The 121,896-nt window shown below is 49.4% G+C and overlaps 3 protein-coding genes and 3 long non-coding RNA genes across 8 annotated transcripts; 3 read left to right on the plus strand and 3 right to left on the minus strand.

Moving 5' to 3' along the window:
- Positions 1-29,743: 29,743 nt before the first annotated feature.
- On the plus strand, positions 29,744-42,257 carry LOC116449544. 2 transcript variants are annotated; one of them, XR_004242419.1, is made up of 5 exons: positions 29,744-29,852; positions 30,177-30,231; positions 37,278-38,197; positions 39,916-40,056; positions 40,399-42,257. It is a non-coding gene; the product is annotated as an uncharacterized LOC116449544 (long non-coding RNA). The 2 variants fall into 2 exon arrangements; XR_004242420.1 differs by lacking the exon at positions 30,177-30,231.
- Positions 42,258-60,645: 18,388 nt separating this feature from the next.
- On the minus strand, positions 60,646-73,727 carry EDEM1 (ER degradation enhancing alpha-mannosidase like protein 1). Of its 2 annotated transcripts, none has more exons than XM_032121198.1 (12): positions 73,310-73,727; positions 72,521-72,593; positions 70,893-70,996; positions 69,914-70,085; positions 68,608-68,791; positions 67,920-68,094; positions 67,296-67,416; positions 66,717-66,887; positions 66,057-66,130; positions 65,232-65,328; positions 64,320-64,505; positions 60,646-63,417 (listed from the first exon to the last, which is right to left on the minus strand). In XM_032121198.1, the coding sequence occupies exons 1-12, from the start codon at positions 73,687-73,689 to the stop codon at positions 63,328-63,330; spliced, it is 1,827 nt and encodes a 608-aa protein (XP_031977089.1). In that variant the 5' UTR covers positions 73,690-73,727; the 3' UTR covers positions 60,646-63,327. The 2 variants fall into 2 exon arrangements, with proteins under 2 accessions (XP_031977089.1, XP_031977090.1); XM_032121199.1 differs by lacking the exon at positions 73,310-73,727 and adding an exon at positions 72,680-72,813.
- Positions 73,728-73,808: 81 nt separating this feature from the next.
- On the plus strand, positions 73,809-75,670 carry LOC116449559. Its single transcript, XR_004242433.1, has 2 exons — positions 73,809-74,191; positions 74,294-75,670. It is a non-coding gene; the product is annotated as an uncharacterized LOC116449559 (long non-coding RNA).
- A 77-nt stretch (positions 75,671-75,747) lies between these two features.
- Positions 75,748-92,852, minus strand: ARL8B (ADP ribosylation factor like GTPase 8B). The gene is made up of 7 exons (XM_032121200.1): positions 92,686-92,852; positions 84,131-84,211; positions 83,485-83,558; positions 82,973-83,066; positions 82,315-82,382; positions 82,014-82,084; positions 75,748-80,569 (listed from the first exon to the last, which is right to left on the minus strand). Exons 1-7 carry the CDS (start codon positions 92,806-92,808, stop codon positions 80,520-80,522), a joined length of 561 nt encoding a protein of 186 aa, XP_031977091.1. The 5' UTR covers positions 92,809-92,852; the 3' UTR covers positions 75,748-80,519.
- Positions 92,853-110,245: 17,393 nt separating this feature from the next.
- BHLHE40 (basic helix-loop-helix family member e40) lies at positions 110,246-115,382 on the minus strand. The gene is made up of 5 exons (XM_032120849.1): positions 115,246-115,382; positions 115,081-115,150; positions 114,761-114,868; positions 114,062-114,185; positions 110,246-113,093 (listed from the first exon to the last, which is right to left on the minus strand). The coding sequence occupies exons 1-5, from the start codon at positions 115,323-115,325 to the stop codon at positions 112,234-112,236; spliced, it is 1,242 nt and encodes a 413-aa protein (XP_031976740.1). The 5' UTR covers positions 115,326-115,382; the 3' UTR covers positions 110,246-112,233.
- Positions 115,383-116,116: 734 nt separating this feature from the next.
- On the plus strand, positions 116,117-121,244 carry LOC116449619. The gene is made up of 2 exons (XR_004242466.1): positions 116,117-117,928; positions 118,243-121,244. It is a non-coding gene; the product is annotated as an uncharacterized LOC116449619 (long non-coding RNA).
- The last annotated feature ends 652 nt before the right edge of the window (positions 121,245-121,896 follow it).

Genomic DNA, 121,896 nt, shown 5'->3' on the forward strand with positions numbered 1-121,896 from the left:
GCTTTGCCTCTGCTAAATCCCTTCCCAGAATGTCAAGTATATAAATATTTGAACAGGCAATGGCAAATTCCACACCCATACAGATATATTTATTAATTTCAATCATCCAGGCCAGGGAGGTGCGAATGAGGGCACTGTCATTTAGGGTTGTAATTAATCATCCTGGACACTTCCCTGTCAGGGCCCATAAATCAAGAAGCAAAGTGTTTCTCCTCCTGAGTGATATGGAACCAGCATTAACAGGGTGACAAAAATCTAATGCTGTCGGTGAGTGGGAGATTTTTTTATCTGCCTCTGACACGGGGCTGTTCCACACGGGTGCCCTCCACCTCGGAATTTATTTTCTGGATGTAGAGCACACATTTTAAAAATACGAACAGAGCAGAACAACAAGGCTGAAGTGCGAAGTTGCCAAATGCCAAGATAGAAAAGTTTCTGAAGGAAAAGAAAAAGCCCTGACACATCAATCCAAGGCACAACAAACTCACGTTGGAAATAAGAAGGGACAAATTCCTGTTTGCAGGGCAGCACAAGGCAATGCCTGAACTGTAAAACAGCTCTCAACCAGCCCGTTTAGCTCCACCCGTGCCTTTGTCCAACAGCCACAGGGGCGTTAAGAAAAATACAAGGAAAACCGAGGCTTAAAGCACTGATTAAAAAAAAAAAAAAGAAGAAGAAAATATGAAGAACTACATCTCCTCTGAGTCCACGAGACACGTCCATGGTAAGGAGATTTCCGGGCTGGTGCTGCTCAGTTCATGGCAGAGGTTGCCACCCTGTCCTGCCATGGCATTGCCTACTCAGATTTCACATCAGAAACACGAAATATCAACTATTGAAACTTCATATTTTCACTGCTTTAAAAGATTATTTTAAAGTGCAGCTACATAGGAGCTTTTATTACCTTTAATATTTGCATGAGCCCACTGAAAGCCACAACACCCAGGCCCAGGCAGGCTTGTGAGAGACCTGCATTTGAAGAGATACAAGCCCTGCACTAACAGCTTGTCTGAAACGCATTCAAACACTCGAAATACTTTTAAAAAACCTCGTTAGATTCTGGGAATAACAGTCAATGTCATTTTATTTGACATTTCTTCCATCTCCAGCTACACCACGTGCTCCTGGGATTATGCACAGCACCTCCTAGCAGTCATTCTGACATTTCTCACAACACAAATTACCTGGAGGTTGCTCTGATCTCCAGGCAGGAGCTGGAGCAGTTTTAGGGCTGTTGCTGGTACCTAAAGCACCTGAGGGGGATCTCAGGCAGCCGCCATGAAGAACACTGGACACTGAATTTTTCAGATGGGTCAAGCTGGACAGAGCCCAGTTCTGAGATGATAAAACACAGCCATGAACACACCTCATCACCTGCACTAAACACGGTTCAAGGCTCCCCCGAGACCTTTAATCTTTAAATATTTGAGATCTCAGCACTTCAGTTCTGCCAGTAACAATTCAAGCTACAACTTCTTATCCCACTTCTTCTCAGGCTACAAATTTTATAGCCAAAATCAAACCTAAATATACTGATTGCAATCTACCACGGCAAAAGAAAGAATAAAATTTCTTATTTAATCACACAATTCTATCACCAATCTGCAGAAAAATAGATGCACAAGTGTATTACTGCCTGTGCTCTAAGTGCTAAGGTGGAATTCTGCCCACAGGCAGTAACTATAAAGCCAGGTCTGAGATAATCCAGTTGTAAAACACTGAGCATAAACCGCATGCTTTTAGCCCCTGATGGAAGCATTCTTCTCCAAAGCACAATTTACATTTAAATTGATATTGTAGGGAATCAAATACTCAAAATAAGTGTCAAGGTTTTCTTCTTCAAAGAGTTGTTTCCTAATTGGATTCAAGTGTTTTTCTAACCATTTTATACCCTTATTTTGTTTTGGAAATTAAAAATAAAATCGTTCATTATTCATGATCCCTAACTTCTGGGAAGTGCCTCAAATTGTTTTTGTTAAGAAAATAAGAACAGGCTGTTTACATTGAACTGCTGGGACCCAGCAAACAAAAGGGAAGGATTCCATCTGATGCAGTAAAAGCAGAGAGTTCTGATGGAAGCCAGCAAAAACACATCACACATCCCTCTCCTGGCCTTCCCGCCCCAGAGGGAACAGAGCACTCGGGACCCTCCTCACCGGGAATGTGGCGCTGCAGTCAGAGACCCCCCTGCCTGTCCCTGGGTCGGTTTCTCTTCACACCAACCCTAGTATTTCATGTGAATTGCGAACCCAGACTCTGGATTCCCTACAGAGGATAAGGAGGACAATATTTAACAGATTACCGGGCATCTAAACAAACGCTTTTTCAGCAATAAAGCAGCAGCTGCCTAAAGGAGAAACTTCTAAATAAATGATACAGCTAAGGAGGCTGAAGAACATCCATAACCAGGGTGAATCTGGTGGCTGGAGAGAGCAGCAAAGTGCCCACCACACTGCATTTCTGGCAGGGTTGGTAGGGAACAACCTGCCAATTCTCTTCTTCCTTTGCTGCTGCAAGGACAAAGCACAGGTGTTGCCACGGGTTGTTACACACAAAGAAATACAAATAAATACATTAAGTGGTAAAAGAACCCCGTTGAGTGGTTCCCCACCAAGATTTTGTTTTGGCAAAAGACATTGTGAGAACAAAGCTCCGTGAGAAACGTCTTTGCAGTTAATGTAGAAAAACGATCAAGTACTAAGATTTCACACAGAAGCCACGCAAGGCCCCGGTGGCTGCACTTGCAAATTGCTCGAGTTAACAAAGCACTTCACACCACATCCCCAATTCCTTCATTTCTGTCCCGAGTACCGCAAAAGGAAAGGAATCACAGACATTTGCCCTCACCACGCTCAGCTGCAGCTCCGAACGATCCCACAGCCAGATGTGCTAAGATCTCCCAGACTGAGCAGGTTCATTTTTAATTCAGGATAGTCTCTTTCTGCACCTGGCTTTTCTATTCTGCTCCTACAAGAATTTCAGGCTACAGCTTCTGCCGCCTTCCTCTGCCAGTGCTGCTGGTGTAATTCCCTTCCAGCTGATAACATCACGCAGGGAAAATTTCACTCATCATCTCTCCTTAGAGTTAAATGTGCTGCTAATTTGTGAAATATTTCACCTGACCCGTCAAATCAACTCACTACTTCCATGTCCTTTCTTTCTTTAGCGTGCTAACCGATTCAAAGCCATTTATTCCACTTCATTAAAATCAGAAGTTGATCTGAAAAACAATAGCTGGGGCTTGCATTGGATCAAGTGTCACGTTATCAATGCAGCGGGAGAACAACAGCAAAAATCAGAGTATTGTTTATCTCTAAATGATCATTTCCTTCATAGGGGTTTATTTTTCACATAGATCTTTTGCTGGTTTATATCGGATTTAAAATGCCCATCTCAGCAGCCCAGGGCGATGCCAGCAGCTCTTCCCCAGGGAGGGAAGGGAACATCCCATCTCATCCCTCCCCTTGGAGCAGAGGAGGAGCTCCATCGCCAGGGTCCCCAGTTGGGAACGGACAAATGGGGTCAAATTTAGCCCACCCTGAACGCAACCAAACCTTGCACAACCTCATTCAGGACCCGATTCAACCATTCGAGGCCAAAAGCACGCAGATTTCTTCCCAAAAATCCCAACGCTCCCAAAGCGAAAGGAACAATAAAATAATGATTTTAAGAAAACTCAACAGACTCAACAAGCTGCTAAATACAGTTCCTAAAATAAGGAGTGTAAAGGTGAAAGGAATAAAGAGAATTTACTTTCATTGGCACAAGAGAAACTTTCCCCTTAACCAAAAGGTGACGGGCATAGTTCAGGTTTTTAAACATTTATAAAAAGCTTTCATTTAGAAGACACCTCTATTTTCAGCCTAAATTCCCCACCTAATACATTTTTATCAAATTATTAACACTCCATCAAGAAAGAAGAAAGTTTTAGGACCTCTTTTGCTTTTCCCTGAAGGGTGACCTATACCACAGAGCTGCTTGCAGGGTGGCAAAGTAGGTAAACCTCAGGCTGTAAAAATGGATTTTGAAGGCACAGAAATTAAATGCTGTTGTTCAGTTTGGATTAAATAATTCCACGCTGGAACTTGGGTTGGCTGACACAACCCAAGACCTAAAAAATTACCTTTGGAAGAAGGTGGATGAGGTCTTTAGCTAAAGGGAAGAAGCAAACAAGGTCCCAATCCAGAATGAGAAAGAGGAAACTAGGAGCCTGAAACTGGCTCTGCCTCTACCCCTGGGAGGGATCATCCCGTGAGGACAATCAAGGGAATGGGCAACACCTGGGAGCGCGTGGAATGTCCCAGAGGGTCTGTCAGAGACCAGGCAGGAATTTTTCCCCCATTTCCAGCACCTTCAGAGGCTGCTGTTAAAACTGCCTTCACCTAAACGTCATTAGCGTTAATGACGCCTTGATGAGCAAGCCCTGCCCCGCGGGATCGCTGCTGCTCCTCGGGATCTCTGCCATGCCAGGGAAATTCTCCTTCATAAACACGCACAGCTGAGAATGAGAACTCAGACATCCCTTGTCGCTCCGCCCCACACGTGCATTAATTATAATCTAATGAAGTTTATCAGAATTGGGCATTGTGGTTAGAAATTCCAGCCAGGGAAACCCTGTGGAGTAATCCCGAATCCTGCCTCTAATGGCCTTGCTTGTTTGCAAAAAGGAAACGATACCATTTGTGGGGTAGTTCTATCCTGAGCACTCAAAGCCTCAGTAACAAAATCGGACGCTTTAAAGGCAACGAAGTTCTCTGCCCTTAGCAGCTGTGGTGGTAAAACCGAGCTTAACCTTAGGAGAGAAATTATTCCTGAAAATGGCATGTTCTGTATTTTTTATCACAAATATTTTTGCCAATTCATTTCTCCGACCACAAGACGCCTTTCACGTGGGGCCTGGGCAGGAAAAAGGGCAGGAACATGCTCCATTCCTCTCCTGGAACTCAGAACAGGCAGTTGCCCCAACCTAAAGCTCCGCGTGAGATCCAGCCCCACCTTCTGCTGGACAGTTCGTGCCCAGCTGGGTGAGGATTCCAGGGACAGAGGAATTCAGGGGGCTCAAATCAAGGTCCTGAGCAATGAAGAACGCAGAAACACCACCTGCGTTTCTCCCCGCTGGGTAAGACATCCTACAGCTGTGGCAGGATTTTCCTTCCTGCTCTGGGTCACATCCGTGCAGGGAATTCTCAGTGCCCTGTACTGGGACAACCCCACAGCAGAAAGACCTCAGGAGCTTTCTCCAGTGCTGTTCTGCCACCACACCCGGTTGTGTCTCACTTCCTCAGGAGAAATAAAGGCAATTCCCCACATTCTCTGGGAAATCACGTTTTAGCACGTGTCTGTTACTCGCATGCTTTTCTCAGAGCCAGAGCTTAGCCCTGCAGAACTCGGTGTTCTGTCAAACCCTGCTCTCAGAGCAGCAAACTTGCAGGGGAGTCTCCGAAATAGGCAATTCCCAAAATTGCTGTAATTGATGGAACTTTACAATGAGAGGTGTGTGAGTTCAGCAGCTTCCCGTGCAATGCATTCCTGCTTGGAAAATGCCACTTTCCCTTGAAGGATGGAGCATAACTCATGAGCTGTCTTTCAGCAACCCAAGCAAGTGGCAGAGCTTGTTGGACTCATCATTTATTCGTTTGACAAAGAGATGAAATAATTCAAATTAAATAAAGATTAAAGTTAAACTGAGCCTCTATGCAAACCCCACCTTTTTGGAGGCATGAAATTCCACTTGTCCTGGAGCAAAATGTTCTGCTTCAGCTGCCTGGAAGTGAGATAAGTGCCACAAATGGGTAAAGATTTTCTGTGCTCAGGTGATACAGATTTATTGTCGTTAAAGAGGAAGCTCAGAACTCTCGACATTATTCCTCTGGGAAGGGGAAAGTCAGAGAGACCGCAGTCACTACTAAATTACTCTGCAGTGGTTAAGATTTAACAAATGTTATTATGTGTCAGCAAAGAAGTGGCCACCATTATAATAACAACTGTACAGCATGTACACATCACAAAGATTTTTATTCAATTTTATTGGAAATTACAGTCGCACCTTTCAAACACTAAAGTGACAGATTTCTCTGCCAGCACTGTCTTAGAGACTGTTCAGAAGCCTCTACTGCTGTTCATCAACTTGTGCAAAATAATTGGCACTATAATTTTATACCTGTCAGAAACACAATGTACAGCATTGACTAATTGCTATTTTGTGTGCTCAGAAAGGTATAAAATCAATGTAACCACTGAGGGAATCAACAAATCCTTTTGTGAAGCTGCAGAACACTAAACATAATTATGTTTACTACCCCCAGTCTTTGGGGGCACCAGATTTGCTTCTATCACACATAATCTTATAACAGTTTTGAGAGCAATCTTGTAAAGCACTTAAGCCACCCTCCCACTGGTGAGAGACCTCGAAACCTGTCGGATTCTCCATGAGTTTATGGTTTGCATGACTGTGGAAATAATGGAAGCTCTCTGAATCCCCAGTGATTCACATTTTCCTCTCCTGGCCTTTGTAACTTTGCCTAAATCAATGAACGTCAAAAATCTGTAAAGCTTTTTAGGTTTTGAATGTGTGAATAGCTGGCAAGGCTTGTGAGATGTAAAAATCCTGCAAAATGCTCCCTGTTTCCTGTGCCTCACGTTAAAGAGCCTCACCCATTGCCTGTGCATGAAATAATGTTATTTTCTTCTTGCTGTGCCCCTGCTACCCCGCTCTAACACTGCTCCCACTGAAACAAACAATGAGACCTCCTCCAAAAGCATTTTCCATGAATGCCACTTTTATCAGACCCTGGAAAGAACTTAATGAAGCTGGAAGTGCTGCCATCAAATTTCATGTCTGTGTGTTTCAGGAAACAATGCATCTGTCCTAATTTTACAGCATGTTTGGGCAGAGTGTTCTCTTCTGTGCAAACAACCTTTCAACGCTGCCGACTGAGGGGTTTATTGGCAGCTGCAGTGGATCCTTGCACAGGCAATAAAGGCAGAGAAAAAACAGTTTCAAACTGAAATAAAAAGGGTTGTAGCAACAGGTAACTGCAGAGAAGGGTTGTGCCAGCACCAATTTCCCAGCTTGCAATAATGGATCTGCAATAAAACAAGCAAGCAAAGGCTCCAGTGATCTGATGGCTGAGGAAATGTTATGTCCAGTCTTGAATAAATATGTCCAGTTTTAAATACAGTTGTTCATTCTTACACAGGTTTCTGTGACGTCAGTGAGGTATCACATCCTGCAGGAGCTTGGGTTGGAATCAGTGATAAAAGGCAATAACCCAGAGGGTGGGGCCTCCAAAACCCACCGAGATCATGAATCCAACCATTTCCCAGCACTGCCAAGGCCACCATGAGTCCATGTCCCCAAGTGCCACATCCACACAGCTTTAAACCCCTCCAGGGATGGGAACTTGGATGCAAGGGCATAAAAACACCTTGATGGAGGCCAAATAACACAATGTAAAATTGCTTTTGCCCAGACCCCCATCAGCAATGGCCTCACTTTTTAGCAGACATCACCTCTTCCAGTAGGAAACCACATCCTTCTGATTATAACCCAAAGTGATCTCTTCTCTTTGCATGTGCTGTCTTAATATATTCAATTAATCCGTAACATGACAGAGGCAGCATGAAAGCAGACTTAAGACTTAGCTTTAATAAGCATTAATGCAGTTAGGCTGGGTTTGGCAGAGCAGCTCTCAACTAATCTTGGCTTCCCAGATTACAGCCCTGGAAATTAATGATCTGTCACTGGACTTGCCTGGGTTCTAATGAAGTAGTTAGTCAAGTACAAGTAAAGTCAGGTGGAAGAAGCTGCCTCTTCCCATTTTCAATAAAGCCTTTCCCCCTCTTTAGCTAACAAATTAAATTAGTTGAGAGGAAAAATTTAATTACTGTCATGCACCATCTTCGTATTTGTGATCAAAGAAGTGCCTCTCTCTGAGCTTTGTAGTCCCCTGCTCTGCTGAAATGGGAGAGAAGGAAGAGAAACTTGGCTGAATATCAGGATAGATTTAGAATTATTGTTTTCTCCAAGAAAAAAGAAATATTGGGGAAAAATTTCTCCATTTAAATTTTATTTTGTTCATTTAAATAAAAAAGGTTTTTTTAGTAGTGTGAGAGCAGCATTGCTGTCATGTCTAAATGAAGGAGCACAATTATATCTGTCTAATGTACGGTCCTTGAGCCAAACAGGGACAAAGTCCTTCCCCCTCCTGCTTCTAAAAATATCTTCTTGTTTGATCACAGAAATATAAATGTTCTAAACTTCTCACCAGCTCTGATACCCCACACACAATTCTGAAATGCAGGTGGCTGGCACTCCAGTGTAACATGATTATTTCAGAAAGTCAGAATTGTCTGAATATACTTATTGCACCTTAAAATACATGTTCCTTCTCTTCACAATAAAGACAGGATTTTGCACTCTTTTGTGCCATTTTCTTAGCAAGCTCTCATAAAAAAAAATCCAAGCAATTCTAAAGCCTTCAATTTCTTGGCCTATAATCCCATGGCAATATTTCCCTTAAACCTGGTTTTCAGTCATATCTCCTGAACAGTCCCTGGAATCTCAGTCAAGACTTGTTCCCTGCTCTCTCAGGATGTAGATGTAACATAAATATTTCTGTGCCTCGAAGAGCTCGGAGTTTAAACAGATGTGATGATCCATTCTTAACTTCCCTGCAATTGAAATGGGAACTGCTGGGCTGTGCTGGAGCTCAGAGCAGCCACAAATCAGCTCCTCGGGCAAACCCTTCCCTCCTGATCACTTCTGGGTGATAACACAGAACAATTATCCCAGATTATCCAGGAGTCAGGAAGTTTCCTTGAAAATTGTAGGCGTGAGTCTCAGGGCGGTGCTGAGCTGAACTGACACCCCTCAAGTCTTCATGGGCACTCTTGTCCCAGCCCAGGTGATAAATTCAGCTTGGCTGATTTTGATAAACAATTTTTCAATCAATAACATGGCAGCAAATCTTCTCAGCCTGTGCAAAGCTTCCAGGAAAAGCAGAGAAAATCAAAGGGCCATTGCATGGCAGTGCTGATAATTGATCCTGGGGCTGCCAAGGTGCCACACATCAATTAACTCAGCGTTTCTGCCTCCTCTGGCCACCTGCAGGAGCTCCCCAAGCCCAGTGGCACAGGGAGGGATGGTGACCACACCTGGCAGCAGGTCTGGGTCACAGCCAGCCAAGTCACAGGGGAGGTTGAGCAGAGTCCTGCAGAGCACAGAGCCCTTCCAGCCCCACAGGGACGGTGGCCCGAGCAGCACAGCTCCAGGCTTGGAAATGAAACCTCCGACACCCACAGGGATCCCAGCTCATGCCCCTCCTGCAACTTCCCAACTCCCATTAGGGTTAAACTTCTCATGAATTATTGGGCTATGCTCCACTGCCCTCGAAATCTACCGTGTTGCTCTGTACCTGCCTGCTCCCGGTCACATCATACATCAAATAAATCCCCAGGGACAATCCAAACCCCATCAGTCTCCAAGAAGCTCTTTTTTTTTTGTATCTGTAAGCTGGAAGAAGTTATGCAGTTCTGGGCACTTTCCCTCGCTCTGCTGTTAATGACTTCTCTCTCTTTTCCCCCAGAACTGATGTGCAGCATCCCTCAACCCCTCTCTGCAGGAGGAGGAGCTGTTTCGTTCGGCAGAGCAGAACCAAAGCACAACAGAGGAGACACTTGGAGTGTCCTCTGCTGAAACCTGGAATTTTATTTCTTCGCTTTCTTCATTGTTTGTACTGGAAATGGAGAGGATGGGATGAGATTTGTGGGCTTCTCATGTGACTGTTAATCCCAACACCACCCTCCGTGTGTCCTGATAATTAAAATAAACAGCAAATAGGGGCTTTCCCCTCCTAGTCCATTGGAAAGGAATTTTTCCTTAAACCATGGATATTTTCAATACTTTGCTACAAATGAGTTAACAAAGGGCCTTTTGTTCCTAATCTCACACGTGGATTTACCTCTGGAAAACTCCAAGGGGCGCCTAAAGACTCCAAAGGGCAGCGGATGCACATTAACAACAGAGCTCTGAAGGTTTTTCTCCGAGCTCTGTGGTCAGTCAAACACTGAGTTTTGGGCACTAAACTTTAAAATGAGCTCTTTCCGCCTGGACTGCAGCCCGGGCAATGCTGCTGCTGTTACACCTGCGGTGATCAGCACACCTGGGGACTGGAAATCAAAGGCAGCCGAGCACAGAGATGCCAAGTCCTGCTGCATCCTCACAGCTCAGCACCTGCTCCAGAGCTTTCCTCATGTTCTGGCCATGCTCTGAATGAGGATTTCCCTGTGGACCTTTTCCTGTGCCATCAGTCAGGGCGTTATCTCAGTGCTTCATACGCCTTCAGTGCATTTATCTGTGCAACTGCCCTGTGTGCTGAGGTAATATTATTCTCCCTACCAAAGCCCAGAATAAAAGATCAAAAATGCCCCCAAGCTGGCTGAGGTGTCTGAGGTCTGAGCATATTTCCAGAGTATTTACCATTCTCTAGTGCCCCACAAGCAGCGTGCAGCAGGCAGGAGTTGTAGCTGAGGCAGGGGAGGTGGAGAGGACAGAGGTAAATGCAGACTCTCAGCATTTCCTCAGAGCCAACAGCAAAAATTACAGAGAACAATTCTAAATGAGCTTCCATTCCTCCAGTTCCTGGGGGAAACAAACAGTCCAAATCCATCTGTTTTCTAAAAACACCTCTCCCACCTTAAACAAACACCAGTTAATCCCACCAGCACAACAAACACTCGGTGTTTACACAGTGGCAGAAGTGAAGCAGTAGGGAAAAACTGGAATTTGTAATTTTCTCCTCTATCTCCAGCAGCAAGAGCACAGCAGTGTATTTTTCAAAACTGCTTCTTTGTGAATATGTATGAAACACATGTAGTGGTGTGGAACAGGCTATTCTTTCAATGGGTAACTCATTTTTCACACACAAAAGGAAGAAAAGGAACATTATATTTTTTATGAGTAGCCACAGAGCCTGCTGTTTGTCTTTTAAATTCAGGCAGAGCACAGTGCCAAAAAGGAAACTCTGAAATCCTAAAATTCTGATAGCCCTAGGGAAGTTCACAGAATTCCAGAGTGGGTCAGGTTGGAAGGGACCACAGGGGGCCACCTGGTCCAAACCCCGTGCTCATCCCAGAGCACAAGGCACAGGATTGCATCCAGGGGCTTCTGGAATATTCCCAGTGAGGAGACTCCACAGCTTCCCTGGGCAGCCTGCTCAGTGCTCAGTCACTGCACAGGGAAGTTCCACCTCGTGTCCAGGTGGAGCTTCCCGTGCATCCATCACCTCTTGTCGCATGGCTTGGCTCCCCCAAAGCCACACAGCAATCCAGGAACCCAGGGAGCAATCCAGGTCTGAGAGTTAAGGCCTGATAATAACAGAAAATACACAAGTTCAGGAGTGTAGCTGCACCTCTCTTCCAGAACCTTCATCTTCAGGCCTCGCTCGCCCCCCTCCCGCTGCAGTCCATGTGGAGCAGCCTCTGGATCCCTCACCCACTCCGGGGGAATGGGAGCCCAGACCGAAGCACTGGGACAGAGAACGGGCTCCAGCCACCCCTCACAAATCCTGGAGGTCACAGGGTAGGCGACAGAATTTGTTTGATGATGTCATAGGGTTCCTTCAGCTTTTTGGTGTTTATGGCAGGGAAGTGCAGCTGCTCCCAGGTGTCCTGAACGCTGCCCTGCATGATCTGTCACTGTGCCACCGGGTGAGTGACAATGAGAGGGCACTCTTGTTCCTGCAAGGGATCTGCTCCATTAGCTGGCAGCGTCAGCGGCTCTGTCCCAGACTCGTTGTGGGGTGAGAGCCTTCACTCTGTGATTTATAGCAGTCATTACAGCTAAAGCAAACAGTTGCCTGGATACATACACAAAAAATCCCATATCCATCGCAGTTCAATTATCTCCTTTGCCTAAAGCCTCTTCCTTTCTAGCATTTTCTTGCCCCCTCCTCAAGGCTCCTCCATTTAGAATTCCACAAATTGCTTATTTCTTGTCCATTGTCATCCTAAACCAAACCTAGGCTTTTCCTTTCTCTGATTGTTCTTGCTGCTGTAAAATACTGGTTTGGGGTTTTTTGTAAATTAAAATAGAAGTTCACAATTAATTGCAGGTTGCCATAACTCAGGAACTCAGACCTAAAACCTTTCACTTGTCACAGTGCTGGACCCCATGAAACTTCCTCCTTCCCCTGCATTTGGGATCCCAGACCAAACCTTACCCAAAGGCTCCCAAATCCTCACCCCTGAAGTCCCGTGGCATCCTGAAGTTTCAGTGTCTTTAACTTTTGCCTTTTAAGCCTCAAACAAACCCTTCAGCTGTGCCAGTTCCAACCACCCATAACTAAATGGGTTCCTGCAAGGGTCCTCTCTCCTCATCCTCACCCCTTCCTACAAGCAGAACAGCTCCCCAAAAGATAAAGGTGGTGGATTTCTCCTTATCACATGAATTTCTGATAAGGAAGGAGAGCTCAAGAGAACAAACTACTCATTCTATGAGTGTATGAGCTGCCTGCCTGAAACCCTTTCATTTTGCCACATGCCTAAAAGAACACAGGAAAATCGAACAAATAGGGCAGGAGTTTCAATGCCCATTACTGTCTTTGCATTTCGAGGAGGTGATTTAGCAGGAACTTTCACAAGAGAAAGGGCCTTTAAATATTTCACTTCCCATTCCTACATTGGAGTGCATGGCCCTGATTTTCAACTGGAGTCGGAGTAATGAGGGCAATGAACAGTGGCTTTCCAGAAATCCTCTCAGAAACTCTGGGAAATTCCTTCCTGGGAACACTTTCATGTTGGATTTTGTCATATGAGGAGATGCTCAGGAGACTTGTAGACTCCATTTCATTGAAGCAGTGACTCCTGAAAGATGACAAAACCCTCCAAGATCACAGAATCCCAGAATGGTTTCGGTTGGAAGGGACCTTAAAAACATCTCATTCCAAACCCCTGCCATGGGGGAAAACTTCCACACCTGCCAAAACCAAATCAGACCTTTGGGATCTTGTATGACCTCCCAAAAACCAGTTCCTCATCAGGAAAACTAAATACTAAAGCACTAAATTTACAACCATTAGACATGCAAATAGAAATTTTTCAAAAGGGTATTTTGACATTGTTATTTAAACTTGATTATTCATTTGTTAAGGAAGATGTTCCGTTGCTTTGTGTTTTGTAGGGAACAAATATTCCATGGTGGCTTCTGTTCCTCAACTGGGGGAATGACATGTGGCAGTTGTAAAGATTAATTTGTGCTATGTGGCACTGCTGCTGGCTGCTCCTCAGGGAGAGGGATGTGGGGGGAAAACATCCTGAAACATTCCAGTAAATTAATTAACAACGGAATGCTCAAATCTAATTAAGAAACCATCAGCTCATTTGTACTGCTGCTCACACGAAGTGTATGAGGAGATCTCCGGTGAGTGGTGCCTGCAGGGTCACACCTGGAGTTTCCTCTCATTTTTGGGATGTCCAGCCTCCTCTCAGGCCCTGCTGCTCCAAACTCAGGGGGATTGGGTGCAGGAAAAATAGGGATGAGGTGCAGGAAAAAGAGACTTAGTTATGGCTGAGCTGGGGGGATAATTCTCAGGCTGAGATGACAGTAAGGCTGTTTTCAGAGCACAGAGCCCTGTGCAGCCAAGCTTTTGGGGAGTTCTACACCAGAACTCCTGCTTTGCACCAGAATCCAGGAGCAGGAATGAAGTTCAGAGACACACATTCCAACCAGGCACCAGAGGGATTCCAGGGAACAGGTACCTGCTTTACCCAGGCTCAGCAAACCCACAAAATCCCGTGCAAAGCTACAGAAAAGCCTTTCCCTGCCTCCTCTGCTTCCCAGAGCTGCTCTGCATCGCTCCCTCAGCTCTGGGACTTCCCATCCCACATTCCTGTCTCGTCCTCCCTGGATTAACCCGCTCCCTCTGCTAAACACAGACAGATTGGTGACAATGGGCATTAAATTTCCCAAAGTACCTCTTTGCTATCAAAAATCTCTGCCTTACCACCACAGACAACATTTTAAAAAATCCTCCTCGGTAAATCTTAAATCTCATCAGAGCAACCAGAAGTATTTACTGCCTGTGTTTGCAGCACTCAACCCCTCCAGTGGCAGCCCCAAACCTCCCAAGTCTTTAAAGTCTCATTCCCTTCTTTCCAAGCCTCCTAATTCCTCGTGTTCACGTCCCTTCTCTCCCTGTTCCCGGGGCTGGGGGGAGGAAAGCCGGGCAAGGCAGGAGCTGGCTCTGCAAGAGAGTGTTCCAACAGCTTGGGGCAGATGCTCCAGAGGTTTCTCTGCAGTATCAGTGCCATGGGGCTTGTTTGGAGGGTGATTCCTCAGCCTTTGGAGGTGACAACTGGCCCCTGGCAGGAGATTTGCTGCTACTGCTTGATGGATGAGGCTTCCATCATGGAATCATGGAATTATGGAATCCCAGAGTGGTTTGGTTTGGAAAGGACCTTAAAGATCATCCCATCCCAGCCCCTGCCATGGGCACGGACACCTTCCACCATCCCAGGCTGCTCCAAGCCCCAATGTCCAGCCTGGCCTTGGGCACTGCCAGGGATCCAGGGGCAGCCACAGCTGCTCTGGGCACCTGTGCCAGAACCACCAACAGGCACAGAGGTCAACCATGGATCCAAGGGAAAAATTATTGGAGGAACCTTTTTCTACAAGGGACAGAAAAGCTGATTTTTCCCTTTAAACAACAATTGTGACATGTAAGGCAGCCTTAAGGACATATTCCAGTCACCAGCTTTTTTCCAGTAAATCAACCAACAAAATGCTGCTGAATTGTGTTCAAATCAGTGCAGGTTCCATGGAAATGCACAAAATAAGCATCAAATTTAAAGCACATTGAAACTGGACATGACCTTCAGCCGTGCCTGTACTGGCAGCACGTGGACAAGGCACACAAAGTGGCAGCTTGTACTCAAAGAGGGCTCAAAACATGGATGTAAATACAGGAAAATACCAATTCCCACCTCCACACCCCTGCTGGGAATGGATGAAGCTACTTGAGGCACTCCTTGACACCCCACTTCAACTCCGTGATCTCTGTGGGAGATGCAGGAATGTCTGAGTGCACATGTGAACCACAGCAATTAAGGAAATGAAATAAAAAAGCTGCTTTTTCACCACCAGAAGCCACAGTTAGTTAGGAACTGTTCATTTCACTTCAATAAGAATTACATAGCTTTTAATTGAAATATTCCTGCCTAAGTGGTCGAATGTTAATATTTTAGTGATCTTTACATATTTCCCTGCTTCCCCTGTGCTTTTTCAAATCCACATTACCATCCATTGGGCCTCTTATTTTTCCTATTACTTATCCTAAACACAAGTTGCTCTGAGAGATCGCCAGTAATTTGCATAAAATATAGAGCTGTTACTTTTCTTTTCTTAAAGGAAGCAGAATAATTGCAAGCTGCAACTACTGGAGCTGAAAATAACTCTCCAGACAGTTGCACATGCAGAATTAGATTAAAATGAGCTCATTTTTTTAAATGACCTGATAATTTGTGAGGGGAAAAAAAAAAACCCTCTATCAAAGTGTTTTCATCAGCAGAGAATGTTACAGCCCTTACACCAAGGAGGAGGTGCCTCTCTGCATGCAGATGAGGCAGACGTGACCTAGAGAGGCCAAATTAACAGAACCAGAGGTTTGTAGACCACATTGAAATATCCATCACTCTCTTCTGGAAAATGCAACAGGGGCAGATGTGGGACATCCTGTACCACTTGGGGAAGAGATTCCGTAGAAAACCTGGGACAAAACATTGGAAGGATCAGTGCTTGAGGTTGAAAGCTGAGATCAATCTTTTGTTCTCTCTTCTCTGGCCTTTTGGACACCACAGCAGCTCATTGCTGGCAGGAGCAGAACGGTGAAGTCATGGAACCCTGGAACGGTTTGGGTTGGAAAGGCCTCAGAGCTCATCCTGTTTCCAGTGGGCAGGGACACCTCCCACTGTCCCAGGCTGCTCCAAGCCCTGTCCAACCTGGCCTTGGGCACTGCCAGGGATCCAGGGGCAGCCACAGCCTCTCTGGGAATTCCATCCCAGACCCTTCCCGCCCTCACGGGGGAAGTGTTTTCAGATCAATGGTTTTCCCTGATCAGAAGGGCAAATATGACAAACATCTGAATCTGTTGGCCAACTTCATTAAGTTTTCCCAACTTTGAGCCAAGAAGCGCTTCCTAATTTCTGGGAGACAATTTAGAAATACGGAATGAGGAAGTCTGTTAAACCCTCAGTTTCCAGGGATTCCTACAAGGAATTACCATCACGGCTGGGTACAACTCCTTGCAACAATAAATTCTGACTGGTTTTATGGTTAACCTCTAGTATTGACAATATTACTAAAACCCCCTTGAGTGGGCTATGCAGGTTTATAAATACATTTAATTATCATGTTTTTGATGAGATTTCATTTAAATCTAGCAAAAAATATTCCCAAGTGAATCATCTGTTATTCATAACCAAAGATGAATTCAGCCTCCATATCACAACTTTTCCTCCTCCTCCTTTTTCAGACCCATTGCTTCTACATAAATTAAATTCTTCACTATGTGCATCCCAGTCAGATTTCCTTTTAGAAAGCCATATTTTAGAGAAAGCAATTACATTTGGTCATTGATGTATCACCCAAGCTTTCAGAGCCCCCCAGAATAGAAGAGGGGGTTGAGATGTTAATCTGAACAAATGTTGCACTTTGATAATAACTCAGGGGAGGAAACAGAAATCGTCATCCCATGGAATGTCATCCACTCCAGACACAGCCATGGGATGGTTTGGGGATGGAATGGGGCTGAGCTGGAGATGCCACTGGTCACTGTTCACCAGGCCTGTGAGGAATGGTGACAGAAGATCCCTTCTGGCTCGAGCACCAGCCCAGAGCATGTTCATTAACCCCAGTGTCCCGTCTGGCTGTGGGATAATGCTCAGCTAAGCTGTGGAACACAGGCGGGTTGAGAGGATTTTTAAAAACTATTAGCATTACCATTAGCATTACCGTTATTATTACTATTACTATTATCACTGTTACTGTTAATTAAACAGTGCTACGAATGCCTGGCCCTGGAAGGGAAGAATCCCTGTTGCACTCCTGCAGCCTCTGAATTTTGTGTAGACACCAGGAGGAGGAAAGGCAAAGGAAGTCATGGAACAGCCCCTCGTGCCCCCTGTCAGCAGTGGTGGGGCTGAGGAGCACAATTCACCCTTGGGAGATGGGGGAACACCTTGCTTTGAACTTCCACTGCATTCTTGTTTTACTGATTCATTTTTCTGAGCTGCAAATAGTTCTCTCTCTTCCAAATTTCCCACTTCTTCACTCCAAAGCTCCTCCCAAACTCTGCACTGCCCCTCTGCCACAGAACGCTGATCCTGGCTCACCATCCAACATCCCCACCATGCCAAGACCTCCCATGCCACAGGAGCTGGCCCAGGACAGCTTTTGCTCTGCCCGTGCTCCAGGATCCCCACGCCTCCCACCCTCCAGAGGCACACAGCCAGGCACTGATGGGCACCAGGGACTTGGTCAGCACAGGAGAACCACATTTCAGAGTCATGGAATCATTAAGGCTGGAAAACACCTCTGAGATCATCAAGTCCAACCTTTTAGCACCCTGACACAGCAACTCTTCCTTTAGCTGACCAAACCAAATACAGATTTTGAACATGAACAGCTGAAGGGATGCAGGGATTTTTAATTAACACCTGCACAGGGATGGGCTTTATTGTGCACCTCAGTGTGCTGCTCTCAGGGCACTCTGGCACCTGGGATTTGTGTGGGACATCGCCACCAACAGAGATACCCAACCCCAGCTGGGTTCCACTGGCTCAGAGATCACCCAGACAAGCTCCATTTTAACATCTAAGAGCAGGGATACGTGAATTCCATTAAATCACAAGTCAATTAAATAAAGGCAGCAGCTATGTGCTTTTTGATGATCCTAAATCAGAGGCAATGTTTCATTCTCAAGCCTCTTAAGTGAAGTTGTTTAATGACATGGTGGGAAATGAAGCCTTTTTGTAGCAGGAGAGGAAACACTGCTGTCTTTAGCAGCACTTACTGAATAATTAACCTGCACCCCAGTTATTATCCAAGAGTATTTGCCATTAACCCAATAGAAAAATCATATGAGGCATGAATAGGAAGAATAACAGTGAAAATGTACTGCTTAGACCATATTACCAGGATAGCACTCACATTTCTGTCTGAGCCTAATAAAGGATTGTGGTTTAAATCAGTGAATACAAACAGAAAACATTTGGTTAGTGCTTATTCCAGCTTTGATTCCGGAGCTGAGCCTGACCCTCTCCTGCCATCGCTATAAATCATCCAAAAACAGGTGGCTTTCCCCTTTGTTGGAGTTCAACTCCTTTGTGCCACACTTGACCAGACATGATTATTTCTGTGTGCTGCCAAGATTGCAACCTTTTCCTGGCCAGGGAAGCAGGAGCTCAGTGAGAATGTCATCGCTGACAGCTCTGAGAACGGCCCTCGGGAAGCCTCTCCTCAATTCTCAACACTTCAGCTCTCTGCAGCAAAGGTGCCCTCTTCCCTTTTCCACAAAAATGGAGAATTTTAAAATTATGGATGGGAGGTCTTTGACTCATCTGGCCTTTTATCCACAAGGAGTGTCTCTGTCTTTGGGCTCTCTAATCTTCACTCATCTGATTAAAAAGATTGAAGAATTTCAGGTGCCATTCACACTTTGCCTCAGTTTCTTTCAGGCTAAGACATCGTTCAGTCCTACAAAGCCTCCTGAGAGTCAAAGAATTGTCGTTGTTTGCAGACTAAAGTCAGTTATTAGCTGGAAACACACACCTGATTAATCGACAGAAAAATTAACAAATCCCACGGGTAATTATCCTTCTCCTTCCAAACGGATGCCAGACAGACCTTGTTGTGTGGTGTCTCTCTGTGCAGTTAAGTGACCTTCAGTGTGGCAGTTTAAGGTGGTCTGATAATGATTTGATTATTATTTCATGCAAATTAAGAGTTACCTCTCCTAAAAGCTGGTTTTCAATTTCATCCTTATTTGCACACTGCATGAAACCATGACATTTCGGAGCTCTCCAGAGTCTGTCACCCTGCCTGGCACCGTTAGTTGCTGTTTCCTGGCTCTTTTTCTCTCCTTAATTTATTTCCTTACTCATTCTTTGTTCTTACCACAGCTGAATAGGTGCATCCCCCAAACACAGCATTTCCTGGGCAAACAGCTGGGCTGGGGCAGGTTCCTGGCCATGTACTCTTCCCATGAGCAGCTCCACAAAAGATCCATCAACTTCATCACCCCCCCAGTGCAAACCTTCAGCAGTCAAAGCACTCAAACACATCAACACCTGCTTATGGAAAAGCAAACCTCACTTTCTACTCTTAAAATAATAATAAAAAGGATTAAGAGAGAAGCTGGGGGTCTCTGGCAACCCAAAAGCTGACTTCTCTCTCCAAGGTCCCCAAATTCCATGTTCTGCTTGCTGAGTTACATTTTGTCTCTAGGTATTTTCTCAGTATTTGCATTTGAACAAGAATCCAAAATAAAGCGAAAGCTTCAAGGTCAACAATCTTTTTATAGAAGCAAAAACCCAAGAGAGAAATTTAAGCAATTATTCTTAGCCAAAGGAGCAGTCAGTTCAAATAAATGTATCCAAGCCTCCGAATTATCAGCAATAAAATCTTATGTCATCTAATAACGACAATGATGACAATAATTACTGCGACAACGATTTAAAGCTCAGCATTTTCATAGTGCCTAATTTAACAAGTACAGGTTGCTTATTTGTGCCTTTCCAGACTGAAAAAGTGTTTGTCTGGCTTTGTTTATTGTCTAAGATTAGACTTGGGGAAGACAAAAAGCTTACAGAAATTACCAAAGTTCCTGCAGAAGGAGATGCTGATGGAGGCACAATTTTCATAGGCAGAAAGTTTGCAGATGTCAATCTGTATTTACCAAGAAAAGGGAAGAAATTAGAGCAGGGGAATAGCAAACTTGTGGAAAACAAAGTCAGAATTTAGAAACCACCTTAGCAACCATCCAAGTGGATCTCTCACGTGGAAGTCATCCCGAGCCTCTCTCTGTGCCTCCCAGGCAGCAGTATCCCCTCTGCCTCGGAGGCAGGAGCAGGGGAGCTGTTTACACGTGAGGAATGCTGAAAAATACCTCCTGCATCAGAAGGAATCCGTGGCACAGCCCTGCTGAGGCTCTGACTGCAAAACTCCTCAGGGGCAGCAGCGCAGGAACCGTGGCTGCAAAGCCAGGCCAGCTCTGCTGGCTGCGAGTGTCCCGGGGCCAGGACGTGTCCCTGGGCAGTCCAGCACCCGAGACATCAGCACGGGCAGACACAATCCCATCTCCCACAGCCCTGCAAGACTGGCAGGACTCTTTTGATGGATCATAAAGCCGTGGAATCGAATCATTTCAGTTAGAGAAGACCTTTAAGATCAAATCCTGCCAAGGTTACCACTGGCCCATGTCCCCAAGTGCCACATCCACACGGCTTTTAAATCCCCCCACTCTGCAGTAGGCTCAGAATCATGCCCACAAGGTTTTTGTCTCTGTTTTAATCTCAGTCATTTTTTAAATGAACCTCACTCTTCAAACAACGAGTTCAAAAGGCTTCAATTTTTTTTTTTTTTCATTTATAAGCATGAGGAATAAAACGCATTAAAAGCTGCAGAAATTCCCTCTTACTCTGGACAAGGAGAGATCAAAGGCAGAACATTTCTTTGGATGGATTCTGAAAGGTCAGATTTCTGAAAAATGTGGAAAATACCGTGTCCTCTGTATTCATCTGGAACCAGCAAAACTTCTGGAATTGCAGAATCCCAGAAAGGTTTGGGTTGGAAGAGACCTGAAAGCCCATCCAGTGCCACCCCTGCCGTGGACAGGGACTCCTCCCACTGTCCCAGGCTGCTCCAAGCCCCAATGTCCAGCCTGGCCTTGGGCACTGCCAGGGATCCAGGGCAGCCCCAGCTGCTCTGGGCACCCTGTGCCAGGGCCTGCCCACTCCCTCAGTGAAGAATTTCTTCCTAACACCAATCTAAACCTGCTCTTTCAGCTTACAGCCGTTCCCTGTGTCCTGTCCCTCCAGCCCTTGTCCCCAGTCCTTCTCCAGCTCTCCTGGAGCCCCTTTAGGCCCTGCAAGGGGCTCTGAGCTCTCCCTGGAGCCTTCTCCTCTCCAGGTGAGCACCCCCAGCTCTCCCAGCCTGGCGTGACCCAGTGAGGTGTCACCCACTGCTCTCTCTCCTGTCAGTGACGCACCCAACCTTTCTCAGCCAAAGGATGGAGTCACCAACTCTTCATTCCCTCCTCTCACCCAGAGGAGACACGAGGGGAGCCCGTGCTCAGTCAGGCTCCAGCTGTTCAGAGAGGGGGAGCCCGTAGGCAGCTCTTACGTAAAGCCCTGAAATACAGAATGAAATTGCCTTAAATTAATGAAGTCATCCCATCCACTTCAGCAGGTTTGAGATGAGGGCTTTTCCCCCACATAATTAAAATAGCAGAGGGAATGAATGATACTGCACTTGTTATTTCTTTTAAGGCAGTGCACAGTGAGTCATGCCAGAGCTCCGGGAAGCCAGCTCTGGGGCCATTCATTGGTATGAACTTCAAATTGTCTGTGTCACCCCTTTTAAAGTGGGTTAACGAAAGCAAAATGTACCTGCCTGTACACAGTCCCCTCTACACCACCGGGGTGTCACCACACCTGATGGAAATTGTCACAGTGAATACAAATACCTGTGCGTTTTGGGCAGGTATTAGAGCAAAACTTGGATTTGGTGGTATCGGAGGTCTTTTCCAAACCCTCCAGGAGTTCTGTGCTGCGTGCTCCTGTTTCCCTCGAGGAGATGCACATGCTGTGTCAGAGCACCGGGAGGAAAGCTCCATTGCCCACGTAAGCCAGTGCACTCGCGGTGAGGACCAGCTCCTCCCTCTGGCCATTTGCCCACCCCATGAAGCACAGCCGAGGTTTGTTTGCACCAACCATGGCTCTGCCGTAAAACAAAAGCTGCAGACACACTCTGATATTCTGATGCCTTTTCCTGGTCTTAAAATCAAGAGTCAAACACAGTTAGAAGGGAAAAGGGATTTTACCTTGGTATTTATTTTAAGGATCCTTAGGTGCACACGTCCAGGTCAAATGCACTGAAATGCAGCCCGCCAAAAGCCCACCCCAAAAGATCGGGTATGTCATTATAGGTGTTACTAATTAGCAGATCTATCAAAGATTCCCCAATGAGAGGCCCAAGTGAGCCCCCCTCCCCAAGGAGCCTTCTCCTGGATGGTTCTATCTTGGTTTACAGAATGTGTTCTGGAGAGGACCTTGGGGTCTGGGGCACACTGATCCCTAACTAGGAAGCTTCTGAAATGTTTAATCTCTCAGACTGACAACCAAGTCCAAGAATGTAGGCAAAAAGCACTGAGAATACAGAAGTTGTAAAAGGTATAACAGGGGTATGAAAGAAAAGGCAAAAAATCTTCATGGCATCAATTCCACCTGCTCTCCTAAGGAGTTCCTGATAACAGACACCTCATTCATGCCAACAGAGAGATTTATTTCTACTAATAACATTCAAACCATAACAATTTTCAGGTAAAGACCTAACCCAGCCAATTTTTCAGGATATGAAGTCTGGCAAAAAGAGCCTGGCTCTGCCCAGAGGTGTCACTTCTCTCAGGAATGGCCTGAGACCACACCCATGTGGGACACCATCCCACTTTAGGACTTACTAAATAAAGCTTTACTTTTCCCAGTAAGGCTGGAAAACCTTCAGTACTCCCAGAGAGACTTCTCTAACACATTCTGTATAAACATTTGAGGTGGTTTTTATATAAATTCCAAACCTGTGTCAATCACAGGGGGGATAAATCAGCCTCTGTCCTACAGCCTGGGCATTTCCAAAGCCTCAGCTTGACACCTGCACATACATATGGATATATTTTTTTATACATTTTTATATATTTTTTTTAATATGGATGTATTTTATATTTATATTATGATGGCTGGGCACCTACAGTTCTTTTTCTGACCAAGAAATTTCATAATCTTAAATTTCTGTCTAGGTACCAAAATAAGATGCTGGACGAAGAAAATCTCCTAATTTGCCATTCACCTTTCCTATTTCAACTGGGGGGGGCGGGGAGGGGAATAAAACAATGAATTGAGTTCTGTGTTTATAACTCTGAAATAGTTGTGAGACACTTGGAGCCGATGGAGCCTGCAGGTCACACAGCAGTTTTCCATGGCGTGGAGTGAGAGACCAAATGAATTGTACAGTCCCAGAGCACAGGGCTGTAATTATGATAAAGGAAGGGAATTAATGTACCATTGGGGAATTAATGCAGCAGACAGGCTGCCTTTTACAAGAGCCATAAGCAATGTTCCTGCGGCAAAGCCTCTATAGTTCTGTTTGGTATTAACAGAATGCACATTGCCCATAGTAATTAGTCTGAGCAGTAATTAACCCTTCACTGGTGGCCTTGAGTGGCCCTGTGGGTCCTGGCACCAGGGAGGGGTGAGAACTAAGGGCAGAGCCAAGTCCTGCTCTGCTCCAGGCAGCTCCAGAGCTGCTCCACCCATGGAATAAATGCAGAAAAAGAGGGAATTATTTAACCATTAGTGGGTTGTGTAGGGAAAACACCACCCAAGGGGAGCTGGCCTGGAGCAGTGACCAGAGGGAGCACCCAGGTGTGTGACACAGCCCTCCTCACCTGGGTGTGAGCTGGAGTAACCCTGGTGGGCTTTACCCACCTGGGGCAGGTAAAGAGCTGCTCCAGTCCCTTCATGCCATGGGGGGGTTGTCTCAGCAGAGAGGAGCAGAGCGGTGATGCTCTGTCACAGAGATTTACACTGAATTTAGCTGCAAACAGCAACACATGTTCACACGGTGCAACAGACAGAAGAAATGAAAAATAAAACATTAAACATCGTTATTATTGAAACAATTTAAAAACCTGCAAGTGAGGAGCGTGGCTGTGAGTTGCTGTAGCAGCAGGAAAGGATTTTATAGCCACTTTTCCTCAAGCCCCAAAGATGTTTTGCACAGAGCCATTACCCAGCCTTCTTCCCAGGAAAGCCAACTCCTGGGCAATTCCTGCAGCACAGAGTGTTAATGCAGGAAGTCTGAGCAGCTCCAGAGATTTCCCAAGGCAGTGAGTGTAGAGATGAAAAATGATCTCTGAAGTTCTGTCAGAGCCAATGCAGCGTCTGAGCATTTGTGCAGCGCTGGTGGCACCGAGGAGCGGCCGTGGCCAACTCCCCGTGTGCAAACGGAGCGAGTCCAGACTTCACTGACGCCAGTCAGTGTTTGCCTGACTGCTTTGAACACCAGCACTGCAGCCTGGCACAAGCACACAGGGCTGAGGTTTTCTGCTCTGCCAGGAGGTGTCTGAGGGCACAGCCCAGCGCCGCTGGCACCAGGCTGAGGGGTGACATCCTCTGAGCAACCACTCCCACTGCTGAATTCCTGTCTGCTGCCTGAGGAACCCCAGGAGAATTCTCCTCAGGGGCTGCTGAGCCACAGCTCTGCTGCTGCTGGCCTTGGGAGCAGTGGGGCACCGGCCGTGGGGCCAGGCGGAGTCACCGTCTCTGTTAATCCAACAAGAGGGGACACAGATTCTCAGAGACTGTCCCAGACAGGACGTGGAGCACTTGGAGAGCTCCTCACTCCTCAGGCTTTGCACAGAGTCACTCCCAGGTACTTTATATCTGTGGATAGATTTTATAGTTTTGATACACTGACACAGAGCACTCACAGGAGGTTTCCCCCATCCTGCTCTTCCCTGCACACCCACCTTGTACCATCCCCTGGAGAACCCCACGCCGTGAGCACCTGCCCTGTTCCAGCTGCATCTTCTGCTGCCACCTTCAGGCTTCATTTCCATCTCCAGAGGATTTCTGTGGATCCTTGCTCCATTCCAGGTCTGAGGGAGGCGCAAACCCTCAGGTGTGCTCCCCGGGATCCAGCTGGTCACTGCTGACATCACTGGGCAAGAGACCCATTGGCTCCATTCCTTCCATGCCCATTCCTTCGCCAATGGAATGTTGTGATTCCCACAAGCACTCTGGAAAACGAGGGGCTTTAATTGTGAATCCTATGATCCATTTCAAATGTCTATTTAAAATCCAAATGGCCACAGCAATTAGGGCTCGGCAGAGCAGCAGGTCCTGCAGCAGAGACCCCAGTCCCAGCAGCATTCCTCAATCCAAGGGGAGCCTAAGGATGCTGCAGCTCTGCTTCCTCCTGGGAAGAAAACCATCCATTTTACCAGTGCCCACCGTGCTCTGTAGTTAATAATTCATCTGAAGCTGAGCCAGCATTATTTGGGAAGGAGAAAACATGCACAGGGAAGCATCAGAGTCGGCCCTGGGAAGGGGGATGGGCACAGAGCAAAGCCCTGGAGCGGGAAGAGGAGCCAGGCTCACACTGAGCACTCCTGTCCCCATGCACAGATCAGACCCCAGAGCCACTTCCCAAGCGTGGACTGACTGCAGACTGATAAATATGAACCTCTAGCACTCAGGAGATACCAGGACATTCATCCCGGAGTGCACTTTCAGTGCCTTTGGCACAACACATCCAGGAGAGTCAGGAAAAAGTGGCCTCGATCTCTTTTCCAACCCACACGGAGCCTGGAGCTGCTCGTCCCTGGGCAGGCACAGTGCAGAGCATCCTCCTGTGCTGGGAGCAGCTGGAGCTGCCCGTCCTGGATCCCTGGGCCCTGGAAAGGTGGCCCACGCCACTGAATAACCACTGATCCATGGAACAGCGACTCCCTCATTTGGGACACGTTTTCTTCTTTCTTGATACTTTTTTCCATCTCCAAAGGTCAGGATTTTTCCAGTTTCTCAAATTACTCCTCATTAACATGAAAAAGATAATTTCCATTTGGCAGCATTAGCATGAATAAAACATCCCTGGGATAATAACCTGCTCGGGGCTAGAGGCACCGACCTTCAGAAATGAGGACAGACCTGGGGTTGTGTGCAGGAGTGAGAAAATCCAGTGACTTCCCACGTTCTTCAGCTTGGAGGAGAACAGGGAAAATTTTCTGTTGCTGATTATTCACACTACGGGCGTTTTTGAGCTAATCTTTTGGGTTCAGAATTTCTGCACACTGGCTGCCAAAAATAAATTACCGTGAGAATGGGCTCTGTGTGTGGATGAGCTGGGGAAGGCTGCACATTCTGGAGGTCACTGCAAGAAAGGGAAACATGAGCAGCCAGCTCAGCCACGGCACTGGCCCAGCACCAGCTCCTGGGAGGCATCCAGCACGTGGAGAGGAGGTGCAGGGATCTCCAAAGGATGAGGAGGGCAGGGGGTCAGCCAAGCATTTGAGGAGGTCTCACCTTGATTTTTCACAGACTGGTCGAACCACAGAGCTCAATATCCTCTCTAAAATATTTATCCCTTTAGGTTTTCGTATCACATCATTGCAGCCCTTTTTTTGAGCACCAGGACCTCAGCGCAGCAGGAAACTGAGCTATTGATTGCAGGCTGTTTGTAATTAACGAGGCATTCTGATATTCTACCTGTGATCAGGGTCCTTATTGGAAAAAGCTCAATTTCTTCCCTTTCAGTATAGCTTTGGTGGTGCCTTGGCTGGTGTGGATGCCAACAGGAACACACACAATTGCTTTTGCAGTCCAGCACAAGGTACCCAGAGGTTCCCCCTGTGCCACCTTCCCCTCCAGTTATGGCATTCCGTCTCCAAACAATCTCACCGATAATTTGCACCCATCGACCCCGTGTAACGTAACGTGCCAGCTGTTTAGTGCTGGAAAATTTATCACTCAGCAAGAGTCAAGGATCTTGTACCAAGCAATACTCCCACCTCCCAATCCCTGTCATTTCGCTTGCTCCATGCAATTTGCCCCAACCTCTCCCTCCCTCGGCCCTCCCCAGATTTCAGACCAGTGGTTTATGTATTTAACTGGTCAGAGAAAGCCCGGAATAAATTCATCTCTAAAAGCCAGCTCTGCAGTGTGTCACAGCACACTCTGATGTGAATAATATGTACAAATGAATATAAATATTGAGCTTGGGCGCCAGAGCAATTAGGCACTGTCACATTAACAACACCATCTCCTCCATGGATGGGGGAAGGGAAGGGGAGGGATTTCCTTCTGCGTGGGACTCTGCCCATTTGTCATGCAAGTGGTGCAGATGACCAGTAACGAACTGTGGGAAATTCATCATCATAATGAATGGCCACGAGTGCAATTCCTTTCTATAACGTGTTATCATTGCAGTAATTAACTGCCTGCTTGTTCAGTTGTGCACCAGAGTTGTTGCACATAATCCATCACAGTTTCCAGTGGTAACACCGCATTAAACACATCCTCAGCCATGACATTCCATGGCTTTTGCACAGAGAGAGCTGCTTTAACACCCCAGCACCAGCACAGCCCATGTTTTGTGTCCCTCATGGGTGCTCCACAAGCCCCACTGCCCATGGCATGCATGGAGCTGCCCTGGGATGTGGCAGCAGGAGCCAGAGGATTCCCTGCCTTGCATGACCACAAATACAGCCTAAATATTAAATAATAATAAATACTAAACCTTCCCACTGTAATCAGGGGCAAGGAGGTTTGCTCTAAGGGGTGGCACTTTCCTGTGCTGTATCAATCCACAAGAATTGCTCCAGGCAATCCCAGCAATTAAAACTGCAACGAAGCTCAAACCTGATCCCGAACCTCCTAAATAAAACTGGAACATGCATTCCAAGGCAAGATGGGTCAGCGTGGGCAGCACAGGGGGCTGTGGGGCAAAGCTGCTTTTCCCTTTATCTCTGGGGGACACAGAGATGGGCAGGTGAGGAGGAGGGGGCTGAGGGTCACTGTGTGACCGGGACACAGCTGTCCCCACACACGGCTCTGGGAGTGTCACCGAGGGCAGGGGATGCTCACAGCTCCAGCCCTTCCATTCCTGCATTCCCATCCACGCAGCTGCAGCCTCCCACAGCTGGGAAAGCACCAGACACTTCACTAGGAGTTTTTTCCTTCAGATAATGCTTAGAAGGTCAATGACTTTTATCTCTCACAGTGCTGCTTTTTTATATTTCTCCAAATATTTGTTTTCCATCCTTCCTGACCAGGGGCACTGGTCATGCTCCAGCTCCCACCTCATCTGTATCCAGGAGCTTCCCAGCTCCTCCTCTGCCCTAATCTTCTCTACTGCTTCCATCTCTAAGAGAATTTCTTCTGATGAAAGGATTAACTTGGGAGAGAGGTTTTAAATATCCCAGGCTCCTACACATCTGCTTTATTTTCCATAGTGTTTCATTCCACCTCAGCAGGAGTTAAACCCAAAGAAATTCCCAAGGGACAGACAATAAGAAAACAGGGATGGGAAGGGCTTGTACAAAAGCCCCCACAGAACAGGTCCAGGATTGCCAGGGATGAGAGAAGAGTTGGTCACTGCAGACAAATGAGATTTGCACAGCAAGACACTGGATGATTAAAACACTTGTCCTTATGCAAAATTCAGCAGATATTCCCAAATGTCCGTGGCAGACAAATTGCACCATCTGGTCAGTGAGATAAAGTCTTTAAACAAGAACTTTGCAGGCCGAAGGTCCTCAGCTGTAAAAACAGGTCATGCTGGTGCCCTGTGATTTGCCAAATCGAGGGCAATCCACTCTTCCTCTTCTCTCCCACTTCACTGCAACATTAAAAACCACATACGGTGCATTCCCAATGTGACACTGTCCAAAAGAATAAAGGATCTGGTCTCGACTCTCTCTTTTTTACAGTGATAATTTCCTATTTTGTCTGATTCCAGCTGCCAACATTATTGCTAAAACACCATTTTTCCTGTTGGGAAGCTATCTAATTAATAAATATATACATAATATATTAGATAATTAATATAGATTGTCTACCTTAATATATTTACCACGTATTCAGCTGGGTCTGAAGCCCTTTGAGCAGTGCCTGTGTAACCACATAGGAATTTCTCACATGAGGTCTGCAAAACAAGCCCAAGAACCACAGGGATCCCCAAAAAACCCAATAAACGAGCATCTCAGGCAAAGGCAGGGGCAATCCCTCCATTTATCTCAGCCCAGCTGGATCAGCCCTCGATGTAAAAACCCACTGGCCTCCCCACATCAAACATCTGTAAACTGGCCATTATTCTGGCAGGTCTGGACAGAGCTCCCAAAACTCAGGTAATTAGTGCAGAGCATGGAGCCTTTCTCAAGGCTGCAAGGCCGGGGTACCTGCAGATGGCTCATAAGTGGTTAAACCTGCAAAATCCATTTTGAAGAGAGATGAACTGACATTACATAATAATCTCGGTGCCTGAATGCCAGGAGCACTGCAAGGAAAAGCAGCAGCTTTGCACAGGGGGAAGATCTCCCGTGTCAGTGTGAGTTCAGAAATCTAACGGCCTTAATTACTGTTTTATACATTGTACTAATTTCCTTGATTGTGCTGTGAAATCAAAACACATAATGAAGACCTTTTTCCCCTCTAATAAAAGCTGTCAAAGTAAATAAATATTCATCCCCATCTCCCCCTCTGGAATGAAAGTAGAATTAATTGATAATTTTCAGAGCTCCGTAACCTCCTGCCCAGTGCTCTGTTAGCTGAGGGTATTATGTGGAGTCTTCCTTCCTGAAATCCTGTTAATACAAGTTTAAAAGTCAGACAGGCATGGTGCACTAAATCAAATCTGTTTTCTAGGCTGCGTCACATGGCAAAAACCCCATCTGTTCCTCAACAGCTCAGTGCAAGCTGGTGTTTTACATTCACAGCAGAAAGCTGCTCTCAGATAACCTGGGTACAGCCACAGCAGCACTGCATCCATCAGGACACCTGCACACATCCTGATTCCTCTGCTCTGAGTAAGTTACTCCGTGCTGGAGCCCTGAGCACAGCACTGGATTTGTTACCCTGTTAGGGGATGAAGGGACACCCAGCCGGGCGAGGAAGGCTGAGATCTGCCTCAGATATTGTGGGTGGCCTCGGTTTTGCTGCTGTTCCTCAGGATTTAGGATGCAGAGCAGATATTTGGAGAGGCATTTGAGCAGAGAGGAGAGGCTGCAGGTGGTGCTCCAGGAGGGGTGGCAGGCACCGCGTCGGGAGAGCACAGCCGCTCCTGGAGAGGATGTGGGGACATTTGAAAATTCATTTGCAGTGCAAATCTAACTCCTCTTTGTCACACACAGACCCGTAATGGAAACGTCCACCCCGCGCCAGGGGTGAGAGGGAATAATCACAAAGGTAAATGCCACTCGAGGGATTTTATCTTCTCATGACATTTGCAGTAGCTCGTTCTTCCTCCAGCTCACACGTCCCATCAGGGCAGCCACGGCTGGGTATTCTGCATATCCAAACTGCTAAAGCCTTCCAGGAATTCCGGGGAAATGGAGGTCGGGGGGGGGGAGGGGGGGGTCACTGCAGATGAGCAAACATTAAAGAAGCACAGGACAAAGCCCACAGAAGGAGGAGGAGGAGGTGCAGATTCCCAGGGAAGCCAATTCCATGTTTCCAGCAGTGTCAGATGTCCCAGGAACACATCCCTGCCAAACCCTGCTGTAAACCAGGGGCTGCGGCAGCTCTGGGACTGGGAGGGTTTCAGTCAGCACTGAGCAGGATAATCAGTGCAAAGCCCAGGAGCAAAAACTCCATCTTGAGCCCAGCTTTGCAACCAGACACACTGGAGAAAGTCAGGAGTGTCAGGTTTATGAAAGCAATGGTGTGGGGGATATATACATATTTTATATCTCTATATTCTCACTCCTATAGATCTCCAGAAAAGCAAAATCCATCTCATTCAGAACCAGATGCTGGACATAAATTTATTAAGATGAATGAAGCTACTTCATTCCCCTTTAGTGCCTGGAGGTTGAAAACTCAGGCAATATTGCCTCTCCCTGGCATCAGAGCACTCCATTTCTCCCCTAAGTTCTCAACAATAATTCATGTCTCTGGATGGCATTGATCAGCCACTCTTTGAGATCCTATTCTTCGTCTACATCTTCTCTTGCACTCAGCTCCTAAGACCACGGGGAAGAAAGGTTTCTGGCAGGCAAGATAAAAACTATTTATTGTACTGACCTTTTTGATTAATGGGTGGAGTTAGGTCTGAAATCATTTTTATCAGGTGAACATAATGACTTGCAGGACAACAAAAAGGGCATTTCAATTTTTTATCAAAGCCTTCAGTGAGAGCACAATCCCCCAAGGTGAACTTTGGGGACAGCCCAAGTAGCCAGGAGTGAATAAATATCTTATAACTTTAGTATTAGCTGAGAATTGACTCATGAATCAGCAGGGATCATTTGAAGGAGCCAGGCACTCCTTATCCCTGCCTATGGAGAGTGATTTCATGGATCTGTGCTGTGAGGAGATGGAGTCAGGCAAACTCGGACACCCTGGATTTTCTAAACAACTCTGTTATCAACTCTACCTCCACTGGGCTTCATGGCCTGAAATCATTCACTTGAGCCTAATTAAGTAGACATTAATTAGATGACAGTGTCTGACTGTGTATTAGTCTCTGAAAATATGATAGAGCCATTCCATTTTTTGCCACACTGCTGCAGGAAACCCAATGTTTATCAGCAACACAAACTCCCAGCAAAATCGTGGAACTGCTTCCATGGGCCCTGTGACCCTGACCCTGGACTCAGGACATTCTGTGATTCCACGGAAACCAAATTAAACGTGTACACACACAGTTACAGCAGGCAGTTAACAATACACATAAAGGCTTGTATATGTTAAAAAATACATTTTGGATCACTGGTTAAATTAATGAGCCCTCGATATCTGTGAACAGTTCCCCAGTTCCACAAGGAGAGGGAGCAGATCAGCGAGGGGAAGGCACCCAGCAGTGCCCTCCATTATGATCCAGAGCCATTGTTAACCTCTGTGCTGGCACAGGTGTATTGTGAACAGGAAAGCACAGGTACAGAGAAGGTTCATGTTGTATCAGCAAGCTACAACCCCTTTGCTGGCCTAAGGAGAGATTTCACAGCATTTCCCTTCTACACGGAGTGATGCCTTTTCCTGGTCTTAAAATCAAGAGTCAAACACAGTTAGAAGGGGAAAAGGGATTTTACCTTGGTATTTATTTTAAGGATCCTTAGGTGCACACGTCCAGGTCAAATGCACTGAAATGCAGCCCGCCAAAAGCCCACCCCAAAAGATCGGGTATGTCATTATAGGTGTTACTAATTAGCAGATCTATCAAAGATTCCCCAATGAGAGGCTCAAGTGAGCCCCCCTCCCCAAGGAGCCTGGATGGTTCTATCTCAGTTTCCAGGATGTGTTCTGGAGAGGACCTTGGGGTCTGGGACACATTGATCCCTAACTAGGAAGCTTCTAAGATGTTGAGTCTCCGGGCTGAACAACCGAGTCCAAGAATGCAGGCAAAGAGCACTAAGAATATAGAAGTTGTGAAAGGTATAACCGGTATAAAAGAAAAGGCAAAAAATCTTCACGGCATCAGGAGCTTGCAGGATTTGCAGGCTGGGCTGGATCAAAAACCCCTGACAGGACTGGTCTGTGGTGCTTTTTTATCTGGGAGATAACGGGCACTCACTCAGTGTCAAGGTCCCCAGCCACGGCGCTGTTCTGCACAGCATTAATGGTTCTTTTAAAACACCTCGGAAGTCCCCAAACCTGCCCATCTCCCCTCACATCGCTGCTCCCACAGCAAGCTCAGAAGCACAAAAGAAGCACCCAAAGCTGCCAACATCCCCTGGCACCGCCAGCCCCGCGGCAGGGAGCTGAGGATCAATGTCCCAACAACAAAACCTGGAGCTGCTTTTGTGCAGAGCTTCCCAGGCGCCGCAGCAGGGAGAGGAATGGACTTGAACCTTGAACCAAACGCTGCCTCTGAGCTCCCGCTGAGCCACGGGAAGTCTCTGGTTCGCATCCCATGGACCAACACTTCCCCAACAAATCCCCCAAGTCAGGAGCGTCATCCCTTCAGAAACACACACAGAGCACATCAGGACCGGCTCCTGGCAGCCAACCCCCGTTATCCCAGAGAAAAAGCCTTGGAGCACACAGCAGAGCTCCCGTGCTCCGTAAAGCTTGTTCGGAATAAACCCTCCTGACCCAAGCCCCACCCGATGGGGTTTTGAGCTGTATTTACCCAGGCACCGAATTCTCCCAGACGCTGGAAAACTCTCTGTCTGTCTGTCTCAGGCTTAATCACTTTCCATTTCCTTGCGTCGTGATTACGTGAACCGAAACGCACAGACCTGGGTGTTTAAGGCTATAAAAGTGACAATGTTTCAAGGCAAAATGGCCTTTTAATAGTATTTTTAAGCACCGCGTGGCTGAGATTCCAGGCTGTAGTAACAAAGCAAGGAGGTTTTTGGCAAAGGGCTGTAAAGGGCACTCTGTCAGCACTGTTTTGTTATCTCTGTACCCACCGGCCTTCTCCAATCAGCGAGAGATGATAAGGAAAGCTGATACAAAGCAAGGGCTTGTTGGGTGGTCTGCAGACAGAGAGGGTGGGAAGTGTCCACAGAGGGTTTGGAGCATCCCTGGGGGTTTTGGTTCTCCCCGGGGGTGCTGGCGGCGCAGGGATGGAGCTTCTCCTCTCCCTGCTGCCTCCTGCACCCGAGCGTTTCCACGTCTCGCCCACTCAAGGGCATAATTATGACGACTTTGGAACTCATTCCTCTCTGCCTGTCTCCGTGCATAATTTCAAATAAGCCTCCCAGGCAACCAGCAAGGAGAGCTCCACGGAAAGCAGTCGCAGGCTTTGAAGTTGGAGTCTCTGTTTCAAGACAGATTTTGATTTAATGATAGATGCCTACCCTGCCAGGAAAGAAATTTCGTAATGAATCAAGTAATGTGGGTATAAATAGAACCCAGCCGCAGTGTGGAGCGAGGAGAACAGGAGCAGAGGACAAGCTGGATTTTGGGTCGAGCCCAGCTGGGCTCAAGTCTGGGCTCAGCCACCCCTCAGGCTTTGCCCTGGGGTAGAAGCCTAATTGGGGCTCATTGTCCGCAGCTGCAAGGGTGGTACAGACAGCAACAACCCGGGCGCGGTTGGGAGCCAGAATGTTTGTGTAAGCTGAGACAAACACAGGGCGGGGCGGCAGCCAGCCTGTCCTGGGAGCTCTGACTTCCACAGGGTTTGTTCCTGTCCGAGGACTGCACATCTCGGTTATCCAGAGGGTGGCATGCCTGCAAATTGTCAGCAAATCACTCAAAGGTTAGAGAATCGTAGAACGGTTGGGGTTGGAAGCGACATTAAAGCCCATCTAATCTCAAAGGTTATATAGTATTGTCTGGTTTTTATAAGTTACTTCTTATCACTGCTTCAGTAACTGTAAATTCCACTTGGTGACATCAATTATATTAATAAAGCACCCTCAATTTACTCATTATAATTTAAGCAACACCCAAACAACTCAGTTAAGACGTAAATACATTTCTTACCCCAGATAAAGCAGGGCTTGTTTTTTCCTCTCCCTGGGCAGTGACGTTATTAATCCCCAGCAAAGCACGCGAGGCTCATCCCCGAAGCAGCGGAGGCACCGTCTCACACCAATTTAAAACACACCGAGCAGCCGAGTCAGCAGAGACTTCACCTTTCCAAAGACACTTTGCAGCTTCCCCCAGAGAGATCCCAACAAAAGGGGTTAAATGGGTGGTGAGTGGCCACTGATGGCTTTCGTTGAGAACCTGGGGTTTGTTTTGGGAGACAAGATCACGTTTATGTTAAGGGCGCCTTTCCTTTCTCCTTCGAGGAGACAGTTTAGGACGATTATCTTTTTTAAAAGAACAGTTGTGAAGGAAACAAGAAGTGCTGGTGGAAGTCACAATGACCAAACCAAGCCAGGCTTAGCCAGGCTACGGTTTTTTCACATTTGTCACTAATTCTTCCACTCCTCTCAGCTTCCCCCTGCCCTGGGGCAGCAATTGGCTTTACCGGCTTTTATAAGTTACTGTAGCAGGGGTGACGCCATCAGTCCATTCTGCACCCCAAGCCAGGCTTTTACTGCAGAATCCGGAAGCCAAAAGCCGGTGCTGCCCTCCCAGTGCAAGGTGTCCTCTCTAAAAGATTCGCGCTCCCCTTTCCCAAGCACACAGACATTTCCCACTCCATGAAAACCAGATCTCCCCCGGTTCAGGGTGGCCACGAGCCCACGCTGCCCTTTGGGACTTTCCCTGTTTTCCTGTGCCCATCGCTCCCTTTCCCCATCCAGCGCTGGCTTCTGCAGAGGGACGGACCAGCGTCTCTCACCTTCAGCTTTAATCACTCTGATCAGCTGAGATTAGAGACATCCTTTAACTTATTTTGGGGGAAATGACACAAGAAGCTGAGCTGCTGCAAACAGGCACCCACCAGCTGTTTGCATCAGCTGCCAGAAACTGGCTGGGAAGGAAACTCCCAATTCCCCACTTTTCCTCACCCTCCATTCTGTGCAGCTGTAATTCTGTCTGAACCAGTGGAAAACCTGCTTCCTTTATCTTTAAAGATATATCTTCCAGTTCATGCATGTGGTGCCGATATTCATCTTAAATAACAGCGGCGAGATGAACCCACCATGACTTTCATTTCTCAGATGCAACATCCTTGTCAGCAGTGGAGAGCTTAAGTGCTCTTCCTTTCACACCTATTAGGTTGGAACAAGCCTTAAAAGCATGAATAACCTTCCCCACAGCATAATGAAAGACCTTATTACAGCCTGGGATTAATTTTTTCTAATCTATTTACAAGCAAAAAGGTCGAACTCAAATTTGACAGTGAGGAAGGGAGGCAGGATTCATTATCTCCAGAAAGACTCAAGAAAATGGATGGGCATAAACAGAAGATAGTTTTGGAGCTTGATTCCATGTCCTCGCCTTTAATTAAAAATCACCCAGCAAGGCACTGCCTCGCAAACACCATTAGCTACAGGAAAAATGAAATTTCTAATTACTGAGCAAAAATATTTTGATCTCAACAAATTTTTTTATTTTAAAAAGTCATCTTTACTGCTCAAACCTGCCTTCATTTCCTTTTCCTTCTCCATGTAAAAGCTCTGCTTTTTCCTTTTATTATCAAAGGACCAGCAGGACATAACCACACACGGAGCACTGATTTTTTCCATTAAGTTGCCCTCACAAACCTCCCTCACCTTGCTGCCCACGAATCTCATCTCATCTCGTTCCCTCTGGCTGCAGCTGTGGACACCGGAGGCAGAGCTGGGGTGAGGATGTTCCTTGCTCAGCTCTGCTGTCACAGCTCTGGAGAACAACCTTAAAACGGCTGAACTGGTCAGAACTGGTCACTGTGGAGAAAAGGGGGCAATTCCTACAATTCCAGCACCTGTTTTAGCTGGATAGGGGGAAACTGGCCAGAATCAGCCTGCATGGTGTGGAGTCCCAGGGGTGGGCAGAGGGAAGGGATTGCACACGCACTGCCTGAGGTGAGTACCCACAACAGGCTCTTTCGGCCACACAAATCTCATCCCAGAGATTTGGGAAAGGGCTCGGCTCCTGCCTCCGCGGGCTCTGCTGTTCCTGAGGCTGTGCCTCCCTCTCCAGGCAGCCCAGGAGCTGGCACTGCTGCTGGTTGTTTCATCCAACCCAATTTCTCCCCAGTATCCCATCTAACCCTGCCCTCTGTCAGTTTGAGACGTTTCTCCCTTGTCCTCTCGCTGCCCTTGTAATTATTTGCTCTAATAATTATAATAATACTTGTATTATTTGTGCTGATGCTCCCTGAGTAGCTGCCTGCACTCCCTGGACATCCAAGGAGTCAGTGGACAGAGATAATTCGTATTTATCCCATGTGTTAACTGTGTTTGTACGTGTTTATTGCGTTTAAGTGTGCAGTGAATGTATTTATTTAACCCTGTGGAAAGAGTGCCAGGAGGTTTTTCAGTTTGTTTCCATCTTCACTGACTGTAAATAAACCCAACCTCATCAAGAGCCCTGCACAGAGCACTGCTCCCATTAGTGCTGGAACTGGTGCTGCCAGACTGGGCACGATCTTACTCCTGCCACAGGAATCCCATGGAACCGAGGTGCCTAACAAAGCAAGAAACCAGTGGAGATGGGGAACAGTATCCAGCGCTCCTGGAGCCAGCCCAATCCACCACTCTGTGCAATTCCTACTGTAAAAAATATGCCAATGCCATTATTTTTGTGGGCTATTCCTTACCGGAGCTGGGCAGAGGGATGTGGGCCCTGGGGGCACGGAGGATGCACTTTTATCTCAGTCAGCTGCGTTCTGTGGGCAACCTGGGGAATCAAATTCATATAAACCACTTGCTTTTTCTAATAAAAAACTTTCTCTTTTTAATACAAAGAGAGAACGTTCCTTGTGCCTGAGCAGCTGATCTTTGAAGAGGATGGCGAGGACGGCAGAGGATGCCTGGGTCTCAGTGCCTTTTGCCTGGGAATAAGCACCACGAAGCCAGAAATCCAAGGGCTCCAGCAGGGAGAGCTCAGGGAATTCCATCCCCGCCTCGGCTGCCCGAGCACAGCGAATCTCTCATCTCCCCGTTCCTCCTAAAATCCACATTGCTGCGAACACGGAGCACTTGGGGCAGCTGAACCACCCAGAACAGAGGGAACTGCAGTCGAACCCATGAAATATCCATTTTACAGGCGATGGGCGCTGATTCCCAGAGAATTCAAGTACCTGGAGAAAGAGACGAAGAGTTCAGAGCTTCAGTCCTCTGACAGAAATGTCGGAGTTTGTTCTAAATTGCTCTTGAGTTTCCTGAATGCTAAAGAAAGGAGGAGGATTTAAAAAAAAAAAAAAAAAGGAAAAAAAAAAAGAAAGAAAAAAAGGAAAACCAGAAATAATGAGGAGTTTTATATCCCAGGCTAAATAAACAGGATTATTGACACTGCCTGCACTGAACAGGTTTCCTGCCTGGGGCAGGGCAGAAAAGGGAGGCGAAAAAAGCTTTCCTCCAGCTCAAGGAGTGGCAGAAATCGGAGCAGATTTTTGGTACAATCTGGTTTTTCAGGCACTGCACATCTCTGGAGCCCTGAGTCTGGCCCCGCGGCCGGGGAACCACAGAGCCAGATTTCCGGAATTACTGCAGAAACTGCACTTTTGAAAACTTCATCCCTGCTGCGGGCATGATCAAGGGATAATTAGGATTTACTGAAGCCTGCAACCTTTCTGCTCCGCTCCTTCTCTGCGCTTCATGAAAGGGAGAAGATGAGAGCCTGCACAGCTTGCGAGCCCTTTTCCTTTGTTTTTGTTATCACCTTGGTAAGTACTTCGTGGTTTCCCAATCAGGCTACAGTGCGAGGATCCCTTCCACCTCCTCCTTACACCCTTCCCAGAGCACAGGAAAACTCCGATTTCTTCTGATTCTCATTTTTCACTAGCATGATTATCAATAGATGAGTCTCAGTAACTATTTGAAAGCATTTTCAAAATTCACTTTTAAATAAGGTTTATGAAAGCCTTACAAAGCCCCTTTCCAAAACCGGGGCATCCATTTCTGGAAAAAGTCTGGAATAGCCTGCTATTCCAAAACATTTGTGTCTTCATGTTTTGAGTTCGCATCTCATTCTCTGACACTCACAGGGTGTTAAACAATTTGGCTGTGTCCTCTGGATAATTATAATAAGCTACAGCCTCCCAGAACCCCTCGGAAAATGTGATTCTCCTCATGCTGACTTAATCTGACTACAGCACTCATCCTCTCCCCTGGGAATACTTACAAGATGTAGAGGACTTCTTGCCAGAACAGGGGGAAAACAGGAAAAAGCAGCCAGTTGTCATTGTTCCCTCAGCTTTCCACCCGCTGCCTGCCTGACACCCAGAGCCTGGGGAAAAGCCCCTTCAAGCCGCAGGCCTGGGCCCTGCAGCAACACATCTGCCATTTATTGCCAATTAATTCAGCGTACAGATACTTTGGGGCTTGCAAATAGGGAATGGAAAGTGACTATAAATGTGAATTATTGGACTTTTGTCAGCCTGAGCTCCCTGTAGGAGGTGCTGCACAGGGCAGGGGCAGCACGTGGCACCTTTGGCTCCTCGTGGCAGGGCTGGATTTTCTCCGAGGTGTGAGCTCCATGTTGCAGCTCGGGAGCTGGGGTTGCTCTGGAGCTGTGGCTGCTCTGCCCCCAGCAAAGCACAGCATCTCCCTGGCCTGGAGAGGTGAGCATCTTCCTCCCACCACAGCGAAAAACCAACCCTAAAAATTCCTCCTAGGTGGGTGGCTGTGCACCAGAGGCAGGGTCACTGTCCCCACAGGGAGGTGATTCCAGGAGGGCTCTGCTCCCTCCCAGGAGGGAATTCATCAAACAATCACTGAACTTACAACAAGAAATGTCTCAGCGGGGTTTCCTTCTCCCAAGGTGAACTGGACTTGAGATTTTCCTGAAGGGAGCCACAAGAATGATGGAGAAGGAGTTTGGACAAGGGCCTGGAGTGCCAGGACAAGGGGCAATGGCTTCAAACTGTCAGAGCAGGTTTAGATGGGATATTGGAAAGAAATCCTTCCCTGGGAGGGTGGGCAGGCCCTGGCACAGGGTGCCCAGAGCAGCTGGGGCTGCCCCTGCATCCCTGGCAGTGCCCAAGGCCAGGCTGGACACTGGGGCTTGGAGCAGCCTGGGAGAGTAGAAGGTGTCCCTGCCCATGGCAGGGGGTGAAACAAGATGAGTTTTAAGGTCCTTCCCACCCAAACCATTCTGGGATCCTGTGATTTTCCACAATGCCATTTGCTGTTAGCCAGGGCACAGAAAGGACAAGAAAAGATGGAAAATGTGTGGGATCTCACACAGCAGAACTGGAATGGGGAATGATTTAGCTGGACAGGGCCAAGAAATAGCTGGAAGATCTTTCTGCATTGGCAGGAATCCCCAAAGACACATCAGGGCCACAGGACTGGTAAAGAACACATCCTGTGCGGTGGTAGGATTTTTTCTTCATCATTATCAGTATTATTGTTGTTGTTTTGGTTTGGTTTTTTTTTCTAGAAGCACACACGGCCATGACAGAGCTGGGGACGAGGATTCACAAATCACTGATGGATTTGGCTGGCAAGGCCCTGCAAAACCATTCATCAGCACTGCTGTCCCCTCACCCTTGGCCAGCTGCAGAGGCTCCCTCACCAATCCGTGAGCTATGGAATGTTTGCCTACACATCTGGGAGGCAGGGAACAGCAAATTAACTCGCTGTAATTAAGGCTGATAATGCAGTGATTTGAGCAGGACCTTTGTGAAAAGGGCACAAAGAGTCTCCCATCACTCATTAATGTTGAGAAAACACTGGAGCTCTTCACTAAATAGATGCCCATCAACGCTGCTCTGCCAAATTGCTGCACAAGTTGTTTTAATTAGTGCCTTAATATAGGGCAGGTCGTGCTACATGGGGGATAGACAGTGAAGGGAAGTTTGGGGTTAGGCGTTAAAAATTGGATTGGTATCAGAGATAAGAGGGTTTCCATCCTGTTTTTCAGCCAAATCCAGGTGGAGAAGGCTGGGATGACACTCCACAAACACCCCAGAACAAATCCAAATCCGTGAAGAGCCCATAGCAAAGGACCATTGGACATGGACACCCACAGCGGGCAGTAAGGGAAAGTCAAGAAGCGTCTCTGCAAATCTCACCGGTGAGTACAGCTTTGGGCAGTAACACGTGCCAGGAGCCCAGGGTGGGCAGCAAAGGAAAGTCAAAAATGGGCCTCGACTGTAGGGATGGTGATCCCAAAATACCTCTGGGAGGTCCTTTGGGAGAATGTTGAGATGGTTTGCACATTGTCCCAGAGGCAGTTAAGGACATGGACGCCCAGAGATAAGAGGCACCAAGAAAGGGTCTCGGCAATCCATGGCCAGAGCGGGCAGTGTGGGGAACGTGGGCACCCAGAGCGGGCAGTGTGGGGAACATGGGCACCGAGAGTGGGCAGTGTGGGGAACATGGGCACCCTGAGCGGGCAGTGTGGAGAACATGGGCACTGAGAGTGGGCAGTGTGGGGAACATGGACACCCCGAGTGGGCAGTGTGGGGAACATGGGCACCCTGAGCGGGCAGTGTGGGGAACATGGGCACTGAGAGTGGGCAGTGTGGGGAACGTGGGCACCCAGAGCGGGCAGTGTGGGGAACATGGGCACTGAGAGTGGGCAGTGTGGGGAACATGGGCACCCCGAGCAGGCAGTGTGGTGTTGGTTTGGGAAAGGACTGGTCAAAGGGGGGTGTGGAGAAATATGGTTAAGGCAAATAGCAGCAGGAGGCTACGTGATCAGTAAAGAACAGTGAGGACTGGCCTTATCTTCAAAATCTGCAGTCTAATACAGGGTCAGCTGCAAGTCTTTTGGATTCCCGGCTTCCAGGACAGGGAAAACCAACTCTGGTGTGCTGTGTAAGGTACAGGGACCGGCTTTGGTATACGGTATGAGAGACAATGTGTCACCAAAGCCTGGCCTGATCCATGAAGGGATTTTGTTTGGTGGCTGTGGGAGGGTGAGAGCCCACAGGCAGTGGGAGCAGGGGCTGGAGAGGTTGCAGGGTGGGCCCTTGCAGGAGCTGGTTAGAAGGCACATCAGGTGTATGAAAGATGTGAAAGAAGGGATGAGGAGAAGGTAAAGCTACAGGCAAGGATAATGGCACAGTTTTTACAACCCCTGACAGGAAAAGGTGCAGGGAACCACAGGACCAAAGGGAAGGGGGAGGCCGCCAGGACAGCGATTGGGAAGGAACCAATGCGCCATTTGTAAAACAAAATATTAGGAACGGATTGTGAAGGGTGTCAGGATGTGCTGTTGTACGGGGGCTCAGCACACTGCTGGACTGAGAAGTGTGTTTCCTAGTAGACACGGGAACTTCTCTGTCTGATTTGAATTTTATGCCAAAGGGGGAACAATTGTTCAAATGTTCTTTTCATGAGCGGGAAAGATGAGCAGGAGTGTTGTACTCAACCACTACTGGTGAATGTGTGTGTTAATTTGAACGTATATAAACAGTGTAAAAGTGAAACGGGGACACCCGTGAGCATCTGCTGAATGTATGAGATGGGTTTGAAAAGCCTGAGTTTCTGGTGATTGTGGTTTCCTGGGAGGGGATTTGATGGCTGGGCGAGTTGGTGGTGTGGGGGTAATGGGGAGGCTGGCACTGTTGTGAGTGCTGGAGTGAGCCCAGAGGTGTGGGCGGTCCCAGGGGAATGTGGCAAACTGGATATGGAGCCTCTCGACATTACTCCGAGGTGACCTGGACAACGTGGTGTCTAAAAAGCCATACCCTCTGTCATGAGAGGGAGGGAGGGAGAACGAATGGAAGGAAGGAAGGAAGGAAGGAAGGAAGGAAGGAAGGAAGGATGGAAGGGAGGAAGGACGGAAGGAAGGAAGGACGCATGGAAGGACGGACGGAAGGAAGGATGGACGGAAGGAAGGACAGACAAACGGAAGGAAGGAAGGACAGGCAGAAAGAAGGAAGGAAGGATGGATGGAAGGAAGGATGGAAAAACGGAAGCAAGGATGGAAGGAAGGAAGGACGGAAGGACAGAAGGATGGAAGGAAGGACAGACAAACGGAAGGAAGGAAGGACGGACAGAAAGAAGGAAGGACGGAAAAACGGAAGCAAGGATGGAAGGACAGAAAAATGGAAAGAAAGACAGAAGGAAGGATGGAAGGAAGGAAGGATGGAAGGAAGGAAGGATGGAAGGATGGAAGGGAGGAAGGAAAGACAGATGGAAGGATGGACAGATGGAAGGAAGGACGGACAGACAGAAGGAAGGAAGGACGGAAGGACAGAAGGAAGGAAGGACGGAAGGACAGAAGGAAGGAAGAAAGTACGCAAGGAAGGAAGGAAGGAAGGAAGGACAGACGGAAGGAAGGATGGACGGAATGGAAGGATGGACGGAATGGAAGGAAGGAAGGAAGGAAGGAAGGAAGGAAGGAAGGAAGGATGGACAGGACGGATGGAAGGACAGAAGGAAGAAAGCACACATGGAAGGAAGGACAGAAGGATGGATGGAAGGAAGGAAGGAAGGGAGGATGGATGGAAGGACGGATGGACGGAGGGAAGGAAGGAAGGAAGGACGGAGGGACGGAAGGAAGGATGGAAGGAAGAAAGCACACATGGAAGGAAGGACGGAAGGACAGAAGGATGGAAGGAAGGATGGAGGGACGGAAGGACGGAAGAAAGGAAGGACGGACAGACAGAAGGACGGACAGCCTCCCTATGGAATAGCAGGTGGGAAGTTCACCGCAGGCACTGCGCGGTCCCAGAGCCGTGCACCGTCCTGGGCCGGGTTCCCTCCTCGCCCCGCTCCCGCTTGGTTGCAGGGCCGCGTGCTGGGGCTGCCGGAGATCGGGAACAGCACCTGCCTTTGGAGAAGGGATCGTTCGGGCAAGGCGTGAAGGGAATTTACTCCGTCCCCAGGAATCCGGTTATTGCTGCCCGTGAAGGACTTGCTGCAGTCGGGAGAACGGGAGGAGGGGGTAGGCGAAGCCACTGTGAAATTGTTCTGTTTTCTGGCTGGAAGGGAGGCTTGGAGTGTCTGAAGGGAAGGCATGGGTATGGAGAGAAAGGTTGAATGTTTGGGGTGCATTTTGGACTAAAGGTTTGGGGTGTGTTAGCCCAGAGGGGAGTCCAGGGAATCTTGGAGGTTCTGTTGCCCAGGACTGAAGGGGAAATGGGACAATTTCTAGGATTAATAGGGTATTACAAGAAAATTAAAAGAAAGGTTGACTAATGCCCCAGCTTTATCTCTCCCAGGCCCGGAAAAGGAATTGGAATTGTATGTGGACTGGTTGCAAGGACTGATTTCTCCTGTGTGAATCATTCATGAATGTGGAAATACTCTTTGGAAATACTGCTTTTCTGGTGATCCCATGCCCAAACTCAGGAAGGGTGCAGGAATTTGCTGAGCAGAGGAAATGCACAGGCTATTTCTGCTAACTGTGGGTTGTGCCGAAGGTAGCCAGAATTGTAACAAGCAGTGTGGTCCTCTGGTGCAGGGCTGTGCCGAAGGAACTCTGGTGCTAAAAGAGCCACAAAGCGAGGGGGTGGCCCCACTGTTTGTCTAACGCTACCTGAGGCTCTGTTGTTGGCAGAGGTGTGCAGCCACGGCTTTGGTGGTAACTGATGGCAGGATTGTTCAGGTCTGGCACCAAGTTCTAGCTGGGTGACCAGCACTAGGCTGTTGGAGTGTGAAATGGAACAGGAGCATTCGGAATTGAGAACCCAGCCGCCTGTTTAACTGGCCCCAAGGAAGGAGCCTTAAAGGAGGCTCGTGGCTGTATCCAGGTAACAGATCTCCAGACTGGAGCTAGGGAAGATTTACAGGACCCCTCTGCCAAATGGGGAAAAGGTGTTTATTGATGGATCTTCAAGGATAGTAGGAGGAAAACAAGTTACCAGTTATACTGTAGTAGAGGGAAGGGAATTGCAAGAAGGGGAGAAGCTACTGTCATTTGGTCAGCACAAACCACAGAACCGTGTGCCTTCAAAAAAGCCTGCCAAGTGTATCAAGGAAAGGTGGTGAATATTTACAGGTGCAGAGTATGTGTGGGGGGTGGTTCATGAGTTTGGAAAGCTGGGAGAAGTTTGTTAACCTGCAGGGAAAACGTTCGCTCACGAGAGCTCAGTTACTCACCTGTTGGAGGTGGTGAATTTACCAAAAGAGGCAGAAATAATCCATGTGAGGGGACATCAGGCAGGGTACTCAGAAGAGACCATAGGCGATCAACTGGCCAGTGGAGAGGGTCAGAAAGCAGCACTTCTGCCAGAGGCCTCGGGGATCCTCCCTTTGCTCAGCCATTGCCGGGGGAGGGCTGCTGTCTTTCCCACCAGAGGAGCTGGAGATGATTAAAGGCGGTGGGGCAGAAGAACGAGGGGAGAATTGATTTACAGAGGGCAGTAAACAGTGGATGCCAGGAGCTTTGCCCCTGCAAATGTTAACTCCATGAGGGGAGTCACTGGGGCTCTCAGGGATTGGCAGAGACCTTCCTCAAGATGTGCTGCCTCGGGTCTTTTTGTTTTAGCAGAATGAGCTACTGAGGGGTGCCTGGCTAAAGTCAATAGCCAGACTGCAGAGGAGCCTGCAAGGCAGGGGAGTGACCTCGGGCTATACATCCTTCCCGAGGATGTCGGGTGTATTTTGCTGAGATGCCCCGGGTGAGAGGGCTTAGATATCCTCTGGTAGTGGTGTGCTGGCTGGCAGGGTGGCCAGAGGCGTTTCTAGTCGCTTCAGCAGCTGTTTGGTCAGTTAACAAATGATTCCTGAATATGGGATTGTGGAGGCAGTGGACTTGGACAGGGGAACTCATTTTACAGGGGGATCCTTCAAGGGATTGTGGCTGCTTTGAGAATTCAGTGGGACCTCCACACCCCCAGCACCCTGGGAATTCAGGTCAAGTAGAAAGGATGAATGGAGGAATAAAGAAACACCCTTTGAAGCTGGTGACAGAAACTAAGATGCCATGGGTACGGCTTTTGCCATTAGCTCTGGCAAGAGTAAGAGCTAGATTCAGAGAGGATATCCAATTATCTCCCTTTGAACAAATGTTTGGGATTCCTTACCCTGTTAACATTCTCAGTGTGGTGGGGGGTTAGAGATAAGTGATGTATATTTAAACCAGTCTGTGGCCAGGATACTGTGTCTTGTGAAATCTCTTTGACAGGGAGCCCAGTGAGCACAGACACTGCCTTTGGACTCTGCTGTCCAGAACATCCAACCAGGGCTGCAGGAACAGCAGCCAGGACAGCTGGACACGGATGGACCCACCACACTTGGGTCAAGGCCTCTAAAACCCTGGAGCTCTGGACTTTTCAGCTGGAAGGAAACATGGGAGCCCTCAGCTCTCAGTAGCCACAGATGATCTACAAGGAGCTCCAGTGATTGATGGGCTAGCATGAACTGGCATTGTCTACCTTGTTCTCTGTATTTCCTGTATTCTCTGCTTCTCTGTGTTTCCTTGGCACCCCCGGGGCAGGGACCAGCTGTGGAACAGTGGGGAGGGGCTGCTTCAGGTGTTGCAGGTTGTTAAAAAGGGTGAAGTTAATAATAACTTGGGTTTGTAAAGACAGCTTGTGAACTGAGAAGAGGAGGGATTGAGTGGAAAGATGTGTGCTGATGCCTTTACAAACAATTCCGTGGATGAAAGTGTGGGTGTGAACATCTTTGGAATGGTCTGACTGTCTCTACTGCCCCATGGCCTCTCTCCCTTTATTGGAATAAAGTTGCAGGACTGCTCTGTCTCCTTTTTGGACATAAACCTCTGGCATTTGTGGATCTTCCTGACAAAGGGGAGGAAGGAAGTGGTTACTTGGGGTCATTCGGGGTTACTCGAGGTCATTTGAGTCCCTGATTGGGGTTACTTGAGGTCATTTGAGTCTCCATTAATTGATCTGGGGTCAAATGAGGACACTGGGGTTACTTGAGGTCATTTGAGTCTCTGATCTAGGCTACTTGGGGTTACTTTAGGTCATTTGAGGCTGTGTTCAGGGTTACTTTAGGTCATTTGTGTCCCTGATGAGGGTTACTTGAGGTCATGGGGTCATTTGAGGTCATTTTTGTCCCTGGTTGGGGTTACTTGAGGTCACAGGGGTTACTTGAGGTCATTTGAGTCTCCGTTAATTGATCTGGGGTCAAATGAGGACACTGGGGTTACTTGAGGTCATTTGAGTCTCTGATCTAGGCTACTTGGGGTTACTTGAGGTCATTTGAGGCTGTGTTCAAGGTTACTTTAGGTCATTTCAGTCCCTGATCAGGGTTACTTGAGGTCATAGGGGTTACTTGAGGTCATTTGAGTCTCTGTTAATGGATCCAGAGGTCAAATGAGGACACTGGGGTTACTTGAGGTCATTTGAGTCTCTGATTGGAGTTACTTGGGGTTACTTGAGGTCATTTGAGTCCCTGATCAGGGTTACTTGAGGTCATAGGGGTTATTTGAGGTCATTTCAGTCCCTGATTGGGGTTACTTGAGGTCATTTGAGTATTTTTTAATTGATCCAGGGGTTACTTGAGGTCATTTGGGGTTACATGACCAGGAAGCCCCGTTAGCACGGATGCTGCCTTTGGACTCTGCTGTCCAGAACATCCAACCAGGACTGCAGGAACAGCAGCCAGGACAGCTGGACACGGATGGACCCACCACACTTGGGTCAAGGCCTCTAAAACCCTGGAGCTCTGGACTTTTCAGCTGGAAGGAAACATGGGAGCCCTCAGCTCTCAGTAGCCACAGATGATCTACAAGGAGCTCCAGTGATTGATGGGCTAGCATGAACTGGCATTGTCTACCTTGTTCTCTGTATTTCCTGTATTCTCTGCTTCTCTGTGTTTCCTTGGCACCCCCGGGGCAGGGACCAGCTGTGGAACAGTGGGGAGGGGCTGCTTCAGGTGTTGCAGGTTGTTAAAAAGGGTGAAGTTAATAATAACTTGGGTTTGTAAAGACAGCTTGTGAACTGAGGAGGGATTGAGTGGAAAGATGTGTGCTGATGCCTTTACAAACAATTCCATGGATGTTAAGGTCTTTGGAATGGTCTGTCTGTCCCCAGTGCCTTTGGGGAGCAGGTTGGTTGCAGAGCCCAGACAAGGGTCTGCACAAGCCTGAACTTCTGAACTTTGGGGGAAAATGCCAGTTTCAAGGGGGGATATGGGGTGGGTGGATCGGGAAGGCTGCACCTTCCCAGCACCTCAGCAGTGGGGAAGGAGGAGTGCAAGAGGAGTTTGGGATAAAAGGGAGGCTGTGCCCTCGGAAACCTCAGAGAGAAAAGCCCATGGGCTGTGCCCCTGTGGCCTCTCCCTTTATTGGAATAAAGCTGAAGGACTCCTCTGTCTCCTTTTTGGACATAAACCTCTGGCGCTGGTGGATTTTCCTGACAGATGGGGCACTGCTTAAATGTGCCCCAGAGCATTTTAGAAAGAGGATGGAGATTACTTGGAATGGAAATTACCTGGACTTCTCCTATATTTGCTACCCTCTGGAAGGTGCCATGGTCCTTCATTCCCACCAGGAACTGAGACCCATGAGGAACAGGCAGAAACTCAGCAGCACATTCATTTGTGGGAGCCAGGAGACCACCCCAAAATGCCCCGAAACCTCTGGAATTATGGCAGGAAGGCAGAACTTCATCCATCACAAAGCTGGGTCTGAGCTCTCCTCCTGCCCTGCTCTGCCAAGCCCTGGGACAGCCGCTGCCAGCAGAGCAAGGAAAGCAGATGAAGTGAAAAAAGCCCTCCCTGAGGTGCTGTTTCCCAGCCCAGTTCCTCAGGTCTGGTGTCCAGGATTTGCACCAGAACGCTGAACTTCCCATTTTCCCTGCAGAGCCCAGCCAGGAACCCTGGCTCACAGATCACCAGGCAGCAGCCAGAGAGGCTCTAATTACTGGCAGCATCCTCCTTCCATCAGCTCTGTGGGACAGAGGCATCTCATATTTGTCACCCACTGCTGCTCTCATTTTCCTGTGGCATTTTGGTGCAGGGCTGTGGCTCTAAACAATTCCAGGGGGTTTATGGCCAAATGTCAGAGCTCTCTCTCCTTCTTACTGCCAACATTCCTGTTTTTCCACTGGAAGGGGACAGGAATGGAGGGAGCAATATTTCCAGCACAAACAGAGCACCAAATTCACCTGAGGATCACCAGGCTGGAGTCAGGAGTGGTTTGAAGTGAGGATGAGGCAACAAGTCTGTTAAAAAAGCAGCAAAATAAAATTAATTTTGTTCAAAAGGAGGGACAGAAGTTCTGTGGAAGCTAAACAGATGCAAAACAAACCCCACCTTTAACAGGGTGATTTGCTGTATGAGCCTAAAATATATCTAAATTATTTTAAATTATAAATACATTTTTCTGCATTAACATAAATGACACCTTACCCTAGAGGGCCCCTTGGAGGTCTGAGCAAGCCCACTTTTCTTACCCTATTGAGAACAGTAACAAATTTGTGCTCTCTGATTTCCAGAGCAGAAATGTGACCAAGGAATTCAGAGCCACAGTCCCAGAGCTGGAAACCAGGAGCCTCCTGGAGCTGACCCCCTTCCAGTACAAGACCCTTGCTCCCACAGGGCTGGGGTACCCTGCAGGGCAGACCCTTCTCCCTAATTTCAAAGCAATCCAGGCTTTGGCTGGTGGCTGCACCCCCACGGGAATGGCCCCCCGGAATGCCCAGTTCCTGCTCCGTTCCCCAGCAGGAGGGAAGGACCCGCCTGCCTTTTGCCCTGGAAACCACAAGGAGAACACTGCAGGCTTTGCCTACTCTGTTCAGTGTTTCTGTTCTATCAAACCCCTCGTTCGTGCCGGCTTCTCCCACCCTGGAGTTCCCAGGAATGGGCTCTGGGCACCGAGGGGCTCAGCGGCTGCACCAGGAGGATGCTCGGCCGCATCCCTCGGTGTTGGATGATCCCACATCCAGCTCCACCGCCTGGAACCAGAACATTCCCCTCTGGAGCACCCAGCAAACTCCTCACTTGGCTGCCTTTCATCACAGCAAACATCCAGCGACAGCCCGGCCCCCAGAGCGGCTCAGCTCGGGAGCAGCCCGGGGCTGCGGGTAAAGCACAGCCGCTGTCAGAGCAGCTCGGAGCAGCAGCCTGGCATGGTCATGGAGCCAAACACCCGCCAAGAGCCCCCTGAGCCCTCTGCAGCAGCAAGAGGTGCTCCAGCCCCCACAGGCACAGCCAATAAATATAGTTATCAGCAGAAAATGCTAACTGAGTCCATGAGCGTGTTCCGGTTCATTTCTCTCACAGAGCATTTCTCCAGATAAATATATGGGGGTTGAAAGCTTTTCATCTTTGCAGCTTGTTAGGAATTTAGATTTTTTTTTTTTTTTTAGAAAAGAGAAAAACTACTGAAAAATAAAAATCCCAGGGTCTCTGCAGGGTTTAAGGCTGGCTCACTGTAGGAACACATCTCTGCTTTCCCTTGCTTTCAGCTTGGTGAAACATCTCCTGAATAAGTTTGTTCATTATTATTAGGTTTCAAAAGAATTTATGGAAAGGGGGTTGTGGAGCTGGCACAGAGCAGATCCCTCTGGCTGTGGCCCAACCTCCTTCCACCCCTGAAGGACAGTGGTGGCTCAACCCCATCTTTGGGGAAATGCATCAAGGTTTTATGTAAAAGGTGGCTAAAAGTGAACCTTTTAAAAATGCTGTGGTTTAATTTTTAACTCCCTTAAAGCAGTTTGTCCCCAGAGAGAATTGTCTAAACACCTTTGGCACCATCAATACTGTGCTCAGCCACGGAGAGCCAGCATCAGCCAGGCCTGGGAAGGGATGGATGCTCCCAGCTCCTCACACCCACCAGATTTTGTGTGCTCTGTGCTTTTTAAAACATGCACCCAAACAATCCATTTCTGCAGAAAAGCAGGCCTCCGTAATTATCTGTCCTCTGCAGTGCCAGGCAATGTATATTAAAATGTTTGAATAGAGAATTCTGCAGTAAGTCCAGTTTTGAATTATTTTTTACCTCCTGGAAAGCATAAAAAACTAGAAGTGAATAGAATAACCAGTAAAAGATAAAAATTCTCATCTTCTTTCTTTCAAATTGAAGTTCACCTCAGTTACACAAATGCAGCATTTTAGCAGCACCTTTTACACTTCAAAGGGGTTTTATGCTCACACTAAAACCTTGATCAGTGAGATTTATTATTTAACTAATTCCATTTGCAGGAATAAACCAGAGAATCTTTCTTGGTGTGGTTTTCTTTATAATGTGTTTTCTGCTTAGGAGCCAGAGCAAGGGAGACCAGCAGCCACCAAGCCCTACAGATGATTTTAACAACCTCAGCTTTGACCAGACCATTTTCTTCCCTGCATCCCATCCTGAGAAACACAATTGATGAAATGATTAAACGTTCTACCAATTGTAGAATGATTTGGGTTGGAAGGGACCTGAAAGCCCATCCAGTGCCACCCCTGCCATGGGCAGGGACACCTCCCACTGTCCCAGGCTGCTCCAAGCTCCAATGTCCAGCCTGGCCTTGGACACTGCCAGGGATCCAGGGGCAGCCACAGTCTGTGCTCTGCATCCCCCAGGTGGAGAATCAAATCTGTCTCACCTGCTTTACTCACAGAGATGCCACTGCCAGGTGGGGATGCCATGGGTGCTGCCACAGCCCTCCCATTCCTGCCCAGCACTGCAGCTCTGCTGTAATTACACATCTGAGAGAGGAAACCAGAGTTACATAGTTGTTTATAGCTTATACGGGGCTTTCTTTGAGTGGATGCTTTGATTTTGACATAATGGTATAAATATGTGAAAAAACCCCAAACAAAACCTGCATGAATCAGAATTCAACACGGGTAAGTCAGCGTAGCTCAGATGGGTGCAGTGGAATCTCCTGCACCTGCCAAGGCTGTTGGGAACCTTAAAATGACCACTAAATGAGCTGTTACCCACCTGTTCACCCACTTTCCCCAGCAGGCTGCCAAAAATCTCTGAGGGAATGAAGTGCTGAGGTTCTTCAGTCCCAAGTCCCTGTTTTGGACCCAATCAGGCTGCCCCAATACTGGATCACCAAAGAGGAACTTCTGATGAAGCACAAACCTTTAGATGCCACCTGGGGCAGGTTTTACCTCCTGGGAATGTCTTGAGGCAGGATTTGCCCATGGAAAGGTTGAGCACCTGCAGAAGTCCTGCACAACACTCCCGGGGCGGGGGGGGGCGGCGAGGGGCTGGTGCTCATTCCCTCAGTCCTGAACAAATGTTTCCCTTGTCCTTGAGATCTTCCCATTAAATCCACCCCTGTCTCCTGTAGAAAGCAAGCCTGACCTTTCCCTCAGAATTAAGAGCCAATTTATTACATATTTTAAATTCATAATGAGATCAAAAGGGATAATGCTAGGATGACCCGGAGATCAGCCCAAGACACAAGAGATAATTGTTTCCTTAATTGCCACGCCTGAATTAAATTACTTTTGCAGTGTGTGTGCTCAGCTGAGAGGAACAATGGAGGTGTTGGAGGCCCTGGCCCTGAGTGCTGCCCTGGCAGCTCCTGCAGGGGCAGGGAGGCTCAGCTGGGGCTGGGGCTCAGCTCCTGACCCCCCTGCTCATCTGCAGCTCCCAGCCAGCTCCACTTTCTGCTCCCAAGAGCTGCTCACCTGTGCCAGGGCCACCAAACCCAGCCAGGGACAGCTGCATTCCCTACTCCAGCCCTGGGAATTTTTATCCAGGCTTTGCTCAGGTGGGGAGAAACTCGGACACGCAGCCCATGAGAGGTGCTGAGAGAAGGGCCAGAGGCTGCCCCACCCCTGCCACGGACAGGGACCTTCCACCATCCCAGGCTGCTCCAAGCCCCAATGTCCAGCCTGGCCTTGGACACTGCCAGGGATCCAGGGGCAGCCCCAGCTGCTCTGGGCACCCTGTGCCAGGGCCTGCCCACCCTCACTGTAAAAAGTTCACATCAAAGTTTAACACCCTTGCCCTTGTGAGCTGTGCCCGTGCTGAGGCTGCCAGGGAGGCTCTGCAGCCACTGCACCATCCCACGTGGGTGACAGGGACACCAACCAGCCCCTCCCTGGCACCGAGGGGCAGGAGAGCCTTTCTCCCACCAGCCCCACCTTTGCCACAGCCCCCAGCACAGGCTGCCATGAAGAGGTGCATAAAGACACCAATATGCTCCTTACACTGCTTTTTATGCATTATTTATCAGTGGTTAAGGACTTGAGGCTGGCACAAACTGCAGTAAATGAGGGTGGCATTAATTTTAAAGAGTCTGTTATAGCTATCAGGTGGTTACAGGGTTTATTATAAATAACTTATGGATTTGCTGAGTCCTCAAACCTTCACCAACAACTGATCACTGAATAAAAACATCCAAGTGAAGTGCAACTGCAGGTTATTAACCTGAATATGAAAACCTATTCAAACCTCCTAAGAAGGCCCAATTAAAGATAGAGAAGTCATAAGAGCTTGTGCTGTAGTTCCGGGATAGGTGAGTCAAAGAATTAAATGTAACATTAAAATTAATAACATATCAAGAACCTCTTGCACTTGCCAGGTTCCAGCCCACACTGGCTGGCAGCCAAACTAGATCTAAGGAATTGCATCAATTCACACCTTTGAGAGGGGGCTTGGCCCCAGAGAGACGCAGAGAACTTGAGGGAGTGCTGGGGGGATGGAGGAGCTGTGAGGGAGGGCTCAGGTCAGGCAGAGCCACAGGTGGGAGCTGAGCTGCAGCTTCCAGGTGGGAAAAGGGGCAGGGGGGACATCCAGGGGGTGACATCCAGGGGAACCTGTTGTGTCAGTGGCCGTGGAGAGAAACACAAGCACAGGAACAAGGGAAAAGGACCGGTTCGTGTTTCCTTATACAACAGCAGCTGGGAAAGGAATAATTAGGGAAAAGAATGGGTTTTTACAGGGAATTCGACTATAACGGCCTCACTGGAGTAGCACAATGTCCCCCAGCCCCGTGGGCACACGGGCGGGTCCCTCTGCCCCTGCTGGGCTCACCCAGCACATCCTCCTTGGGTGGCAGCTGCAGCTCCCAGTGCCTTTGTGTCCTTGGCACTGCCACCCCAGAGGGACTCCAGGGACACAGAGCAGCCAGCTGGGAGCACGGGCTTAGGCGGAGGAGGAAGACCCGAGGCTGGCATCATTCAGCCACTTGTGGAACCCTAGCAGGATAATCCCTGTCCCCTGCAGGGAATGCAGGAGGTGCCCTGGCACCGCTCCATGTGCGCTCACAGCTGCCCCTCGCCCCTCACTTCCCAAACACACTGAGCACACCCCAAACTGCAGCCCCAAATCACCTCAGGCGTCCTTTTGCAACCCAGAATTGCATTTGTATCCATTCCCTCCAGCCAACAGGTTTCTTTTTACACCCACAGGGGTGGGAGCAGCCCCAGACCCGTTGTTACACCCACGGAAACCGCTCAGATGGGAAGGAGAAGATTGCATCTCACAGGCAGCTGGGTGAGTGTGCAGGAACAGGGAATAACAGACCTGGAAGCTGAGTACAAAGGGGGATTAATAGCAGGTAAATTAAAGGGTTTGTGGGAGGTTAATCGGGGGGAAAAAAGCACTCAGATAATTCCCATCAAAAAATCCTCAGAGCCTCTGGCTCGAAGTCCAGCTCCAGGAGAGGAAGGTGGAATCAGAGCAGAAAACAAGATTGGGGGTTGTAAAGAGAGCAGAAATCTCCTGTAAATCAGATAAAGATGCTGAGGTCCCCAGGAGATGCTCTGGTGGCATTCACTGAAATGATTGCTCTGGAAGAGGTCAGGGCAGAGCTCTCAAATAATCCACTAAACAACAAAAACCACTCAGGGTTCCCTCCCAGGGCAGAATTCCTTCCCAGTATCCCACCTAACCCTGCCCTCTGGCAGGGGGAAGCTGTTCCCCTGTGCTGTCCCTCCAGCCCTGGTGCACATGTGAGACTCCAGGAGCAGCTTTAGGCACTCACATCTATGGTGACATCACCTCACTTTGGTCCATCCGCATCATCAAGAGGAAAAAAAATTATCTTTTTTCAACAGATTTGAGTATTTTTACCCCAGAAACTCCCTTGATCCCCTCCTGTCCCCAGGCATTCCCCTTGAACAAATCCTGTGACTCCACGGAGGAGCAGCTCCGGCCAAGCCCTGTGAGGCACAGGCTCCTTCATTGATCTCACTGCATTATAAATAATTTCCATAGAAACTGGAAATATTCCCTAAACCAACAGAGGCTGCCTTATTTCCAGCAATTATCTTAAGGTCTGATTTGCATTTTAAATGTCACCTGTATAAATTAAAACTGTTTACTGCTCCCACTGTCATTACCCTGAGTCATCTGGCAATAGCCAGCTACAGACTTCCTTTGTTTGCTCCAGAAAGCTCCACACAAGAACATCCCCTGGAACACTCACCGGGGCTGCCTCCTCCGACCCAGGTGCCTGGCTCTGTCTCCACCATTCCCTTTTTCCCTGAACTCACTCGCTGTGGCCATGAAACTCTTCCAGAGCATCACCTGGGGTCCATTTTGGCTGCTGCTGCAGTTTGCACAGCTGTTCTCTCCTGAAGGGATCCCGGCAAGCAACAGCATCCCTTATTTTCCAGCTCTGGTTTGCAGTCTCCTGCATTCATTTTTTAAAACTTTGAGTCATTTTTAGGTTATAAATGACTTTTTTTTCCCTTATACTGAACAAGGAAAAACCGAACATCTCCACATTTGAGAAGTCTGAAAACCACTTCAGTAAGTCAGGTAACCAACAGGCTCTGCTCCTAATGGGCCACTGGCAGACTGGGTGGCTCCCAGTCGCCCTCTCCTGATCCACAGAGCACACAGGTGGGTCCAGCCCTGAATTCCAGTCCTTGTCCTTGCCAGTGAGGATCTGGACCCTGGATCACAAACACCAGGTCTGGCTGATGGACAGCACCACTTCTCATTTCACTGAGCTGGAAAACACTTCCAAGAGCATCGAGTCCAGCTTTTGTCTGACCACCACCTTTCCAAACCATTCTCACCACCTCCTCCCCACCATTTCAACCACTGAAGCCAGTAAAAGGCTCTGAAATCTGCCGTGCTCAGAGTAATATTCCCAAATTTTAGGTGGGGAAAACCAGAGTCCAGCCAAGTCTACCTGTATCAGATGGATGGCAACAAGCAGCAGTGGCGAGGGGCAGTTTTACAACATCTCACCCAAAAAGGCTTTATAAAAAGTCCCTCAAAGCCAAGAGAATCTGGAAGGGCAGGTCCTGACCACCTGCAAAGACCTTCTGATAATTACTTGTTAATCACAGTCTCCTGGTTCTCATTATTTCATTGTAAAAACTTCCAACAATTTTCTTCAATTATTATCCCGATTTTTTCCATCCTTCAGACAAATTCTGGCAGCTGAACCCGACTACACTTGGGATTAGAAGCTGAAGAGGAGCTACTAAAATCACAATTCCTGCCTGGAAATTAAAAACTGAGAGATGAAAGACACTTCCCTTAAGTATTCCCCAACCAAACCTTCAATTAAAAACAACAAAAAAAGAGAGGCAGAAACATTGAAAATCCAGGAGAACTCCCCACGAGGTCTGAGCCTCAGCATGGGAGACAAAACATTCCCATTCTTTTCTCTCAAAACCAGCAGCTCCATTTTCCATCTCTCTTCCCAGGTGCAGCACACGTGGATACCAGAGCCCCTCAAGGTGATGTCCTTCAGCATAATTGTCCAGGAAAATTATTATTCTGAGGAAGTTTATGGAATTATTACTGTGTCCAACTTTCCAGCTCAGCTTAGAGATCAATTTGGGTGAACTAATTCCATCTCCCTAATGATTAAACGCTTCATATTAATATAACCCTGAGCAGGCAAGTTCAAGCAGCCTGGCTGGCTTTCATTCCCTGGAATAATTAGATCTTGAGAATCACTTTGTGCCTCCTTGGCTTTCTCTAAATTCGTTGTTTCTTAGAAAAAGCTTTCCTGCACTCCCTGTTGCCATCTGTCCTAATGGGCAAAGCATGGGGTTGACTCTGCCTTGGAAAACCATGGATTTACAGGCTAAATCAGCTGGAAAAGCTGGAGAAGCCAGGCAGGGGAACAGCTGGAGCGAATCACTGAGGATACAGCCAGAAATCATGGAATTCCAGCTCCTTCCACGCTACAACCAGAAATGTTTTGACACAGAGGGTGAAACACAAACAGAGAACCTCTGGGTTCTTCCAGCATTAAAAACCTCCAAGCTGCCCCTGCAGGAGAATTCCCTGAGCTTTCCTCACAGCGAATGCCAGTGGAATCCCTGGGCAGGAGGAAGGCAAGGCAATGGCAGGAAACAAAGCAGGAGCCTGGTTTATGGTTTTATCCCACCCCTCCTGGAACACAGGAGGCAGCACGGCTCCATCCACTGCTCACAACCTGTTGGGACCAAAATAATGGTGGAGCAGAGAATGCAGAGGAGGGAGGGGATGGATGCATCCAAACGGAGCAAACTCCCCAGAAGGGTGTTCTCCTCCAGCGCTTTGGGATCGAGGCAGGCTGTGTCCCACCGGGGCCTGCAGCTGCCCCAGGCTTCCCAGCCCGGGGGTGCAACCAGTTCTTCATCTGCAGAGAAGATTTTTTAATGTGGAAACGGGTGTGGGGTGTACGAGACCGGAGCTCTTTAATAACAATAACAACACAAAATGCCTGGAACAAATGGCTTTTGCTGCTGCTGCATTTATTGAGCAGGCAGAGCTGTCCCCAATTAGATAATAGGGGATTTCTTGGCTCGCACCAAGCAATTCAGAAGAAAGAGCCTCGTTATTGATGGGACAAACCACGCAAAGCAGAGTTTAATAAAGCAGAGAAGTATCAAAGAGAGAAAGGTTTTAATTCTTAATAAGTAGATCCATGGGTTTCATTAACCAGCGTTCAAAGGGGCTTTTTAAGGGTTGCTTTTATTACCTAATTAATTAAAGCCTGACCAATAAGATAGATTAATCCAATGCAATTGCATCTTGTATTAATAGCAATACTAATTAATCACCGAGCTGAAGCATTCCTCTGCACTGAGGCGAAATCATTCCAGGGTAAAGCTGGAGAGAAAGCTGGAATAGAAAGGGGAAGGATGGGCTGAGTGTGGTTTTGTCCCCCAAAATGTGATTTTTGATGATCATGGCCAGTCCAGCTGACAGAGTGCAGGAATAAAATGAAAATAATGAGTTAAAAATTTTTAATGGCATTTCTGATGTTTTCAATGTACTTTCTAGACCCCCTTGATGGACCCATCCTTGTTCTGCCCCTGTGTTCCATCTGCACTTTCCCAGGACGAGGAGGCCGTGGATAAAACAGGACTGGGACACAGGGGATTATCCCCAAATCTCTGTGACCTCCATTCACACCCCAACGGCCTGAATTCCAGGGAATCTCAGATCTGACATCAGACCTCCTTTCCTTCTCCTTGTCACACATTCCCAGCCAGGAAAAAAAAGAAAGGGAAAAAAAGAAGGAAAAAGGGAAAGGAAATGAGGAAAGAAGGGAAGAAAAGAAGGGAGAGAAGAAGGGAAGAAAAAGCAGGAAAATAATGCAAAGGGAAAAAGAAGGAAAATAAAGCAAAGGAAAAAAGAAAAAAAAAAGGAAAAAAAAAACCAAACAGCTCCAACTCTGTTGAATCTGATTTTTCTGCCACCAAATTATGGATCATTATCCTTCCTACCCTCCACCAGCTCCCCCAGGTCCTGGCTCTGCCGTGGTGTATCCGTGCACTCAGCTGCAGGGAGGGAAGCAAAAGGAAAGGAGAGGGAATCATTTGCACATAAATATTAAAAAAAGAGAATCTGTAGCTCCCACACAATTTGTTTTCTCATTAAGCAGCGTCTGCGAGCACGGGGATATTTGATCTATTAAAAATGCTTATTTAAATACTCCTTCTAGAGTTAATTTTTCCTCCTGAAGGCTACTGTAAAAAATCCCTCTCCTCTGAAACAGAGGAGGGGGAAAAGCAGTGTTTTTTCATGAGTTTTGTATTCCATGTGAAGTTAACAAAACACAGCTCTGTGACAGAACCACACTGCTGTCACACCACGAGGATGATGATTCATGGAGCTCTCCAAGAGCTATTCATGTTAGCAATGACTTAGCCCAAATGAACATTATAAATAATTAACAGTATGCAGATTGCCATTATTGGAAAGCCTCTGGGCCTTACCCAGCGAGTAATTTCAATTATTCAAAAGTATTAATAAACTGAAATTTTTTTTCCATTTAATTTGTCTGGGGTTTTTTTGTGTTTTTAGAGCACCTGCCTCCAGTGTGGAAAAGCCAAGGGAGCTCTCCCTATGATCTCCAAAAGCCAAGGGAATTCTCCCCACAACCTCCCAATTCCAGGGAGTGCTCCCCACAATCTCTGCTCTCCCCAGGGCAGGGGGGCACTGGGGCACTCCCAGTCCCACCAGTTGCTCCCCATGGAGACGGGTGCTCCTTCCTGGACCCACTAAATCCACCCCTGATCACCAAGGCTGGACTGGGGCTGCTCCCAGCTCTCCCAGTTCTCCCAGTCCCCAGGGCAGTTCCCACCTGTGGCTTGTGCAGGAGGTCAGAGCATCCTCACCAGCTGAGGACTGCGCCATACCGGTGCCTTTCCCCCCTTAGCAGCATCACCTAAACGGAAAATAACTTCCCTGGGTTGCTGTTTGAAGAACCAGTCCTGCTGCCTCCCCCTGGAAACTGGGAGTGACCAGCTCTGGCCACTGGAATGCTCCGCCGGGGCTGGAGCAGCTCCCCGGAGCTGTTCTTGCACAGCCGAGCAGAACGTAAGGCAACAGAAATCCCAGATCTTTGGGGGGGGAAAAGGTGCTTTTCAGTAAAATGGTTCCAAACCAATGGCCTCTCATCAGCGTGGGGACAAACGAGGCTGAAGGGGCACAAAGCAGCTCCCAGGGAACGTTTGCTGAGGTCTTTTAGGCGAATGAACCCCTCAAGAGGTGATCAGTGGCACAAAATCCCTCCCTGAAAGCAGTTCCACGGCCGGATAAAGGTAAACATCGCTAGGAGTGAGAAGCGCCATTCCCCCTTTCCCACTCGGTGACCCTTGGCAGCTCCCCGGGCAGGGATAATCCCGCATTTTCCCCAGGAAGCTCGAAAGCTGCTTTTGCCAGCGCTCCGCCCTGGGGACACCGAGGTTTCTGCGCTGCTGTGGCACAGCCAAACCTCAACCGCAGCGCAAGGGAGGGCTCTGCTGGAAGCAAACCGGAGCTACAGCAGCACAGACCTCTGCTCTGCTCCAAAACCCAGTCAGTCCGATGCATTTTACCCCCAAACAGCGAGGTTTTGTGCGCATTTTTGGATTTTAAATCTTGTATCACAGACGATCTTACTACACTCCGATCTCTCAGGACAGCAACAATGGCAGAGTGGCTTTTTTGAGGTAATTTGTTAAATGTGGGCTGGAAAAGCTGCAGTCAAAGCACTCAGTCCCACTTCAGACCGACCCTCTGGAAGCAGATAAGGCAGCAAGACAAGATAAGGAATGACAGTAAACAGCAGCTCAGGGCAGTGACTCCACTGGTAAATGTGCAACCACTGTGAAAACATCAGAGCTGGGGTACTTGCCCCAAAATCAGGATTTCAGCCCCTTTACACTCACTTTGGAACTGACACTTGGAAGTCTGAATGCAACAAAAGTAACAAAAGGCAAAGATCTCATTATCCAAAAACCCAGAGGAACTTTAAAACCACTGCAAAATTGCCATCACTGATGTTCAACAGGCATTTCCTTGGAACGTGGAGTTTGATCACGAGACACAGCAAACGTCCTGTCAGTTCCAGCAGTCTCTGAACCAGGACTACAAACCAGGAAACAACACAAGAGATAATGCCAATCAGAGAGAAAACAAATCCAGGAGGAAAAGGCAGCAAAAGAGAACCCATAAATCAAAGTGATGGTCAGACAGCACATTTCCACGTTCCTGTTCTCAAACCCAGCATGAGCTGTTTCCCAGGGTGGTTATCCACAGGCTGCAGAGAGCCCAGCAAGGCTCTTGGTGCAGAATTCCCACCTGAACCAGGTGCTTCACGGACTGATTGGACAAAGGATTGGGAATCACAGCAGGGAGGTCAGGACCTGCTCACAAGGCTGGGTGCTGCCACACTTCATTTATCCCACATCACTCCCTGCTCTCAGCTGCCCCCAAATCCTCATGGACAGAAAGAGGAGCGGGGGAGAAGAAAGAGCCCTGTTGTTTTGGGGTGGGGTGGGTTTAGTCCCCTGCAGGAAGGAGCCATCCCAGCTCAAACCAGGTGAAATCCCAGTGTACAGAAGGTGCAGGGAGATCCCCTGCAAGCCTTGCAAGAACCACCCTACAAGACAAACACACATCAGAGTAGTCAAACACGCTACTTTTTAATGTGGATCTGCAAAATGCAAGCCAAGTGTTGAAAATTCAGGACATTTCATGCAAGCACATTTGGTCCTCTTCCAAGTTTCCCTCCTCAGTTAAATACTTCCTGGATAAATAACAATTGAGCATACATGGCACTTTTAGTTAGGAAAACTTGATATTGCACATGATACCAAGAAATACAAGAGTCTATTTCAGCAAGTGATTCCAGCACTGTTATCAGTTCCATTTTGATGCCATTGACTTGTACAAAAGCTCTCATTTTAGTGCATAACAGGAGCCCTGTCCTTACAGAGTAAAAATGTACTAAAAGCAGTTTTAGAGCAAAGAGGAAGAAAAGTTGGCTCCTGAAGGAACACAAGAGTCTTTTACCACCAGCTTCCTTGAGGATAAAGAGCATTTCTGTGGAAAGATGACTGTCACATCACCTGGCAACAGAAATTCCAAAGCAATTCCCAAGGGAAGCTGACCATGTTTGGCTGGAAGCTGTAATTCCTGGCTGGGCTGCTCCCATTCTCAGCCACCTTTCACTATTCCTGGCAAAAACAAGGAAACAAGGATGGCAGAATTGTTCTGCAACTTTCTCACAGTCGTGGAATTCTCTCTGGAAAACTTTGGAATGGATTCTGTGCATGATCCTGGGCTGGGACCCTCCCCTGGGTTCAGGAGTTCAGAAGGCACAAACACATAGTGGTGAGCGTGACACATTCAGGGAGCTAAACTGGGAGTCAGGGACAAACCAGGAGCAGAAGAAGCCACCACCACACTTTGGGTGTGTCTGTCCTGGTGTCCTGTCCTTCCTGTGTCCTGTCCATCCCAGCACTGCCACTCTGAGTTTACACAGCCAGGGTGGGATGCTGCACTGGGCTCCCACCCCACCACTTCTCATTCCAGAGCTGGATGAGACGTGCTGGCCCAGGAGCAGCATTTCAGAGCCCAGATCCCTGTGCCTCCTGGGTGAGCAGAGGTCCCCCCTGCCTTTGTCCATCCTCTTGCCCTTCCTCACCCTGTACTGGCTGGGAAGCATAGCCTGAACCTCTCCCAACACCTCTCTGCATCACACCACCCTGAATTCCTGTTTTCCTTTAAACAGGTGACTCAGACACTCCAATAATACATTAACAAAGCCAATTCTACAGGAGCTGGAATCACCAGCTGCTTCAAACACCAAGGCAACCCATTCTACTGCAATAATTTGGGAAATTTTAACCTATTTCCCTCTCCCCCCCTCCAACCCTTCAGCCCTTCAAACACACACACTAAGACCATGAAGACTTGATGATTTTTTTTTTTTTGCCTGAACATAAGATTCAACTATCATGGAACAGAAGATCCTACAACAAAGTCCCTGAGATGCATCTGTACATTAAAAGATTTCAACAATAACCTCTCCAGCACAAACTTCGTATTTATTAGAAATGTTTTGAGTTGCAACACGTGGTTTATGAAAACCAATGTTGTTTTAAGAAGGTGAAAATACAGCAGATCAAGTTGCCCTGGTATTTAAGCCTCAATTTAAAAGTCATTAACCCAAAAATAACATTTTACTATTTCAACTGTAGTCAAAAGTTAGAAGCATATAAGCAACGGGGAACCACTGGAAAAAAAACCCCAACTTGTTATATTTAAGAATGTTGTTTTGGCCTCAGTTTGTTGTCATTCCTCAAGCCCTTAACTGCTTTCTTCCCAAAATTTCATAGACAGATATTCTTCCAGGATCTTAAAAGACAAAAAAGGGAAATCATCTCTTTTTAAGTGACTTTGGGCTCCACTGTATTTTGCAACCAGCTCATCTAAAATACTTTTCCATCTTCCCAAGGAAGCTCAGTTTTCCCTGCTAGTGAAGAGAACTTAAGGCACTAACATAAATCCTGTCAGGAATGTGGAACAGTTTGTTCTTCGTGTACTGTGACACCAGTTCTTAGCAGCATCTCTCCTGAAAAGGCACTAAAACATGGCAAACAAGGAAACTTTGGGAACTTCTGCCTGAGTGGCTCTGCAATTCTGCCCTCCCTCCCCCCATTCCCTTCCAAAAAGGCACCTGGATTGGTTTGATCACTGGTTTCTGCAGCTACAGGCTCTCACAACCCTGCCTGTTCTATCAGCTGTGTGTGTGAGGGATATCAGACTCTACCAACAGCTTTTACACCACCAGGAGTTATCTTTCCAAGAGTAGATAGAGCAGTTTTGTTTCAGCAAACCCAGTGGGTTCCTACCTGAGTAGACCTTAAGGTTGTGTATTGCTAGTCAGAAAAATTCAATAATTCAACTTGGTGTAAAAAATTGCACTTTCCCCCTCCTTCCCCAAGCCAAGATCACTTCAAATTAAACACCAGACCCTTCTCTAGAGGGACATTTGTAACACAGCCACAAAGAGGTAGCTAAGTGGCACAGGCCAATTTGCCTTCTTTTTCTTTTAAAACATATTCAGCCTTCATTTGCAACAACATTTTTCATAGGAAGTCCTGAAACAAGAGCTGTGTGTTCGGGTGGCACAGGAGGTTACCCCAGCTCGGAGCACTGAGCTCCATCTCCTTTGTGTCCACGGCTGACCACAGGCCCAGGGGACACCTGGGGCACTCAGCCTGTTCAGGGAGCAGCTGAAGGGGGAGGAATGTCTGCAGAGGAATCCCAGGCTCCTCCAAAGTTTCCCTGGAGAGTCCCTCAGATCAGTCCCACCATCCTGTCGATCTGTCTCATGTAGTTGCTCTTCAGGGGCAGCAGGTACCTCCTCTCATCAGGGACTCTGTTACACTGTTAAGAAAATTTAAATATTTTTAAAATCTCAAATCCAAACCCAGGCAATCCCATCCCTCTGCAATCCTTTCAGATCCTCCCAGTACAGAAAATTGTATCAAATAACACTTTTTATCCCAAGTTTCCCTCATTCTTTGCAGACTTCCGCACAAATCCCATAAATGAGCAGCAAGTGTTTCCTCAGTGCAGGCTGCAGCTTCCAAACATACAGCACAGCTTGTTGTGCAACTGAGATTTCCTTCACTATGACAACTGTGAATGTTTAAAATAATGCTCTTTTTCTGGAGTTTTGGGGGGAGGAGGGAAGGAACCACACCAGAACCTACCAGCAGAGGTTTAAAAACATTGTTCTGTAACTGCTCTAGTGGAAGGTGTCCCTGCCCATGGGGGTGGAATGAGATGACCTTCAAAGTCCTTTCAATTCAAACCATTCTGTGATTCCCTGATTAAAACCAGATCTGTTCTGGTTGGTGATGGGCACTGGAGCTCACAGCTCTGGGCTCAGTTGAGGCCTTGCTAAGAAAGGTCCCCTTTACACCCCCAAAACCACCCTGAGGAAGACAAAGCTTGGTTTAAATGACCCTCTGCTTCTCCCTCTCCTCCTGACAGCAGCACTGCAGAGTTTTAAGGGCAAAGGGGAAGGGAAAAATAACTGGAAATAAATTAACAAAGAACAAAAAAATTGCTGCAAAATACTTCAAAGGGGACAGGTTTCACTCTCACCACAATCCCTCACATGATCCCATTTTTGCTGCTGCTGCAAGTGCTTTTCACGGGAGCTTCTCAGATATTTAACATGCCTAAAGGAAATTGTCTACAGTACCACTTCCAAATGGCTCTTTTTGTCCTGCCTGCCCCTCCTCCATCCCCAAGGCAGGAGCAGCCTGTGCATTCCTTACGTTGGAGCTGAAGTTGGCTGCCTTCAGCTCCGTGGGTTTGGTTTTCTCGGCGCTGTCCTCCTCTCCAGGGAGGATGTCTTCCCACAGCGAGTTCCGGAAACGCTCATCCACAGACACGATGTGGCCCTCAGTAGTAAACATGAACTTATTCCCAGATTTATGCACTGGATTCTCTTCATCAAACAACTAAACGAGAGATGGGAGAGACAGTCATTGTTGGTGTGCAGCACCCTTCATGTCCCAGTAATGAGGAGTTGCAAACAGGTATTCACGCATTGAAGGAGCACACAAAAACACCTTTTAGTGCTAAATAATGCTGGAGCAAATGGAAATAAATCGTCTTAATGCAAGGGATTGATCTGAGCAGTTAAAAGAGGAGAGCAGAAGGAAAACTTTGCACACAACTTGAAGTGCCCTCATTTTCTAAGCTGCTCTGTGAGGCACTTCTAGGCTGGCATCCACTCAGTCATAGATTTATTTGGTTTTCTGCACTAAGGGAGATTGAGAACAGGGGCTTAGGTAATGTCAGCCCAAATGCTTTCTCCTGGGAGTGCCAAAGCCCGGTGGGGAGAAAGCAGAGGCTGCTCCAGGCAGGAGGGCTACAAGCAGCAGTTAGCTCAGAGCTGAGCAGCAGCTTCCTCCAGTCCTGTCCCCTCTCCTTTCCAGCTCTCCAGGTTCAGGAACCACAGCTGGGCAGCTGCCCAACCTCAGAGACTGGGGTGAGGTCAAAACAGAGGAGCACAGCCTGAATCACTCCCATACACAAGTCCTAGAGCCCAGCAGGTTGTAATTAATGACGTCCCACCCCCAGCCCAACCCAGTTTAATTAATAATTAATAATCAATAGCCTCCCACCTCCTCACTCTAGCATGTTTGTGCACAGTATCTTGGCAATGAGGAACACACACGTACCAGGTACAAGTATTTACAGGTTTCACTGAGAAAAAAGCTCTCCATTCGATCCTCCTTCGTCTTCTCCACCACGTGGTGCAACGTGGCATAGCCACACCTGCAACATGGAACATTGGTTTGGCTTTAATTCCCAGCTGTCCTGCTCCCAAACTGCTCCCCAGATATTCCTTTACTCCAGACCATTCCAACTGCCAGGGGTGAAGTTCAAAGGGAACAACTGTGTTGTGCAAGCACTCATTGCTTATTAGTTCTGGGGTCCTGAGGGGTCTGTGATCACCTGAACCCCACTCAACTGCAATGCTTGACCTGGCCAATCATTACACATTGGTTACAAAATGAGTCAGTTAATAATAAGGAATAAAAATTCACTGTCTTTGCTCTGAGTCTTGCAAGAGGTTCAGCTACTCAGTATTAAAGTCAGGATTCACTGCTGCTGTCTTGAACTGGAAGCTGATATGCAACAGCTTCTGGCTTAGGGGGCATCCCTCAGTTCAGCTCAACACCACGAGGTGAGAAATAGTCTTGCAGGATCCCTAGGAAAAATCCCAACTACTATTTTCAGCAGCTTTTAGCAGCTGATAATCAACAATGCATTTTCAAAGGCAGTTACAAAATTCTGAAGGTACGAAGTTGCCACTGGACTGTAATTTCATTTTCAGATGGGAAAGAAAGAAGTGCTCAGTAAGTAAATCACCACTTGTGGCTTTCAAGGAGGGTTGGGTTTTCTGGTTTACCTACATGTGGCAGACTGGATTCTATATAATATTTGTATAATAAAATGTAGGTATATAGCACTGAGAGAAGAAAAAAACATTGAAGACTGACTTTGCTTTTGTATATTTTTCCAAACTCTGCAGAATATCCATTCCCACATGAAGGTAAAATGGGTTCTTTGTGGCCTAAATAAGGAAGACAGACAAGAGTTAGAGTCAGCAATTTTGAAATCTTGTAAAAATAACACAACAAAGGCCTATTGGTACCAGAGTCTTGTGTATCACACAGCAAATTTATCTTTATAGGAGCATGACTTGGATTAGCCTGTGCAAGCTTCTCACATTTGCTTTAGTGCAATCCTAAACCTGCAGTAAATCCAAACTCTCTGATACCTTCCTTGTAGGCAGACAGTTATTTTAGTTTATTGTATCTGTGCCTGGACAGTGTTGCAAGGAAAGCTGTTATATTTACTACAACAATTTTGGTTAAGCAGTCACAAGTCTCTGCCTTGCAAAAATCTGCCAGCACCTTTTAGAAAAGGTTGTTAAGTGTTGTTTTTGCCTGCCTTAGAAAAAAGGCTTTTTTTGAAGCAATCAGCAGAGCAACAACATTGCACAACACCGCAGTGCCTGCCCAGAGACCTCCACATGCCAACAGGCAGCTCCAGGGCTGCCAAACTTCAGCTGGCCAGAGGTCAGGGGGGGAAAAGTGACTTTCTGAACAAAACCATTTTGGCCAAGCCACGGTTTGTAACTCAGAGAAGTGAAATACCTGATAAAGAAGATATGTGGACTCCACCAGCTCTGGCCTCAGTGGATAGAAGGGAACGTCTGGGGCCTGCAGCTGCCAGTTGTACCTCTCTGGGAGAGCTCCATAGCGTTTCCATATGGCATAATAGAAGGCATGGAGACAAATGGCATCTTCCACATCTCCTATCAGCACCTGGGCACAACAGCAGCCAGAGACACACACTTAATGCTGCCAGCCAGCAAAGATGAGAACGTGGCATCTAACACAACTCTCCCCTCATAAAACACACACAAAATAACCCCCCAAAAAAGTACTAATGTATTCATTCTTTGCAGCAAAAGCTTTAGCAGAGCTCAGCCTCACAGCACAGAATACAAATCTGAGGTTAAAAGAGGGATGCTGAGAGTCTCTCAGATCCAGCAGGGAGCAGGCCAGGCCTCCCCACATTGTTGAGTTAATGCAGAGCTGAACTGAACTCTTATCAGAGCCACCAGATGCAAACCCACGGGTGGGAGCTCAGCTCAGAACTGCTCAGACTCATTCCCAGCCCAGGATTAGGATGAGCCTTTCTACTTGGCCTTTAGCAGCAGGAAAGCTTACCTGCAGTCCAGGGAAAAAGGCTTGCAGAGAGTCGATCCAGGTGTTCATCAGCTGGCCCGTGTACATGTTCACGTTCACGTACAGGGGAGGGTCACCTTCTCCTTCATTGCAGGCCTCTCGACTGCCAGGGAACAAGAGCAACATGGAAATGCCTCTGCTTGAGGAGAGCACAGTGCACTGCCACCAGCAAAGGCAAGGAGCCACTGCTTTGCTGTGCTGGGCTCATTTTGAAAGGAACCAAAACATCGGTCATGCTCTCAGAGAAGTTAATTCATAAAGGGATGTATCCTATCTTAGAGCTCTGCCAGCAGAATCTCTACCAAAAAGTCATGCTAGGCAAGATCAGGCCTTCAGAAGAACAAAGCAGCCAATTTAATACATTTCCTTTGCAGTGCCAGACTTTTCTCAGCCTTAACATTTATAAATGGGAGAGGAACCAGCTTGGTTTCTCTGCACCCGATCGGTTGCTGAGGAGTGAGGAGACTACCATGAAAATGAGATTTTGCTTCTTCAAGTAAAGAGAACACAGATTTTCTGGGGCATGACACAAAGCACTATAAACAGTGTTTCATCTTGCTGGAGGATTCACTGCTCCAGGAATTGATGCTGACACAAATCACATACCCTCTCCTCAAGTGGTTCTGAATGTTCTGATAGGCAGCGTTGAACATCTCCAGGTCTTCCTTTTCCCCAAAGAGGATGTAAGACTTCAGCAGGTACTCATAGAACGAATCTGACCCTGCTCCCAGTCCGCTCTGCTTTCCAACCCAGTGACCAGTCTGGATGTTCACAACATTTCCTTTCAGAACAAACAAAAAGTTTAGTCTGAGGTTGCTGAGTACATCAGAGAAAACCAATCCAGTCAAGACTTGGGGGAATATTACACATTCAGAAATTCCCAAGGAGGAAGGATCAAAGATTAACATCAGATAAAGTGTTACAGTGGTGGATTCATCTGAGGAACACCCACACACATGCAGTTATTTTAATTACTTTTAGTCATCTGCCAATCTGAATTACATTAATGGGGACACAAATCAGGGCCTTCAGTTCCATCTCCCAGTTTTGTGAAAAATTCTATTTGAGATGTGTGTGCCCTAAGGAGTCACTCAGAGACTCCATTTTTCTTACAAAACCCCACAGTGCCATTTGTTCAACACAGCCCCTGGGCACACAAGGAGAAAGTGACTGAACAGCTACAGACGGAGCAGAAGGACAAAGTTTAGGACACATGAAGGAACTGCAGGCTGCTGGCACAGCCTGAGGCAGGCTGAACACGGAGCCAGTGGACACAGCAGCACCCAGACATTACCCAGCAGTCCAGTGTTATTGCTCCTGAGGCTCCACAGGGCCTTCACAGCTCTCCTGGCCACCCATTCGAACGTGGAGTCACCAAGCAGCCTGCTGAGGATCCCAAACTCCACCAGCAAGGATCCAGCTCCTGCTGTGCAGGTTTCATTGTGGCTGTCTGGAGGAACCCCCTTCTTCAGGTTCACCTGTGAACAGCGACAGTGCCAATAGGGACAGGCAGGCTGGCCCTCAGCCAGCTGTGCTCACAGCTGCACCCTCACACTTAGGAACAAGCCTCTTTGGTGGTTTTTGCACAATATGCAGCATGGAATGTCACAGAGAGAGAAAACCAGCCCATTGCTGCTTGGAAAGCTTTCCTGTAGAATTCCTGAAATTCTTCTTCCAGCTTTATAGCATCATGCTTAAAGTGGGCAATCCTGTTTTTTCTCTTGTACTTGCTAATCCTTGCAAGCTCAACTCCACTTTTTCATGCTTTCCCCTAAACATTTCAGGCTTCTCCTTCTTTGCTGCCCCTCAGTTCGTGCTCTTGAAACCAAAAGCTTCCTTAGTGGATGTTCCTCCACTTCCCCAGAGAACACAGAGCTGAAGGGAAGTTACACCACCCTCAGCTGCTTTACCAGACCCTGAACAGAAGTGAAAATTCATGTTTCTACAGCCTGACAGGTCTGGAGGAAAAGTAGTGCTGCTGTCTCCAGAAATTAAGAGCAGCCAGGCAAGAGCTAATTACAGTTTTGCAGTTTAGGGTTGTTCCAGTAGAAGTGACAGCCTTCTCCTTGCCAACTGCATCTGCTTAAAACAAGAGGCTGCAGCATCCAAGAATCCCAAAGTATTGAGTACCCACTGAGCAGCACTCAGGAAAATTATAAATTCCAAGCCCAGTATGATAAATATTTCAGAAGAGTCTTATTCCAATACAATTGTTTTAGTAGCAAGTCACCAATAAAGTCACTTTCCTCAGCTATTTGCCTTTACAGTGTTTCTTGTTAATGCCAGTACTGTTTGCTGCTGTGTGACACGGGGCAGGGAATGCTCCAGCCAAACAGCACAGAACCAAATGACTCCTGACCTACAGGGAACAATAAACACAGTGAAAAATCAGCCCAGGGAAAACATTTACTAGACAGAAGGAGCAACTTGTATTGCCCATGTCACCAAAACTTAGGGCAGTTTCCCCTGTGTCATTTTAGAATAACTTAGAGCAGGCTCAATACCCCAAGTGCACATAGAAGGGCACAAGATTTAAGTTGTAAGACAGGTGAAAAACTGCTTTGAGTCTATTTCCCCCCAGGGCTGCTGTGTCCACTCACCCGAGGGTAGGGAATGCCAGTTTTGGTGTTCTCAAAGGCTGGGAGCAGCCTCACTGCCAGGTCATGAGCCAAATGCAACAGCTCATTGTCATAATCCTTGATGGTCATGTCACCAAAGGGCTGCTTGGTGTCTGTGATTATGATGTGGGCAGACAGCAGGCTTCCCAAAACCCTGTGGGAAAAGGAAAATTCAGGTTTTCAGTCTGTTCTGAACTTCATTTGTCACCTAAACACCTTACTGGTGTCATGTCTGGCAGAATTATTACTTTGTGCTCCTTACAGGCACTACAGAAAATGACCCATGGTGGGTTTTCCCCCACCAGTAGTGAAAACATGTAGAAGTCATGCTGTTGTCAGCCACAGTGTACCAAAACCTGGTTCTGCAAAATTTACCTAACCCAGGAGTTCTTGTAACAAGGCTATTTAGGAGGGAACAGCTCCTTGGCCTTGCAAATGTCAGGAAGGGTGTTACATAAACTTAGTACTCAGCAAAAAGAATGCCTAGCCAAGTGAAGCAGGAATAAACACTGTTTGAGACACTCAGAAAATGAAACCTTTTAAAATCAGACAGCATCTAAACCCATTTCCAAGACAGATGGGTCTGTTTTGCATCTGAAATGAAAGTGAAAGTGAGCAGGAGTCCACGAAAGAAAAACAGACCCAGGAAAAGCTGTCCCAGGGTTGTTTGTTGTGCACAGATCTGAGTCTCTGCTGCAAGAGCAACAACAAAAAAGCAGAGTCTGCAAGCACAGAGACAATCACTGACTCACTGCTCCAGGGCACACAGCACTGATTAAAATAGTTTCCAATATGAAAGGATGGAATATTTTCATAGAAGATTAAGAAACAGCTTACTTGAGGAACACTTACGGACTAAAGCCTGCCAAAGACCTCATAATCAATGATTTGACTTTGCATTACATACACCAGGTCTTTAACCGTGTTACTGCTTTAAAGACAGAAACTCAGCACCACATACCTGATTGTTGCCTCAAAAACTTGGACTGTTGAGTCTTTGTCAAAAGAAACTGTGTCAATCACCAACTTCACTGCCTTCTGGAATTCAGAGGAGTTTCCCATCACCTTTTACAGAAAAACAAAGCTCTTTTGTACAATTGCTGCTTGGGGAAGAGGGCTGGAGAAGAGAATGGCAAGTTCACATCTTAGACCAGCAGTCAGATTTAGCACACTGAGTGTTCAAACTGTCTGAACTATTGATCCAAGAGTTAAGTTTAGCTTGATGCATAACATAACTTGCACAACAATGAAGTCTGATTTGATGTTTATGTGACCAAAGGCAAGTCCACCCTTTCAGGTTCCTGACCCAACACTGCACATCCAAGGGTTCCCTTGTGCCTGCTTCCTACAGGTCTAACCTAGGAAGTGATTTCCACTGCATCCAGAGACAGATGTAAATTCAGCCTGAGCTTTAAGGGAGCAGCAATGTGGAATGAAAACACAGGTTCCTGCTTGCCTGAGTTCATGAAAACACTTGGTTTACAGGGACCATACCTAGATTTTTAACCAAAGCACCAGGTGCCAGCTCTCCCCATTACCAGACCCAGTGGGGAAGCACCACATGTTTCATTGGAGCAATGAGGAGCAGAACAGGCTTCCCCCATGCAGCAGCTTCTCAAACACAAGAGACTTGAGCAACTAGAAGCTTTATATTTGAGAAAAGACCTTATGCACTGCCCCACTGGTGGTGGAGGACAGAAAGGCACCATTATCAGCCACATAGCTGATCACAGATCCCAAACTTCTCTTTCAGTAAAATCCAGCATTTCCCCCACTTCTGCTTTCAGTTCTGCTCCGAGCTGCCCTGCTCAAGCAGCTCCTCTCCACTACTGCAGTCCCAGGGTAGAATGGGAAGGGTTTGATATCCCGAAGTGCACAAAGCACCTTCTGCACCAGAGGAGATACACATCCCCCATGGCTCCAGCACACCAGTGAGCGCCGACACTCCAGAAGGCACAAACCTGCCCTGGCTGCACAAGTGAGAATAATGAAACCTACTGGGGTCACTGAATATGCCCAGGGAGGGGGCTCTTCCTCATGACCCCATACCCTGGTACTACTAACACAAAACTGAGCTGCTCCTCACATTATCTTCCAGTTTTATCAGAAATGCAGGGGACAAGCAGCTTTATAGGTTTTCCCCTCCTTCCTTTCACCACTCTTCACACAGATCTGTGTGTCAGTCAAGCCGTCTCTGCCAAGTGAAACAACCAGAGCTCTTCCAGTTATTGTGTACACAAGGAGCCCTCCTCCTGATGGACCTCTCAGCAGTCCCAGTTCGAATCCACCCATCCTGAGCACCAGAACAACGGCATATCCCAAAAGATAATCTCGTCTGAACCTTGGGGAGGAGCTTCAAAATTTCCTGTCTCCTCTGGAAATCCCTGCTGACACATCTCCAGCTACTCTCATTCTCTTACCCCCGTATGACACTGCTGGTTTGTGATCCAGCTGTTAGCTTGTGATCCAGCTATTTGCCACCACACACCCAGCCACGCCTTGGGGAGCACCCCCAGCCAGGGCAGTCCCTGGGGTGACCAGGGCAGGTCCCAGGGTGACCAGGGCAGTGTCCTCACCCCAAGGACTCACCGCCAGCGTGTCCAGCGCGTCGATCAGCGTCAGGGAGTAGTTCCCCAGCACATCATTGATGTTCAGGTTGGAGCTGGAAGAGCAGAATCACAGAACCGTTAGGGTTGGAAGGGATCTGTGCAGATCATCCAGTCCAACCCCCTGCCCAGGCAGGGTCACCTGGAGCAGGTGACACAGGGATGTGTCCAGGTGGGTTTGGAATGTCTCCAGGAGGGAAGGCTCCATGACTTCTTGGGCAGCTGTTCCACAGCTCTGCCCCACCATGGAAAAAAGTTCATTCCAGTACCTGAAGGGAGACTACAAGAAATATGGAGGGGACTGGAGTGACAGGACAAGAGGAAATGGCTTCAAACTTAAGGAGAGTAGGTTGACATTGGATATTAGCAGGAAATTGTTCCCTGGGAGGGTGGGCAGGCCCTGGCACAGGGTGCCCAGAGCAGCTGGGGCTGCCCCTGGATCCCTGGCAGTGCCCAAGGCCAGGCTGGACATTGGGGCTTGGAGCAGCCTGGGACAGTGGGAGGTGTCCCTGCCATGGCAGGGGTGGGACTGGATGGGCTTTAAGGTCCCTTCCAACCCAAACCATCCCGTGATTCATACAGAGGTGGAACTTCTTGTATTTTAGCTTATGGCCATTACCAACTGCCCTGTCGCAGGGCAGCACTGGGAGGAGGCTGGGCCCAGCCCGGCCGCCTGGGGGACAGACACACGGAGCGGTGCCACCCCGCGCCCCGCGCCCACCCCGGCATCCCACGGACGTGCCCACGGCCCCGATCCCCCGGCCGCACTCACGGATCGCGGCGGTCGGGCCCGCGGCCGCGACAGTGCAGAGGGTCGAGCTCGTCGCGGGGAAAGGCGTGCTCCATGTAGCTGTCGTAGCCGAACACGAACATGCCCCGGGCCGCGTCCCGCAGCCGCGCCCGCAGCTGCGGCGGGAAGGCGCCGCTGTAGCGCCGCTCGTACTCATCGCCGCCCGCCGCCGCGCCCCACAGCCGGGCCTCGCGGCCCGCAGAGCCCACGGGCGGGCCGGGCAGCGCGGGCGGCTGCGGGCCGGGGCAGGGCAGGCGCGGGTGCAGGCAGAGCCCGCGGGCCAGCGCGGGCAGCAGCGTCAGCAGCGCCTGCAGCCCGAGCCGCAGCAGCAGCAGCCCCAGCACCACCGACCGCCATCGCATGGCCGCCCGCGCATAGCGCAGCGGCGCCGCCCGCGCCCTGCCGCGGCCCCTTTAAGAGCGGACAGGAACCGCGGGCCGGAGCGGCGCAAGGGCCGCCCACGCCGCACTGCTATTGGTGGAGCCGGCGCGGAAGGGGGAGCGGCCGCCGGCCACAGGGCGCGCGGTGTGTCACTCAAGGGCAGCGCCCGGCCGCCTTAAAGGGGCGGGGCGCGCGGGGCTGTCGTGGCACGGCTCGCGGCCGCGGCTCCGCCCGGGCGTAGGGTCAGGGCGGGACCGGACAGCGGCGCGGCCTCCCCGGACAGAGCCGGGCGATGGGCCCTGCTCCGGTGCCGGGCCCTGCCCTGCGGTCACAACCACCCCCGGAGCGCTCCGGGCTGGGGCCGAGCGGCTGCAGAACTGGAAGAGGCCCCGGGAGTGCCGGTGACAGCGGCTGGACAGCAGGGGGAATTTACCTCCATGGAAAGGGGCTGCCCGGGGAGGTTTGGAGTGCCCATCCCTGGAGGTGCCCAAGGAAGGGCTGGAGGTGGCACTCAGTGCTCTGGGCTGGGGACAGGGTGGGCATCGGGCACAGCTGGGACTCGATGATCTTTTGGGTCTTTTCCAGCCTCAGCGATCCTGCGGTTCTGCGACACGCGTGACCCGCAGCTCCTGCAGCCCAGCCCCGCTCACCCCACGCGGGGCACTAGAAGACCCTCGGCCTACCCTGGGGCCACAGAACACGGCAGGGAACAAGCCCCGGCGAGGGCAGGAGCCGCGTTCCTCGGGCAGCAGGGAACTGGGGTGGGAGGAAGCCAAGCCACGCTGCTGGGCCAGCATCGTGGAGGAGATGGCCACAAGGATTTCCATCGCACAGTGCCAGAACGGACTGGACAACAACGTGGCAAACGGAGCATCAAGGTGTGACCGCAGCACTGGTGAGCCGGTGGGACGGGCTCGGGGAGAGCGGAGCAGCTCCGAGGCAGCTGCGGGTCGGAGAGCTGCAGCAATAGAAGAGCCGACAAACGCCAGGTGTAGGTGTGAAAGTGAACACACTCCGGCAGTGCTGGCAGTACCAAACCCCTTGAAGATAAGCGAAAGAACAGAAAGCAACCACAGCTGGGGGAAGTAAAGGGGAGACCCAGCTCCGAGCTACCCCAGCAACCTCAACAGCATCCGAGTAAGTGGCTGTGAACAGGTCACTTGTCACTGAACTGAGCTGCCCTGTTCACTCTGGTGTTGCATCCTTTTACCAAAGTGCCTGATCTGTTCCAAGGAAATGGCACAGAATATGAAAAACGCCCACACAGGGGAAAAAAATAAAGGACTTACTATGCACAGACAGACAACCAGACAATAATGATCTGTCTTCAGCCTGTATTGTAGTTTGTAAGTGAGATCTTTGTTTTCCAATTATTTTAACAGAAACAGTAGAATGAATAAATCTAAACCAGAACAAGTATCACACTCACTGGTCCATCCACACTTCTGTACACTGACGTTGGACAAAGTCCTCTAGCTTGGTCAATCTTTCAATTCCCTTCCTCAGTCTGCAGAATTAATGGATCTTTTAAATGTTATTCAAACTAAGAAGGGGATTCATTATTTACTCCAAATAATGAGGAAAATTCCTCCTTGTTGCAAAGGCTGAAGTATCCAGACCCCAAGTTAACACAATTACACAAAAGCACCATAGCAGTTTACTTACTCTTGAGGCCTGTGAGAACCAAGTTCAGCTTTAAACTTCACACACCACAACATTTTCTTGCTCTACTGATGTATTTGCTGTTTGTTGAACGATATGGTTTAGGAACTTCAACCCAATGGGCCTTTTCAGAGAGAAACACAAATGAGACCAACCAATGCTTCCAGTACCAGAGCAAAAATAATCAGAAATGGGAATTTCACAGCCTGACCTCCCAAAGTTGCCCCCACTGAGCACGAGGTTTCCAGTCACTCTCCAGATGAAGTTACGTAGTTAAAGCTACCCAAATACTTCCCACAATTAGGTAATGAAGGTTCTTAGATATTTCTAACAATAATAAAAGCAGTTGTCCTACTACAGATGAATATGCAAAAAAATGGTTTTCAACAACACTTTATTGAAGCACTTCAAAATTATCACAATGATAGATGTTGCCTTTAACAGAATAAAACCTGTCATGTCGTAATTAAAAGGCACTAATCCTGGCACAAAGGTCTACTTACCCACCTTCCACTGGGAGGGAAATTAAAACATAAGTATTTCACTTCTCCTTTTAAAGAGTATGTGCAAAGCCCCTCTGAGTGCCATTCTGTGTTTGCCATTGGAGTGACACATAAGAGAAAACCCCTCTGTTTCACCAAGACACTTTAACATCCAGCATCTGCAGCCCTAAAGCAGCAGAGCACTCTCTGAAGGGTTGTGGTCTGGTGAGACAAGCTGTTCTGCACTCACTTTTTGGGAACTAAAGCCCTGAAGCTCAGGCACTCACACATCACTTCTCCTTTAACACGATTCACTGTCCGTGTCAGCTTAGAAACACAGCTTGAATATCCTGCTTTCCACCCCTTTTTGGAATCCACACTATCAGGGTCAGTGCAGGAGCAAGGCAGGGGAGCAGTGCTGGGCATGCTGGGGGAGCACAGTTCCTGCACAAAGCAAACCAGGACGTGCCATTGCACAGCCATGGCAACGACAAATGAAACCTCAGGGAAGTTAAAAGCTTCATAATCCTGCTAAGCCATATCTCAGGTTATTACAGATCCCTGCACAACATTCCTAGATTCAACAGAGAGACTGTTCGAGGCATTTTCTTTGGCCTTTTCTTTTACCAGAAGGTGAAGATGATGCAGTTTGATATGTCAGCACCCAAAATCCTTCCAACCTGCTTCCATCAAGATGCAAAGAGAAAACATAAATCATTGAGAAACTGGATTATTGTTCCATGAATCATGGAACAGCTCCACATTTGTGCATCTTTCCTGTTGCCAAGTGGTGGGACAGGCCTGCTCTGTGCAGCTGCCCAGCCCCTCAGCTGTCCCTGGGTGATGAGAACTCCCCTGCTCTGTAATTGCACTTTAGGAACCACCATCCACACTGAAGCTGGGAGGACGTGGACACTCCAAGGAAAACTGTCCCACAGCCAGAGCTGTGGGGGCAAGCACAGACATTCCTCATCTCATCACTGATGCTCCAGGACCACTCACACTGAACAGAGCCACCACCAAGGACTGAGAGCTGATTTCAAGCCCCAGGACAGCACCCAACGCCCACACCCCACGAGGTCACACAGGTAGGACGTGCTGTCTAACTTCATGTATTCACCATCATGAGTTCTCTCTGGCTCAGTATCTGCCTTTTCACAAGAGCTGCTTTTCTTAATATGCCAACAGTCAAGACCTATATCAGAGGAGTTTCAGGACTATGGCTATTGATGTCAAGTGCAGTAATTTATGTAACTAAAATGCATCCCCGAAAGCAACTTTAAGAGAATTGGAAATTTAATCAGCCTCTTTTTACTGTCCATGCTCACTACAGAGCCTGAGACAAGTAATCATGGTAAGATTACATTTCTAGAACACAGCTACAGCATCCAAGTTCAGCAAACACCACTGCTAATGCCTGTCCTGGGCTCCACACCTTTCTTAGGACAGAAAACATTTAACCTTGGACATAATGTGCCAGATGAGTATTGTTTTCAGTCCAAGGCTGAAAGGTGTTGAGGAGGAAACACTTCCTACACTTCCTTTGTTTCAGAGAGGTATCTGGCAAGTTCCTCAAGCCCAGAAACAGAACAAGTGCAACCCCATGCACTGGAATCAAACAGCCACTCTGAGGTCTCCTTTCTGCTACAGGAGTAACCAAGGGCATCTGGAAGAGCAGTACCAGAAGAGCTGTGAAACCCAGCTGGGGGCATTTGGGGGAGCATTGCAAATGTACGTTTTAGAGCACACACACCTTAGGGGGCCCTGTGCCTCTCCCTGCTGTTTACACACAGAAACAGAAACTGTTACTGAAATACCACACCAAGCAAAGAGCTGTGGGCCAGTTCATACCACAGCCGCTTTGTGATTGGTACTGGTATCACACCAAACAGACTAACAAGGCTTAGTGCACTAACACTATTCTCAGATTTGTGTCCAGAGGCATCTTACTTTGACTGTGAACTGCAGGGAGCTGGTTTTGCATGCAGGAAACTCCCAAAGAAATAGGCACATGATCTTTAACAGTTCACTAGTCCTTCCCACCAGCTGAGTTACACGTGAAGGATGCTCAAAGACCTGCACTCAGGGCTAAAAACTAACCTGATACAGCTCAGCAAGTTTGAAAGCTTACATGGAGACAACCCTGAAACAAGACATCCAATTTGTTACCATTAATTGGAAGATGCTGACAGACAGTCCTATGAAATAATCAGTGTCCTAAGAAAAATTAATACAACAAAAACCTTTGGGAAGAACAGTCAGTGAAACTTCAGATTAAATTCACAGCAAAGATTTTGTTCAAGACCTCAGTCAACAAAAGCCTCACTTCCCACGGAGATAAGAATCCTTCTGCTTTAATCTGCACTGAAGGATCAGGAACTGCAAGATCTGACACTTGTGCTAGAAAAACAAAGGTTTTACTCTAGGCTCAACACAAGAACCAAGCTTGCAGTCACATGCATTTCTCTCCTGAAAACAGAGCTGCAGAAGGCTACCCCTACTTCAGACCATTCACTGACCATTGCTTTTCACACACATAAAAAAGCCCTGAAATCTGCTCAAACTGACTATCTGAGCTTGCTCAGGTAAGGTGAGCAAGCCCCAGGCCTCAAATGTAGTTGTGTGAGCATTTCACTGAACAGTTGAACCACAGAATGTAAATCAGCTCAGGTTTTTACCAATCTTTCTTCCCCCACTGTAATCTTTGGCAGAGCAGACAGACATCCCATCGTGTTTTTCCATGAGTTCAGCCACATCAATTCAAGTCAGGCAGTTAAGTGTCAATACAACCCTCAAAACATAAGTTTATTGAGTAAAGCTGAAGAGCAGGAAACCAACATATGCATCCACCTAAATAAAAAAATTCACGTATTTACAAAGTTCAGTAATTGTATAAGTTGTTCACATGCAGAGAGTAATGCACAGGTTAACAATTGGTAGTGTTTGGATGCCATAAACGCTGAAAGCAGTGAAGTAGATAAACACCAAACACATCAAGTTTAGCTATAGGCCAGTTAACTAAACAGTGACCTGGTCCCCCACAAAGATTCACACATTCTAGTTTAGTTTCCTTATTATAGGCACAAGCAAGTTTGCTAAATAAAAGTAACTGTAGCAGTTCTGGCGAACTCAGGACTACAGTAGCAAGTTAATACACCCTTCTCCTCTACAGCACCAGAGTATGGATAAATTGAAATCATGCTTCAGAGAACTGAAAGGGGACAAAAAGTTAAAATGCAGCTTCAGACCGAAGGCAGGCAGCGTGTAGTGTCTGTGCAACAGTGCCAGAGCTGGGACACGACAGTAAGGCCATGGCAGTCTGCGTTAACACTGGCGTCTCAGAACTGAGAACGGTGTTCCCAACCCGAGGCTCCCACGGGATGCAAACCACACAGAGGTGAGGAATCACACACAGTGTGAGGCAACACAAGCAGCTGCACCATGGATCTGCACACACGAGTAGCTACACTGACACTGCTGGATGAACAAACCAGTCTTAACAAGGCTGTCCCTTTAAATATGCTGAAGTCATTGAGAAAGTAAAGCTACAGAAACATTACAATCTTGAGTTTATACACACTTCCCTAAGCTGCAGGAGCTAGTCAAGAGACAGGATCAATTCATTGGCTCTCTTGTGCTTTGACACAGCAGAACATTTCATTGCATCTGACAGGCTTTGCACATGGTTACATCAAGAAAGCAGGCGGGTCTAGAGTTGTCACAATAGCCCAGGTATTCCATAGCACCAGGTGAAACTGTGCCCAGCCATTCCAGGAGCAGGAGAGAGACACTGACAATTACACACAGATTGTGCTAAAGGTCAACAACTGCCTCGATACAAGAGCATCAGTAATTTGGGTGTCATGCAGCTGCTCAGAATGCATGTTCTGGTTTCAGAGAGAGACCACGAGTATCTGGAGATAGAAAAATGTATTTGAACAAAGCCTGATGATCCTAGCAATTTGTTTTCATGCTGGAATACTCCAATTTTTGAAAGTTTGACAGAACAGTCCATTCCCATCCCCCACATAAATGTTAAACAGAAGCAACAGAATGATTTTAAACACATGACTTTCCTAATTCATCAAGAGAGTTTTCTTTTTCAAGTGACAGGATCTCAGCTGTAGATTAGTGATGCTGATCTATGCCTTGTGCTCCCCTCTGCAAACAGTTTCCATTTCTCTGCTTACATACACACATCACATGCATTTGTGAGATCAATCAGTATCCCACAACTCACGCTTAAATGTTTTCTAACTACTGTATGTGGCATCTTACAGAATCTTAATGCTGTCAAGCATCAGCATCTTCAAGCCACTAAACACTAGAAATAAAACACTTGCTGAAAATCATATAAAAACCTGGCCCTGAAAAACCAGAACAGAGTGTACCATCATAGTTAACATGGTAGAGATATTCTTTTAAAAAGCCCCCCCCACAACCCTCCCACCACAGATGGTTGTAAAATAAATATTTGTGCTGACTTTATCATGACAACTCTAGTTGTTTTGTGACAGAATAGGAATACAAGTCTTCAGCAGTGCACATGAGAAATGAACCGTGAAAAGGCAGATTCTTGATACAGGATTTTTGGGTAGTATCTCATTATGGAGGGAAGTGGACAATTGAGATTATGGCCAACTGGTACTGGAGATTCCAGGAAGACTTCAGCTTCTTCTAGATTTTGAATGCTGAATAAGCCACTGAAGCGTGATATCTACAGGGAGAGAGAAGAGAAGTTCCATTTCAAGTGTCTGTATTGGTGTAAGTGGCAAAGCTTTGGTATTCCAGTGTCCCCAAACACAGGACAGGAATATCCAAGCCCTTCTCTAGAGGATGGCCCAGGGCAGATGAACAGAATGATTTTTTAGGATGCTTGCTGTCTGTGCTTTGATCCTGTAACTGCCCAGCATCCTGGAAGTGACAACTACAGGCACTGCCCCACACATCCGGGGTCCTCAGTTCTGTCCATCTCTAGGAAAAAGACATCCCTTCATCTGGCACTTCACTGTGGCTCCAATAATTAGCTTTAGATCAGCATTGCTCTATTCAGCTAGTCTGCAGCTCCTCACCTGATGAGAGCAAAGCCAGTTTAGCCCTTTGGTACAAGGCATCAAGCTCCTCCCTGCCTGGAAGGGGCTCTCCTAAGGAAGGGAAAAGCCCTGGCTCCCCTCCCATCAGCTCCTTCCCCAGAGCCTCAGTGATGCTCAGCTGTGCTGGGAGCCTTGTGTGCATCTCCACGGAAGGGAGTCTCTGCTTCTATCCATCATGTCTGAACCTCCAACTGATGCTAAGGTGACAGGGGCTTCTTGGAAGCCACAGCTGTTCCACAGACTGTTTAGTTTTCCTAGAAAGAAGATGAATCCTTAATATAAAGCCATCCTGGTATCCTCTAGAACTTCTCCTGGGAGCATCACCCTGAAGTTTCCTCATCAGTAAACTCCTGTTACCCTGGCAATGCACCAGTATTAATCCTACAGCAGCCATGGAAGGCATCAGGAGGAGGATGGAAAGTGTCGTTAAATTCTGTTCTCACTCGGCTGAGATGACTCCGTTTACTTATAAAGCTTATGGCAAATACCAGATATTACACAGGACATGGTTTCTGCCTTTGAACTCCACAAGTTCTAAAGCATTTGATTCTGTGCCAGAAAAAGGCACTGTTTGGCTGCAGGGAACAGGGACTGGCAGATGCCACAACACAAACTGCTCTGATAAGACACCAAGGGAAGGTGATTATTTCAAGGGAATGACTTGAGGAAAAACTTGCTGTAAGTACTCGTTATCCTCACCAAGTGAGGCAGAGGTGAGAGCACCTGACAGAAGTATAAAATCACTTAGGCCAAGCTAATAGACTAGACAGCTATTTCCTGCAAACTAACTGAAGAAAGGAGCAGGCTTCACAGGGACTGACATGTTTTGGTAACTACAACCCCTAACACCACTCTAACTAACACACCTAACTACAACTCTAACACCAGTCAGGCATCCTCACTGCCATCAGGAGTTACGCAGAATTTAACCAGTGCACTCACACATTGGTCTTTGATTTGTTCCTGGTTTCCTGAAGACAGGAAGCTTGTGTTTAAGAAGTTACAATCCCTCCCAATCCATCCTCTGATAGCAGTTCATAATTCTCAGCATTCTGGGTTAATAGTTACCTATATTATCTTTCTCTTTGCAAGAAATAGAGTAGCAGCAGATTTCTCTGTCCTGAATAGCAGCAAGGTTCCTAGGAAAGAGAGAACATTTCAGCACACATTTCACTGACACAAGGACTCTTACTGACAATCTGAACTGTTCCTCTTCCCCTTCCCCACACAACTTGCTCTGTACAATGCTCAGTTACCTCCTGTTGCTGGATTTTCCACTCATGAATGTGAGCTTCCTGATCTAATAACAACCCTATGTACATGAATTTATTGAGTAAGAGAAATGTTTCTTAGGAAGGGTTAGACTTACATCTTTTCAATTAGCTGTTTCTCATCCAAAGCATTAGGAAGGTCTCTCTTATTCCCAAGGACTAGAACCTGAAATCCAGAGAAGGAAATGGCTGTAGCTTTGCTTAAAAAAACCCCAAACAAACAGACAAAAACCCTAACGAAAACCAGAAAACCAACAAACGTCAAGGGACTCTCATGAGCAGTCTGCATCTGCCTGTTAAATCTAATGGAATGAGATATTCACTGTTAAACCAGATCAAGACCTAGTCCCAGGGAAAGAGGGGGTACAAATAAACTGTTCTGTGCAACGAGCAAGCACGAGAACACATCAGCTGATAAATCTGAGAACATTTGCAGCACACTCATCTGAGATTCCCCAAACTTACTCTTCTGTACTACACTGTGGTTAACCTTTAGTCAAGAGCACAAACTCATACTGTGGAATCCTCCAAACTACCGTTTCAGTTGTATTTATTATGTTTTGTGAGCACTGAATAAAGTACAATCACTGAAGGTCAACAGTTCCATTTTAGGCACTGGGGGCAGGTATTGTTCGTGCTTATACTGACCAGTAATGTTGGGCCTTACAATTAAGAGTTCAAGGCAGACTTCAGAGTTGCTCAAGTGATGCACATTCCTCAGAGATATTTAATGCTGTTTGAGGTGACGTTACTTACAGGGATTCCTTGTAACTGGGGCTTATCTAGAAGATTGTGCAGCTCATTTCGAGAGGCTTCTATTTTGTCACGATCTGCAGCATCTACCATGTAGCTTTAAAGAGAATTTCAGGTTAGGTCAGTGACACTGAGCTCCTGCAGAAACATTACTCTTTTTTTACACTGCCAGGTTTGAGAACATTCAACAAGGCTTTAAACAAAGCTAGGACTTCTGAGCAAAGAATTTGGTTCTTTTAAAAAAAATTCTCTAAGAACAGAGTAGAAGGAAGATGCTTTGAGTCAGACAGCACTGCCACCCAGTTCAGACAGGGAGGAGTTAGTATTCCAGATCAGACACTGATAAGAAATAACCCATCCTGAGCCCTGAACTTAGGGGTGAAAAAGGTCAATGTGGTTGCAGTACAGGTTCAGAATCACAAGGAGAACTACAGAGTCAGGCATGCAGTGTTAGGAAGGCTCCCAGAGAAGAGGAGCACATGTGAAGGAAGCAGAGCTGAAGGAAGGACACTTACACAATAGCATTAACTCCTCTGCAATATCGCTCCCACATGCTTCGGAATCGGGGCTGCCCTCCTATATCCCAAATCTTAAGGCAAGGGGAGAAAGACAATTTAGCCATGCACTGTGTTTAAACATGTCAGGCAAAGATAAGACAAGAAATCACAACAGTTTTTCCTTTCTCCTTAAGCAGCTGCTGGACCTCTCCCACGTTACAACAGGAATAATCCCTTGCACAGCTGCTCAGAGCTTGGGGCCCAAGAGCAGGAGATGCAAACTGGACTCCTGTGTATGAAGGTTACACACTGAGGTACACAAGAATATAAAATGTATTCACTTAAAGGTTTGCTTTTGATGTAAACCTTCCCTTAAGCAAACTGATGAGCAGGAAAGAGGCATCTCTGGGCCTCAAACACTCAGATCTAAGCCAGACAGCATTATCACAACAGTGCTTTAACTAGTCCTTGAACCTGGGAATCACACACAGATTCTCATTTCAGAAACTCCATAAATAAACATAAATGTCTTCTTAAACTACTCCACAGATTTAGCTGAGCCTCTTCAGTTTTCTATATTTGTCCCAAGGCTGGAAGCAAAACAGAGCAAACACGTAAATTTTAAACTAGAAGCTACAGAAAACAGTCAACAATGGCAACATACCTTTATTGTAACATTACCCTTTGTAACTTTCCTCATGTTGAAGCCCACAGTAGGTATCATATCTTCACTGAATTGACCTGACTGGAAAAAAAAAAAAAAAGAGAGAAAGTTAAATTTAGTGCTTATCTGACACAGCTGGTTTACATAGTAAAATATCACAAGCTTTTTCTAACCATTTGCCTTCCAACTGAAGGTTTTACAGCCAAGAAGTCACGGATGTTAAATCCATGTGTACTGGAGCTTGTGTGAAGTCAGACAACTCATTTTGTACAGTCACTGAAATCATTTTTCAAGCCTCCAGGCAGCCAGGGGAGCAAAGTTACCTGGGAAAGTGCTTTGCACAGCTTAACAGATGGACAGCCACGGCAAGGGTAGGAAAAGAGCCATTCACCTACTTCTGCTGGAGCCAAGGTCTACAAGTCAGGATCTCCCAGTTACCTGGGAGCTAGAAATATCCAGAAGGGCTCCCTGTGATGCAAGGTGCTCTTTGGCCAGCATTTGCAGTAATAAATCACTCTTGTGGAGGAAGCCTCCAACCCACAGGTATGGGGTGACTCCCTGAGGAGTGTTAAAGGCTGGAAAGTGGAAGGACCTGACAGGTCAGCTTCCTGCCAGGCTGCAGCATCCAACGTGTTCAGCAGTGGCAAATTCAACTCCAGAGTATCTGAGCCCGTTTCCAGCAGACATTCAGCATCACTCCAAGCCGGGACAGAACTGCTGCAAACAGCAGTGCACTGGAGAGGTTCGCCAGTGGCAGATGTTTTACTGCCTGTAACACTTCAGTCTGCAGCAGCTTGAGAGCCAAGTTTTCAACACTACCACAGATTTCTCCCTTGGCTGTTTGGCAGAACCGTGGCCATTATGAAGCTCACTACATCCATTATGTGTAATAGAACCAGCCAGTCAAGCGCATTTGGAAAAATTAGGGTTGATCCCAAAGCATTCAGTTGTTTAATTAGGGTTTGGTATCACAGCAGGAAAGTCTGCATCTCTCCCCTGACACTGCCCAGAGAAGTTCCCTGGGGTTCAAAGCCCTTTGGGATCTCGGAAGCAGACACCACCCCAGAGTTAGGGCCTGACTGCCCACAAGCTGGAAGGAGCAACTAAGCCTGACCAGGTGGCCACAAAGGCCAACAGCTCCTGGCTTGTATCAGAAACAGTGTGGCCAGCAGGACCAGGGCTTCATGAGGAGCTTGGGTCAGACCCTGCAGGACTGCTTGAGAAGCCACTCCACCCCTTCTAACTTAGCAAGGTGGGTGCCCACTGCAAATGCCAGTCCAGTAGCAGTCCATTCCTGCCTGAAATGCCAGTGTCTGAGCTGCCCATCACAGCCAGAGTGATCAGCACAGCTCAGAGCTGACGGTCAGCTGTGCTGCCATGGCTGAGGCAGCTCAGTTCAGCTCCTCAAACCAGTCTTGCCTCTGAAGGGTCACTTACCACACTGCTCAAGCACCACAGCATTCCTGCCTCCACAGTCACACCCCACACCCACAGCTCCTATCCCAGCGTCTCCCAAACACTCCCTGAGCCTCCATCTCTGTGCTGCTGAGTGTTACCCCAGATGGTGCCAACTATTCCCACTCAGATCCTTCCAGATCCTTCTCTCGAGAGCTGTTCTTATCAATAGGAACACACATTCCAAGAACCTCCTGGACTCATCACCTCCCTGCTGGGTTTATTTCCAGAAGACATGTGGGAAGTTGAGGACCCCTACGAGAACAAGGCCTAGCCATGGTGAGACTTCTCCCAGCTGCCTAAGGAGGATTTTGGTGTCTCTTCATCCTGGACTAGAAGAGACTCCCACCAGGGTATCTGCCTCCCCCTGATTCTTACCCATAAACAACCTTATTGTGACCCTCATCAAGCTCTAGACTGTTCAAACAGTCTCCTGCCCATCCATCCCTGTGAAGAGTTTACAGCCCTCCCTTGCAGCACTCACTGTGCCAGTCATCCCACTAATTGCAGTGTGTTCAGTACCAATTTCATGTTCTCCCACTGCTCTTTTAGGATACGGATTCCTGCAGATTGGAGCAGCACTTCATTTGCCACATCTTTAATGTAACATTGAAATTACTGTGACCCACCACAGGGAAACTTCTACAGAATCTTCAGGAAAGCTGCTGCATCTTCCTCCTTCCCAAGTGCTCTCTACCCACACTGCACATCCCCAAACCTGTTTTGACTTGCTGAAAACCTCAAAGCCTTAAAACTGCAGTGGTTCAGTTGAGTTTCAGCTGCCTGTTCTCTGCTTTGCAGAGGGACAATCCAAAGCTGACATGAACATATTGGTCAGCTCAGGTCTTCACTTAAGAGACCTTCCCCTGATGTGAGTGTGGGTGTTCCTCTGCTCACAGGCAAGTGGGCCCAAAAAAAGCTACTGGCACTCACCTTCTCTTTTAAGACAGGTCAAAAATTGGTTAAAACAATTGTAAAGGATTTTAGCAGCAGACAGTGTTCTCCCTTGATGGATTCTGCTACCACATTCAACTGTCTTGGCCCAGAAACAGTTCTCTAAACTCAGAATTTAGAGGGCTTTTGTTTACTACCTCCTCAGAGGAAAAAAGCCAGGAATTCAGCTTCAACTTAGAGTATTCATATGCAAAAGCTACTCAAAGAGCAGAACAAAAGGAATATACTTTTACTAGCAGGCACTTCTCTTCGAACCAGCCTTCCCTGCCAGAGCAGAGTACTTGGTGCTGTCACTGTGTGCTCACAATAAGATGCTTTCTCCTCCTAAAACACCAGCTTTAAAACAAGTTTGATATGCTCAGCAATATTTTCAATTCCCGATGGGAAAGCCTTTGGCTGTTGTCACACACAGCAGCATTGCTCAAACACTCATCAAGGACAGCAGGAGTAGCTGCTGACAAACCCAGCAATGCCTTGTTTTCAGCACTGGTGCCCATCCCACCAGGCAGACCCTGAACTCCCTGCAAGGCTCCTGGAAGGGCAGGAGCTGTCCCAGCAGGGATTCTAAAGGAAGCCTCAGCCCCGAGGTCACACAGACCACACAGCACCAGCACAAGCCGAAGGTCACCAAAGTTAACTCCAGCCCGTGTGGGAGATAAGGGACAGAGAGACTAAACAGAGACAATTTCAGAGGCCACATGCACGAAGAATGCACAGGATTGATCCTTAAGCTTCCTGTTTTAAGAGATGCTTCCTTCTAGATACTCAGAGCTCCTGGAGAACCCAAATATGTGATTTTAGTGCAGCATGAACACATTTACCTGGATGAGTATTTATGTTGGATAAGGATTATTCAGCACAGCAAAACTGCTTCCAGACTGAACTAAGGGACTTTATCCCATGAATCAGTTTGGGTTCAGCTCACCTTGTATCAGCACCAGCACTAACTCACAGACTGCAGCATTTCTGAACAAGCCAGCTACAGGTACAGTTCATTTCCCAGAGCAAAACTTAGGACAAGTGTTTAACTCGCCATCACCTGACATTCCAGAAGCGCACAAAGTGAGTTTAGTCTCTTTTATAATTTAATTCATATTACAACAAGCTTATTAAACCTATCATTTCCAGCTGTCTTGAGTCAAAGAAACCTAACCCAAACAAAACCACATTCTGCTTCTCCATAACCATAAGCTACAGCCAGAAACTCAAATTGCAGGGAGTTACAGAATGATAGAGTGGTTTCAACTGGGAGGAACCTCAAAGACCATCCAGTGTCACCCCCTGCCATAGGCAGGGGCACCTTCCACTGCACCCGGTTGCTCCAAGCCCCATCCAGCCTGGCCTTGTACAACTCTCACCAGACTGTCAGCACCAAGCCCCCTAAGCAGCTTGTGACTCCACAGCCTGCACAAGGACATTCTTTTTATCATCAGAAAAGGTCAGGGCAGCCTTTAGTTTGCATGTCATAAAGCTGACATGATTCACTACTGTTATAGGACCAATTTCTTCATACAGAGTTTGTTACTACACAGCAAAGATTGTTTTATCTTTAATCATAATACTTTTCATCCAGCTAGATGAGATCACAAACAAGCTTAACCAACTAGAAGACAACACCACTGGAGTATGGAATCCAGCCAGGACACTCCCAATCCACCTGGATCAGAGTATTACATTAAACCCTGCTGTTCATCCCTAAAATTTTCTTTCTTTTTGCACTAAGAAAAAATGCTGCATGTCTCCAAAATTTCTTCTTAAAAAATTATTTAAAAAGCAGTGCAATTTTAGCATTATATCAAGCTACCCCTACACTAAGCCTCCTCTGCAACACTCAAAGCCTCAACCAAGCAGTGCATCATAAATGGACAAATCAACTTTCTATAGTCCAGCTTCCTTCTTTAGGAAATACTTCAGTGTTCCAGCTACTTGTGATCATGATCAGAAGCCTGAACTCCAGTTTAGAAGCTTCAATCCCAGAAAGGCTTCCCAACAGCACTTCCAGGAATGATTGCTGCAGAAATCAAAACAGTGGTATATGACAAGAAAAGGCATTTTTATTTCTCCAACCCTGACTTTAACTGAGTATTTAAAAGGACATGGACTGCTTAGCAAATATCTACCATAAAAAAGGCATATGTCTGTCTAGAAGTCAGTCATGTAAGAGCTCAGGACATTTCATGTTTTTGATAGTCAAGAAAGTGTCTTTATCCAGGTGTTATCACTTAAAGCTCTGCCATTGCTTACAAAGTGCTCTACAGGAACGCAGGACCAAGATGGAAAAAGTAGATTCTGATTTCAGTCACCTGTTTCAGCCCAGCTGGGGTACGGCAAGCAGGACCTCAAAGAAAGGGTCTGAGACACCTCCTAGGAGCTTTATTAGCTAATGAAGTGATGCAATGCATTTCAAGAGACTCCTGCCATTAAGAAACACTTGGAATTTTATCACCCTTCTCCCTTAGCTATGGTGTGTATGAAGTGACAACACATGGGGTTTATGGCCTACCTGGGTGGTTCAAAAGGCACTAAAACAGCAGGGAAGCTCTTTAGAGCAGTATTTTTCTGCACTTCTCTGGTGTGGCTTCTTCAAGTCAAAGTTACTTATAACAGTCACAAGAACAGAAGGAAGTTGCAGCTCCCAACTGGCCAAATGAATCTTTTGTTGAGAGGCTCTTCAGGAATTGCCTCTCTCTAGAAACCACAGTCTCATTCCAACACTTGCCAGATATTCCAAAGTTAAAAAACAAACCACACTAATTCAGGCTCTGACACAAATCCTAAAAAGGGACCTTATTTACCCTGACACTACAAACAGGTTGAGTTTAGCTCTTGAACCTGATAACTGTATCAGAGAAGTCCAACTTCCTCCTACTCCTCCAGATCTCTGCTTGCTACCAGGCTAATGAGCTTCAGTGTTCCAGTGCCACACACCTGGATCAAGGATCAACCTACCAGGCGTCAAGCAAAACTTCTAAAGAAACCCCAGGACACGCCACTCTTCCATGAAATACGCTGTTGAGGCTGCACAAGTGCCCCATTCTCCAGCAGCACGCGCTGCCATGCCGGGAGCAGAGTCAGTTTACTTGAGTCATGTTTCAGTTGCGTCACAGGGCCGGAGCAGCCCCCTGGCCTCCCGTGCTCCCCGCAGCAGCACGGCCACAGCTCCCAACTCCAACTGCCCGGGAACGGCCACGAGCTGCAAACACCACAAGGTCCTGCAGAGTCTGTAAATAATGGGCATTTCCAGGGCTCGGATCAGGAGCCGACAATTCCAGATGCGATCCCAGGATGACATGCAGTTTCTCTGAATAAGAGCCACAGGCCATGCACATTAGGGAAATTAGGACCAGGAAGAAATGATATCCTCCCTTGTGAGCAAGTTTACTCACGCACATGGAAAACTTATGCTTAATATCTAATTAGAGACAGTGACTAATGCGGAGCCTTAGAAAAGCAGAAGCTGCATTAGCTGAATCCAGCCCTAATGAGATTTCACTGCTAACATTGGGTTTTAAACCTTCTAATCAAACTGATCACAGGCGGGTTTGGGTTGGAAGGGACATTCACGACCATCCAGTGCCACCCCCTGCCATGGGCAGGGACATCTTCCACTCTCCCAGGCTGCTCCAAGCCCCATCCAACCTGGCCTTGGACACTTCCAGGGATCCAGCAGCAGCCACAGCTGCTCTGGGCACCCTGTGCCAGGGCCTCCCCACCCTCACAGGGAAGGATTTATCCCTAATATCTAATCTATAATCTCCCTATCTCTCAGTTCAAAGCCATTCCCTCTTGTCCTGTCTCTCCAGGCCCTTGTTTAGTCTGATTACAAATCAAGTGTTTGTTTACACCGGAGGAATAAACGTGATCCAAACCCGCTACCAACCTAGAAAAGGATTATTCTAGAACTGGACTGTCTGCCTCTCGTGGCCTGTCCACTTCAGCAGCAGTCAGGCCTTGTACCAAGCTTCCTGTGTAATTGGTTGAGTTTTCCCTCTAGTTCCATATGCCTGATTTGATGGGCAGAGATTACGTTAGAGATTTATATTGGATTAAACTCACTGTTGTCAAGACCGGCAACAGCCCTTTGTTAGACAGCACACAAACTTCTAAGCCACAGCAAGATCCTGGTGTGCACTCCAGCTTTAAGAGCTATCCTATAGGACATCTTGCTGTGTCATTCCTTTCATTTTAGTCTTGAGGAATCTCAACAGCCTCATCCACCCAAACCATTAACTGGCCTGCAGAGAGCAGTTGTTCTTTTCCTGCTCTCATTCCCAAACACAGACTCTGAACTAAAGTCTGTCAAGGAAGCAAATAAGAAGTCAGCTCTGCACGCCATGGACTGCGCTACTTCTCTAAAAAGTGATCTTACGCTGGTAACTGAAGCTTATGCTATTATTTTTTTAAAACCAATAATAAAAACCTGAGCAAACCTCCTCCCTCTGTTGTTTTGTTTTTTTTTTGTTTTTGTGTAAAGACTCACCAGATTTCCTAATTTAAAACTTCAGAAATGTGACTTGATGCTTCCAAACTAAACCAGCTAAGGAGGCTGTGTCAGCATGCACAACAACTTCCTCCTGCCCCTGGGTTTTGCAAGGCTCTTTGAATGGCACTCGCTCAGATAAATGCCTGGGTGTGATCCTAACATGTGGTTGAAACCTTGCAAGATTCAACCCCCGCAGAGGAGGCTGGAAACAGACTCCAGCTTCACTTAGGAAAACTTCTCCCACTTGAGACAAGTTAGATGGACTAAACTGATGTGCAGCTACTACAGCTCTGAACCACTGCACATATCTGCAGTCGGTTCCACAGGTAACTCCCCAAACACGTGCTGCTGGTACTACACAGAAGCAAAGCAGTTCTTTGACAAGTGCCATCACCAGGAGGACTCCAGAGGATGAAAAGCCTGCAGAGAACCCCCAGCTGCAGAAACACTCCAAGCAGTATCAACTCAGCAGCCACAAATCAAGGTTGTTCAACAATGTCAGAGCTCCATGTCTACAAATTCAAGCTCAGAGGTATTGGCAGAGCGTGAAAGAAAAGGCTTCTGGCATTCCTGGGTCACTCCAGCAACTGCCAGCTAACCACCAGTCAGAGAAGAGTTACCTTGTATGAAGTAACCCATTTCCCATGATTATCAGGAAGCCCGCTGAGTGCTCACACCTGAGCTACACAAGGGCTTAGTTATGTTTTACCAGGGCGTTTGTCAGTGTGCAAGGATGATGTATAACTGCAAGAGAATGAAAGTCCTTTTCCCAGGCAGTAACTCATTCAACTGACACTTAAATAAATACATTCTTAGAAATACTCTGTAGTGTTAAGGACACAGCTTCAAAAACCAAAAGACAAGCTGAAGGTGTGCTCACTCTAAAGCTGGAAACATCAGCTTTCTCATTCTAGGTGCACTGCACTCAGGTCACTCATGCTCCCTGAAAAACCAAAAGGTGCCCTGGTTGCCCATTTCAGGAGCTCCCACAGTCCAGCTTTTCCATCACATACATCAGCTGAGCAGGACACTGATGAAGCTGAACATGCCATTTAGGCAAAGCCACTCTTTATCTCGTTCAACAATGGAAAAGCTTCGTGTAGGAGTATTCCCACACCCTTCCTTCACCTGCTCCAGGCACATCACCAGATCAGCAGGCCCGAGTGCAGCAGTTTGCTGCCGATGGGCTTGTGAGTTGTACTTCTCAGGTAAGTTGTACCTTAAGAGAAAGGAGATTATTTGATATGGGTCTCAGCAAGAGATAAGCAAATATCTGAGAGGAGAACCGAGAGTGGGTGCTGACACTTAAATCACTTAGGACTACGGAAAAACAGTCAAAGGGAGGCGGCAGCTGAAGACACACAATGTTATCTCCACATCTGCTAACACAAGCCCCGCCACACCGACACCCTGACTGAAAGGCGCCTTCAGCGCCCGCTGTGGGGCCGTGCCCTGCTGTGGGATCAGTGTCCCCGCGGGTCCCATGAGCACACGAACGTTTATGGAGGCACGGCAGCCAGCAGGGCTCAGCCATCGCACCCAGCGAGGGCTCACACGCCGCTGCCCGTGCCCCGGCCCGGGGCCCCGCTCCATCCCCGCTCCATCCCCGCGGCACCGGGCCGGGCTCAGGCCGCTGCCGGCCCCCGCCCGCCGCCCCGCTCACCGCGATGACGTTGACGAAGGTGGTCTTGCCCGAGTACTGCAGCCCCACCAGGGTCAGCTCCATCTCCTCCTTCCAGAAGAGCGAGCGGAACCAGTCGAGCAGCCGGGACAGCAGCGCCAGCATCGTGGCGGCGGGCGGGCGGGCCGGGGGCGCTGCGGGCCGGGCCGGGGGCGCTGCGGGTTGGGCCGGGCGATGGCTCCGGCGGGCCGGGACGCTGCGGACCGGGCTGTGCCGGGCCGGGCCGGGCCGGGCTGGGCTGTGCCGGGCCGGGCTGGGCTGTGCCGGACGCTGCTCCGGCCGCTCCGGGACACCCGCGCTCGTCTGGGCCCGGCTCCCCCCGCCGCCGTCACGTGACGCCGCGGTCACCCGGTCCGGCCGGCCCCGCCCCGCCCCGCGGCGCCCCCTGGCGGCGGGAGGACCGAACGGGAGAGGGCGGGGCGGGGCCGCCAAGTGGGGTGTGGTGAGGAGGGGTGTGTTACCCCGGGCCGCCGTGGGGCGGGACGGGCCGTGGCGGCAGCCCCGAGCCCGCCGTGGGGCGGGACGGGCCGTGGCGGCACCCCCGAGCCCGGTGTGGGGCGGGACGGGCCGTGGCGGCAGCCCCGAGCCCGCCGTGGGGCGGGACGGGCCGTGGCGGCACCCCCGAGCCCGGTGTGGGGCGGGACGGGCCGTGGCGGCACCCCCGAGCCCGCCGTGGGGCGGGACGGGCCGTGGCGGCAGCCCCGAGCCCGCTGTGGAGCGGGACGGGCCGTGGCGACACCTCTGGGCCCACCATGGAGCAGTGTCTGCCCTGCCCTCTTCATCACAGGCTCCATTAGGTTGGGGAAGACCCCCAAGATGATCAAGTCCAGCTTGTGACCTAACACCACCTTGTCACCCAGACCTTGTTGCCACGTCCAGTCCTTCCTGGGACACCTCCAGGGATGGGGACTCCACCACCTCCCCGGGCAGCCCCTGCCGATGCCTGACCACCTTTTCCATGAAGAAATTCCTTGTGAGGTCCAACCTGACCCTCCCCTGGCACTGTCTGAGGCTGTGTCCTCTCATCCTCGCCCGCCGTGGTGCGGTGTGGTGAAGGGGTGTCTGCCTGCAGCCCTCACCCTCATGGCGGTGCTGTGAGGGCCCCTCAGGGCCACCCACAAATCCAGTCCCAGCCTGCAGAGGATTTGGGATTAAAAGATATCGACTGTAATATTTTCAGTTAGCCCAAGTACATTTTAAGCAAGTGAAATACAAAACCCTATGTATGCTCATAGAACTTCCAAAACCAAAGGGACAGCCCACTTCACCTCGTTATTCCCAGTTATTCTCACATAACCAGATATTCTCCAGAATTTCCTGCCTTTTGCATGGACTTTAATAAACTGACTTTTCCCTTGAGCCAAATAATTAGTTTAAGTAGATGACACTGACCAAACTACTCCATTAGGTGTATTTATCACAACTTAGTTGAGATCACTTTAGTTTTCAGTAGGAAGCACTTTCAAATGGAGTTGAAGGAATAGCATGCATTTTGCATGGGCTTTTGGGGTGATTTACCAGGGTTCTTGTCACTGTAACTGGGGTTATTTTAATTCCCAGTCAAATTAGGCCCAAATTCACAAATTTTGCTGCTCCAGCTCTCTGGGGAGTTACGCAGTGACTTGTGCACTGAGGCCAGGTGGGAGCAAGAGGTGAGGCGGGAGCAAATGGAGATGCAGCAGGAAAAAAATCACGAGGAATCTACAGAATGCCTGAGGAATATCTTCTGTTCCCCTGAAGCACAATCTTTTTCCTCAGGATTTCTTATGATGTTGCAGTAAAACTTTCATGACTCAAATGAAGGGCTATTAATGGATGTTAAGCAGGATTTGTTGGTTGTCAATAGATTGGAAAAGCGCTACTGTTTTGCACCTGGCTGCAATGGTTCTCAAATTATTTTACAAATATTAAAGAGCTAAGAAAATGCATGAAGAATGGATTGAGCTGCCTGGATATGGACCAGAGGTTACATGCTATGTCTGGGACACCTGCAAAGGGTTCTCCTTCTCCACTGCTGGCAGAAGGAAAAGTTCTAAATCACACAGAAAAAAAATATTTTTCTGAGCTGGAAAAAATGGGTGTCACAAATCTACTTTTCAGAACAGTGTAAAACAGGTGTAAAAAACAATTAGAGTGGGATTGGTATAAAAACACCAAAGCGCGCACTGGGAACGATGGTCTGAGGGATGTGGATCTCCATCAGGAGGATGCACCACGCCCAGACCAGCCCTTGATGCTCCCGCAGCTCCCTGGCCTGGGGAGATCTGCACTAATTGGTCTCTTCCCGCAGGGCCTTGCACAGGAGGAATAGCGAGGGCTGCACGCAGAGAATAAAGCCCATTCCCATCCCTCCTCAGGCTCACGGTGCGGGGAAGGCGCTGCCTTCAAATGCCGTGGCTCTGCCACACTGAAATTAGAAATTCCCAGCTCCCCAGTGGCAGCGAAGGCATTTGTGTGTGTGCTTTTTCACCCCAAAACACGGCTTTCCTTTGTATCCATAAAAAAGCCAACTAATATACTCCTTCCAATTAAGCTGTGATATGAACTGCACTTTGAAAGTTCTTAATCCATTCTCTGGTTCATTAACTCGGAAAATTTCATCCCCGTGGTTAGCCCTATCAGAGAGGATGGAATGCCTGGCACCAATTAGTTCTAATAACGAGCTAAGTTGTGCACAGATTTCGGAGCCTGTCATTAGTATGAGAAAATAGGACAGCTCCTCTCAGAATAGAATATCTTACTGGACCTTCCTTTAATTTGTCTTTGGCTAATGACTCCTCCCGCAGACAAAGGAACTAATTGATTTGATGAGTTGCAGACACCTACTGTGTGGCACTTCCCCTGCTGCTGAGCAAGGAGCTGAAGCCAAAAAATAGTGACAATATTGCTCTGAGATTCTGCTTTCCTGCTTGTTCACAACCCGTGCTTTAAGGAGGCAAACACACGTGCCCTGTTAGTGCCCTCAGTTCGTTTGGATGCTGATTTTCTTCCAGGGATTCAGCTGGGTATTGGTAAAATGTCTTAGAGACTGTGGGTGCCTCCCAGGTCAGGATCCTCCCTTGTCGAGGGAGGGAGAAGCTCTTAGATCTGGGGAATCTGAGGACTGTAAGGACAAACGGGAGCCTTGCTCTGCAGTGCCAGGAGGCAGCTGGGGGCTCTTTCCAGCTCTGCTCTTTCAAGGCCCACTTAAAATGATATCAAAAGAAACAGGGGCAGATGATAGCAGGTACAAGATATGTGTCACCTTACGTTACAGACTCTTACAGGAAAGCGTAAGATTACTGGTCACCACTAAAGAGATGGACATTAAATATCTGGTTCCTAAACCTGCCACCGCCTGTAGCAGAGTCTTCCATCATTTTATACAGGGCTCTTGGTACTGCCCTGAAGAACCTGAGGAAGGAAAGGAAGGATTTCTCTGTCTGCCTCACTTTTCTGAAAAAAGAGATGTGTCAGTTACGCTGTTACTGCTTGAGCTAAACCAGAAGTATTCCTTTGCTATGAAGAGGGAGACGCACCATGAAAATTAAACCATAACTTATTTCCTCAGAGATGTTTGCATGCTGCCAGCATGCCATAAAATCCTGCCTCTTTCTGCAGCCCAGGACAGCACCAAGTCTTCTCCACAGTGGGGAGGAGAGACAGAGAAGGGGAGGGAGGTGGCAGTGAGGGCAGCACAGCCCTGCTTCGCCAGCGACCCAGGGCACGCAGCAGCGTGACTCCTACGTGAAACCTGACGTGAGTGCCCGTATCTCATTTCCCAGAGTCACGGGATCACAGGGTGACAGAATGGTTTGGGTGTAAGTCAGAGGGGTGCATGCTTGGACACTGAGGTTTCCATATCTCTAAGAGGACTGCCTGCAGGTGAGCCCAGGTGAAAATCCTGATCTCAAGGTGACCTGGTATCGAGTTCATTGGGAGGCATCACTTTTCATGCACCTCCTTCACCTCGGAGTGAAGTCTCCAAGCCTGGGAACGTGGCAGCTCGGCGGCTGGCAAGCTGTGCGATTGTCTGTCACTGCCAGGGAAAATATAAATGATGGCAGTCGCTTTAGCATTTCGATTTCGTAGGTGCTGGCAAACACTCCCCAGCATGAGCTGCTGCATGCAAGTGATGACCTTCAGGAATGCTGGCATCTCCCAGTGCCGAAGAAGCAGGAGCATGAATCAGCAGAAGGGAGCAGGGAAAAAAATTATAGTTAAAAAGGAGCCTGCTGTTAGCAGGAAGTTAAAAAAAATTCTCCTGGTCCTCCAGTCAGATTTATTAGCAGTGACCTTGGCACTTGCAGAGCCCCCTGCACAAAAGCCAGGCCCACGCTTGCAGATTTAGTGCAGAGTCAGGGCCTTGGCCAGCCTAGGGACTGCATTTCACCCTTTCTGTAATTTAGATTTTAAATCTAAAAGGAAACAAACCCAGTCTTCCAATCTAAGCACAAACAGCCTCCAAGCGAGGCTGTGAAAGGCGGGCACAGAGCCCTGGGCTCCAGCTCTGCACAGACACCTGTATGACCAGATTCAGAGGGAGCACCACCTTGGGAAGGCCACAACAGGGACTTCTTGGAGGTCCTCGGTTAGACGGAGCCATGAGCTGCCCACCCAGGGACCATGCACATGGTGCCAGGCCAGGGGAGACATTTCTCCAGCCTCTGCTTTGAAGTAGAGCTCCCTCCAAGATGCCAGGCAAGATCCAGCCAGTGCTGCAGCCCCTTCCTGACAAACCCCAGCGCCCACAGCCCAGGTTGCCATATGTATTTCAGTCCCAGCCAGGTGTTTTGCAGCTCATGCCCATCAGCCGTGGCCCCTGGGCACCACCTGGGCTACGAAGCATCTCTGAACCCAGCACTAAAGCACTGAGATTGTCTGTGCCATTCTGTTTAGTTCCAGTCGCGATTCTCCACCTGCTGTGAGACCCTGCCACATCATCAGGGCCACTCTGACCCACGGCACCGGGTGCTGCCCCTGCCTCACTTATCCATTCCCATGATGGGGAGTGGGATTGTGCCTGGCACAAATGTGATGTGGTCCCAATTTCTGCAGAGGGTCAGGTTGTCCCCAGCAAGAGCCCTTTCATTATGACAGGCATGGGATGAACCCCAGTACAGCCCCAGGGACCCCGGGCCTCACGTTCTTTACACATTAATTTCCCCTTTTCCTCCCTGGCCAGCGGCTGCTCTGCTGCCTTTGCTCGGATTGTCCAGGAGAGGGGGATGCAGCCTCACCAAAACTGTCCTCCTTCCCTAAAGCTTTTAGCTGTGTCCTCACCTTCATCCTCACCCTCAGCCTGGGCTGGGCTCCCTGCGCAGCACGGCCCCTGGCCCGGCAGCGCCAGCACCCACACCCAGCCCTCCCCTGGCACATGGGCACCACAGAGCCCGGCAAATCTTCCTCTCTATTTCTCGGAATAAATCCAAAGCAAGGGATGTTATCAGCCGTGAGCTGGTCACAGGAGATGGACAACAGGAACAGCAAAGCAATGTCCCATGGGAGCCCCAGCCTGCCCGGCGGGAACATCTCTGGGGGGCTGTCCCCAGTGTTGTCACGGACAAGGGGGGAGAGAATCCTGGGAACGGATTGTCACTTTGGAAGGAGGGAGAGACAGGGCTGCAGCCCAGGTACTATGGAATGCTGCACAGGCAGGTGGGAGTTTTTGCTCAGGTATCACTCTCTGCTGCCCATGCTCTCACCTTCTGGTGAGGGAGCATCCAATTCGCTCCAGGTGCGAGGGGCAAATCCCAGGTGATGCCTTTGCCTTTAGTGGGGGAAGAAGCAATACATCTACAGGTACAAACAGCATCCCATGAGCCCAGTCAGCTGAGCTGCACTGATTTACACCAGCCAAATACACAACCTGTTGCCTCAAGCACCTGGTGAGAGTCCTGAACTGAGCAGGGGGAACTTCATGTGTGTCAGCGCTGAAACCAGGAGCAGAAGGGAGCACCTAGCCCACTCTGCAGCCTCTCTTGCACTGGATTGTGGGTGCTCTGCTTGTTTGTATTGTCCTCTGTCATCTCCTCTGTGTCACGTTCCCTGTTAGCATCTGATGGAGCAGGGCCATCTCAGGGAGCTGGGCACCTCACGCCATCATGTCAGAGCTGTGCCTTCAAGGTTATTTCTTGTCAAACGCTCCTTCTTTCAGCCATCCAGTTATTTTCTCCTTGGCTAAATCATCTGAAAATAGTCTGCAGCCATCCTAGCTCTTCCTGCTTTGTATGCATGAGCAGGAAGGGGAATTTAGGATTTTGCTGTAATGCCATACACAAAAGCCTGCTGGAGAGCATCACTTTGATTAGCTCTTATTGTACACCCAAGAAAACAGAAAAGAATAAGAATAAGGGAGAGCCCAGCATGAGGCTGCTGTGCCTTGCTGCTTCAAGGCTGCTCAGAAAATCTGCCTGGTTGCTCAGGGCCCTCAATATCAATAGCATATTTGTGCATATCTCAAAAATGGGTTGGGTTTTATCTTCTTAATAATGAGGGAAAGAAGGGCAGGAGCACTGTAATGATTTGTTCACTAGCACATCCCAAAACTTGAGCTCTGGCAATAAAGCAGCCCCATGTGTGACCCCAAGGCCTCCCCTCCACTTGGTCACCTGCAGGCAGGTGAACCTTTCCAACCCCTCACCACACCACACAGGGCACAGCAAAGCTTCCCAGCTGCAAACAAGACATCCCAGCTCCTGGAAGTCCGAGATGGAAAACTTGATTTAGATCTGGGAATTAAATTAGCAAAAGGGATGAAAAAGAAGAAAAATATCTCACATCCAAGCACGCATCTTTGGCAGCATTTATGATTGGAAAAAAGTATTGGGATGTGAATTTTGCAGACAGGTCTGATGAGTGATGGAATGGACCGAACTCCTCGTTCTAAACTCCCTGAACTTTGAGGATTTGATGCAGATCCAGATTTTAAATTTCCATTGGGGCCTTTCTCATTAAAACCAGAAGCAGAAGGATCTCGTTTCCCTACAGAGGCTGTACCAAATATTAACTTGCCCCTTCTCTCTCTGTGTACTGGCCACCCCCTCTTTATCCTTTCTCAGTTTACGTGAGTCTTTGTCACAAGGCACTGACAAACCGAGCAGTCCTGGTTCTCCCAAGACATAGGGCACTGAGTTCTGAAAAACAGAATTAAGTCCAAGTATCTGCATATGGATTTTTAAAATAAACCTAATCCCAAATAAAGCTCATCCGAAGCTGTGGGCACTCAAATCATGTTTAAAAACACGAGAACACAGGAGAGACAGAATGCAATCAGTGCTTCCCTGCTTCCCACCCAGCCAGGCGAGCTCCGGTCATGAGACTCACACAGCTTAAATCCCACTGTTACACTTTCCCACCAGACAAATCCTACTTTATTAAACCAAAGTGCAAGGGAATTAGCAAAACCGCCCGTTTCCTTCACACTATAGTATATATAAGCAACTTAATCCATACGCCAAAGCTCCCACTGCTCTCAAAACCTCTCAGTTGGGAATTCCCGTCAGCAGCTCGCAGTCTCCCTCCTGTCAGCTCGGGATTACCTTTCCCTAACAGGGCACAGGAAGGAGAAAAACACGTGGGCACCTGCCAAACCCATCCCTGCCGCTCCCCTTGCACGGTGACCCCGCCTGAAGGAGAACCGCAGGGATGGGGATGGGGCAAGGGGCTGCACACCAGACTAATTAGTGCTCGGCTTTGCTCATTAAAGAGGCTCCTTTGGCTGACCTGACCAAATACTTCCCATTGTTTCCTTCAATCCCATGGCTGCTGGGTCTGCTCAGCGGCGCGGGGAGGAGAGGGATTGATGAGCCAGGGAGGGATCCCCATGCCCTGCCCGTCACCCCTCCTGGCAGGGGCGGCCCAAAATTCTGCTGAGAGAGAAAGGAGGTGAGAGTCAGCGAGGCCGGCGTTTCATTTCCATGAGATAAGCGCCTCCGTGTAGCAATAGAAATCAGGGGTAATTGGCGGGGCTGGGAGGACGGAGCCTTTTGTTACACAAGGCTTAATGGGCCTCTTCGGAGGCAGCAGGAACCAGCGCTCCCTCCAGCGAACATTGCCGCCCGGGATAGTGATGTGCTACATCCCATTTCTCAGGAGGGAGGAAGGAAGGAAGGACACGTGAAAAGAAAATAGCAGTAAATGATCCCACTTCGTCATTTTTTTTCCCCGTAACCCTTCTGGCCTTACAAACAGGAACTTCATTTTAAACTAAAAATAAAGCCTGATGCCTGTGTCGCAGTTGCGATGGGTGTTTCCAAGAGCGCCGCTGGGGCTCAGCCCTGTTCTATATGCAGCCTGGGCTGGGCACCCTAGGAAAGTGCCTGGCTTTGCATTTGCTATATTTACATATCATCAGTTATCAGGAGAACAGGATGTCCCAGGGGATCTGAAATAGGATATATCTCACTCCATCTCCTGGTCAGTTCAGCCACGGGCCAGGCCCGTATGACTGATCCTGTTTGCCTGTCTGCCCGTGGCTCTGGGGCTGCCGGCGGTGCCCGGTGGGTGTTATCCATCCCAGCCCAGCTGGCACGTGGGCTGGGCTGCTGTGGCATCCCCAGCCTTCCTCCAGACACATGTGGCTGCAGCAGAGAAGAGCTAGGGGGTGGAAAGCTCCTATTTCTCTTTCTGCCACACTATTTTTTATTGCAAAGGCAGAGGAGATTTATTCTGCCCTCCAAAACATCAGGTCTGTATATCTCCTCCACACATTGTTTTTTACACAAAAGCCCCAGCAGCCATCAGGAGCCTTCAATACAGGGTGATGGAGCGCAAACAAGCCCTTTCCCAGGCAGAACAGTGCCAGGGCAGGAGCAGAACCCCTGGCACAGCTTCCTGCAGGCCCATGGAGGGGCTCACCGGGGTGCAAAGCACAGAGCCAGAGAGGGCAGGTGGGCAGATGGAGGGGTGGGGACCCTGCTGGGGAGGTTACAGCTGGCACTGCAGACCCTGCAAGGCATGGGCTGTCCCGTCGGAAGCATGCAGGGTGCCCTGCCTACCTCACCACCTTGGATTTACATGCCTTTCTCACACGCTGGGCGTAGCTGCCAAGTATTGTGCCTTCGGTACGTCACTCCACCTTGATTTCAGGCCACTTCAGCTTGTGTTTGGGAGTGGTTTCCAAGCATTCAGCTCACCCATATCTTATCCACACTGGTTTCCTTTATGAGCTGCACCCACTACAGGTCCAGAGCTTTAAATGCAAACCCAAACAAGTCTGTGGTAGCGCTTCCCATTCCCACTGGACTGGCCTGGAGTGGGAGTGGAATGAGTCAGGAGTACCATAAAGGAAAGTGAAATAGATCCACCCTGAGCAGATGATAGGATCAGGGCAGATTAGTAGCCTTGGATCAGATTCAAGGGTCAGCATAAATCTTTAATCTTTGCAAAGTCCTCGAGCCTCCCTCCCCTCACTGTCTCACATGCACACACACCAGGCATGACTAAACAGCTCTCTGCGGGGATGGCAGACGCTTCAGAAACTCCCGGCTGGTTTTGGTTTGCAAAATACAACAATAAAGCTGTTCTCTGTTCTGTAAACGTGAGAACTTCCCTACGCAGGCACCTCGCCACTGGATGCTGTGGGATGCTGCCAGGGACGGTGTCACACCACAGCCACTGCTCCCACCAGCACTGGGGGCTCACCAGGGCCCCTCCGGCTTGCTGACCCCACAGTCAGGCTGCAGCACACTCATCTGCCAAAAGCATTGGGTGAGAGGCAAGGACAGTCCCTGCCTTGTGCCTTATTAGGGCCCGACATGGTCTGCCAGCACGTCATTACTCATTATTCCTCTATATTTGCTCCCCACTGACGCTGTGCTCAGTGCACATAATCTGGATAGTTCCCAGGTTGCACGTGGAGCTGCAAGTGCCTGGCTCAGGGGTGGTGGAAACGCCAGGCTGCCCTGGGAAGGGGCTGTGTGGGAGCAGAGGGGCTGGAGGAGACGTGTGTGCCAGCTTTGCACCCAACTGTGATGCACTAAAGGAAAAGAAAGAAAAAAAAATATATAGCAAAAAGCCCTGGCCTAGTTTTTTCTAGTTTTTGTTTCACTGTGCTGGGCTCAGGCTCGAAGGATGTGGTTTGGTGGTCAGCGCATAAGACAGCAAATGCAAAAAAAAATTCCTTTGATTAAATCCAGATCAGGTCTGTGCAAGCTCTTCCTGCGGCCATCGGGAAATCACACGAGGGAAAACCCTGCCCACGCTGCCTGTGGCTGGGCACCAAGGGACGTGACGCAGTCCTGTGGTGGCCCCATCCTGCTCGGTGGGGCACTTTGTCCCACGGAGTGAGGTGTCCCATCCTGGCACCTGGAGGACTCAGTCCCCGGGGGGCTCTGAGACATCCATCTCACCATGCTGAAGGCTCCATCTGAAGCTTTTGTGATAGATTTATAACAATTCAAGTCACTCTCGCCACCGCTCTGCACACGAAGGGCCAGGCAAGTTCTATATAAGTGAATATTTATATATTCCCATAAACATTTTTAAATGGGAAATTACCTAATATGCCTTATTAAAGGGAAAGCACGAACAGCTGGCCGAGGGCGCCTGGCAGAGCTGCTGACAGTGGATGTGCTGTTGCTGCTGCACCTCACAGCTCTAATTGTTTCAGGAATCCTTTGACTCATCTTCCAAGCGGCTCCAGGATCTGAACAGAGATCTTGGTCTTGCCGGTCTCCTTAAAAACACCTTTGCCTCGCTGTTGGGTTCAAAAAGCTCGTGCTGCAGATGCCTCCTGACCTCAAGTGCCCAGGTGCTTGCTGGAGCCCGGAAAACCCCTCTGTGGTTCCTGCCTCACCCGCACATAGCAGCCGGGCTCACGCTGCTCACACGTGCGGCATGGCCTGGCCCTGCCACAGCAGATGCCCGGCTGCTGCTGCAGGTACTGGGGACAAAGACCTGCCACCAGCCAGTCCTCACCCCAGCAAGGTCCTGGCCCAGCCCGACACCTGCCCCTTCTGCCCTTGGCCAACAGTTCTTTGCTCTCCCGGGGCTGCAGAGACACAGTGGAACCCTGACACGCTCTGAAGCACAAGAGAGCTGTCCCTGGGCTCTGTGCATCACCGAGGAGTTGGGGATACGGACCACGCAGGTCCTTGGCTTCTCCCTGGGGACCAGGGATGTCACTGAGCGCTGCAGTGCCAGCCTGCTCTGTTACTATGGGGACAAGCACCACGGGGCTGAACGGAATAAATGTATAAAAATCTCCAGTAGCTTCGCTCCGAGGGTGGCGGTGGGATCACCAGGGTGCCGCAAGCTGCCCTCCCTCCCTGCCCCTTGCCTGGCTCGGTGGCCTCCCACCCCTTGCGACACCCAGCCCGTTCCTATCTTTGCCCAATCTGCCAGGCTGACAGCTCAGGGCTTACACACAGCTGTGGTTAGGCTGGCCCGGAAACGCCCCGCGGCGGAGGCGGCGAGCCCGCTGCCCCCTGCCCTGCCCCGGCTGCCCGGAGCATCCCTGCGGAGCCGTGTGCCGGGCCAGGGCCTGTGCCGCGGGCACGGCACGGTGGGCACCACACGGGCTCCGCGCCCCCACCAGCGCCGAGCTCGCCACGGCCGGGCAGCACGGGATGCAAAGCAGCTCGGGAGCGGAGCGAGTCAGGCGTCACACACTCACTCCTTACTCACTCGGCTGCGTGAGCTCCAGGCAGCGGCTGAATTCCCCGTGACCTTTGGACACTCATTTCAGCCATGGAAAGGGTGATGGGCAGCCAGAGGGAAGGGAAAACAGGCAATTGGCCTGGCGAGATGGCAGCGGGTACTGCCGGGGGAGCCTCCACCCCGGGCTGGTCCCCAGGCTGGGCGGTGCCATCACCCCGGAGCCTTCCAGCGCCCGGTATGGGGTGGCAAGGCTGAGAGCAGCTCGTGAGACACCTGTGTGCTGGGGGTCCCATAGCTGTTCCGCCTAGGGAAAGGCGCTGTTCCCATGGGAACGGGCCCGAGGAGGGATTGAGTGCGGCTGTGCTGCTGGGAGGGAGCTGCCACGCACGGCAAGGCCGGTGACAGCTTTCCCGAGGGCATCGTCTTAGAAAGCGGCTCTTGGGAGGCCCGGTGATTCAAGGGGAAAGCTCTGCAACACTCATTCTGGGAAGTTTCCATTTGAATTGCTGCAAAGAGCAGTTTTTCCATGATAAACAGATTGCTTCAGTTCCCCAGCAGCACTGGGGGGGGTCACAGCCACCCCCTCCCTCCACGGGGCCCTGAGTCATCCTCCACCCAAAGGCTCGGCCAGGGGCCGGTGTGGTGGGGCTGGGATGGCAGAGCCCTGGTGGGATGGGCCGTGAGAGGTGCTCCGAGCAGCCTCCCACAGCACAGGGGAATTCAGCCCTGGAGCAGCCAGCACCTCTTTGAGGTCAAACGTCTGTCTGAAATCCAGACCCTGAGAAAACCCCTCCCCAGCCACCTCCTGACCAGTGCGTGCGGAGCCAGGGCCCCTCTGGGGCTCCCTGGGGGGATTGGGCTTTTTCATTCCTGAACCAGGACTCCAGCACTGGGGGGGTCAAACATTTGGTACAGGCAATGCTAATGAGAACCTGGCTTCCTGTGTCCCCACACCACCAGGAGTTCTGGATCATGGGGAGCTGCCCAGTCCCTCACATTTCACTGCAGCCCCAGAGCAGCACCCCAGCCCTGGCCAACCTCATCTCCTCCCTGGGGTGACACCAACACCAGGCTGGGTGCTTCATGTTCCAGCCAGCTCCAAGGCAAACATCTAAGCAGCAGAGATCAGTGAGAGAGAGGAATTCCACTCCCTGTGCCTCTCTAATCCTGTGGAATAATGCATCCCATGAAGTGCAGTCTGGATCCAGTCCAGCACTCACGGAAGGCAATGACAGACCTCCCACTGATTTCAATGGGAGCAGAGCGAGCTGGGGTTTAATCAGCGTGGTACCAGCAGCAATAGCTCGTCAGCCCCAGCATTTCTGAATACATTAGAACATGTTGCCTATGCCCATAGGTCACATTTCATCTCAAATCACACCAATTTCACAATACACACACTAATACCACGAGATAATCATCAGCAACTGCTTCCATTTGGGATGGAGCTTTACCCCAATCAATAGCTGCAGTCAAACCCCACCAACAGGTCCCCAGGCCCTGCCACAGCAGGAGGAGGGCACTGGGAAAGGCCCCCAACATGGTCATAACCTTATTAATGATTTGGTGTCAAGAATAGAAATAAGAGTTAAATCTTCCCTAAGCTGCTCAGCTGCACACTGGTGGTGTACACATCCTCAGGCAGCAGCACAAACACGAGCTCCGTGCACGCCCCGTGAGGCGGATAAGCAATATTTCAGCCCTAATAGTTTGCATATTCATCAGTCCTTTCAAAGCAGGATAGATCTCAGCCTTTTCTCTCAGTGCCACTGCATGGAGGCGGCCAGAGAGCAGCACGGAGGAGGGAATGCTGAGCACCCCAGGCTGAAGGGAGGATAAAGCTGTGTTGCAGAGAGAAACTAATTATTCCTCTTGTGCGACAGCTCTGGCAGCCACAGACCCTGGCCATCGCTTCTTGGGCTGAGCTGGTGTTTAGAAAACAACAACGTGGGAGCCCATCCTGGGCACTGGAATAAAGAGCAGAGGTCAGAGACAAGATAAAATGGAGCACTGGGGATAAGCCAAGGCGGTAATGGCCAACCCAGCCCTTTCCTATCAGCATTGTCACCCCCACAGATGGACACTCAGAGACATGGGCAGTGCTGAGATGACCGAGAGTCCATCCCACAACAAACACCCACCTGCCTCAGCCAGGCCTGCCTCTGTGGAGGCATAAAGATTTGAATGCCAGGAGCAACCAGCCCAGGACAGACTCCAGCCAGCTCCCTCCATCCCAACACCAGCAACAAGCACAAGAGGTACTGAGGGATCTGCCTTTTATTTCCAGGAATTCCTGTTTCCCTCAGCTGTGTGGTGTTACCCAGCCTGCTCCATTTGCAGTTTTTAATGAGGCACATGTGGTAAAAAACCCTTCCCAGGCAGAGCTTTCCTGTTTGGCCATTTCCAGAGGCACTGGGTGTGATGGCAATAACTGACTCCATGGGGTGATGTGCCTGGGGCAGAAACACACCTGGGAGAAAGGCAAATGTCTAAGAAATAAATTATTCCGAAATAGGTAGAAATACTATCCTCCATTTCTTACACCCCAGCACAGTGGTGCCCCACGAGTGTGGGCACGAGGGCACAGGCACCCCCTCAGCCATGCCCAGTGCTCCCAGTGCAGAGGCGCTGTGCCCAGGGCCACTGATGTCCACTGCAATTAGCAGCCCTCGCTGGCACTGAGAGGCAGCGGGAGAGTTCTCAAGTGCCATGAACCGCCCGGAGAAGGGCAGTGGGAAAGGTCTGGAACACGAGGAGCAGTGGGAGCCACATCTCCTGGCCCCGGCAGCACGCCAGGGTTACAAAACACGGACACCCCGTGTCACATAGGGAGGGTCAGTGTCACCAGCCCCGCGGGCTACGGTTACATGGGCTGAGCCCAGCAGAGTCATTCTGCCTGCAGCCCTGGGGAGATCATCCCGCCTCTGCCCCCGCTGCCCGGGCATTCCCAGCCCTCTCCTTCCATCCCGAGCATCACACGAAATGTCTAAGGGGAAAAAAAGACTTGCTCAAGACCTGCTGCTTTTTCCACGCTGAAGCAGAAACAGCAATTATCTGGTTCAGTCTGGTGCTGCTGGCCTGGAACATGCCATGACAACGTGTTTCTCGTTTCAAAGCCTCTTTTGTACTAGGACACAGTTCAAGGGATCTTGCAATGCCTGCATTTGTAAACACGCCGCACTTGCAGCTACACGCTCTGCAGATGAAAGCCAAGGCGGAGCACCAGGGCACTTCTCCCTCCGTGTGTCACGGCCGGGGGACGGCGGAGCTCCCCCCGGCTCGGGTGGACGTGCTGAATCAGGGCCCCGGCAGCCCCGGGGCTGGGTAACCATGCGTGGTCCTCCAAAGTCACGGCACGTTCAGAAAAATGGAGTCCTGGAAAAGGGGGGGGGAAAAAAATCACAGCAAAAAATGTGCGTCACTGCAGATTATTTTAGGCCCTGGTCCATGCATAATGCAAATAAGCAGCTCCCGGGGTACATGCCTGTAAAAACCATCCAGTCCCACAGCGCTCGGCTACAGGAGCTTTCCAAACAGGTGGTGAAAAGCTAAAATTATGTCTGTGTGTCCTCACCGGGGTTAGGAAAGGCCCTGGCTCTCAGGAAGGCTCTCCCCGTTCCTCCACAGGGCTGGTATGAAACAGGACCGAGACATTAAAAAATTCAGGAGCATTTCTTTCCTTTTGAGGCAATCCTGCGCTCCCGCTCAGCAAACCTCACTCGGCACCTCCAGGACACCCTTTGATCTGGCTGACCCTGCTGCCCCCTCCCACCCGCTCTTCACACACAATAACTTTTCTTTTTTTTCTTTTTTTCTTTTTTTTTTGCTAAAAATCATTGTATCCTCCTTGTCTGACTTCAAGGAGTCGCTCGGGAAGCCCTATTTATGGGTTGAAATGCTGCTGAAAGAGTTATTGCCGTGTTATTCAGCTGTTGTGCCAAGCCTGCATGGGGATCGGGTTTCTGCTGAAAGGGTGCCAGGCACGTCTTTTTCCAGGAACCAGCAGCCGTATTTAGCCTCCGGCTGCACATGAAAGACTGCAGTCGGAAACGTGACATTGTGTCAACATTTGAGGCAGGTCAGAGCTGGGTGAGACCATGAAAACAAGTCCCGGGAACTCAGCACAGCCCGGCGGGGCGGGCGGCACGGGCTGTCCCGGGCTGGCGCCGTGCCGGGGGTCGCCCCTCCATCCATCCACCCGTCCATCCACCCGTCCATCCACCCGTCCATCCCTCCCTCCTTCCCTCCCTCCATCCCCTGCTCCTGCCGGGCCACCCCTCTCCTCCCGGGCCGGGCTGGAGCGCAGGGGAGAAGCTGCTCTGGCAGGGCAGGGAGGGGCTGCTCCGGCGCTGGGGTTGTGGGCGGGGTCCCCACCCGGTGCCCCCCCAGGCGCTGCCCCTGCCCCACTCTGCCCCACAGAACTCACCTGTCCTGCTGGTGCCGGGCCAGGGTGCCAGAGAAAATCCCAGCCCGTAGTAATATTTTGCTTCCTGAATAAATGTTCTCTCTTCCACTTTTTTTTTTTTTTTCCACTTTTTCCCTCCATGACTGAGGGTCTGGAACTCGTGCAAGTTGTCCCACCATAGGACAAGGGGGGTCAGAATATGGAGGCCAAAGGGGAATGAGAGCCATGGAAAGGAGCCAGAAATCCAGGGGGTCCCGAGGCTGGAGACACCGCTGCACTGAGCACCAAATGCTGTCCCCAAATGGGGTTGTTACAGTCGGCTTCAGTGAGATCAGTATTTAGCCCTAATTAAAGCAAACATAACATGAATGCTGGGACATGTGGAGGCCCCAAACACATTAAACCAAGCAGCATTTTTTCTAGCATTACTTAAACTAAGGTTTCTTTAGTTCTAACCACAGTCTAACAGAAGCATCAGCCTCTCCCTGTGGGGTCCTGGAGATGCTCAGCCCAGGACTGAGCAGTGCTGGCCCAGTCGGACACTTAAACCACTCCTCACGTTTTGTGACTCACCTGCACAGTGAAAATCCAAAATACCCCCTCAGAAGTGCCCATGCCCCAACCACTAGGAAACGGAGTCCTCCCACCCATCCCTTTGCTTCACCTCTTTTTTGCTTTTGGGGGAGGTTTGGGGTTGTCATCATTTCATGTGGAGGCCAGAAACCAGCCTTGCTGCTGGAGAGGCTGGGAGGAGCCCATGGTGGGATGAGGAGCACATCCTCTGGCTCATTTTGCAGCACTGGGAGCAGAGGCACCAGGCTGCTCCACCACTCACAGTGCCAGCTGGAATTCCTGAATCAGGGACACCTGGGACATGTCAGGGTAGCAGCAGGGATCACTCCCAGCAAAGGCAGGACCTGGCCCTTGAACCCCTCAGCCTCAAGGGCCTGGTGGGCACCATCCCTGGCAGTCCTGGGGCAGCTCTGACACAGATCAAAGGCACTGGCAAAGCAAAAGCAGCTTGCAAAAAGTGCATTTTCCTCCAGGAACTGGGCAAAGGCTGTGGAAACGCCACATCCTCCGGGGTGAGGGGCTGCCTCGTCCCCACAGAGCTTGGGGCCCAGGAGCCAAATGCCAGACACAGGGAGCACAACGTGACATCAGGAGAGAGCAGGAAAGCCAGCCAGGCTGCCCTGGCACCTCCCTCGAGTCTGGAAGGAAAAAAATCCCTGAAGGTGCCAAGGGAGTTAAAATAAATAAATACTCCTGGTGACAGGGGTAATGGGACCCTGAGCTCCTTCGGGCACTGACAGCAGAGGAGCTGTGGGGGGAGCAAGAAGAGCCCTGCTCCCACCTGCACCCCAGGATCCCCCATCCTCCCTGCATCCCAAGATCTCCACTGCCCCCTGCACCCCGGGATCCCCACTTACCCCTGAAACCCGTGACCCTGTTCCTCCCTGCATCCCGAATTCTTGCTCCCCCCTGTGCCATCCCCTGCTGGACCAGACCATATGGAATGACCCTGCTCAAACATTTCAAAGCACAGGAGGCAAACCCTTATCTTCCACAGGAAAAGAATTATTTTATTAAGCATTTTTAAACAACTACTTAACATTTACTCAAGATAAAAATATGTACAATATCCCACCTTGAAGGCGGCTCCAAAATATAAACACTGTACCTCTCCCGAGAGAAAAACGGAATATTCTTCTCTTCAAAAAAAAAAAAGACAACCCAGAAACAAGAATACATTCATATTTCTCACTTCTTTATGCTCAAGTAGTTATACAAATAATAGACATCTGAAACGTCTTAACTTTTAATATATTTATATAATATATATATATTTATAACAGGATTTTACAAATAAAGGCAACAACTGTATACCAAAAAAACCCAAAAAACCAACAACAAAATAAACGTTAGAACACAATCTGCAATCAAGCATAGTGCATCTCAACAGCTGGTGCAACGGGAGGGCGACATGAAGGTCCAGACAGGAGTTCTGATCACCAGTTCTCAAAACCAGTAAGAAAAAAACCACCAAAGAGCACTGCCTTTTGCAGTGAAGTTTGGGGGTTTTTAATTAAAAAAAAAAAAAAACTAAACTGGAAATGATGTTCCTCTGCGGAGAAAGCCCCTCGCAGCTTACAGGACAAGTGTCACACCGAGCCCTCTCTCCTTAGCACAGGGATGTGGGCCAGGGTTTGCCAAGGAGACTGAGGAATCCAGATGCTCAAACCCTGCCGGGATTAGACTCCTTTGACAATCCCAGCCTTTTCCTTTTCCAAAGGCACTGTCAGGGACACGTTCAGCAGGGATGGCGCTGCCAGCTCCAGCTGAACTGCTCCCTCTGGCAAGGAGCTCCCGACCCGCCCGGCCGGGAGCAGCTGGGCCGGGAAAACCGCGGTGATTCCCGAGGGACGCGGTGAGACCGTGCAGCAGCAGCGGGAGAGACTGGAGCCAGTGCCACCAGCAAAGTGATCCCAGGGACAGCTCCTCCCGACCCGGCCCAGCATAGCAGCTCAAGTTACAGGAAGAGCGCAGGTTAATTTATTTATTAGATGTACGCCATGGAAAGCTCCAAGCAGCAGCTACCTTTTATTTCTTAAAAAATATCTATGTATCAGCAAAGGTGTGGAGAGAAACCCATCTTAGGTCTGCCTGATCCTGTGTCACCAGGCAGTGACCGCTGCCCTGCTCCTCCTGCACTCATGGTGGCACTGCCACCACCACCAGTGACCACTGCCCTGCTCCTCCTGGTGACATTGCTGCCCCTGCAGTGACCACTGCCCTGCTCCTCCTTGTGCTCTCTGCGGCATTGTCACCACCGCCACCACACCCCAGTGACCACTGCCCTGCTCCTCCTGCGCTCACGGTGGCATTGCCACCGCCACCACACCCCAGTGACCACTGCCCTGCTCCTCCTGCGCTCACGGTGGCATTGCCACCGCCACCACACCCCAGTGACCACTGCCCTGCTCCTCCTGCGCTCACGGTGGCATTGCCACCGCCACCACACCCCAGTGACCACTGCCCTGCTCCTCCTGCACTCACGGTGGCATTGCCACCGCCACCACCCCACACTCGGGGCCACTTGGACACCAGTCCAGTTCAAACAAGCTAGCGGGGCCGTTGCCTTCAGAGCCGCTCAGGGAAGTACCGTGTTTTATATTCATGTATTTTATATTCGCAGACCCTCAAACCAAGTCTGCCCCATGGAATATTTCTTCACAGCTTTGCAATAGATTGGCAGCTGACTGAGTCAACTGTTGCTCTGTAGATGTGGAGAGGGAAGAAGAGAAGGGGTAAAGCACAAAACCCTTCTTTAATCTTTTGGAAGTAGTTGTGAACCGCTAAACTGGGCGCATCCTTCATCCTTCTCCAAGCTACCTGACAAGTCAGAGAAAAGGGGATTTAGCTTCCTACGTGCAGTGAACCTCGTCCCCACACCTCAGTCCAGCCAATATATAAAAGTGAAACAGTCTCTCAAACTAAAAAAAAAAAAAAAAGAAGAAAAAAGAGAAAAACCAGTCACACTGCACTCAGTCTTTGGTTTCCAAGTTCAAAGGAGGAATCTGCTTCAAAGCTTGAAGCAGAGCTGAGGAGTCGATGGGGGAATGGGCTGGTACAGGAGAAGGGAGTCTCTGGGGCATCAGCAGAGGGGGGGAGATTTTGTCAGGGTTCATGAAGCCCGTCAGTGCTGCGGCAGAGGCCGGGAGGCTGGGGTACAACACGGGAACCGAGGCCGGGTACCAGCACTTCTCCAGCATGGGCAGGTAGGCGGTGGCAGACGGCGGGATCAGGTAGAAAGGCAGGCACAGGGGAGGCTGGTGAGCGTGGGGGCCCAGGAAGCTGCTGGAAGAGCCCATCATGTCACTGCCAAAAGGGCCCTCGTCCTGCGGCGACTCCAGCCGGCTCCTTTTGGCCGGGGGGTCCTCAGTCTCTTGCTTAATAGAGCTTATTCTCTCCTGGACAGCGTACTTGAGGTCGGTATCCTTTTTGAAATAGGGCTGCTCCGATTTGGAGTCACTTTTCTCCAGCTCTCCCCCGTACCCGCTGTCTGTGTCCGTGTCGCTGCCACTCTGCTCCCCGCTGGAGTGAGCGAATGTCCGCTGGATCACGGGCACGCAGTTCTTCCCGTGGCCCTCGCCCGCCGTGCCCAGGGGCACCGGCTTCTCTTTCAAGTCCACCATTTTGGGAGGGATGTCCCCAGCCTTGCGGGCAGCCCCGCCCTGCAGCACCTCGCTGGCCATCCGGTGCAGGTGGCTGACCAGCTGCGACGACTTCAGCTCCTTGCCGTTCTCGTGCTTTGCCAGGTATTGCAGCATTTCCTTGGCACACATCTGGAAACCAGATCGAAACATTTCCTGGCTGGAATCAAGGTTTCTCGATGACAGGTCACCTAAGGAAACATTAACAGAAAGAAATTAAAAATTAACAACATGCTAAATAGTTCCATTTTCATCTCTGAGGCAGACCGGAGGCGATGCTGGACTTGGGTTACAGCACAGGCAGAGGGGAATGTGACAGCCAGCCTGGACTGTATGAACAAAAATCCCCAGATTTCTGCAGGAATGGACATTTTCATTGGAACATCCACCTGTCCACTTTTACATAATAACTTTAAACTTATTTTTTGTTATTTACTGTATAATCCACCTTCAACAGGTACTGGAGTGTGGAGCAGGGGAGTGAGTCAAGCTGTGGCTTCTCCAGGAAACCCCCTGGGGAAGGCAGGGAGCTCCTGGCCCCGCCAGCAGCTCCGCCAGCCCCAGGGGACTCCGCGGCTCCACTGCACTCCCTGTGGCTGCCGGGGCAGGGACGGCGCCTCCGAAAAATTCGGGTTTACTGCATCAGATTCACGTGAGTGCCACATGTGAAAACAGCAGGAGGAAGTGCATCTAAGGCTGATAAGCTGAAGCACCGGGTCCCCTCTGCCTGCAGAGCACAGGCCAGCTCGCTTTTAAAGAAACTTAAAAAAGTGTGTGTAGAAAGCAGATTTATATCTAATTCCAGAGAAAAACAACCAAATAAACCCGACTGGGTCATCCAAAGCTCCCAAACACAAATGGGAAGAGTCAAATGGCTTTGGAGAGAACCTCACAGCAAACCTGCGCTGTAACTAAAACTACCTAAAACCCAATTTAATTTCAAACAACCCCCAGGGCACTCTGCACTGACCACCTTGAGCAATGCATCTTTTTTTTGTGAAAGCTCATAAGCAAAGCCTGAGAAAATAACAGCACGAAAGGCCAGAATTCCTGTCTCCTCCCTTGTCGGGAAGAAGGTGTCACAACCGCATTTCACAGGCTCCCCAGGGAAAGTCCATCACACACACACAGCTTCTCACCCCACCGTTTGAACACTCACCCGCCTGCAAACCGTTCTGCAAAGCGATGATCTTCTGCTGCTGCTGCTCGATGAGATTGGTCAGTGCCTTCACGTGCTTCAAGGTGAGCTCCAGAACCACAGCCTTCTCCAGGTGACCTAGAGTCTGGGAGCACAGGGACAGGTTGGCACCCGCCGCAGGCTCAGCCACGCAGGCAGGAGCCCCACGGGGCTGCCAGTGCCTTCCCAGAAGCCGCGGGAGGACGGACACGGTGAGACCCTGAGCAGGCAGGACTACCACCGACAACATTCCACAGAAATAACTTAAAAAGCAGGCTCCGGAAAAGGCTGTCACGGAACCCTGTGGGTACTTTCGGACCAGCCGCATAGCCCGGAGGAAGCTTTTTATTTATCGGTTCTGCTGCCCCTGCTGGCACCGTGACCTGAGCCCGGGGGAGCCTGGGAAGCCCGGCCGGGGGCTGCTCTCGCCCGGCAGCGGAGGGGGGAGAACCGGCGGGCAGCTCCCGCAGGGATCTGCAGCTCCCGGGGAAGTTTGGGATGCGCTTACAGCCTGTCCGGGTGTGCGGCACCGCGTAGAAAAAAAAAAAAACCAAAAAAACCAAAAAAACAAACAAACAAAAAAAAACCCCAAACAAACAAAAAAAAACCCCACCCCAAATCCGCGGTGAAGCGGCAGCAGAGAGCCGCTGTCCCGTCCCTCCGCCCGCCGCTCGCACCTACCGTCAGCTTGAGGTGCTCGGGCAGCAGGTCCTTCAGCTGCGCGATGCACTCGTTGATCCTGTCGCGCCTCTTCTTCTCGATCAGCCGATGCGGCAGCTTGTAGGTCTCCTGCGGGGCCGGGGGCAGCGGGTCAGCGGGGGGACACAGCCCGCACGGCCCCGCTCCCGCTGCTCCTCCCGTCCCGAGTGCCCCGCGGAGCGGCCGAGCCCCCGCCCCGGGAGCGCTGTCACGGCCGATTTACCCCGTTAACCCCCAAATTACCCCCTTAACCCCCAGTCTACCTTATCGCCCCTCATTGTACCCCGTCACCCCCCATCTACCTTGTTGTCCTCGCTCCTCTTTAAGCCCCTCCGGGGCTTGTACACCTGGTACATGTGCGCGAAGTCCAGCCTGCACGGGCGAAAGGAGAGCAGCGCGTTATCCCCGTCCCGGAGCCGGCGGGGCCGCTCCCCCCGGGTCCCCCGAGCCCCCGAAGCCCCGCTTACCCCGGCAGGTCTCCGGTCTCCAGGGCGGGCAGCTTGCCCAGGCAGCCGGGCGGGGGCTGCGCGCTGGGGATGCGCTCCATGGCGGGGGGCGCGGGCGGAGCGGGGCGCTCAGGGCGGGCAGGGGTTGCGGGCGCTGCCGGTGCCGCTGCTGCTCATGCCGCGCCCGCGCCGCGCGGGCTGAGGAGCGGCGGGCGGCCGCGGGCCGGGTTAAATGCGGGCGAGTGGGTGGACGGGAGCGACGTGCGGAGCCCTGTGACCGCCGGCACGTCTGGCGGCCCCGGCGCCCCCGCCCCGCCGTCACATGAGCCTCACGTGGCGGCGGCGCGGGGGGAGGCGGGGCCGGGGCACCGGGCCCCCCCCGCACGTGTGTCCCGGCGCGGCGGGGCCGGAGGCGGCGGCGCTGGGGCCGTGCCGTGCCGTGCCGTGCCGTGCCGTGCCGTGCCGTGCCGTGCCGTGCCGTGCCGTGCCGTGCCGTGCCGCTGCTGCGTCCCGAGATCGGGGGGAAAAAAAAAAAATCACCCCCAAAGCGACACAGGCACAGACACGGACCCGGAGAAACCTGCAGCCGCGGAACTTTGGAAATGTGGGGGGAAAAATAAAATAAGTGAGAATCGCTAGAATGTGGCTCTGGGGAAATGGCGGTGCTGCAGGGAAGTTTTGGGATGGTAGGACCCCATCTCTGGGGGTGTCCAAGGCCAGGTTGGACAGGGTTTGGAGCAACTCGCTCCAGTGGAAGGTGTCCTTGCCCCTAACAGGGGGTAGAACTAGATAATCTTAAGGTCCCGTATGGCCCAAACCATTCTGTGATTCTATGATCAGCAGGAAATTCTTCCCTGTGAGGGTGGTGAGGCCCTGGCATTGCTTCCCTGAGAAGCTGTGGCTGTCCCATCCCTGGAAGTGTTTCATGGAGCAACCCGGTCTAGTGGAAGGTGTCCCTGTGCATGGCAGGGGGTGGAATGATGATAACATTAATGTCCCCTCCAACCCAGACCATTCCATGCTATCCCATGCCCATGCCAGCCCGTGGACGCCAGCAGTTGCACAATGCCAAGCGATGATAATGGTTTGTGTGTACCTGCCAAGGCAGAGCTCTCCTGAAGGGCCGTGGTCACTTCCCTGCTGAGTGCTGAGCAAGTAGAGGCAGGCTCAGCTGATAAAAGGTGCATTTACCAAGATAAGGGAAAAGCAGAGCTCCAGCACTGAGCTGCTGCTATTGCCTGCAGAGCCCTGGCTGCTCCACCTCAAGAGGAATGCGAGGACAGGAGGTGTTACATGAGAGCACAGAGAGGTTTTATATGGGCGATGGAGACAGGCTGTTTAAGGCTCACCCCCATCTGAACATGTCTGTTGTTACCAGGAAGAATCCCAACGGAAGTCAGAACCTCAGAAAGATGCTAGCCATAAATGTAAGGTCTATAAACCCCCAAAATCTCCTCTACAAGCTCCCAGCAGCATCTCCAGTGTGAACGCCAAAGCACTGTGTCAGTGACATGGGGCTTCCAAAAAACAGATGTTTGGGTTGTCCCACTCAACATGGTCTTCTCTGTGTTTGACATCTGAGCCTGCAAACCTGCTGATTATGGCCAGGATCATGGAATCCCAGAATGGTTTGGGTTGGAAGGGACCTTACATACAACTCATTCCAACCCCCTGCCATGGGCAGGACCTCCCCATCAATCTTGGGGGTCTCTGTGGTGCCGCAGCCCCGGTGCAACGTGGAGGAGAGGGCTTGGGACTGAGCATGGAGCTCTGAGTACCACAGGATCACAGCTCCGAGCTGTGACCTCTCACAGCAGAGCTGGTCTTTCCTATGGGCACTGAACAAATTCAGCAATAACCATGAGAAGACTTGGGGGTGATGTGTTCGTCCCCTCCTGCAGCTCAGGGGACCGTAACCAGCCTCAGTAACGAGCCCTGGAGCAGACGGTTCGTTCTCTCTATGCCCCCAAGACCCAAGCTGTTATTTTCCAAACAAAGGGTAAAAAAACACAGACAATTTTTCATCTATCCCATCACTGACCCTTTGTCCAAGGCAACAGAAATAATTAGAGCTTGCTGCAGCCTTTTGCTAATGAAAAATGAGGTTTGGGGCCAACCTGCTCTGCATTTGAAGTTCAGGCTCCAAGAGTACGTGGACGGCTTCATGCCCGTGGATTGTCTGACTTCTGCATGCTCCTTCAGATATTTGGTACATTCCTGCAGTGGGTGGTGAGCCACAAATCAGGGTCAGAGGTAATCCCCAATTATTTAGCCCTTTTACTGTTCTCGTGCTTGCCAAACAATTCTCCATATCAGGATTTGCTCATGACCTTAAGGGATGTTGCCAAGGATTTAGGAGTCCCCCTAAAAGGAGGATCCAAATGAAGTTATTACATTCTTGGGCATCAAGTGAGATTGCTCGAGAGTTGAGTTACATTTTCCTGGGGATCCGTTTTCATAAGCAAGGGCTGATGCAATCATCAATTTGCCTTCTCACTTGTGTTTGCTGAATTATTTCTAAAAGGAGAGCTTCTTTGCACCATACAATTCAGGGAGTAACAAAATGCTTAAAAAGGCTGAATTCCCTCAAGCCATCCGTGGAGCAGCAGCTCTCCTGAGCACTCCTCCAGCAGGGCTGGGAGTCACAGGACCGCGACAGCTCGCGTCCAAGGGGATTTGCAGTTATTTACAGCGGCACGAGAAGGTGAGAGTTTGGGGGCTGGTTTGGGGGTGGGCTGGGAATCCGAGACTCAGGATCTGCCCCTTCCTGGGACTGTCCCCTTCCGACCGCAGGGATTTGGGGGAAAACGTTCCAAAAATCCCTGGCACTGCTGTCTGATGGAAGCCTATGTGGGCAGCGCCGGGAGTTAACAGATGGGTTGTGGATTCGAGCTTACGATAAGGTTACTGAGGGTGGTTTTGTTTTAAAATGTCTCTTACTTAATATATCCATGAAGGCCAGGCATGTGCCTGTGGCCTGTAATCAAATCGCTGACTCTCCCTCTCTCCCATTTCCAGCAATCCCGGGTCGGGTTACTGGCACCGGAGGTGAAAGCTCAGCCCTGCCGAGGCTGGACGCGGGCGCGGTGCCGGGCGGGATGCGCTCAGCCCTCGGCATCCTCGGCCCCGAGCCTCCGGCAGGAACACCCCGTGCTTTCTGCTCAAGGAAAAGTTCCCGTGGAAGCCAGGCTGTCTCTGAGAGAGCTGGGGAGCGGGGTTCTCTCCTGTGCTCAGCAAACGTGACGGCTCCGCTCCCGAGCCCGGCAGCTCCGCAGCTGCCGCTCCCGCCTCTGGGATGGCCGGGAGGCACCGGGTGGGCAGCAGGGTGCAGTCAGCCAGGGGGGACAGCACCTCCATCCCCATGGGGTCTGTGCTCCTGCACAGTGTGGTCAGTGTGGGATGTATCCAGCCAGCAGCTCCCAGGAGACCTGCACGCCTCATTTCCCACCGCAGTGCCCAAGGAAGGCGAAGGAGAGCCCACGCCCCTCAGCCGAAAGCTGGGTCCCAAGGGACACTGTGGGACCTCACAGCACAAGGTCTGAGGAGCAGTTTGACACCCACCAAAGCTCTGTCTCAGCCTTCTGGGAGTTGCAAAAGCCCAATTTGGTGTGAAGCCGGGTGGTGTCAGCTGTGTGTGACTCTCGATAGCACAGCTGGCCGCGCTCGCTGCCGTGGAACCGCCAGGAACCGTCACGAGTCAGAAGTCGAGATTTCATATTGCAAATATGTGCATCCATCGCTGCTTGATTGCATTAGTTTAGGCTGCCATGGGCTCTGCCTGGATAAAGCACTGGGAAAACACAGCAAGAGCTGTTGTCTCTGTGCCCTCCCTCCGGCACGACCCTGGAGCGCTGCCGGGCACGTGAGAGCTGCGGGAATGACGCTGGCATCGCTCAGCGAAACTCGCCCGAGGACTATTCAAATGAAAGCCATTCCCCTCTTTGAGCAGAGATGTTTGCCAGCACCCAGGGCAGCAGTGGGAGGAACATGTAGGTGGAAACTATTTGGAAGTGGCAGAATTTGTGGACATTAATAAGAGACTTTAGCCCACTTTGATAGTGTGTTTAATAAAACACACCGGCTTCCCGGTGACATCCTGCCCTGCCAAGCCCCAGCAGCTCACGCTGTTTAACCAGTTCCCCCCCGGCTCTTGCACCATCTCGTGAGAAAGAACCCCGGGCGTGCACACCCGGCACACCCCGGGGCTGCACAGGCCTCAGCTCTGTCTGCACACGGCCTAATCACGGAATCAGGGACTCATGCAATGGGCTGGCTTGGAAGGGACCTTGAAGTTAACCAGTTCCAACCTCCTGCCATGGGCAGGGACACCCTCCACTATCCCAGGCTGCTCCAAGCCCCATCCAACCTCCTTGGACACTTCCCAGGGATGGGAGTCCACAACCCAAGAGCCATTTCAGAGGCGACATCCTGGCTGCTGCAGGTGGGGCAGGGGACAGCGACGGGTGACCCATGGTTTGGAGGGGCAGGGAGGATGAGGAATCACTTCTCCCGCTGCTGGCATTGTCTGGTGGATGCTCTGCACAATGGGATCTGATCACATCCCTCCTTCTGCCTCACATCAAACAGTGAGTCAGCGCTGGAGCCCCATCAGATGTCTCTGCCTCAGCTTTCATATCTGGGAAGCAGAGAGGATGGCGCTCTGTGAGTATGCAAAGCAAGGAAAGCAGGGTGCCTTCAGATCTGCCACTTGGAAAATACCATGTTATTTATTTTCCACTGGCACCCACGTACCCCCGCAGGAATCAACACCACTGAGGCTCCCAGTCTGGGGAGATGTTGTTCTTTCAGGGGATGCAGGTAACAACAGCTACGGGGCTGAAATGCATCATGTCTGAGTCAAATATTAACAGGGAGAATATTCTGAACTTGCTAATTGAGTCAAAAAAATTACACACCCACCCCTAAAAATAATAATAAAATAGAAGTGGAACAGGCAAAAGAAGAGCCTGGGAGTGTGTTCCTCCTGCAGTTCGTGTGAGGACATGGATGAGTTAAACCTTGACCTCTGAACTCGAGGCTTTGGGGCAAGGTCTGTGTGACCTCCCTGCTCATGGGGTATGAGGCACCCAGGGGCTGGGTTGGGTTGGGTTGGGGGGACTCGGTTCAAGCTGCAAATGCCAGGGGTGAGCACAGGGGTGAGCAGAGACTGCTCTTCAGGGCATGGGGAACAGGTGAGAGTGTGGCAAGTGAGTGTGGGGAGCTGGGGGATGAAGTGCTGCCCAGGGAGATGGTGGAGTCACTGCCTCTGCGAGTGTTAAAGAGGTGGCTGGATGGGGGACATGGTTTAGGGGCGGTGGTGCTGGGGTGATGGTGGGACTGGATGATCTTGAAGATCTCTTCCAACCTTGCTGATTCCGTGATTCCCTGTGATTCTGGGAAGGGGCACACAGGGAACCCAAAGGACTTTGCCAGGATGCCACAGTGTCCTTGGCTGGAGACAAGGGAGAACAAGCCCTTGTGCTGCACGTGGCCTTCCTTAGCCCAGTCTGGTCTTTGTGTGATCCTATGGGATCAGGCACCTGCTTGGAGGGCCTGGGATGTCTCCTGGCTGGCTGAGGGCTGCAGTTGTCCAGATTTACCAGGGCTGCTTAAGGTGGGTGGGTGGCTATGTTGGGAGAGGAAAAGGGATTCCTGGCACTCAAACTCATCAGGACTTAATGAACATTTGGCTCCTTGGAATAAATGGGATGCAAAGAAAACGAAGGCAGAAGGGGAAGTGCAGCTGCACGAGGCCAGACAAGCCATACACATGAGATTGTTTCCTCGGCAGGCAGACTGAAAAAACCCTTGGCCAGGAATATCATTGAGCTCTGGGGCAGTCTGGAGCAGCCGTGGGAGAATGCAACCCGTCATTTTCTAAATAAGAAGCCAAACCTCTGAATCCAGATCCACCTCCTCCCAAACTCCCGGTCTGATCCCATGTGCATCACGAGCCAGATGTGGCTTGGGCACTATTCCTGCTGCAAATTCAGCTGAAATAAGCACAAACAGGAATTAAATGGAATAGGAAATATTCATGGTGGATTTCTGCCTAATCAAGATTACACACACAGTTCTGCTGACTGTGTTCCTACAGCACAGAGCAGGACCCCTCCTACATTGCTCCTGGACCTCTCTGTGCCACACAGAGCCCTGATTCCAGCCCCCAAAACACCACCTGGAAGGGAACATGCCTGTGTTTAGGTAGAAAACACAGCCCACCAGGACAGAGAGAAAGGTAAAGGACACCCAAGGCATCCCTACGAGGAGTAGTATTTGACAGGAATGTCTCTCATAGTGCCCTTCCCTCTGTATCAGCAGGGATCTGGCTGAGAAGTCCTGGAGCAAACCACAACTGAGGGTGTTGCTGTCTTCCCCAAATACTTTCTCTAATGAGGTTTTTAAATAGTTTTGCCCCGCCTACACTGGCAGCCTGAGCACTTTCATCTCCAGGTGAATGGGAACCGAGGTGGGACTCAGCTGTCTGCCGGGAGGATCATTTCCATACTGCAGCGAGGCGGGAGGCAGAGCAGGGAGAGCTCCGGCTCCTCTGGGAGCTGATCCCGGCGCAAATATTCACCTCGTGCATCAGTGTTTGAGATGCAAAGAGCGCTCGGGCGGTGTGGGTTGGCAGGAGGGGGGGCCTCTCGGTTCCACCCTGGGCCGATGAGA

This window comes from Corvus moneduloides, chromosome 11, assembly GCF_009650955.1.
Source record: "Corvus moneduloides isolate bCorMon1 chromosome 11, bCorMon1.pri, whole genome shotgun sequence".
NCBI classification, from domain to species: Eukaryota; Metazoa; Chordata; class Aves; order Passeriformes; family Corvidae; genus Corvus; species Corvus moneduloides.

Excerpts from the sequence above, each read along its gene's own strand:
- BHLHE40 (XM_032120849.1), bottom strand. The coding sequence starts at position 115,325 with ATGGAGCGCATCCCCAGCGCGCAGCCCCCGCCCGGCTGCCTGGGCAAG. Across the intron at positions 114,186-114,760 it reads CCGAGCACCTCAAGCTGACG|ACTCTAGGTCACCTGGAGAA; the intron begins GTAGGTGCGAGC and ends CTGTGCTCCCAG. Across the intron at positions 113,094-114,061 it reads GCAGAACGGTTTGCAGGCGG|GTGACCTGTCATCGAGAAAC; the intron begins GTGAGTGTTCAA and ends ATGTTTCCTTAG.
- ARL8B (XM_032121200.1), bottom strand. The coding sequence starts at position 92,808 with ATGCTGGCGCTGCTGTCCCGGCTGCTCGACTGGTTCCGCTCGCTCTTC. Across the intron at positions 83,067-83,484 it reads AGAGGAGTTAATGCTATTGT|CTACATGGTAGATGCTGCAG; the intron begins GTAAGTGTCCTT and ends TTCTCTTTAAAG. Across the intron at positions 80,570-82,013 it reads CAAAGAGAAAGATAATATAG|ATATCACGCTTCAGTGGCTT; the intron begins GTAACTATTAAC and ends CTCTCCCTGTAG.
- EDEM1 (XM_032121198.1), bottom strand. The coding sequence starts at position 73,689 with ATGCGATGGCGGTCGGTGGTGCTGGGGCTGCTGCTGCTGCGGCTCGGG. Across the intron at positions 66,888-67,295 it reads CCTTTTTCCCTGGACTGCAG|GTGCTGATAGGAGATGTGGA; the intron begins GTAAGCTTTCCT and ends TGTTGTGCCCAG. Across the intron at positions 63,418-64,319 it reads CAGCCAACTTCAGCTCCAAC|TGTAACAGAGTCCCTGATGA; the intron begins GTAAGGAATGCA and ends TTTTCTTAACAG.